The sequence below is a fragment of the Bufo bufo genome, chromosome 6 (genome assembly GCF_905171765.1).
Source record: "Bufo bufo chromosome 6, aBufBuf1.1, whole genome shotgun sequence".
NCBI classification, from domain to species: Eukaryota; Metazoa; Chordata; class Amphibia; order Anura; family Bufonidae; genus Bufo; species Bufo bufo.
Genome location: NC_053394.1, coordinates 353,229,846 through 353,374,024, shown reverse-complemented (window position 1 = coordinate 353,374,024; position 144,179 = coordinate 353,229,846). Strand labels below are relative to the sequence as shown.

Below are 144,179 nucleotides of genomic sequence, written 5' to 3'. Positions count from 1 at the left end.
GGGTGCCAGGGAGCAGGTATGTATAATGTATATGAGGGGCCCGAGCATTCTGGAGGTCATTATAGGGATGTTTAGCCCCTTTAATGAAGATTTGACCAGTGACTTTACTCTTTACACTGCAGGAACTAGAGTTGCATGTGAAGATAAACACGCCTGTTAAATAATCATGGCTTACATTGTACCCACTGTAGGTAAATTGTCTAATTCAGGTAAACGGACTGGTTGTTAACTATTTTCCATTACGCCCCATGACAGCACCTGTGAGAGATCCTCCTCCTTCCGGACAGGAAACAGGAACTTCCCAGATCTTTAAATTGGTCCCATGCCTTCCACCTTCAGTTCTTTCCTGTTTCCTGTCCAGGGACAGGAGGATTTCTTTCCAGGTCTATTTTCGGCTGCAGGATCTCTAGGGTTAAAACGAAACCTAGTGGAGGTACCTGTCGGCGTAAGTCTCCACTAGGAGCCGCTGAGAAGCCCGGCGTCTGCTGTTTTTTCCCTTCTTTGGTGCCATGGGGGGAATCCTGTTGCTGCCTTGTGACCCTGCCTGCCGGCGAAGTTGCGGCGTGAGGGGGGAGGTTCGTCTTCTCCGCTCATTGAGGCTGGCTGAGCTGGGCGTGCGCGTCGCACCGGAGGTGACGCGTGCGTTCCACCGGCCGGAAGGGGAGGAGCTTAAACATGGCGGGCGTTGCGCGGCCCATTTGAAAAAGGGAACGCCGGCCAGCCAGCGTGGAGGGAGCAGCAGCAGGCAGATACTGACCGGACCGGACGCCAGACGGCACCTGCAGCCCTCCATTGGCCCCCCTTGAGATAGCATTATCATGCAAGAAGAGGGGGAAGTACAACAGCGCACCGACAGACAGGAGCAGCTTTCGGAACCAAGCATGGTACTCCTGGGGGTAAGAGGGGTTAACACCCACCATCTCCCTTCGGGGAGTTATTATTATGGTCAGGTTAGACTGATTGGGCTGTTTTATTAAATGCAGGTTAAAGAAGCCCCAAAGAAAGCTTCCCACAAAAGAGCTAAAGAGTGTGGAATTTGCAAGCGGAAGTTGGATCCGTCTTACCCAAAAACATGTTGTCAATCATGTCTGGATAAGTTAGTGGCAGAGGAGTCGCCATCTTTATTGCAGAGTATCCAGGATTTAGTTAAAAACGAAGTACGTTCTTCTGTGGAGGAGTTTAAAAAATCCCTGCCTAGCTCATCCAGGCATAAGAGGGCCCAAAAGGCGATAGTGGAGGATTCTATGGACTCTGGGTCTGAGGAGGGCGCTATTGCAGACTCAGATTCCTCCTCTGAGGATTTGACAGGGAAGCCGTTATTTAGTGCGGAAAATACAGATCTACTATTGAAGGCGGTTAGATCCACGATGGAGCTTGAGGAAGAAAAGCAGTCCAGGTCTAGACCAGAGCTAATGTTTGAGAGCCTAAAGCCTAAAAGGTCTAGGGTGTTCCCCATTCAGGACTGTATCAAGGACCTGATTAAACGCGAATGGGAGAAGCCGGATAAAAAATTCTTTATCCCTAGAGCGGTCAGGAGAAAGTACCCCTTTGACGATCAAGAAGTATCAGCTTGGCAGGAGGTACCGAAGGTAGACGCTTCCGTAGCTAAGATAAATAAGAAGTCAGCTCTCCCGTTTGAGGATTTAGGGTCCCTTACAGATCCCATGGACAAAAGGGCTGATGCGTACTTAAGGAAGAATTGGGAAGCTTCCACTTCTGCCTTTAAACCAAATATAGCGACTACCTCGGTGGCAAGGTCATTAAAGCTCTGGTTGGAGGAATTAGAGTCTCATATAGAGAACAAGACTCCTAGGGATCAGCTGCTGGAGGCTATACCAACTATGTCCAGTGCAGTGGATTTCATCTCTGATGCCTCTGCTGATGCATTGAGGCTTTCCGCTAGGGCGGCTGCATTGTCCAATTCAGCCAGAAGGTCGTTATGGTTGAAAGGGTGGAAGGGCGATGTAGCTTCAAAATCTAAGCTCTGTGCCCTCCCTTGCCAAGGAGATTTTTTGTTTGGGTCAGCCTTAGATGATATTTTAGATAAGGCATCTGATAAGAAAAAAGGATTTCCAGCACTGTCCTTTCCTAAACAGGGGAAGCCATTTCGGATCAATGAAAGAAGGAAAGGTTTTGGGGATCAAAAGATAAGGAGGGAGTGGAGTTCTGATAGATCCAAAGGTGTGCTGTTTAAGTCCAGACCTCAAACATCAAGTTCCACTCAACAATGACGCCAGACCCCAAGTAGGCGGTCGTCTTTCCTTATTTTTTCCGGCCTGGTGAAATATTACCGCAAGCGCCTGGATAAAGGGTGTTATAAGGGAAGGCTATCGCCTAGACTTCAAGAGACTACCACCCAGGACATTCAAAATTACTTCATTAAACCAAAATCCTCCAGAACAGGTGGCACCTTCGGAGGAAATAGACAACCTCCTGGAGAAGGTAGTCCTCGTTCCAGTCCCAAAGGACGAACAAGGAGGGGGTTTTTATTCAACCCCATTTCTGGTCCCCAAGCCCAACAGGCTGATGATAAATCTGAAGGGCCTAGTCTATGCTTTCCCTCCCATCACCCTATTGCCCAGAGTGATCCAGAAGATCAGGAGGGAACAGGCTACAGTGATACTAATAGCACCATTCTGGCCAAAAAGAGTTTAGGTGGCTTGGTTGAGGAGACTATCAATAGCCGATCCCTGGTTGCTTCCAGAAAGACAGGACCTATTATATCGGGGCCCTCTACGTCATCCGGAAGTCAAGAACCTCCACCTGACAGCTTGGATTTTGAGAGGACATTCTTCAGGTCTAGAGGCCTATCAGAACAAGTCATTGGGACTCTCCTGGCTAGTAGGAAAAAAGTCACCTCCGAAATCTATCTGAGAGTATGGAAAACCTTCCTGCCCAAAGTAGTGTCGGTATTCCATAAGTCTCGGGAGATAGTTCTCCCTTCCTTTTGTCAGGACCCAAAGAATGAAGGAGAAAGATCCTTTCATACTTTAGACGTAAGAAGGTGTGTCTGTGAGTATTTAGAGTCTACAAAGGACTTTAGAAAGACCCCGCAACTCTTTGTTCAATTTCAGGGTCAGAACAGGGGCTCAAAGGTTACAAGCCGTACCTTAGCCAGATGGATCAAGAGAGCGATAGGTTTGGCATATTCACTATCAGATTGTCAGGTCCCTTCAGTTTTTTCAGCCCATTCCACCAGGGCAGTAGCCTCTTCCTGGGCAGAAAAAGGGTGTGCTACCATAGAACAAATCTGCAGGGCTGCAACGTGGAGTTCTCCCTCTACGTTTTACAAGCACTACAGGTTGGACCTTTCATCTGTGCAGGATATGTCTTTTGGGAGAAAGGTGCTGCAGGCTGTAGTCCCTCCCTAATAGTTATCTAGTCTAGTCTCTCACAGGTGCTGTCATGGGGCGTAATGGAAATACTTCAATTACTCTTACCGGTAATATGTTTTCCATGAGCCCATGACAGCACCTACATAATTCCCTCCCTTAAAAAAAAAAAAAAAAGGAAATAAAATATTTTTTATAAAGTATGATGATGAAAAAAAAAAAAAAAGAGAGAAATTTACTCTTTAGTATGGTGCCAAAGAAGAGATATGCCTGGCATATATTTGGCGCAGAGTTTTTTTCTATTATGTTTTCTCGCCTATGTTGTTAGTTTTCACTATATATAGGTGTGTTGCTGGTCCCAGGAATCTTGTCAAATACTGAAGGTGGAAGGCATGGGACCAATTTAAAGATCTGGGAAGTTCCTGTTTCCTGTCCGGAAGGAGGAGGATCTCTCACAGGTGCTGTCATGGGCTCATGGAAAACATATTACCGGTAAGAGTAATTGAAGTATTTTTGTCCTCTCTTGCAGAATGAGGTGATGAGCTGCATCGGAGTGCCACAAGGTGGAGGCTACCGCTGGTGTTCCCTTCAGACCAAGTTGCTGAGGATTTTTACAGAAATGCTTATTGTGTAGTAATGGGCAAAAGTTGGCAATTTGAAACTGAAATGTTCTTTCTGGAAACTGATTTAATCGGTGAATTGAGTGAACAATTTAAAGGGGTTGTCCAGTTTCAGGGGGAAACGGATAACATGTGATCTGCCTGCAATAAACTAATTATCACTAATCACCTGGCCAGTCCCATACTACTGCTCCAGTTTACCTGGCTGCAGTGGTGACTGACAAGTGAGTGACCTCAGCAGTGCACTGAGGAGACAGAGGACTGGATGCAGCGGTCACATGTCAATGTAACATCACCGCTGCAGCTGGGTTACCCAGACAGTGTCTGATCTGGCAGATAAGTAGTAATGGCTTTATTGCAAGTGGACCCGCTGTCTGGCTTTCTTTTGATACCAGACAACCCCATTAGGTAGGTGATCTTGGGAGGAGCCTGGTAAGTGGAGAAAGGAGATATATCACGAAGGTTTATAATGACTTGCGGAACATGGTTTTATTATTGGTGGGGAGTTTAATGATTTTGCTTGTTGTAGAAATGTTGAATGGTAGCTCCATTTCTTAAAGCAATACATCAGTAGGACAACCTCCTCCAGGGATGGTATAAGGTGGATGCTTTGACACTGCTCCACTCGTCACTGGTCTGCTTGGTTTTGCCGCTCAGCCCTCCTTGTTTGCGAGTTGTGCTGCAACACCCCAGAGGAGCCTGGCAGCAGATTACTTCCTATTCAAAACACGTGTATGGGAGAGGTGCTGGACAATCACTTCATGTGTGTTGCCAGCCTTACTTTAGGCAAAGTTTGATCTATTCACTCTTGTACATGGGATTCCTTGTGTTGTGAATGTAATGTCTAAATAAAATTTATTTTTGCAACTTTTGTTTTGTTACTTGTTGTAGCTCTAATGCTGTCTGGCATGGAGTGGCTTTGATGTGAGTCTTATATTAAAGGGTTAATCCATTTTCATGCACCATGACAGCCACAAGAAAATTAACCCCTGACCTATGTATGGACACAGAGGCCCCTCCCCTCCCCTCAGTGTTTCCTGTCCCTAGTGGGAGGGCCGTTGCAGTGGACAGGGGCTCTGGGGACGTGTGGCCTCCCTTCCCTGTACCTTTGGCATAAGTCCTGTTGCAAGTCAGCCCCGAGCTCTATCCTGCATGCTCCGTTTGGAGGAGCACAGAGTATTGTGGCATTACTGTGGGCGGAGGTTTGGGGAGTCTCGTTCTGGTAGCAGGTGTTGTGTGCATCATGATGTCATTGCGCTGCGGCATTGCACACGTAGGACGTCAGAAGGCCGGTAACTTTAAATAGAAGCCGGATTCAGGGAGCAGTGACATGTGCTGTTCCCTTTCCTGCATTGTCTGCTCCTACTGACCCGGATACCGCCTACAAGCTTTCAAGTGGGGGCGCAAGCACCATCAGCCCGGTAAGCCTCCTCTCCTGACTTAGGGCTCATTCAGACGGCCGTATGCTATCCGCAAAAATGCGGATCCGTTTTTTTGCGGATTAGATACTGACCCATTCACTTCTATGGGGCCCTTTTCTATTCCAGTTCCGCAAAAAAAATGAAACATGTCCTATACTTGTCCGTGAAAATCAGGACATGGCCCCATTGAAGTCTATGGGTCCGCAAAAATACTGAATGCTATCCGTTTTTTTGCGGATCCGCAAAAAACGGATAGCATTCAGTATTTTTGCGGACAGCATACGGTCGTCTGAATGAGCCCTTAGGCAGATATTGGTGTATGGGTGATGTTACATCTATTATCCACCTTGGGTGCCTGGTGTCTATTCCTTGGAAGTTTTTCTAAACCCTACTTTTTTTTTTTTTTGTAGGGTAGAGATGCCCTCAAGGCACCTGGGTCTGATTCTAGTAGCATAAAATACACTATCTGCAAAAGGTCATTTATAGCTAAAGCCAAGAAATCACTTTACCTCAAATGTGCTGAAAAAGTGGTGGCTGAAGAATCTCCTTCCTTTTTTAGACTCCATGCAGAGTATGATTCATGAAGAGGTTAAAGCTGCAGTGGAGTCTAGGTTGCCTCTCTCCACCGCAAGCATCTAAGTCTCAACAATCCCATAGTTCCCAGTTATCTGATTTGGATGAGGGGGAGATTGCTTCCGACATACTCTGACGACGGGCAAGGGCAACCATTGTTTCTCCTGGAAGATACAAGCAGTCTCTTAAAAACAATAAGAGCTACTATGCACATGGAGGAGTCTAAAGAAAGTTGCTCCATTCAGGATCAAATGTTTCTGGGTCTAGGAGAGAGGAAAAAGTCTTTCCTATCAATAATAATGTTAAAGCCTTATTCTCTAGGGAGTGGAAGGATCCTGAAAGGAGGACCCCGATTTAAAAACACTTTTAAGAGTCCATTCTCAGACTCAAATCTTTGGGATAAAACTCCAAAGATTGATGCTCCAGTGGCACAGATATCCAAAACATCATCCCTCCTGTTTGAGGACATAGGGTTACTTTGGAATCTGGATAAGAAGTGTGAGAACTCAAAGGCTTGGGAAGTAAATACTGTGAATGTGCCTGGGCCCCCCTCCCCAAACCATGCATACAGACATAAATATATATAATAGATACAGTGACCCCTTTAAGGCTGCACAGTGCTTTTAGCCAACAATGTGTAGTGCAACCAAAGATCACAGCAGACAAAATGCTGCAATCCATTGAGTTAAAATGAATGGGGTCGCATTGTGAACTTGAAGTTTCTTAAAATTGCAATTAAAAAGTTGCAAGAAATTCAGCAGGTTGGATTTTTTTTGTGACCGTCAGGTCAAGACCTCATTTACTCTTACTAGTTGTGATGTATCGTAGTATTGCTGCAATCTTTGGCTGCATAATGTGTGTTACAGCCATGTTGTGGTGCCAGCCTAAGGACCCATTTCGACGGCTGTGCTTTACAGTCTGCAAATTGTGGATCCACAAAACACGAAGACTGGCCATGTGCCTCCTATGATAGAAAATGCAGACAAGAATAGGACCTGTATCGGTTTTGCAGGGCTGCGGAAAGGACATGGATGTGGACAACACACGATGTGACGCACGCATCTTCTGTGTACCCGTTGAAATGATTGGATCCACACCCATTTTGCAAAATTGCAGAACAGATGCGGACTCCTTCATACAGCCATCTGAATGAGCCCTAACACACTAGACTTTCATACATGCAACTGCTTTTTTTCACACATGCAAGCACTGTCACACACAATCAAATAGGCAGGCACACACTTGTACATGTGCAGGCACTGTCACACACGGTCATACATCCTCACGTGCAGGCACTGTCATACAGCCTCACACGTGCAGGCACTGTCACACACACACGGTCATACAGCCTCACACGTGCAGGCACTGTCGCACACACACGGTCATACAGCCTCACACGTGCAGGCACTGTCGCACACACACGGTCATACAGCCTCACACATGCAGGCCGTGTCGCACAGCCCATTGCATACAGATCTCTTCCTCACCACCTGGCTGTATTGCTGTTTCTCGTGTCCTCAGCCAGGCTCCTCCCCCTTCTCGCAGCAGGGCTCGGTCTCCACACAGCAGCAGTGGGTCCTTCCTTCCTCACTGATTAGCAGTGCTGGCCCATTAGAGGAGAGCCTGTCAGTGCTTTTGAGTGACAGTTTTTAGAGCAATCAGCTCTCCTGGTCAGTAAGGTTGGGTCTACAAGGTCCTATTTTCAAGAAAATCATGTAAAAATGCGGTGTTTTTTTTTTTTTGCCACGATTATGTAAAAATCAGACCCTGTGGACACAGCCTTACTGACCAGAAGTGCTGATTACACTAAAACCTGTTAACTCTCCTATGAATTAGCCCCTGAGCTGCATATTATCTTTCAGTCTGAAGTTCAGGAAGGGGGCCCTCACTCACCAGTGGACCAGTCCAAGCTGTATGGGCCCCCTCGCACGCTGGACCCCTGTGCAGCTGAACAAGCTGCACAGGCGGTATGTCCGCCCCTGCCCCAGATCGCTATCAGTATGGCTTAATCAGCTAGAGCATCTTGCAGCAGGAACCCCAAGGGAGGAGATTCTGGCCTAATTACCTAGGCTTAAAGAGGACCTTTCACCGATTCTTACCCTATGAACTAAGTATACAGACATGGAGAGCGGCGCCCGGGGATCTCTCTGCACTTACTATTATCTCCGGGCGCCGCTCCGTTCTCCTGCTATGCCCTCCGGTATCTCCGTTCCCTAAGTTATGGTAGGCGGAGTCTGCCCTAGCGCTGGCCAATCGCATTGCAGAGCTCACAGCCTGGGAGAAAATAACCTCCCAGGCTGTGAGCTCTGCGCTGCGATTGGCCAGCGCTAGGGCAGACTCCGCCTACCATAACTTAGGGACTGGTATCTCCGCCTACTATAACTTAGTGAGCGGAGATACCGGAGGGCATAGCGGCAGAACGGAGCGGCGCCCGGGGATAATAGTAAGTGCAGTGAGATCCCCGGGCGCCGCTCCACATATCTGTATAGTTAGTTCATAGGGTAAGAATCGGTGAAAGGTCCTCTTTAAACAGGCCTCAAGTTTTCTTGCAGACTCCTCAGCAGATCTAGTGAGGTTGTCAGCAAGATCAGCTGCTATTTCTAATGCCACCTGCAGGGCTGTGTGGCTCTGTTCTTGGTCTGGAGATGCGGGTTCAAAGAACCGGTTGTGTTTCATCCCATGTGAATGCGATAGGCTTTTTGGGTCGATGTTGTATGTGACGTTTTGGAGCAAGCTTCCAATAAGAAAGGTTTTCCCACTGACTCGTGATACTTCCATCAGAGACACTCCTTTCGTAGCCAAAGAAAGCCTAAGCCAGAACAAAAGAAGGGAGAATACTCAGGAAGACGGCAATCTTCAAGAGGGAGGAACAAGGGATTCCTCTTCAACCCTGATAGCTTGTCATAAACCACTCAATGACGCCAGAAGTCAGGTGGGAGCAAGATTAAGAAATTTTGTTCCACAATGGAGAGATATAGGAGCCTCCCCTTGAATACTAGCGGCCCTTCGAAACGGTATCATGTTATTTAGAGTTCAGTACTTGCCCATCAGACCACTTTATCATCAACAAACCTTTTGACCAAGAAAGAGGAACAGTCATCCCTAGAGACAAAGATAACCAACTTGATTAAAAAAAGAGTAAAATAAGAGATTAGGTGGCTCACTGGCTGACACTCAGGAATTGATGCTCTAATCAATATGGTTCACCCAAACATAAACAAATCAATGTGACTAGATGATTGGCACTTATCTCCGGAATCACATTGGAACATAGAGATAAAGAATATATACTTTATTCTAAATTGTCCACCCAAGGAACAGCTGATTATAATAATAAAATACACGCTAAAATATAATCAATAAAATATAAATGTCATATAAAAAAAAGCAATATATAAAAAAAAAAAATCATAAAAGCAGTGTAGAACTTCTAGTGCATCTGATCGTACACTATATAGTATGGATGAGAATAATCCAGTATATAGTGGGAATAGTCCCCAAATGATAGAATGTATCCTTCAAATGGTCCTTTTAATGACCTACAACATTCAATTGATGCGGCAATGTCCGTCCTTGTGACCTTTCATTTGTTTATATATTAAGGTATAAAGGTAAGTATATATTGTAGAGTATATAATATATATTGGTTACATTGACGGTAAGGCTTACTTATCCGAGACTTCCTTCATCAATATTCACTTGTTTGAGACCTATAAAATATTCCTGCTGGTGCTGTGACTGCGATCATTCATATGTGTATAACGACAATTTTCCCCTTTCTCATGCACTTGGGTATAAACCCGCTGACTTAGTTGCTGAGGGATCAGGATCTCGTGTCGGCCGTGGCGTCCCACGTGTCGGCCGTGGCGTCCCACGTGTCGGCCGTGGCGTCCCACGTGTCGCTCGGCATAGAGCGATCTTGCCTCAGGTATGATGTCTATTCGGTTGCGTGCACTGGGGGGTAATGAAATAGTTGCAGTTTGCACAACGCAGGGTGCTGGCAGGTTAAATCGTCTCTTGCCTCCAGCTGGAGAAGTTGCTTATCTTACAAAAAATTCAAGATGGAGACCATCAAATCAACGATAAATCTGCTTCCCCAACATTGTTACATGGCGACATTAGATTTGCAGGATGCATGTTACCATGTACCCATTTTCAGAGACCATAAAAAATTTCTCAGGGTAGGAGTATTTATGAGAAGTCGACTCGTTCTTATTGTCCCATACTTAGACTACTTTCTAATAGCAACAGAATCTGAAAATATAGCTTCTAGTACATCTAAACCTCGTTCAAAAGACCTTCACAGACCTGGTATGGATCATAAATATCAGAAAATCCAACCTCGTTCCGGCTCAGCAAAGAGTCTTTTTAGGTGTTCTTCTCGACTCTCGTTTACTAATGTCCTTCCTCTCAGAAGAGAAGCAGTTGTCCCTTTAACTGAAGGTAAATCAGTTTTGCAGTCTAAGATCTGCTACTATGAGAAACATCATGACAATCCTGGGAATTCTGACATCCTCAATCCCTGCTGTCAGATGGGAACAAAGCCACACCAGAAATCTGCAGACCTTTCTTCTGGCATCTTGGGATGGCAAGAGAAACTCTCTGGACAAGGTTTCCATTCCAGCCTATGTAAAAAGCTCCCTGGCCTGGTGCAAAATAAAAATTTAATCTGCAAAGAGATGTCTTCTGGCGTCAAGAGAATCTTCTAGTGGTGGCTACAGACGCCAGCAGTCGAGGCTGGGGAGGTCATGCAGAGGACCTTATGGTTCAGGGAGTCTGGGACGATTCCATGTTAAGTGCCTCATCAAACCTAAGAGAGCTCAGAGCAGTTTACGAAGTTCTTCTAGCCCTACACTCAAAAACATCTCTCGATCATATCAAAATTCTGTCAGACAATATGATGACAGTTGCTTATTTAAACAGGCAAGGAGGAACCCGAAGCAGATCTCTGGCAGCAACATCAAAAGATATTTTTCTTTTTGCGGAGAAACGCCTATCTTCCCTAACGGCTGTGCATCTAAAAGGAAGCGGCAATATGATGGCTGACTTTCTCAGGCGTCAAACTCTAAAAGAGCGAGAATGCACTCTACATACCAACAGTTTTCTTAAGATTACCAAGAAGTGGATTGTTCCTGTTCTGAATTTATTTGCAGATCAGATGAACAGGAGAGTAGAGAGGTTTTGTTCCCTGTCCCCCCTAGACTGTCCAGAGATAGTGGATGCCCTATATCACCCTTGGCCAAAGGGTCTGTTATATGCATTTCCCCCATTCAGCCCGATTCCAAGAACCCTGATGAAGGTGGTGGAAGAAGGTGCACAGGTCATCATGATTGCTCCCTGTTGGCCCAAAAGGGCCTAGTTTCCCCTCTTGCTCAGGCTATCGCAAGGAATATCCTGGAGTCTTCCAGTGTTTACAGGCCTTCAACAGGGGCCAGTACACCATCCGGGGTCTCTCAGTTAAAGTTGACGACATGGAGATTGAACGCCAAAATGTGAAGAAGAAAGGTCACTCTGACCCTGTAATCTCCACCTTGCTAAAGATTAGAAAGATCATAACTTCCAAGATCTATCTCAGAACGTAGAAGGCCTTTTTGTTTTCTAGTAACAGGATCCAGGAAAGTTCCTTAATCAACATCCCTGTCATTGTGGACTTCCTGCAGGCAGGTTTAAACAAGAGGATTAAGCCATCCACTCTTAGGCCCCTTGCAGATGAGCGTTTGTCACGCTGCGAGTCCGCATAGCAGCTCCTGGCCTGAACTCTTAGCGCTGCCGGGGGTCACATAGCATTATATATTGATTTATGATGCTATGTAACCCTTACAGTTCTGCAATGTACAGTATTGGATAACACTGACATAATGCTGCCAGTATTATCCAATACATTCCAGAACTGTAAGGGTAACATAGCATCATAAATCAATATAATGCTATGTGATCCAGTCAGTGCCAGGAGGTCAGGCCAGATGCTGCACACTCGTAGTGTTACAAATGCTCGTCTGCAAGGGGCCTTAAGGTTCAGATCTCCGCCTTAGCAGTTTTTCTAGACACAAATTTATCAGACCATCCTCTAATCAGGAGATTTATCAAAGGAGCAATCAGGGATTCCCCAAAATTATACTCTACCATCCCACCTTTGGGGAGGAGCCGGGAAAAGGGTTAATTATTCTTACCGGTAATTGGATTTTCCAATAGCCTCTCCAACAGCACTGGGGGTTTTCCCTCCCTTAATTATGTTTTTTTTCAATTTCTAATGTCATGTTCATTCTTGTATTCTTGTATTTTGTTCTTGCATCACTACCGTGTACTTTGTTATTTACTGATTAGGTAATGGGAGAGCTGGTAGCAGTATGGTATACCCTGAAAAAGGCATTTTATTTACTGAAAGATCAGCATATCTAAATCTTCACGGACAGCATTATAACAGTAGCCTACCTGAAACGCCAGGGGGGGGGGGGTACAAGATCTCCAACCTTTGAAGCCTTGGCAAGGAAAATAATCCTCTGGGCAGAAAGGAACACCTTATCACTCACAGCCTTACATCTCAAAAACCTAGAAGCGGACTTTTTAAGCAAAAAAAAAATTAGACCCAGGAGGAATGGTCTCTTAATCCCCTTATTTAAAAAAAAAATAGCAGCAAAATGGGGTTCCCTTCAGTAGACCTTTTTGCTTCAAAAGTAAACTCGCAGGTGAAAGTTTTTTGCTCCTTAAATCCCCCCAAAAACCCCTAGCAATAGAAGCTTTTTTTAATAAAATGGGCCTGGGACCTGGCCTATGTTTTTCCTCCATTTCCGTTGATACCTCATACGATTCAAAAGACTTCTCGGGAGCCAGTAACAATAATCCTCATAACTCCTTACTGGCCCAAGAGAAGCTGGTTCCCAGCAAATGTCGACTCAGGAGCCCTGGATACTTCCCTATCAGGAGAACATGCTTCTCCAGGGTCCAGTCTGTCACCCGAATCCAGAGATCTTCAAATTAACTGCATGGATCCTGAGGGCGACATCCTAAGGCGTCAAGGCCTATCATAGAAAGTCATCAACACACTTAAATGTAGCAGGAAGCAGGTTACATCTAAAATCTACCTTAAAATTTGGAAGAAATTCTGCAACTGAATGGAGCAGGAGGCCCCAAATACATCTCGTCCAGTAATCCAGAAGATTTTAGATTTTCTTCAGAACGGCCTAGACCTGGGACATAGACCCAGGGTCCAAATTTCGGTGCTCAGTTCATTTTATGACTCCCCTCTAGCGGACCACCGCTGGATTAAAAGAATTATGACAGCAGCAGACTTAGACCAACTCTTATTTCCCGTACTCCCCAGTGGGATCTAAATACGGTACTTAATGGGTTAACAGGTCTCTCTCTTCGAACCCTTAGATGTGTGTTCATTAAAACACAACGGCCTTCCTCATTGCCATAACATCTGCTAGACTAGGAGAGATTCAGGCCCTATCCTCTAGGGAACCATATCTCTTGATTTCTGACGACAGGGTTACCCTTAGATTAGATCCTAGTTTTCTACCTAAGGTGGTTACAAATTTCCACAGAAATCAGGAAATAATTTCACCATCCTTTTTGTTCTAGTCCCAAAAATCCTAAAGAAGAAAAATTTCACTCCCTAGATGTTTGCATATCTATTATACAATACCTAGAAGCCACAAAGTCCTTTAGGAAAGAGGATAACCTTCTAATACAGTATGCAGGCAAGAACAAAGGCAAAAAACTCTCAAAGGCTTCGCTTGCTAGATGGCTTGGATCCACTATTGCAGACTGTTACAAAATTCAGGGGGTTCCCTGTCCAGTAAAGATTAAAGCCCATTCTACAAGGGCTGTGGCATCGTCTTGGGCAGAGAAGGCATGAACCTCTTTGGATCAGATCTGTAGAGCGTCTACCTGGTCTAACATATGCACTTTTGTTAGACATTACAGGTTGGACCTTTCTGCTGGAGTCGATTTGGTAGAAAGATTCTTCAAGCTGTAGCCCCCCCATAATGTTAATTTGCTAGGTCTCCTTGTGGCTGTCATGGTGGATGGAAATGGAAAACCGGAATTAGACTTACCGGTAATTCTGTTTCCTTGAATCCACCATGACAGCCCAGTATCCCCCCCCCCCCCCACCCAAAAAAAAACAAAAAAACTTTAATGGGTATGATGTAATACTTAAAAAATATATATTTCTATACATATACAAAACCCACTTTGATAATCGGAAAACACTGAGGGAAGTGGGTGGGAGGGGCAATTTAAACTCTCTCTCCTGTTCCTGTCCCTACATAGGTCAGGGGTCAATCTCCTTGTGGCCGTTATTGTGGATTCAAGGAAACGGAACTACCGGTAAGTCTAATCCCGGTTTTCTGATATTTTAATACTGACCTATCTTCTAGATAGGTCATCAGTATGTGATTGATGGGGGTCTGACACCCAGGTGTAAGGGTGCTAGATGGAAGGCCACATGTATAAGCATTTTTGCAGACTCCTGGTTAAGGAATGGGCAGATGCGAGAGCTATTTTTAAGTTGGAGGTAGCAGGTGGTGGAAAGGGCTTGGATATGCAGTTTGAAGGAAGGGGCAGAATCCAAGGTTATTCCAAGGCAGCCCAGTGTAATGCCCAGCAGTGCCCTTGCTTGTGTGTGAACAGTACCCATGGATGATCTCATGCCAGTATTTTAAAGCGGTTTTCCAAGAATTTACTACTGATGTATCCTCTGGATAGGCTATCAGTATCTGATCAGTGGGGATCTGACACCTGGGACCCCTGCTGATCAGTTGTTTGAGAAGGCACCAGTGCTTGCAGTAGCACCACGGCCTTCTCACAGCTTTCCCCAGGCCAAGTGATGTCATATTCATCAGTCACATGGCCTAGGCGTGCCTCAGCCCCATTGAAGTGAATGGGGCTGAACTGCAATAGCAGGCACAGCTGCTGTCAAATGATTGGCACTGTGCTTGGTGGGAAGGTTGTGGTGCTACAGCAAGCACCAGTGCCTTCTCACAGCTGATCGGCAGGGGTCCTGGGTGTCAACCCCCACTGATAAGATACTAGGAAAGGTCATCAGTTGTAAGGTCTCAGAAAACCCCTTTAAATATGATATATGGTTTGTGACCAATAGAAGTATTCTCTATAGGAATTCTGACTTTTTTTTTTTTTTTTCCTTTCCCAGTAGGGAAATTTATCTAGTGATCAAGGTGAGTGACTGTTGCCCATAAGCTTACACTTCCCTTTGCAAATAGAAATGGTGACCCAGTTATAGGCACTTTCTAATTTACCTTCATTTTGTAAGACTGTCTGCTCTCTGGTAGAACTTGCTTGTACATGGTCTTACCCCTCTTAATGCAGAAGGAGGTGTCTTGAAGATGCTAGTCATAGGGGGACACTGTTCTCCCTGAACAGCTGGCACTTCTGACAGTGACACTAAAGCTGCTGATGCTTGAACATGTCAGGCTGTGACTGCTGAGGTTTGGTGGAGGAAGCGTGTACGGTCTACAGAGCACAGCCCTCCTTCCCCACTGCATGTCTATGGAAGCACTTGCTGGCTGTTCATGCTATTTTGATAGTAGGGAAGTGGGCGACCAGTTTAAAGGGTTTCTATCACTTCGTATGACATAATTAGCTGTCAGACACTAGCGATCTGCTAGTGTCTGCTCTGGCCAACCATCCTACTATAATCACTTGTGGGGCAGCGGTTTTGCTAAAAAACTAACTTTTATAAATATGCTAATGAGCCTCTAGGTGCTATGTGGGCGTCATTAGCACCTAGAGGCTCCGTCTACCTTCATACACAGCCGCCGCCCAGCGCGTCCCTCCAGCCCGCTCATGTCCTCCTCCGTGTGACGCAGCGGACGAGTTCTCGCGCATGCGCCGTGTGCGGCTGTATTCGGCGCATTTGAGATCTCAGCTCGGAGCGGTCATACATTCAATGCGCATGCGCGGCTGTATTCGGCGCATGCGCATTGAATGTCTGACCGCTCCAGGCTGAGATCTCAAATGCGCCGAATACAGCCGCGCACGGCGCATGCGCGAGAACTCGTCCGCTGCGTCACACGGAGGAGGACATGAGCGGGCTGGAGGGACTCGCTGGGCGGCGGCTGTGTATGAAGGTAGACGGAGCCTCTAGGTGCTAATGACGCCCACATAGCACCTAGAGGCTCATTAGCATATTTATAAAAGTTAGTTTTTTAGCAAAACCGCTGCCCCACAAGTGATTATAGTAGGATGGTTGGCAAGAGCAGACACTAGCAGATCGCTAGTGTCTGACAGCTAATTATGTCATACCAAGTGATAGAAACCCTTTAAGCCTCTTTCACGCGTCTGTCATGCTTAAATTTGTGAAAAGATGGCCAGTGATGCCTCCGTGAAGATGTCCGTGTGTCATCCATGTTTCACTGACACTGAACAGCTGAATTTTTTTTTCAAAGTATCTCTTACTAATGATCCGTGAAACACGGTTTTGACAGACCCATAAACTATAATGGGTGTGATGGATCAGTGAACACGGACAAAATAGAGCAGGCATCTGTGCTAAAAAAAAACGGACTGTGTGAATACACACATTACAATGAATCGGGATGTGTGCTGTCCGTGGAACACTGACATGTGAATGAGACTTCACAGTGCTGGAAACCCAAAGTGGCTCTCCGGGGGCTCCCTTCCTCCTATCAGTGCCGGCATAGCGATCTTACTCAAGTGCCCCAGACACCCCTTTATTTATTTCTACTTCTAAATTTGGAGAAATACATAGAGAAGAGTGAATTGATTCTGCACAGATCTAATTTTAAGAATTTCCCCCAGGATCCTAATTTCCGTAAATCTGAAACTTGTGATTCATCCTGCACAAATCGCTCATTACCGATCAGAAGACAAAAAAAGAAAAACTGACAATGTGACCTGTTGCCACGAATTGCAATCTGAAATCAGCATGTTGCAGCAGGAGAAGCTCAGCAGATTGAGCCTGTGAGCGCTGCAGCCTCTTCACCATACATCAGTCACGTGGCCTACTTGCTGCTCAGCCCAAATGAAGTGAATGGGGCTGGGAAACAACACCAAGCACAACTGCTGTACTATGTATGTCGCTGTGCTTGGTGAGCTGCTGGGAGTCCACAGAGCTCTGGTGTGCATGGTGGTTCCCTGAAACAAGCTGATCGGTGAGGATGCTGGGATTCGGACCACTACCCCTGTGAGAATGATGACCTATCCTGAGGATAGGTCATCAGTATCCATTATTGGATAACCCCTCTAAGTGTGCATAGAGATGGCTGTCAATCACTGATCCCTCCTCCCTATACCGATATCTCTTCACAGGTCTGCAAAAAAAAAGATATATAAATTACAAGTTTTACTGACTTTTTCCCCACAAAAATATACAGTGGATATAAAAAGTGGGGATCAAGTTTGTTTTTCAATTGAGTGGTACAGTTTATAGGAAAAAGTTCTGAAATGATTTTATCTTTGTCTCATTTTTTTTACATCACAGAAACCTGACATTTTAACAGGGGTGTGTAGACTTTTTATATCCACTGTATATCAATCTGCTCGGCTTCTCAGACTGCATTGCATTTTGTGGTGGCAGGTCCTCTTAAATCAGGCTAGTTAACACTGGTTGTTGTACATTTATGTATAGCAGGGCTGTGAGGGCCGCACGGTCCCGCCTCTGCCTGTGCAGTCTGCTATATTTCTGGCCACAGTGGTTTACGGAACTGGATTTAGGCTGCGGCTAAACAGCTGCGCTGGTCATGGCCCGATTTGCAGAGTAGCAGCGATCCCATTGAGAAAAAATTTTGGAAATTAGGAAACTATGCCACCTCATTGATCTCCCCATCTGGACATTGATCACACTACTGCAGGAACAGAGAATCAAATGTTAAAATCCCTGATGGCAGACAAGCGGTGACCCTTCCACACTGTCATATTAGAATTCTGCATTACCACTGTATTAAAGTGAATAAGATCTTGTCAATAGAAAGCAGGGGCAATGCTCAGTGGACACGTCAAAAGTTTTGATTGGTGAGGTCTGGGGGCCGAGACCCTCTCTGATCACTAAAAACTGTTGCGTGCTCTGCGTTTTTTGTCTGGCCGTATCTCAGCAGGTTTGCTGGGGAGCTGCCAGATCTAGTTATAGTCAGTGGTGCAGGTGGCACTAATGGGCAATGCTGGATCCGAAGAACTCAGAGAACAGCCTGCCGGGGAGCTGTGCCGCAGGTGTGAAACCAGCCTAATACAAGGAGGCAGAAGTGCTCAGACTTTAGAAGAGCTTGTCTTTAGCTCGTGAGTAGACCAGGGATCAGCAACCTCCAGAACTCCAACTGTTCATAAACTACAACTCCCCCAATCCTCCTTTCGATTCTATGAAAGTTATGAAAACAGCTGAGTTAGGCTGGGTTCACACGAGCGGATGCCGTGCGTGGCATCCGCTCCGTGAAAGAGTGCCAAGACCCGATGCAGACTGCAGAGGCACGGAGCATTAACATGACTGATAATTCTCCGTGCCTCTCTGTGACCATTTTTACTACGAAATCACAGTTGTCACTGTGATTTCATAGTATAGAGATCACAGAGAGGCACGGAGAATTATCAGTCATGTTAATGCTCCGTGCCTCTGCAGTCTGCATCGGGTCTTGGCACTCTTTCACGGAGCGGATGCCACGCACGGCATCCGCTCGTGTGAACCCAGCCTTAGCGGGTCATGCCTGGCCGTACCCGTATTGCGGCCCGTAAACAGCGGGTCCGCAATACACAGTACCAGCCGTGTGCACCCCCGATCACGGATGTGGAAGGTCTGGCACGGAAAGGATGCACCGAACCACTATGGAGTGTTCTATTTTTTTGTGGTGCGGACGGATCATGGAACCATTCGAGTTGAATGGGTCTGGATCCGTCGCGGCAGCCGCACGGATGTTGCCCTTGCATTGCGGACCCCAAATTGCGAACCGACGGCCGTGTGCATGCTAGGAGTTGTAGTTTCACGGCAGCAGGTGTGCAGAAGGTTGCTGATCCCTGGAGTAGACACTGCCTGGCTAATAGCTTCTGCCTCCTTGTTTTAGCTATCGTTGAGGGGGCCGGTCTCAGCACTTGGACCCCCATCAATTAAAGTTTCTGATATGTTGCCATGATGTCAATTTTTTTAAGATGATGGCTACACGCCAATCCAGTTTACGACACCCATTGTGTGACCAAAGAACGTTGTGTAGCATTGCAGCTATTGAACTAAATGGGGTCACACTGTGACCTGCAAGTTATTGTGACACCAGAATTACAAAAGATCCAGCAGTGTTGGATATTTTCTATGATTATGCGGTCACGCAACTTGTGATTCATGCTGCGAACTTGTTCAGTGGCTGCACTGCAACACAGCGATCACTGGAGCTTGCATTTCTACTTCGGAAAAAAAGCTACAAAAAAAATGCAAAAGTGTTAAAAAAAAAAACAACCAAAAAAAACTGTGTGAAAACACCCTAAGGATATGGTCACAGTTTTTTGTGTGCTGAAAAAAACAAACTGATGTGGAATCCGCACCAATAATGAACATGCCCCTTCTTTTCTCCTTGCCACAGTTTTTGAAAATGTGAGCGGAAAATAAACTACGTTATGTAAATTAATAAGCAGTTTTCCCATTGAAATTATTGGAGATTATTTGCAAGGATTTTTGGCGCATTTTTTTGGGTGCAGAATCTGGACCTAGATCAGTGTTAAAGCTCCAGGTGAACGTACGCTTGTGGGACAACCCCTCTGAATTCCAATTCAAGCTACACCTGCCAGTGTTCGTGTTTTTTCTTGGTACGTATGAGGGCTTGTTGTCTGTGGGCCAAGTTACTTTATACGTTGCCATAAAAAAAAAGCAAAGCTGTAAACAAAAATTATTTGTTGGATGGAATGGGGAGAAAAATGCATTTCCACTATTTGTTTTTTGGGTTTTAGCATTTACAGACGCAGTTCTGCGGTAAAAAAAAAAAAAAACACAATGACCTTATTCTGGAGATTGATACAGTTGCAGAGATACCAAATTTAAAAATTTGTATGTTTTATTACAATTAAATACACAGCGAAAATCTGCGTCGAAGTAAGCATAGCACTAGAGATGAACGAATTTGATATTTTGAAATTCATTCACACTTTGTTTGTTGGTAAAAGGTGAATTGTGTTATGGATTCCGTTACCACGGACCTTAACGCAATTCTATGACTGAATGCATAACTGAATGCCTTTAGAGGCAGGGGAGTTTTCCCCTGCATAACGGAAACGGGACGGATCAGTTTTGCAACCCATAGACTTCTATTATGACGGAATGAATAACGAAATGCCTCTAAAGGCATTCCGTTATGCATTCCATCATAGAATTGCATTATGGTCCGTGGTAAAGGAATCCATAACGCAATTCACCTTTTACCAGTAAACAAAGCGTGAACGAAATTTCAGGGACTGTCAATCAAACAAGGGGGGGGGGGGGCTTGATGTTGTTCTGGCAAAGCGTTGGTGCGATGAAAACCTTATTTACAGAAACATGTAAATAAATGTATGGCCGCTTTTACACGATATTATGTACCGTAATCAGCTGCTAATGTTAAACGGGGTATTCCCATCACAGACAATGGGGTATATCTCTAGGATATGCCCCCATTGTCTGATAGGTGCACCTACACTGAGAATGGACCCGGGAAGGTGGCAGAGGGTGCACAGCGCATGCACAGCCGCCCTCCATTCAGTTCTATAGGGGCCACCGAAAATAGCCGAACACTAGCTCCGCTATTTCCGTCTGCCCCATAGAAATGAATGGGAGCGGTGTCTGCGCAAGCGCTGTGTGCTACCATTCACTTGTATTGGGAGAATGCTTGGCGATGGCCAGATCCACCACTCTCCCTGCTTTGTTCTCGGTGTAGGTTCGGGATCCCCATTTCTCATCACCCCTCTGATGAAACATTAATAAATGCACTTACTTCTGCTTCGGACTGAAACTTTCTGCACTCACCGCTCCCTGTTCTTCTGTTGGCGCCTCACTGGTCTGTCACCTGGGGTCAGGTCACAGCACAGCACCGGCAGAAGAAGATTAAGGAGCGGTGAGTACAGCCAGGAGCGCTGTGTTCACTGCTCTTACAGTGTAATGAGTGCTTCTATAATGTAAGAGACTTGAGATAGATACAGAGGGAAGAGGGAACTCCCATCTTTGCCTTAATCCATATATTGTTATCTGGGAAGAATTGCGCTGTGTACAGTTGGAACTCTGCCTGCTATAACTGAATGTACTGAAAGTCCTTTTTGGCACTTAAAGAGGTTTTCTCACGAAAAATGTTCTACAGTTTTCAAACCAGCACCTGGATCTGAATACTTTTGTAATTGTATGTAATTAAAAAATTTGTATAGCCACAGAGTTATTTACGGAAATCTCTGTATGGCGACACCTGCTGTTTTCTCAGTTCCATCCTTCCACTGCCACTAGCTGCAGTAGAAAGGACATGCCCCCTGAGGGGGCAGGCCCCCTCAGCTGCCAGCTTGAAATAAATCTAGCAGATCAATTGCACGAATGAATGGGGAGATCTCTGGATCCATGGGAGGTACAGGGCTAGTTCTAAATTTGTTAGAAATTGGACTTTAATTTTTACAATAATTATGGGATAGCTCCATTAAAGGGGTTATCCAACCCCTATAATGTCCCCCCTAATGCCCGGGAGCGACACGGATGCCGGGGAGCAGGGTAAGTATAACCTATATGTGGGGCCCGGGCATTATAGGGGTTGGATAACCCCTTTAAAGGGGTTATCCGATATCTAAAATTTCTCCCCAATGCCTGGGCCCCTTGTAAGGATTATACTAATCTGCTCCCCGGCAACCGCATCTCTCCGGATCCCTGTATGCCCGCTGCTGCATCTCGGATCAAAACATTCGGCTACGCGGGCGCAGCCAATAGCAGACTGCGACGGTGACCAGCTTTAACCACCTCCGGACCGCCTAACGCAGGATCGCGTTCCGGAGGTGGCAGCCCTGCGCAGAGTCACGCATATATGCGTCATCTCGCGATGGGCGAGATTTCCTGTGAACGCGCGCACACAGGCGCGCGCGCTCACAGGAACGGAAGGTAAGAGAGTTGATCTCCAGCCTGCCAGCGGCGATCGTTCGCTGGCAGGCTGGAGATGTGTTTTTTTTAACCCCTAACAGGTATATTAGACGCTGTTTTGATAACAGCGTCTAATATACCTGCTACCTGGTCCTCTGGTGGTCCCATTTGTTTGGATCGACCACCAGAGGACACAGGTAGCTCAGTAAAGTCCCACCAAGCACCACTACACTACACTACACCCCCCCCCCCGTCACTTATTAACCCCTTATTAGCCCCTGATCACCCCTGATCACCCCATATAGACTCCCTGATCACCCCCCTGTCATTGATCACCCCCCTGTCATTGATTACCCCCCTGTAAAGCTCCATTCAGATGTCCGCATGATTTTTACGGATCCACTGATAGATGGATCAGATCCGCAAAACGCATCCGGACGTCTGAATGAAGCCTTACAGGGGCGTGATCAATGACTGTGGTTATCACCCCATATAGACTCCCTGATCACCCCCCCTGTCATTGATTACACCCCTGTCATTGATCAACCCCCTGTAAAGCTCCATTCAGACGTCCGCATGATTTTTACGGATGCACTGATAGATGGATCCGATCCTCAAAACGCATCCGGACGTCTGAATGAAGCCTTACAGGGGCATGATCAATGACTGTGGTGATCACCCCATATAGACTCCCTGATCACCCCCCTGTAAAGCTCCATTCAGATGTCCGCATGATTTTTACGGATGCACTGATAGATGGATCCGATCCGCAAAACGCATCCGGACGTCTGAATGAAGCCTTACAGGGGCATGATCAATGACTGTGGTGATCACCCCATATAGACTCCCTGATCACCCCCCTGTAAAGCTCCATTCAGATGTCCGCATGATTTTTACGGATGCACTGATAGATGGATCCGATCCTCAAAACGCATCCGGACGTCTGAATGAAGCCTTACAGGGGCATGATCAATGACTGTGGTGATCACCCCATATAGACTCCCTGATCACCCCCCTGTAAAGCTCCATTCAGATGTCCGCATGATTTTTACGGATGCACTGATAGATGGATCCGATCCGCAAAACGCATCCGGACGTCTGAATGAAGCCTTACAGGGGCATGATCAATGACTGTGGTGATCACCCCATATAGACTCCCTGATCACCCCCCTGTCATTGATCACCCCCCTGTAAAGCTCCATTCAGATGTCCGCATGATTTTTACGGATGCACTGATAGATGGATCCGATCCGCAAAACGCATCCGGACGTCTGAATGAAGCCTTACAGGGGCATGATCAATGACTGTGGTGATCACCCCATATAGACTCCCTGATCACCCCCCTGTCATTGATTACCCCCCTGTAAAGCTCCATTCAGATGTCCGCATGATTTTTACGGATGCACTGATAGATGGATCCGATCCGCAAAACGCATCCGGACGTCTGAATGAAGCCTTACAGGGGCATGATCAATGACTGTGGTGATCACCCCATATAGACTCCCTGATCACCCCCCTGTCATTGATTACCCCCCTGTAAAGCTCCATTCAGATGTCCGCATGATTTTTACGGATGCACTGATAGATGGATCGGATCCGCAAAACGCATCCGGACGTCTGAATGAAGCCTTACAGGGGCGTGATCAATGACTGTGGTGATCACCCCATATAGACTCCCTGATCACCCCCCTGTCATTGATCAACCCCCCTGTCATTGATCAACCCCCCTGTCATTGATCACCCCCCCTGTCATTGATCACCCCCCTGTCATTGATTCCCCCCCCCCCCCCCCCCCCCCCCCTCTGTAAGGCTCCATTCAGATATTTTTTTGGCCCAAGTTAGCAGAATTTTTTTTTTCTTTTCTTACAAAGTCTCATATTCCACTAACTTGTGTCAAAAAATAAAATCTCACATGAACTCACCATACCCCTCACGGAATCCAAATGCGTAAAATTTTTTAGACATTTATATTCCAGACTTCTTCTCACGCTTTAGGGCCCCTAGAATGCCAGGGCAGTATAAATACCCCACATGTGACCCCATTTCGGAAAGAAGACACCCCCAGGTATTCCGTGAGGGGCATATTGAGTCCATGAAAGATTGAATTTTTTGTCCCAAGTTAGCGGAACGGGAGACTTTGTGAGAAAAAAATTAAAAATATCAATTTCCGCTAACTTGTGCCAAAAAAAAAAAATTTCTATGAACTCGCCATGCCCCTCATTGAATACCTTGGGGTGTCTTCTTTCCAAAATGGGGTCACATGTGGGGTATTTATACTGCTCTGGCATTCTAGGGGCCCCAAAGCGTGAGAAGAAGTCTGGTATCCAAATGTCTAAAAATGCCCTCCTAAAAGGAATTTGGGCACCTTTGCGCATCTAGGCTGCAAAAAAGTGTCACACATCTGGTATCGCCGTACTCAGGAGAAGTTGGGGAATGTGTTTTGGGGTGTCATTTTACATATACCCATGCTGGGTGAGAGAAATATCTTGGTCAAATGCCAACTTTGTATAAAAAAATGGGAAAAGTTGTCTTTTGCCAAGATATTTCTCTCACCCAGCATGGGTATATGTAAAATGACACCCCAAAACACATTCCCCAACTTCTCCTGAATACGGCGATACCACATGTGTGACACTTTTTTGCAGCCTAGGTGGGCAAAGGGGCCCATATTCCAAAGAGCACCTTTAGGATTTCACAGGTCATTTACCTACTTACCACACATTAGGGCCCCTGGAAAATGCCAGGGCAGTATAACTACCCCACAAGTGACCCCATTTTGGAAAGAAGACACCCCAAGGTATTCCGTGAGGGGCATGGCGAGTTCCTAGAATTTTTTATTTTTTGTCACAAGTTAGTGGAAAATGCTTATTTATTTTTTTTTTTTTTTTTTCATACAAAGTCTCATATTCCACTAACTTGTGACAAAAAATAAAAAGTTCCATGAACTCACTATGCCCATCAGCGAATACCTTGGGGTCTCTTCTTTCCAAAATGGGGTCACTTGTGGGGTAGTTATACTGCCCTGGCATTCTAGGGGCCCAAATGTGTGGTAAGGAGTTTGAAATCAAATTCTGTAAAAAATGACCTGTGAAATCCGAAAGGTGCTCTTTTGAATATGGGCCCCTTTGCCCACCTAGGCTGCAAAAAAGTGTCACACATCTGGTATCTCCGTAATCGGGAGAAGTTGGGGAATGTGTTTTGGGGTGTCATTTTACATATACCCATGCTGGGTGAGAGAAATATCTTGGCAAAAGACAACTTTTCCCAGTTTTTTATACAAAGTTGGCATTTGACCAAGATATTTATCTCACCCAGCATGGGTATATGTAAAAAGACACCCCAAAACACATTCCTCAACTTCTCCTGAATACAGAGATACCAGATGTGTGACACTTTTTTGCAGCCTAGGTGGGCAAAGGGGCCCACATTCCAAAGAGCACCTTTCGGATTTCACAGGTCATTTACCTACTTACCACACATTTGGGCCCCTAGAATGCCAGGGCAGTATAACTACCCCACAAGTGACCCCATTTTGGAAAGAAGAGACCCCAAGGTATTCGCTGATGGGCATAGTGAGTTCATGGAAGTTTTTATTTTTTGTCACAAGTTTGTGGAATATGAGACTTTGTATGAAAAAAAAAATAAAAAAAAAAATCATCATTTTCCACTAACTTGTGACAAAAAATAAAAAATTCTAGGAACTCGCCATGCCCCTCACGGAATACCTTGGGGTGTCTTCTTTCCAAAATGGGGTCACTTGTGGGGTAGTTATACTGCCCTGGTATTCTAGGGGCCCAAATGTGTGGTAAGGAGTTTGAAATCAAATTCAGGAAAAAATGAGGAGTGAAATCCGAAAGGTGCTCTTTGGAATATGGGCCCCTTTGCCCACCTAGGCTGCAAAAAAGTGTCACACATCTGGTATCCCCGTACTCAGGAGAAGTTGAGGAATGTGTTTTGGGGTGTCTTTTTACATATACCCATGCTGGGTGAGATAAATATCTTGGTCAAATGACAACTTTGTATAAAAAAATGGGAAAAGTTGTCTTTTGCCAAGATATTTCTCTCACCCAGCATGGGTATATATAAAATGACACCCCAAAACACATTCCCCACCTTCTCCTGAGTACGGAGATACCAGATGTGTGACACTTTTTTGCAGCCTAGGTGGGCAAAGGGGCCCATATTCCAAAGAGCACCTTTCGGATTTCACAGGTCATTTTTTACAGAATTTGATTTCAAACTCCTTACCACACATTTGGGCCCCTAGAATGCCAGGGCAGTATAACTACCCCACAAGTGACCCCATTTTGGAAAGAAGAGACCCCAAGGTATTCGCTGATGGGCATAGTGAGTTCATAGAACTTTTTATTTTTTGTCACAAGTTAGTGGAATATGAGACTTTGTAAGAAAAAAAAAAAAAAAAAAAATCATAATTTTCCGCTAACTTGTGACAAAAAATAAAAAGTTCTATGAACTCACTATGCCCATCAGCGAATACCTTAGGGTGTGTACTTTCAGAAATGGGGTCATTTGTGGGGTGTTTGTACTGTCTGGGCATTGTAGAACCTCAGGAAACATGACAGGTGCTCAGAAAGTCAGAGCTGCTTCAAAAAGCGGAAATTCACATTTTTGTACCATAGTTTGTAAACGCTATAACTTTTACCCAAACCATTTTTTTTTTTACCCAAACATTTTTTTTTTATCAAAGACATGTAGAACTATAAATTTAGAGCAAAATTTCTATATGGATGTCGTTTTTTTTTGCAAAATTTTACTACTGAAAGTGAAAAATGTCATTTTTTTGCAAAAAAATCGTTAAATTTCGATTAATAACAAAAAAAGTAAAAATGTCAGCAGCAATGAAATACCACCAAATGAAAGCTCTATTAGTGAGAAGAAAAGGAGGTAAAATTCATTTGGGTGGTAAGTTGCATGACCGAGCAATAAACGGTGAAAGTAGTGTAGGTCAGAAGTGTAAAAAGTGGCCTGGTCTTTCAGGGTGTTTAAGCACTGGGGGCTGAGGTGGTTAAGGAAATGCAGCGGTGGCCGTGCAGGGATTCGGAGCAACAGGGAGCAGTTAAGTATAATGTATATGATCTGGTGTGGGGAAGAAAGCAGGTGAGGTTCAAACTGGAATATCTCTATAAGCCGTTCGAACAGGGAGGGTTGAACCTTCCTTATTTTAAGGGCTATTTTATATCTTCACAGCTATGCCTTTATAATCACTTGGAGGAAAGTCCACTTTGTAGGAAATTGTTGAGTAGATCTACATATGATAATATCTTTACATTATTAGAGTCCGGGTTATTATCCAGAGTCCAACAGGATTATAGGGAATCTAGAAAGTTATTTATTAAGAGGTGGAGCACTATTAGGGATTGGTTGGGAATAAGGGGATCTCTCCACTGTATGCCCCTTTGGTATAATTATTTACAGGAGTTGGATGATTTAGCTGAAGATAAGTACTGGCAAAAAAACAATATTCTGTATGTTGCACAAGTGGTGAGTAAGGCTACATGCACACAACAGTTGTGTGTTTTACGGTCTGCAAATTTGCAGAACGGCGCGGACAGCCATTAATATAACTGCCTATTCCTGTCACCAAAACGGACAAAAATAGGACAGGTTATATTTTTTTGCGGACCATGGAACGGAGCAACTGAGTGCTGTCCGCATCTTGAAGTGCTGTCCGCATTGAAGTGAATGGGTCCGCATCCAAACCGCAAATACTACGGCTAGGATGCAGACCAAAACAACGGTCATGTGCATGAGGCCTAATGGAGATATACTTCCTTTTTTGGAGAGGACCCAAAGAGAACATATAATTAATTTATCTTGGTTTAGATATTTACAGTTACGTTCGGCACTTCGTAGTGTAAAGGGGACATTTTTGTTACAGAAAGACACTTTTACACCTTTGAATGATTTCATGGGAAATTTGGAGCAGAAGTTTAAATTGCTTCTTGATGCACTATTTAATGGTTTACGTTCTCCCTGACAAATGGCTTGGGGATCTGTTTTAAGGATCCAGCCAGAGGACTGGGGGAAAATAATGACTAACTTAAAGAGGACCTTTCACCGATCCTGACATTGTGAACTAAGTATCATGACATATACAGAGGCGCCCAGGGATCTCACTGCACTTACTATTATCCCTGGGCGCCGCTCCGTTCTCCCGTTATGTCCTCCTGTATGTTCGGGGACTTGGTTATAGTAGGCGGAGTCTGCCCTTTTTCTGCTGGGCGTCTCCTTCTCCTAGGCTGTAGCGCTGGCCAATCGCAGCGCAGAGCTCACAGCCTGGAAGGTTTTTTTCTCCCAGGCTGTGAGCTCTGCGGTGCGATTGGCCAGCGCTACAGCCTAGGAGAAGGAGACGCCCAGAAGAACAAGGGCAGACTCCGCCTACTATAACCAAGTCCCCGAACATACCGGAGGACATAACGGGAGAACGGAGCGGCGCCCAGGGATAATAGTAAGTGCAGTGAGATCCCTGGGCGCCGCTGTATATGTCATGATACTTAGTTCACAATGTCAGGATCGGTGAAAGGTCCTCTTTAACAATTTTAATCATGTTTTGGTTCCATTCAATATCATACATAGATTATTATATGTCACACCGGTATGGCTTAACAAATGTGGGTTGAGAGGTACGTCTAATTGTCCACGATGTGACTCACTTGGGGCTGATTATTTGCACACGTTTTGGTCTTGTATACAACTAACAGAATATTGGGAGGCAATAGATAAATTTATTACCCAAAAATTGAAAATAGAGATTCCATTTATGATGGAATGTTGGATTCTGGGTGATTTTTCCCAAATTAATTGTGATAAGTATAAAAGGACCCACCTGGTTTAAAATACTTTTTCTGGCGAGAATTTTAATCACACAAGGTTGGTTTTCACGAAATACTCCTAGTGTGTGTATATGGTTAAATCTGGGCAATAAGATTAAGGCGACCGTTGTTTTGGTCCGCACCGGAGCCGCAGTTTTTGCGGCTTGGATGCGGACCTATTCACTTCAATGGGGCCGTTGCTCCATCTCGTGGTCCCCAAAAAAATAAAACCTGTCCTATTTGTGTCCGTTTTGCGGACAAGAATAGGCAGTTATATTAATGGCTGTCCATGCCGTTCCTCAAATTGCGGAACGCACATGGACGCCTTCCGTGTTTTGCGGATCCGCAATTTGTGGACCGCAAAACACATAATGGTCGTGTGCATGAGGCCTAAGAGATATGAAAAAATCTTATATAAACAGAGAAATATTGAGGAGAAATAAAAAACATGGGCGTCATGGATTTGGGCCGGATTAGATGCGGGTGCGTCGCGGGAAAATGCACGATTTTTCCGCGCGACTGCAAAACGTTTTAATGCGTTTTGCACGCGCGTGAGAAAAATCGGCATGTTTGGTACCCAAACCCGAACTTCTTCACAGAAGTTCGGGTTTGGGTTAGGTGTTATGTAGATTGTATTATTTTCCCTTATAACCATGTTATAAGGGAAAATAATAAAGATCGGGTCCCCGTCCTGATCATCTCCTAGCAACCATGCGTGAAAATCGCACCACATCCGCACCAGCTTGCGATTTTCATGCAGCCCCATTCACGTCTATGGGGCCTGCGTTGCGTGAAAAACGCACAAAATAGAGCATGCTGCGATTTTCACGCAACGCACAAGTGATGCGTGAAAATCACACGCCCCGTAGAAATCTATGGTGCACAGCCCCATAGAAATGAATGGGTCCGGATTCAGTGCAGGTGCAATGCGTTCACCTCACGCATTGCACCCGCGCGGAAATCTCGCCCGCGTGAAAGAGGCCTTAGGTTTTCTCGCCCCACTGTTATCCCTGCTCCGTCCTAGTGGACGGAGGGGATAGGAGACGCATCGGAAGGAAAGGGGAGGGATGGGGGGGCGTTTTGGGCTAAAAATGAGGAATTTCATAATGTTGAAGATTAAGATGTTTAGAAAATAATTTAGTAATTTTATCTGTCAATAAATAAATGTAAAAAAAAAAAAAAAAGTATAATGTATACGAGGGGCCTGGGCATCAGGGTGCGGTCTTTTAGAATTTAGATAACCCCTTTAAGTAAAAGAGACATTTGTTTTCTACCTCTGCCCTGGGTTTCTGACCCCTGCACCACACACCCTGCCTTCCTCCCATACTATCACTTAAAGGGGTTGTCTGGGATCAAACTTATTTTTTTAAAAACCTCTTATTCCCCTTTAGTAGCCGAGTCTATGTTCCCAAGATGGTTTTAGGTAGCTTTTACACTAGAGCATGGCTCCTACAGTCCCCAACAGATTGTTTACATATCTGTTTATCTGTGCGATCACTTCCTGCCGCATTGCACTGTGGGTGCCAGTGCAGGGCGGCATCTCCTGGTTTCTACTGTCTAACATTGTGTCCCTGCACACGCCCCCCCCCCCCTCATACATATTCATGCCTCCTGCACATGGTCCACTTCGATCAGCCCCCCTCCCCTCCTCCCTCATACATATTCATCCTCCTTCCTCCATTCATTATAAAGCTCTATGCCCGGTGATGTCACCGGACTGAAGGGGCGGGGCTTAGCGCAATGTCGGCCGGCCTAGTTACCGCCCCTCCATCCGCTCTGCATAATTACCTAGGCTTCCAATGACGTCACCGTGCTCCCTGAGCAGCGGAAGAGGAGGCTTTGCTCGCCTGCCAGAGACCCGGTACGTCACTGAATACAATAAAATACTTACTTCCGGCCAAGAATTTACTGGATGAAAACGGGGCTTGAGAAATAGTGATGGACGAACATCGGCCGGGACGGTTCGCGAACGCGATCAAATGTTCGCAAACCGCATTCACTTTAATGGCAGGCGAACCTGAAAAACCTTCAGCTCATATTTGCAACCAGCAAACACTTACTAGAAGTACACAAATTGTCCCACAACATGGACAGTGATATACCAGAAGGGGATCATTGGCAAAAATTCCCACTAAAAATATGTATTTTAATCAGGGGCCATTTTTATGCGCCTTAAAGGGAAATTCTCAAAAATGTGCCCTGCTGGAGCCTAGAAATGTTTTATTTCCTATCGGTTTGATGTATACAAATGTACAGCACTCCACGTTTTTGTATCCTGCAGAGTCTATTAAAAAAAAATGCATACGTTAACTTTCTACCATGGAACTGTATGGGGAACGGACGCCACTGTACGGCACCAGTCTGAGGCATCTGTTAACGCACACATTTTTGGTATGCATTAAATGGATGGCAAAAATAGGATGTGAACCCAGCCCTAGTGTCATAATAAGCACCAGTACACAGCGGAGCAGCGTGGCGGAGAGGGGAGGCCGCCATGTACTGACAGAGCGCTACCTGGTCCTGGTGGTCAGGATAATTTTCTACTGGGAAATACAGGGCACAGTTTAATACACTAGAATCTATATAATATAAAGATATTAGTCCTACCTCCGAATGATAATACAATTAGGTGATCATTTATTATATAGAAATACGTATATGTTAGGCCTCATGCACAAGACCGTTGTTTGGGTCCGCATCCGAGCCGAGTTTTGGCGGCTCGGATGCGGACCAATTCACTTCAATGGGGCCGCAAAAGATGCGGACAGCACTCCGTGTGCTGTCCGCATCCGTGGCTCCGTTCTGCGGCCCCGCTAAAAAAATATAACATGTGCTATTTTTGTCCACGCTTTGCGGTGAAGAATAGGCATTTATATTGCCGGCGCCCGTTCCGTTACGCAAATTGCAGAAGGCAACACGGGCACGGCCGTGTGCATGAGGCCTTAGGCGAATTTCTGACACAGATTGTGGCGCAAAAGGTCCTTAGCACCGCAATCTGCATATTTTTCCCGCTTATGCCAGATCTGAAAAAGGATGGGGTGGGCATGGAAAGGGATAAAGTTATGGCCATCCAGATATTGGATACCACCGCCATACATTGACCGGAAAACACCTAAAAAAAAAGTGACCGGATAACACCGCCATACTGTGACGGGATAAAAGAGTACAAGAGGGCACAGTACAGGGAATGACTAGGGGCACTGCACAGGGTGTGGTAAGAGAGCACAATGCAGGGTATAAGGGGGCACAGTATAGGGTGAGGGGGACAGTCACATGACACAGTGACATTAGAAGGTCCTTATGGTGAATGCGGTTCATACGCCACCATAATGAGAAGCAGAGGAGTGAGACAGGGGTGTGATAATGTGGCTAGAGATAAAAAAAAATTAACTGTCGGACAGTACAGGCCCCAAAAATTTGGCAATAGGCATTCACCTGACAGCAAAGAACTTTGGAATCTGTGGCTGGAGGTACATTAGGGGGTCACAGGACAAAAATGTAACTATCGGCCAGTACAGAGCCCAAAAAATTTGCCAATAGGCATTCACCTGACAGCAGAGAACTTTGGATTTTATATCAAGACACGGAGGCTCATATTTGCTTAACTCTTTCTTTACTGAAAATATAGCAGCAAAGACAATTGAAGAAAAAAACATAAGTGTAACCATGGTAACAACTCCACCCCCCTAGCCCCTATATAAGGAGCATCACTGGTCGGACACCTCCTCTTTCTTTGCTGCTTCAACACAGATAAGTAGCTTAGATTTTTTACTGTGATTAGTTATACTTTTACTTATACTTATATTTTATAACTTATGGGTTATTTTTATTGGTATCGATTTACTTTGGTTCGCTTCTTCCTTATTTACCCGGTATTCTATCCCCTCAGCTCCCCCCTTTTTTGAGGAGTTTTCATTTTCTTTCTCATTTCTTTTTCCTTAGTTTCGCCTCTTTGTTTTATTCCGATACCCTCCCTTCTAACCACGCCTCCTCTCTCCCCGTTTTTTCTTCAGTGCCATACTACCATCGCTACACACCGCTACGGTTCCTTTTCTCAGCGCAGTTTTTTCTTCAATCTGTTGGGGTGACTTACTCCTCCAGTTATATTTATATCATGTCCAGTGTCCCCGCTTCTCCTGCTGGTTCTGTCCAGGTGAGACACTCAGATCATACAGGTCCCTCCTCTCCTCACAGGGTTATTCATACCTTTACTCCTGTGGTGCAAGCTGCGATTCTGCAGCAGTCCATTTCAGAAGCTATTGTTTCTGCAATGGGATCTATGTCAGCTACTTTGACACAATCGATCTCCCAGGCCCTTAGGGCTCATTCTTCTTCTAATATACCCCCTCCTGCCTCCAGAACACATATGAATGATGGCCCTGGTCCATCCGATGACTGCGCGAATAAGTCGCGTAAAAGAGCTAACCCGCGCCCGGCAGAAAGGGCACGATTATGGAAAACCGCCCGGTCACTACCGGATCCGGTATCTGATTCAGACGCAGAGTCTGTTGAGGAGGCTATTGATAATTGGTCCAACCATTCAGGGGATGATTTGATAGATACTGCAGTTGGCCCTGCTATTGAAGGCCCGTCTCAGTTAACGGGTGCCAGGTTGGAGCCACAGGAAGACGTCAAAGACGCAATCTTAGATCCCATGGGTGACCCTCTTTTCAACCCTGACCAGTTACATCATCCAGGGTCCTCAGAATGGCTCCCCGCCACTCACGTGGCTCAATATTTAGAGGAGAGAATCCGTACACCTCTCTCCAAAGAGGCTCGCATCAAGATGCGGGCAGAATGCCCTCGTCCCCTTATCCCCAATAAGATATGTGAAACTCCAAGCGTGGACCCTAAGGTGGTTCAATTCCTAGCAAAATCAGGTTTTAACCCACACAAGGGCCTAGACTCTGCATTAAAGGCTTGTCAAGATAAGCTTCTTGACATGACGGGCCCTCTAGGAAAAATCTTTGATTTAGCGGAAGCCGCTAGAGTGACAGGCACACAAGTTGACCCTGAAGATCTCAGAGGTTGGGCCTAAAGGGCCATTTGTATGGTGGGCAATGTAAACACATCTATTGCCATCGAAAGAAGGAAGGCCATCTTGATGAAGATAGAGCCCAAATTAGCTAATTTATCCCTATCTGACTCTGGCAAGGAGGCGCAGGGCCTCCTTTTCGGAGATCCCTTCATTAAAGAGTTGGGGAAATACGTTGGTGCTTTTACGGCCCTTGATAAGGCACAAAGCTCCATGCGCCGTGTTTTCCAGTCACATTTTTTCCTCCAGGGCCGGCAGTCTCAGGGGCCGACTGTCCGGCCGCTCCACTTTTCAGCCCAGAGGCACGGGCTGAGGCTCCTTTAGTTATCGCCAGTCACTGCAGGACCCCAGGCACCAACCAACCTTCTTCCCATCTCGCGGAGGTTCTTCACGCTACTGAGGGTTCCGAGGCGCTCCTGTAAGTCATCTCTGTGTGTCATATCCGACTTCTCAGCAGGTTGGGGGAAGACTCCGTCTCTTTTCCCATGCGTGGTCAAGGATCACCTCAGACCAATGGGTCCTCTCCACAGTCCAAGGTTTCACCATAGAATTGGTTTCCACCCCAAGGAACCTGCCTCTCATTCCACGGGTCTCTTCCTCAAACCACACTCAAACGCTCATGAATTTGGAGCTTACATCCCTCCTATCGAAAAAGGCGATAGAGTTATCTCCCGACCCTCACACGGGGGTACTGAGCAGTATTTTCCTGGTGCAGAAAAAAGGTGGCCAGTTCCGCCCGGTCATAAACCTCAAGCACTTAAATGTCTTTGTTCGTTACAGACATTTCAAGATGGAGGGCATCCATCTGTTAAGAGATATGCTCCTACCAGGGGACTGGTTCGTCAAATTGGTTCTGAAGGACGTATACCTCACGGTCCCTGTGGCCCCTTCGTCCCGAAATCTGCTCCAGTTTTTATGGAGGAGCCACACCTGGCATTTTACCTGCCTCTCGTTTGGCCTCTCTTCCGCCCCATGGTGTTTTACAAAACTCATGAAACCGGTGGTGGCCTGGCTCAGAGCGAGGGGAGTTCGTCTAATCATTTATTTAGACGACATCCTGATCATGGCCCAGGACCCGCCCCTTCTGCTTCGTCACTTGGAGATGGCCAAATCTCTTCTTCAGGGGTTAGGGTTTATTCTCAACATAGAGAAGTCTTGCCTCACACCGGCCACTACCATAGAATTTTTAGGTTTTGCCATAAACTCCTTAGATCAGACTCTCAGCCTACCCTTGACCAAAGTCAAGGCGATACGCAAGGAGATTCGTCATTCACTCTCTCTCCCACAGGTATCACTCCGTCAACTTGCCCGCCTTATCGGTCTTCTCACTTCGTCCATCCAGGCGATATTTCCAGCCCTCCCTCATTATCGAGCCCTACAAAGGCTCAAAATTGCTCACCTGAGAGGCGGAGCTGCTTACTCCGACACGCTTGTCTTAGATATGGAGACCAGGCACGAACTGGTGTGGTGGATCCACAATTTTTCGGTGTGGAACGGCCGAGCTATTATCGGGCCACAGCCAGACCTGGTTATCGAATCAGTTGCCAGCCTGATGGGGTGGGGAGCCCCTTGTCAGGGAGTCTCCACGGGAGGAGCGTGGGCCCCGGAGGAAACACGTCTTCACATAAATGCTCTCGAGCTCTTAGCAGGATCATTTGCGATCCGCAGCTTCGCTCAGGGTTCAGTTCGAGCATGTATTCGCCTACGTATGGACAATGTTTCTGCTGTCCGTTACGTGAACTGTATGGGAGGGACTCGATCCAAGGTTCTGTCTTCTTTAGCCAAAGACTTTTGGGACTGTTGTGGCGGAATATCTCCCAGGTCTCCAAACCCTTTGGCCGACTGGAGTTCTCGTTGCATTTCGGATTCCAGCAACTGGAAGTTGGATTCGACGGTCTTCCGCGATATTCTATCTCGGTGGGGTCCGTTATCCATCGATCTATTCGCATCGCGTCTGAACGCACAACTTCCCAGATACTTCAGTTGGCGTCCGGACCCGGAAGCAGAGGCGGTAGACGCTTTTCTCCAGCATTGGGGCGGCTCCCTCCACTATGCTTTCCCTCCCTTCGCACTCATTCCTCGAGTGCTCACTCAGGTTCGTTACCAACAAGCACAGATGGTGCTAGTAGTTCCCTACTGGAAAACACAGTCATGGTTTCCCCAGTTACTGAGCCTTCTGACGGAGGAACCCCGGCTTTTGCCGTCTTTCCCACACCTTCTGCTCGACCCTTACGGTCACCTACACCCTCTACTTCTAGACGGGTCACTTCATCTTCTCGCATGCCGAGTTTCGGGGGTCCCTGGGACTCCTCTGAATTTTCGGCAGCAACTAGACAGCTATTGGAATCTGCATGGGCTCCAGGCACTAGACGGGCCTATCGAGCTGCATGGGACGTCTGGGCTCGTTGGTGCGATTCACGGGACGTGGATCCCTTACAGGCCCCTGTAACAGCCATCCTTCAGTTCCTCACATCGCTTTTTGAAGCAGGTAAGGCTTACCGTACTCTTAACGTGTACCGTTCAGCTATTTCCTCCAGACATTCGGGTTTTGACGGTTGTCCCGCCGGCCAGCATCCTTTAGTATGCAGGTTGTTACGTGGCTCTCGTTTGGCAAAATTAGGCATTCACCCGACATAAAAGCCCTTTTATGCCGCTGTATTTACCTAAGACAGGGACCATGATTTGTTCTGGGTGGTGGCGGATATTTGTGGGCTGTCATGAGGAAATTCAATGAAACGTGGTAGACTCTTCACATGTGTTGAATTCCAACGAGATCCATGCCTCATTCATTTTTAGAAATGTGAGGTAGTCCACACTGTCGTGAGCTAGGCGAGTGCGTCTAGGTCAGGGGTGGCCAACCTTACAGACACAAAGAGCCAGAAAAGAAAAAATCGTATGACTGCCAGGAGCCACAAGCTATACATTTACACAAATATGCGTGCACACGACTATTACTGCAATTGAGTTTGTTCTGTCCCCACATGAAGGCGATTGAAGGTGTAACTGATAATGACTTTGTGACTGTCCTACCTTCGTATCCAAGCAGTGGAGCAGACCGGACCGGCAGATGCTCAGGTTAGATGGACCCAGACGTAGACATGAGAATGCAATCAAACGTGGGTTTATTTGATCCAGAGCAGTGACATACGGTGATACAATACAGGAATGCAGTAGATGCTGTGATGTGGATGTCTTTCCTGAGGCTAACTGCTGAGGCAACTGCTGAGGCAACTGCTGGTCAAAAACTGATGCCTTCACAAGCCAAGGTGTGTGTCTCCAGTCACAAAGAATCCAGCACTGAAAAAGGCTACAGGAAGTGACCAGGCCCAAGGCTGCTAAAACCACGCCCAGAGATAAAACTTTATAGACAACGAACGAGGCGTGCAGCATACAAATTCCGGCCAGCAGAGAACAATAGACTTAAACAACATAGGTAAAACAAAAAATAATACAGTGCAGGAATTCAATATGAAAGGAACAGCACACTCCCCGTCTGAAATTCACTTAGGGGATTTCACTATGACGAATGTCCATAAAATATAAACAACCTGTAAAAGAAAAACAACATGTTAGAATGCAAACATAGATTAGTCCTGTTTTCCAACTTGGAATGGAGATCTGCGAAGCTAGATACAGTCCTGTTCACCCATCAGGGACGTTCTCGATGGGTGTCAACCAACTGGAGAAACGTTCAAAGCGCTGACAACCGAAGCTGGCGGTTTGCTTTGTTCCAATGACTAATGCACTAACTTCAGCGCGGATTTCTGGATCATTATCCGGATCCTGGATGCTGAAAACTTCCTGTACACATTCGTCCGCCTCTCCAAGCAGAAACTCTGGACCTGTAAGCCAAGTAGAGTTAGTAAAGGAACCTATAGACATAGGCCTAGTGGCATGATCTGCCGGATTAAGTTCGGATGGTACGTAGTGCCATTGTTCAGGTTTGGAGGACCTCCTGATTCTCTCTATGCGGTTACTAACGTACACATAAAATCGCTTGGTCCGATTGTGGATGTAACCTAAAACGACCTTACTGTCGGTGTAATACTGGACTTCAGCTATGTCGACACCCAGTTCTTGTTGTATGAAATCCGCGATCTCCACTGCCAACACTGTCCCACAAAGTTCCAGTCTGGGAATAGTATGATCGGGCTTGGGGGCTAACTTAGCCTTACCAAAGACGAATCCAACGTGATTTTGGTTGTTGGGTTCTGTCACCTTCAGATAGGCAACCGCTGCGATGGCCTCCGTGGAGGCGTCCGAGAACACATGGAGTTCTTTCCTTATGCTAGAGGAAAGTGAAGTTTTAATATAGCATCTCGGGATGTGGCTCTCATCCAAGGCACACAAAGATCGCTTCCAGGCTTCCCATTTTTGCTCTTTCTCGGAGGGAAGTGGGGTATCCCAATCCTTGACTGTTTCAGAAAACTGTCTCAGTAGAGATTTACCTTGTATGGTGATGGGCGCTACAAATCCCAGCGGATCAAATAGGCTGTTTACCACTGATAGGACGCCTCGCTTTGTGAATGGCTTGTCTGCACAACTTATCTGAAAACCGAAGGAGTCGGCCGAGAGATCCCATCTGAGGCCCAAGCTCCTCTGCACAGGTGGACTGTCCAGTCCCAAGTTAATGTCCTTGAATCCTGGTGCATGATCGCCTGAATCGAAGGCCCTCATAACGGCCAGGCTGTTTGAAGCAATTTTGTGTAGTCTAAGTTTAGCTTGGTACAACATACTTTGAGTCCTTTTGAGCAGATCGATAGCCGCTTCTTCAGTCGGTAGTGATTTGAGTCCATCGTCTACGTAGAAGTCCTTTTCTACAAAGTCTCTGGCATCTTTACCGTACTTGGATTCTCCCTCTAATGCAGTGCGCCGAAGGCCGTAAGTTGCCACGGCAGGTGAAGGGCTGTTTCCAAATACGTGTACCCTCATACGATATTCTGCCATCTCTGCGTTGGTGTCGTTATTCTTGTACCACAGAAACCTGAGGAAATTCCGGTGGTCCTCTCTGACTACGAAACAGTGGAACATCTGTTCAATGTCGGCGGTGATGGCAACGAGCTCTTTTCTGAACCTCATCAGCACTCCAACTAGGTTATTCGTCAGATTAGGACCTGTGAGAAGGACATCATTAAGAGATACACCTTGATGTTTGGCACTTGAGTCGAAAACAACCCTAATTTGATTAGGTTTCCGTGGGTGATACACTCCAAATGAAGGCAAGTACCAGCACTCGTCGTTCTTCCCTAAGAATGGAGCTGGTTCTGCATGGTTGTTGCGAAATATTTTGTCGATAAAGGCAACGATGTGTTCTCTCATCTCAGGCTTGCTGTTCATGGTATGCTGAAGAGAGTTAAATCTAGACAGAGCTTGTTCCCTATTGTTCGGGAGTCTCACCCTGGTAGCTCGGAAGGGTAATGGAGAAACCCAGTGATTGGTTTCGTCTTTAAGGAACTCATTGTCCATTATCTTGATAAATTCTCTGTCCTCTACTGACAAAGCTACTTTATCATCGTCCTTGCTTGTGTGAAAGACTAATCTTCCCAAGTTGTCAGCAAAGTAGGGAGGAATGTCGTCAGGTGGTTGTATGAGGTCTGGAGGCTTCTCTTTCACCTCATAGTGATGAGGGCAAGGCTTAATGCAAGTTGTGCGTCCATCTCCACGCACGTACGTTTTGAATGAGCGGATTTTTGGTTGATCCAAGCATACATTTCCTATGACTACCCATCCCAAGTCCAGTCTCTGGGCGTATGGTGCATAGTCGGGACCATTACACTGTTGACGCACCTTGTGTACCCTTAGATTGTCTCTGCCAAGCAGGAGTAGAATCTCGGCGTTGTTGTCCATAGGTGGGATAACGTTGGCTAGGTGCCTTAGGTGTGGATGGTGAAATGCAGCTTCCGGGGTAGGAATTTCATCCCTATGGTTGGGTATTTGATCGCATTCGATCAGCGTCGGTAGAGGTATCTCCGTATTTCCACTGACTGAACAAGCGATGAATCCTTGTGCCCTCCTGCCGCTAGTCTCTATGCGACCTGAGCAGGTGTTTAAGATGTAGGGTTCTCATGGTCCCTTTATTCCAAAGGCTTCAAAGAATTTAGGTCCTGCTAGGGAGCGGTTGCTTTGGTCATCAATGATGGCATACATTTTTACTGCCTTTTCTGGTAGCCCCTCCGGGTAGACCTTGACTAGGCATATGCGGGCACAACATTTCTCACTCTGGCCCTCCCCACATACGTCCAAGCATGAGCAGGAAACAGCAGTGGCTGTGTTAGCGTGGTTCTGGGGCTTCCCGCCATGACTTTGAGCAGGACTGGTGGTGACAGCGGCAGGTGAATCCCTCGTGAGTGGAGTTGGGTGTATAGCTGAGGCATGTCTATCACTATGACACTCCTCACATTTGATAATGGATTTACAGTCCTTAGCCATGTGCTCCAATGAAGCGCAGCACCTGAAACATACCCCAAGCTCGGTGAGGACTTTCTTGCGCTCCTGTATGGTTTTGGATCTAAATCCTCTGCATTTGTTCGGTGAGTGTGGTTTTTTATGAATGGGACATTCACGATTGAAGGCCTTGTCTCCTGATGAGGTAGTGTACTGTCTACCAGTGGGTACTGCAGATGATGGTAGGTTAGTTTTTCTAACATTCACGCTGCTCTTAAAGTCTCTGTGTTTATGTACAATACTTTCATACCTTGATGATGGTGTCACTGAGGCTGTAGTATTGAACTCCAGGAAGTCGAGGCTGGGGTCATTCCTCATCTGGGACTGTTCATCGATGAACCTACAGAAATGAATAAATGGGGGAAAAGTGACGTCATGCACTCTTTTGTACCTTGAGACTGATGCCGCCCACTTCTCTTGCAGGCTGTATGGTAGCTTCACGACAATTGGGTTCACCCCATGGGCTGTATCCAGGTAGCACAGCCCGGACAGACGAGGGTCTCTTTTGGCAAGCTCCAGTTCCATGAGCAAATCACTTAAATCCTGAAGCTTCTGGACATCTTTGAGACTGATCTTGGGGACGTTCTGCAGTCTCCTGAATAGTGCCTTCTCTATTGCTTCTGCACTGCCAAAGGTGCGTTCGAGTCTCTGCCAGGCTGCAGCGAGACCTGCTTCTGCTTGTCCCACATAGACAGTTCTAAGGCTCTTGATGCGATTTGTGGAGCCTGGGCCCAGCCAGTTGATCAAGAGGTCGAGCTCCTGCTCTGCAGTTAGGTTGAGGTTGGCGATGGCGGCTTTGAAGGTTGCCTTCCAGGCTCTGTAGCTCTCCGCACGGTCATCAAATTTTGAGAGACTGGTGTTAATTAGCTCTCTGCTCACCATAAACCTGGCAAACTCAGACATATCTGATTTCTCACTGCTTGTTGCCATGACAACTTGTGATGCCCCTGGGGCGTATAGGCTGCATGGCGTGAAAGGGTGAGATGCTTCCGGGTAGAATGATGTTGCTGCAGGGTTGAGCTGTGGTCTAGCCTCTGTAGATTCTGATGACTGCTGCTTGAGCTGTGGAGGTAGGCTAGGAAACACCCGGTAGCCATCTTGCTGTAATAACTGTCCTTGAGAGGGCGCGTCTGGGCAACTGTTATTGGATTGCTCGGGTGCTGTGGGTATCGCTGCCACTGCAGGTAGAGCTGACTTGGAGGTTTCAGTGTTGTTGGCTTGGACAGTACTGCACACTGGGGGTGTTGCAGATAACTGTTTCAGTACGTAGTCGCTGGTGCGATCAGCTGGATCGTCTATCTCCTCTGGTGGTAAGCAGACTGAATCAGGGCCTTGGCTCAATGCTTGCTCAAGTAGTCTTACTTTTGCTAATGCAATTTCCTCTTCCCTCTCTGATTCAAGGATCTTTATTCGAGCCTCTGCTTCTGCCCTCTTGGCTTTTGCCTCCGCTTCTGCCCTCTTGGCTTCTGCCTCCGCTTCTGCCCTCTTGGCTTCTGCTTCAGCCCTCGCAAGGACTTCTTTTTCGGTGAAGGAACGCCTCACTTTGGATTGCTCTGCATTTATGCGGGCCTCTAGTAATCTGTCGCTCAGGTTGGAGCTTCTAGAGCATGATGATCTGTAGGACCGCGAGGAATGTTTGGATGAATGCGATCTGTGTGATCTGGTTTCTTGCAAATGAGAGATGCGGAGTTCCACTTTATCTTTAGCATCCAGCACCATGGCGTCTCTTTGTCTGTCTATTGATTCTGCCTTGCACAATTCTGACAGGGCTTCTTCAATATTAGAGTCTTTTAGAAAGGTTATATACCTTGTGGACATTCTCTTGTATCTTTCATGGGCTGCGTTCAGCCGCCCGACGGCAACTTGTAAGCTGGTGGCATCGCCTGAGGAAGTCCTGATATGAGGGAGGAAACTCGCTCCCATAGATCTTCCAGGTCGTCACATAGCTCATCTTTCCTGGTGTGATAGTTTTCTGTGATCTTTATAGTTGGTTTGAGAGAGCGCCTTGGTCGCGTGACTTGGTCTGCTGGAAGTGTGGTTTCTACCTCCAGCTCTTCATAATGATCAGTATCAGGTTGCATTTGCTTTATTTCATCACTGGGGAACTGTACGAGGTCCTTTTCGGCCATTTTTATTTAAGGTGCGCTGTCTCTTTAAGAAAATGAACTTTTGAATTGGGGGCTGAAAATTGCAGTGCGGCTCAGATGAGGCACCCCGATGAGTTTCCCAAAGTCCTTTTAGTGGATTGCGGGGTTTGGTTTAAGGGAGGCGCCGCGTGCGTGAACAGTTCTTATATCATGCGAGCAAAAGTTAATATAGGATGTGGAAAGTGGCTTGGCGAGTGGTGGAGGACTTCCAGGCGAGAGTATATCTACTGCGGACACGCCGTGCTTCCCCTTAGGCTTATTGAACGTGCACTGTTGCTGGGCAGATTTGCTGCGAGTGGGCCTGTGGCAAGGGAGGTTCCTGAGTGTGGCACTGGGCTCTGAGGGAACCTGCAGCCGGCATTGGACATTCAGACGGATATTGACTGGGGCATAAGGCTTTAAGGCAGTTTTTGACTGTTCTGTCCCCACATGAAGGCGATTGAAGGTGTAACTGATAATGACTTTGTGACTGTCCTACCTTCGTATCCAAGCAGTGGAGCAGACCGGACCGGCAGATGCTCAGGTTAGATGGATCCAGACGTAGACATGAGGATGCAATCAAACAGGGGTTTATTTGATCCAGAGCAGTGACATACGGTGATACAATACAGGAATGCAGTAGATGCTGTGATGTGGATGTCTTTCCTGAGGCTAACTGCTGAGGCAACTGCTGGTCAAAAACTGATGCCTTCACAAGCCAAGGTGTGTGTCTCCAGTCACAAAGAATGCAGCACTGAAAAAGGCTACAGGAAGTGACCAGGCCCAAGGCTGCTAAAACCACGCCCAGAGATAAAACTTTATAGACAACGAACGAGGCGTGCAGCATACAAATTCCGGCCAGCAGATGGCAGCAGAGAACAATAGACTAAAACAACATAGGTAAAACAAGAAATAATACAGTGCAGAAATTCAATATGAAAGGAACAGCACAGAGTTATCAAACATTTAAAAGTGCATTTAAACCACCTCTCCTACCTGTAATGTAGACAGCTTTAGTGAGACTTCTGGCAATCTTTGTTTTTCACAATGTGTTTCAAGATTTCTCAGATGACCGCCCCATGCACAGATGACCGCCCCATGCACAGATGACCGCCCTATACTCAGATGACCGCCCTATACTCAGATGACCGCCCTATACTCAGGTGACCGCCCTATACTCAGATGACCGCCCTATACTCAGATGACCGCCCTATACTCAGATGACCGCCCATGCTCAGATGACCGTCCTATACTCAGATGACCGCCCATGCTCAGATGACCGTCCTATACTCAGATGACCGCCCATGCTCAGATGACTGCCCTATATTCAGATGACCGCCCATGCTCAGATGACTGCCCTATACTCAGATGACTGCCCTATACTCAGATGACCGCCCATGCTCAGATGACTGCCCTATACTCAGATGGCCGCCCTATACTCAGATGACCGCCCTATATTCAGATGACTGCCCTATACTCAGATGACCGCCCATCCTCAGATTACTGCCCTATACTCAGATGACCGCCCATGCTCAGATGACTGCCCTATACTCAGATGACTGCCCTATACTCAGATGACCGCCCATGCTCAGATGACTGCCCTATACTCAGATGACCGCCCCATGCTCAAATGACCGGTCTAAGCTCAGATGAGCGCCCATATGCTCAGATGAGCGCCCATATGCTCAGATGAGCGCCCTATACTCAGATGAGCGCCCTATACTCAGATGAGCGCCCTATACTCAGATGACCGCCCTATACTCAGATGACCGCCCATGCTCAGATGACCGTCCTATACTCAGATGACCGCCCATGCTCAGATGACCGTCCTATACTCAGATGACTGCCCTATATTCAGATGACCGCCCATGCTCAGATGACTGCCCTATACTCAGATGACCGCCCATGCTCAGGTGACTGCCCTTTACTCAGATGACTGCCCTATACTCAGATGACCGCCCATGCTCAGATGACTGCCCTATATTGAGATGACTGCCCTATACTCAGATGACCGCCCATCCTCAGATGACTGCCCTATACTCAGATGACCGCCCCATGCTCAAATGACCGGTCTAAGCTCAGATTAGCGCCCATATGCTCAGATGACCGCCCATATGCTCAGATGACCGCCCATATGCTCAGACGACCGCCCATATGCACAGATGACCACCCAGGCTTAGACAACCGCCCATATGCTCAAGCACACTTGGTGTGCTGGGCAGTGGCACCTGTGAAAAAAAAAGGCAGAGCAGCAGTGGCAGAGAGACTGAGGCCAGCAGCAGCCATTTCAGTCAGATTAGAGCCAAAGCTGCAGAGTGGCTGTAATCGGACTAAAATGGCTGCTGCTGGCCACAGTGAGTATCTCTGCCACTGCTGCTCTGATTGAGTGCCCACTGTCCTACCCTGCTGTCCACCATTAACATTCATTAAAATTTACTATGGAGCTGGAACCAGTCCTCCTTGCTTGCTGCGCCACTTCTTGCCGCCCCCATAGACCCAGCCTGCGGTCTGATGAATCTGGCTGCTGGGCTGGCACTGAGAAGACTGGGGGCGGGCATTAAGTCACACACAAACACACTCACAGATCGGGGTGTGGGGCCGTGGGCGGGCACATCGGCGGCTGGTGGCAGGGTTAAGCACTGCAGCTTCGCCTTCTCTGCCGGAGGAGGAGGCGGAGCTGCAGTGGGTGACTGAGTCACGTGCCCGCTCTCGGCGCCCTGAATCCTCCAGCCTTCCACCGCTGCAGAGAGGAGAGTAATCGCTGGCCGCACCTCTCCCCTGCGAGCCGCAAATGAAGGCGCAAGGAGCCGCATGCGGCTCGCGAGCCGCGGGTTGGCCACCCCTGGTCTAGGTGTTCCCTGAGGCTGGATCCGGAGGACGGCTGTCGATGGGTTGGCTGCAAGAATGATCTCATATCCGAAGTGACCAACACATCTTCAAAACACCCTCTTCTTGCATGCGCTGTTGGATTGGTACCTGTAACTGTTTCTCTGTGAGTGGAAATTCCTCTGCCAGCACCCACAAAAGCAGAATGCAGCATTTCTCGAAGCAAGGCCTGGAAGTGCTGCATTCTGACAGTCCTCTGTGAAGCTGGTAACATGTCCGCCATTTTGTGTTTGTACCGGAGGTCTAAGTACGTTGCCACCCAGGACTGGTCCTTGCCCTTTATGCTTTTTATACGGGGGTCCCTTTTCAAACACTGGAGCATGAAGGCCCCTGTTTGCACTAAACTGGAAGCGGTGGAGTGGCCTGGCTCATCCAGGATAATGTCGCTCTCGTTCTCCTCCCCCCAGCCATGGACAACACCAGGGATCCCAGAAACATTTAAAGCATGCTCTTCTTGCTCCTCCTCCGCCCCGGCACCATCCTCCTTTGACTCCTGTTGTTGACTTGTCTTAGATGGAGTAGCCCCCTGGGAATTCATCCAGCATTGCGACTTCCTCATCTTCCTGCTCCTGCTCCTCGACGGCTTGATAAATTACATGACGCAATGTAAGCTCCAGAAAGAAGGCGTAAGGTACGATGTCACTGATGGCGCCCTGGCTGCGACTGACCAGTTTGGTCATCTCATCAAATGGCCGCAGAAGTCTACATGTGCCGTGCATGAGCAGCCACTGGCGTGGTGAAAAAAAAACAATCTTCCCAGAACCTGTCCTGCCGCAGAGTTTGTACAGGTAGTCATTAACTGCACGTTTCTGCTGGAGCAGCCTATCAAGCATATACAACGTGGAGTTCCATCGCGTCGGGCAGTCACAAATCAGACATCTGACGGGCAGGTGGTGTCGCCGCTTATTGTCAGCAAGGCGAGCCATGGCCATGTAAGATCTTCTAAAATAGCCAGATATTTTCCAGGCCTGCCGCAAGACGTCCTGGACCCCGGGGTATTTGGCAACGAATAGCTGCACGACTAAGTTCAGGACGTGTGCCATGCACGGCACGTGTGTCATTTTGCCCTGTTTCAGCGCGCCCGGCAGATTGGCACCGTTGTCGCACACCACTTTACCAACTGTCAAATTAAGCGGGGTTAGCCAATGATCGGCCTGTGACCGCAAAGTTGAAAGGAGTGCAGGAACGGTGTGGCTTCCAGGCACAACATGGCAACGTCTCACCTGACACGTCGAATAGGAGAAGAGACGGTAGCAGCGGAAAAGGAGGAGTCAGCCGAGGAGGAGAGGGAGGATGTAGTAGGAGGAGGAGAAGAGGCAGGCCTGCATTCGTGGTGGTAACACCAAATCTACGCGGGTGCCATGAATTGGATGCTTGATGGCCGTGAGAAGGTTCACCCAGTGGGCAGTAAAAGTTATGTACCTTCCCTGCCCATGTTTGCTAGACCACGTGTCTGTGGTCAGATGTATTTTGGCACTGTGTGCCAGAGATACATTCACTTGCTGCTGAACGTGGCCATATAGCTCTGGGATGCCCTTCTGGGAGAAATATTTCCTTCCGGTGACCTTCCATTGCGGTGTTCCTATGGCCACAAATTTTCTAAAGGCCTCCGAGTCCACCAGTTTATATAGCAGTAGTTGGCGGGCTAGCAGTTCTGACAAGCCAGCGGTCAGTCGTTGGCCAAAAGGGTTATCTGGCGTCATCATCTTTTTTCGCTCTAACATTTGGGGCAAGGAGGCCTGCCTTTTGCCACATGAACGCGACAACTGCACGGTGGAAGGTGGAGTGGAGGAGAAGAGGCAGGACGGGGAGCGCCGGAAGTGTGGCTTTGTGGGTTCTGACGGTGTTGCTCCCACTGGGCTCGGTGATGGGAGGACAGGTGCCTTCTTAAGGCGGTCGTCCCAAGGGTGAGTGTTGGGCTTACCGTGACTTATGCGTTGACAGCACAGGCTGCAGATGGCAACACTATTGTCAGCAGTGGACATGTTAAAAAAACAAACACACTGCGGAGCCATGTGCCGGCGTCCTGGGAGCGGCAGATGTGACCGTGCATGGTGGATGGCTCGCTCTAGATACATTAGCAGTCTGCTTTTTGCCTCCTGTGCACTGAGAGTTCTGCCTGCTTCTCCTCCCTATCTGCTGCTCCGTCTCTCCCTCTGAGCTCCCCTCCTCTTCCTCTCTTGTGGGCACCCATGTGACGTCTATCGACACGTCATCAGTGAATTCGTCACCTTCACCACCACTGAAATTAGAGATCTCGGAGTAGGCAGCAACAGCGGGGACCACCCTCCTTGGGCTGATCTGGGTACTGTCGTCAGACCACTGTGTGGCGACCATTGATACCTCCTCTTCCTGATCCGATGTCAATAATGGCTGCGCGTCTGTAAGGTCTTGTAATGGATGGGAAAATAATTCGAGCGGAGGGGATATGGTGGTGGTGGTGTCTTTGGGGGTGCACACAGCAGAGAGTGAAGAGGGTGCAGATAGAGAGGATGAGGAGGGTGCAGATAGAGAGGATGAGGAGGGTGCAGAAGCGGAAGGCTTAGTGAGCCACTCAACCAAGTCTGGTGCGTCCTTTGACGTAAATACACGCACCGACTGCAACTTCCCACTTAGGCTCCGGCCTGGTGCACCTGCCTGACCCCTACCACCCCTGCGGAATGGCCTGCCTCTTTTTCTGCCTGTCATTTTCAAAATGACCCTATGACAAAAGCCCCTATAGAAGAGCAGCATTTGTGGAAGAAGGTATATCACACCCCTGCCTCAATCAGTTTTTAGGGGGAGCAACTGGTAAATCACACCAGTAGAAATTATTTCTTCAAATAGTGTTTGTCACTCTGTGTAGATGCGGTAACGCAGCAAAACCGCAGGCAACTGCTGCACAATACAAATGCACTATAATATACTTTCCATGTTAGAAAGTATATTATAAGTATATCGCACCCCTCAGTATATCACACCTATCGATAGCACACCTATACCAGTCCTTAAAAGGACTTTTGTGGCCCTATTAGCTAGCGTTTTGTGTCCCTAACAGTCTGTCCCTGCTCCACACAGCAACCTCTCCCTACACTGGCAAAAGACTGAATGTAAAACGGCTGCCAGATCAGGTTTATTTATAAGGTAGGGGGTACGTCCATGTGCTGAAATGTCTCAATTGGCTGTCTTGTACCACCTGATGGATGTGTCATGGGTCAAAGTTCTTCACAATGTAAAAGAATATGGCGGGCGCGAATATCGCCATATGTTCGCTTGTTCGGCGAACAGCGAACGATCAAAGTTCGCTGCGAAATGACCGCCGGGCGAACCGCAAGGCCATCTCTATTGAGAAATATGTTCAAAAGGTAGTACATGCATGTTTGTAATGTGTATATCAGTAGATTACTATTAGACCAATGTCCCCAATCCCAGACAACCCCTTTAACATCCTGGGCACACCAGCTACTGTCGGGGTGTGTCCTGAGGGAAGCAAGGGTTGTCCCCTCCCTTCAATGCAGTGGCCCGAGGGAGCATGTGATCCTGGCCCAATGTCTGATAGGTGCGGATACCACCTCTGGTACCTATCCTTAAAACTTTGCCCGCAAAGTGCAGGAGGGCACATGTCCAGCCGCCCTCCATTCATTTCTATGAAACTGAGGAAAATAGCTGAGTGGGCTCCGTTCTAAGGGTAGGTGCTGCTCCCAGAGGTTGGGGGCAATGTCCAAGATGAGAATACGGTGGATGGAACTGGAAGCTGAAGGCTTCTTCTACTGTGTACTGCAGCTCAGCACCCTGTAAGTGGCTATGGCTGTGTGACCTAGAGCGCTGCCATGAAGGGAAAACCTAAAAGGCGTCGCGGCTACTTCATTCTCCGGATCGGTGGAGAGTCCAGGGGTGGGGTCACCTAGCGATATGCCGTCACTTGTTAATTATTTTAAAGCATTCCCAGCCTTTAGGCGAAAAAAAATGAATCATACCCTGGACAAGCCCTTTAAGGAACTGCATGCCATTTTACATCTCCAGCCTTTCACAACAGGTATGACTATAACCACAGCAGGCAGCCTGTGTAGCCTCATGCAGGTCAGGAGGACCGACTGCTCTCCTCCACAACACATAATAGCGCAAAGAAGACGCGTCCCTGCGACACCTTTCACCTCAGGCCTCATTCATAAAAAATAAAATAAAAAGCACCCCCCTCCCCCCCTACGTCACCCGCTGGGAGGGGCCACGCGGGCCCGTTTTTACGGCTCCGCCCAGCGCCTGATGTTTCTTACGTCACGTGACCACGACCTAGAATGTGAAGAACGGATGAGAGAAGGGGCGGAGCAGACTATTATAATCATTGACGTCACGCCGTGTCTTCTTGACGCAGGCGCGGTCCTGAGCGATCGGTGGCCGGTAGCACAGCGGGACCAGAGCCCGGCCGGTCGGATACGGAGCCGCTGCAGCAGCTTCAAGGTGAGAGGAGGCTTGTGGTGGAGATGGAGGGGGATTAACTGCGCCGCCCTGTGCCGGTAACTAGGGGCCGGTGTGTTATATAATGGTGGGAGAGCTGTGACATACATGTTGGGGTGGAAGATATACACTATACTGTAATACTATATTAGAATACTATAAGCTATGGTATATTATATATACCGGTAGTGCTTATTATTATTTTTTTTGCAGTTCTGTATGTATATTAAATGTATGTGTTCTGTATATGTTACTTATGTTATTGTAGTGTGTGTGTATACATCTATGTATGAGTATACTGCTGCAGTTTACGTGTGTGTGTGTGTGTGTGTGTGTGTATATACATCTATGTATGAGTGTACTGCTGCAGTTTACGTGTGTATGTATATGTGTGTGTATATACATCTATGTATGAGTGTACTGCTGCAGTTTACGTGTGTGTGTGTGTATATATGTATGTATATATGTGTGTGTGTGTGTGTGTATATACATCTATGTATGAGTATACTGCTGCAGTTTATGTGTGTGTGTGTATATATGTATGTATATATATATGTGTGTGTGTGTGTGTGTGTGTGTGTGTGTGTATATACATCTATGTATGAGTGTACTGCTGCAGTTTACGTGTGTATGTATATGTGTGTGTATATACATCTATGTATGAGTGTACTGCTGCAGTTTACGTATGTGTGTATGTATGTATGTATGTATATGTGTGTGTGTGTGTGTGTGTGTATATATATATATATATATATATATATATATATATATATATATATTACACAGCATGTGCATGCACTGTTGCTGAATGAGTACTGCGCTCATTCATATTCATCAGCCACGAGGACCGTGAGACACTTATGCACAGAATGCAGTCATTGATGATGTGAGGCGTTGCTGGTATGATGGTTGTAGTAGTCGCTGCGCCGGAGCCACGTTGTTTACTTTGTAGGTCAGTACGACTAATGCACATGTTTGTATCTGTTACATGGCTGGGAGCTGTATATGTGAGGGGGCGTTCACCGTTACTTAGGTGTGGGCAGGGAATGACCCCCCAGGTATTTCCATCATATCTTAGGATTGGTTGTTGGCCCTACCTCTGGGACCCCCACTTATAGTGAGTGAAAGGGCCGTAGCTCTGGTGTAGTCCTGAACCCCCTTCTATGGTTGCCCTGCACAGTGGGTGGCATGGAGGCAGAATTGCACCGGTAATGGAGGTCAGACACCTTTCCCCCCCCCCCCCCCCCCCCCCGATCAAAAAAAATGTCCTGTCCTATCCTAGAAATATGGCATCAATGCCACTTTAAGAAAAGTTGAGTAATTTTGCTAGTACATTGCATTACTTATCATGTACTGACCCTGTCCTAAATATGCTCCAGAGCTGTTTTCACAATTCTTATAGGAAATTGTCAAACCTTTGTTAGCGACATAGCTGAGGTGCCACAATGCGGTTACTTTTCAGTGATCTCAATATTTCTGGCATGTTCTACAAATGACCAATAGTTGTGGGTCCGATAGGCACTCGGTTATTTCTGGAACCCCGATATAAGTGAATGGAGAGAGATTCACGTGCTTGGCTGCCTGTCCATGTGAGATTGGATTTGGGGGGGGGGGGGGGCCCATTCTCAAGACCGGTGCAGGTAGGACCTATCTGACATTTGTGGCATGTCCTTTGGATATGTCGAGATGGGAATACCACATTAACTGTTGAGGTGTAAAGGCTACTCTCCCTAGATAAAGCCTTGTGTAGACTTCGATCCACCAAGGAATTCTGGAAGAATTCAGCTCTGAAGCCTGCAGACTTGTTAATGCAGCTGTTGACTGAAACAGGATGTAACTGAAGATCAGATATATAATGTATGTACAATGTGACAACTTCTTCCATCGATCTATCTGTAGATCATGGAATGGTGTTCACAGGTATGCTCACATTTATAGGGGTTATGCCAAGTTCGGACGTCATAAAGTACATGGCAGTGCCTTTCTAACAAAGCTAGAACCAGCCCTGGACCTCACATGGATCCAGAGATCTCCCCATTCTCCTCTCCAATTGCTCTGCTAGATTCTTTTCAGCCTAGAAGCTCAATGAGCGTGTCCTTTCTGCTGCAGCTCTCTCCCTGTAACTGCCACAGCTTCTAACAGAACATATGCCTGTTCGCCGTTGACGATTTAGTGGTAAATGTTAATCAAATCCGTTTATTCTAGTGGTACTGGCCGACCAACCTAATGTGTATTGGGCAGATGGTAGATTTCCAGTTCGTGGAGAGTTAAACCACAACCAAAAAGTGTCTGGCAGCAGCTTTCCTTGCTCTGCCCATTCATAACACATGCACACTTGGCTGAGGATGCATGTGTATGGAGGTTCAGGACAGAAAGTCCGAATGAGCCCGTTAAGCCGATGTTACAAGTGTAACCTTTGGGCCAGGTGGACACGCCATCTGTTGTGGTCAATAATGCTCTGTACATGTGAACCTGGCCTGCAGCAATTCTGACCGGAAACCCTTTACTTGGGCTCCCTGGGGGGGGGTTCTGTACACCTGTTTTTGACACCTTCATGACTGTGAGGGGTGTCAGAATCCACTGCTTCATGATGGAGAGGTTCATGACACCACCGACAGATGCCAAGGATATCCGGTATTGGTGGAATCAGCCCTCCATTAAATGGGTTGTCCACTCCTTTTATATCAGATCTGCAGGGGTCTTATTCCCTTTAATGGAAGCAGCACTGCAGTTACCAGCTTCAGCCACTACACAGTGGGTGGCGCTGTGTGGTTCCAGCGCTGGAGTTACTGTAGACCAGCTGGTGGCTCGGAGTGCGCGCGGTCAGACCTCTTCAGATCAGATCTTAATGGCCTATCCTTAGGACAGGCCATCAGTGTAAAAGGAGCCGACACCCCCCCTGCCTCCGCCTATTTTTAAAGGTGTTCTCCGGGAATAAAGAAAATGAAAATACTTAAATATTACTTTATTATAAATATATTCCCAAATACCTTTAATTAGTTATAATGGCGGCAGCCTTAGGGCTCATGCACACGACCGTATGCTCTCCGATATTATGAGTGCGGGACAATAGTCCCGCGGGGGGCCCAATGCGCACAGAATCATAGTAACCTATGATGATGTGCGCTCCCATGAGCACGATGTATGCCGCTCCAGACATATGGCCCGCTCGCGGACTACATGTCTCGGAGGGCATACAGTCGTGTGCATGAGCCCTTACTGCCATGGATTTTTCTCCATCGACCTATGCTCTCATAACATGTAGAAAATGCATTAGATTTTTCCTGTTTCGAATTGAGGACATCTAATAAAGGAGTGAAGACCAGACCACAGTGGACCTGTCGCCTACTCCCAATCTCTATGAACTGGTGTGCATAGGTCAGGCCCTCTGGCTCCTAATGGTTGATTGGTTTTATGCCGGTGCAGTTGGTAAAATAACCAGTATGTGCTGGTCACGGGCCCCTTCTGCTCTTCTTGAAGGTACGTCCACGTGGGACAGATCCGCCGTGGACGTGCCATTGCTGACATGCATGCGGTGTATCTGCAGTTTGACAATTTACATCCGCACTGGATTTTAACCTTTGCCATGCAGAAAGTAAATCCTGTGACAAACCTGCAGCATTTATGCTATAGATTCTGCCTCAAAGTCTACCCCCCTTTGGTGAGGACTTGGCAGCTCCGGAATTCCTGCTGACGCTGCGGGAAGTTTGCAGCGGATCCGTCCCGTGCAAAGAGTTGGCTAGGGAGGTCGCTGGTGACAGATTCTCTTCATAGTGGTTGTCCCATCTCGCACATTGGTGGCATATCGTTATGATATGCCACCAATGTCTGATAGGACTTGCACCTATCCCTGGAACGGATGGCGGACCGGGCATGCAGCCAGCACTTGGCTACTTTCGGCACTTCCGTAGAAATGAATAGAAGGCGACCGCGCAGGCACAAGTCCGCTCTCCTTCACTTTGCAGCCTCCGTTCTGGAGATGGGTGCGGGTCTTACCTCTGAGACCTGCAGCTATCAGACATTGGTGATCCAGCCTAGCGGTATGCCACCATTGTCTGAGATGGACGAACCTCTTTAAGGGATTTCCCTTCATGACCAGTTCTTCTTTAATTGAAGCTGGCCTGGTGATCAGATGATCGCTGTGGATCCACGTCTAAAACGATCAGCGGTTATTACCCAGGGGGAGTTGTGGTATTTCATGGCAGCCGTCCATTGGGCATGTCGAAAGGGATTGTCTTAGTAAGACGTCCCTTTAATTCTGCTCAGACTTTTTTTGGTTCCTGCAGCATTGATATGTGAATTTGATCTTGGTTTAGTATCTCATCCAACCAAATAGGCTGCTTGAGCAGAGAGACCCCCCTACTGTCTGAGGGCGTTCCACACTATGAAACTGGTGATCCCCTTTTAAGAAACTGTAGTGTAATGCAGGGCTGTACCTGAGAAGGAATTTAATGGCAGGACTGGACAAGTCCCAGGAGTCGCGGGAACCAGCGTGCCTTCACAAAATGAACACCGTGACGCATTCCTGTATGTCCTTTCTTTTGAGGTCAGTGGATGCATGTCTGCAGTTATCCAGATTGCACTGCTTGGCTCCTGACCAGCTTGTCTACGTCAGGTTTACTGCATCGTATAGCTGCTGCACCCTCAGACGGGAGAATATTTCCCTTCAGGACATGTCTGGTGCTGGAATACTGGTTCGTGTGTTGTCTTATGGTATAGGTGATGTATGACCGAGTGTATTCAGCTACGACGAAGAAGGTTTCAGAAGAATAATACAGGGACGCAAAGATCCTGCAGGTTTTGAGGTCGAGTTCCCATCCAGGAGTCAGGCTTGTGTGGCCCGGTCATAAGCACTTTCCTAGACATCCATACAAAAACTAGGGAAACATTATACTTAAGGGTGCATGCACACAACTGTATGAATGGGTCCGCATCCATTCTGCAATTTTGCGGAACGGGTGCAGACCCATTCATTTCAATGGGGTCGCAAAAGATGCGGACAGCACACAGTATGCTGTCTGCATCCGAAGTTCTGTTCCGCGCCCCCGCAAAAAATATAGAGCTTGTTCATCAGAAAATGACCTGCTGTTTAAAGCACTTTATGTTTAACCTATTTTTAAATAATTTTTGATGTTGTTTTGAATTTTCCATGTCACTTTTTTTATATTTAAACTAATACCAAAGATCCTGCAGTTTTGTGCACTGGCCACTATGTCTAATAATTGGCGCCACTTCTTGGTCTGTACAGATCACTTTACTGCAGTTATCTGCGTATCATTGCAGGCAGGATTAGAATGGCAGATATCACCTCTGTGTATAGATAAGACAGAATCCACCATTTACAATAGGTGATTGTCAAATCGTATCTATTCTTTCCTCGTACAGCGACCTCTGCCCAGATCACGGAGCCTAGAAAACTCTCCCGTAGAAGTCACTGAGGTCCCCTCCTGTCCATTGTGTCTATGGCCCATGGGGCTGCCGTAAAGCAGTCTTTCTAAATGCAGTTAAAAACGGCTCGAGCAAGATAGCCGCCCCCCATAATCATGTTCAGGAAATAGAATTTAAAAAAATCTACAATCGGAAAGTAAAAACGGATTAGGAAAAAAGGTGCAGCTAAAATTTTTGGTGACACATTTCCTTAAAGTGTTTTTAAACTTGTAGCACTGGCGAATATTTTTAAGTTGGCAAAGATGCCTCGATCTCCCGCTCCAGATCCGGGTTCTTCTTGGCATCTGATAGTATTTCCTGTGTCGGCACGTCAAATGGAAAAGCGCAAAACCACTGCAAGTAAAAGTCAGGAATAGCTGCTGGAAGGAGCTTCTTCCGGGTCCAGAACAGTAGACTCATGTAGAAGAAAAATAACAGGGTGATGTCCTCGCCTGGCGTCCATAGGAGCAGGTCATGCTGGCGCAGGTGAAGAGCCGCACAGAACTGTTTGGTATTAAAGAAAGTTGAAGAAACAGTGGTTTATGTTTTTTTTCTGGCAGCTGACTGTCATTCTGCCTGTGACGGTTTACTTGACATTGCGGTACTTTGTGCATAACTTATGTTCTGTACGTCTTCCATACTCTGGTTCTTCGAATAAACGTTCCTTTAAAAAAAAAAAGTGCAGCACAGAGCATGTACCGTAGTACCGCACTTTGGTATAATAGACCACCAGCCACTGCATTCACGGCCGTCATATAGATGTCTTAACATTGAAATGGCCATGTTATTTTGTTGGATCTTCCAGCCACATGGGCCACAGACCAGTAGTGTCTGGCATTGTATGTTGAGTCTGGTTTCAGTATTGCCCAGGAAGGACCATTATGTGCTGAATATATTGTATCCTGAGGCCATTGTAGCTGCAGGGACCGCTGTAAAAATACTTTTTTCTATCTAGACAACCCCTTTAAACAAATTTGTCACCATTGAAATACAAACACTGGAAGGAGAGAGATTTATCCGGTATCGTCAGACTAGCATCTGGAACGAAAATCTTTAGATGGTGTGCATCAAGCAAGCTGGATGCTTAATTGGGACGACTCGTTTTAAGAGCATTCGGCTGCCTTCCTCAGGTTAAAACCTGAGAAATGGAGCTGTACGGTCATGAAACGCGTAGTCCCAATTAAGAATCCAGCTTGTTTGATGCACACAGTGGGAAGAATCGTTCGTTCCAGCTGTACAGCCACATTCCTTTTCCCGTGTTTTGAGTTCTTCCATGTTTGGAGGGTCACACACCAGCTTGGCTATCTGTCTAAGGATGGCACAACCACTAGACGTGAGCACTACTCCACCTATTGTCGTGCGATTCCTGTTGCCTATAAACATTACTTCCTATGTTGTGCCGTGTATGATTTATTGTTTTGCAACCCTGAAAATATGGTGCCGTCTACAGGAATCGTGGTATAGAGCAAGAGGAGCTGAGCAAATTGAAATGGGTTGTATTTTATTCATTCAAAACTCTGCATCCCTGTTCCTGTCATGCTACTCGGCCATGACAGCAGATCGCATCATGGCTGTCTGTTGTAGAGTAGAGCTCCTGTTCTAGAATACGTAGTGCTGGAGCTATGATACATGAGAGATGCTGGCAGGCTGAGCAGCCTGACAGCACATCTCATCAGATTGTAGTATGGTGAGGCTCCCTCAACACCTAAGCGACTGACTGTGTGGAGGCAACCGTCCCAGTGACCTTCTAGGACTGGTTGCTGGAGGTCCTGTTGATAACACTTCCTTTTTGAAGCCCCTTTCAGATGGATGATGAAATATTGAAATTAGTCTGTGTTCTGATGGTGAACACAGATGCGAATGATTCTTGCTGGATGGTGCATGCTGCAATTTTCTCAGTTTGGACACCCATTGAGTTGATTACGTGTGTGTTCAGGCTGGGTGCTGCCCGTTCTAAACTCTGACAGCACCTGGATGGGAATATCGGGGGATCCAGCCCTCCATGACAAGTGGTAGTATTGTCTACTCTCCAGAGCCTCCATGCTTCTTGCTTAGTAAGGCTAGGTCTACACGACGACATTTGTCGCAGCAATGTCGTGCGACAATTTTATAATGGTAGTCTATGAAGACATACTGCGACAGTCGCAAAAAATCCATGGATTTTTCTGCCACTTTCGCGTCGCAGTGCGACACCGTAGACTATAATTATAAAAATTGTCGCGCAACATTGGTGCGACAAAATGTTGCAGTGTAGTTGTGCCCTGTCTGTCGCGCGACACATGTCGTCGTGTAGACCTAGCCTAATAGGAAGAGGTGTTTTGGTCATGAATTCTCTATAGTTTGCGTCATACTCCCTGAAGATGGCCGTGTGTGTAATAGGGGTGGGGAGCTGCAGCTGTGTGTATGTTCTGGGCCGGGTGCATGCTATATGTCAGCAGTCCTCTGCAGCACACGGACTGCCTGGAGGCTGGAGATGTCACTTGGTGTAGAATAGAAATCTGTGATGTCAGTAACGTTATCTCCTCTTATCTCTTTGCAGATGTGTTGCGTGAAGCCTGCACTTTCTAGAGCTCTGCGCGACGCCTCCATATAGTCCAGAACTCTCCTGTTTCTTTATTTTTAGGTAAGATATATTAAAGGCTCTGATGCTGGAGTTACTCGGGTGTTAATTTGACGTTTCGGAGCCTGGTTGATGTTGTGCACCGGAGATGCCGAATGTGTTCAGGAGGACGAGGCCATGCATTTCTGTTTGCATCTGTGCATGTCTGCGCTCAGCCGTCTAATCCTGTCCACACACGGCATGCTTCATTCACTATTACTATTTCCACATGCCACGTCCTCCTTGCTAAGGGTGAACCCCGACATGAATTCAAGTCTTTGAATCCTTGACGTTGTCCTCCACTTGCTGTGTTCGGCCAGTCCAGGCAATCCACTCCGCAGCCGTGCGGATCTGTGTCCTGCCTTGAACTCTAAGCTGATAATCCTTACAGGCACTGGTATGTTATACCAAACCCTCAGCGGTGTGAATGTAGTACCAGGAAAGCCGCTAAATGGGAAAAAGAATGTCTGATCCATGGGCATCCCAGCTCCGGTCGTGCGGTGTTTGAATGGCATAGCAGCACACTTGCTCCATTCAAAGTCTAAGACGAGGATAGCAGAGTGCATCGCTTGACCGTTTCTATTGACCTTAGTGGAGCGGCAGGGTGCTCCTCCTCGCTGTCCACTGAGGTGGAATGGGTGATTTAGGACACCATAGGGGTTCCTGTCAATAGGTGATAAAAGTCCAGGAAATGTTTCTAAAGCCACTCATAGAAAAATGCTGCATTATTTTAAAAAACACAACCTGCTATATTCACTGCTTTTTGTGAACAGGTCTTTATAATCCTCTATCGCCACAGTGTCTTACCTGGCTTACAGCAGAACCTACGGGGAACGTACTCAAGCAGCTTGTCCGCCGAGTTGTTCATTTTCGGCTTATTATTTTCCCATCTAAGACTGTTGTGCAACCTTGCGCTCGCTAATCCTGAGATTTAGGAAGAAAAGCTTTTAGCTAGGAATGAAACATTCATGAAGGGCTTTCAGAACGCCTCGTACTTTGCTAGAAATACTGGAAACAAATGTGGCTTTCTTTCCGTTAATCACCTGAGGTGCGGTTATATAGGAGAGCAATCATCCAGCCCACACTGCACTCGAAATAGAAAACCGTGCTGTGTTGTCATGTACCCTATGGATCTGAAGCACCCACGGTGCAAAATTTGGGTCCAGGGACACTTTAAAGGGATCCGTTTCTTCTGGGTGGCCCCAAGAACCTGTTGGCAAATAACTGACCATTGTGGGTCTGGTCTCTTTGGGGGGCAAGCAGCGGGTGGCTGCACATTTGTCCTGCAGGTGAGAGAGGGTATTACAAGATTCCTATTCAAATAAATGGGGGACCATATAATACATGGGTATGCTGAAATTTCCAGGACTGTGCTTTTTGCAGTGGTCTGTATGTTAAAGGTATTGTGAGAAGAAAGGGCAGGGGGGTGTTGGCTGGACCTGTAAAGATGAGCTTACTTACCTGCTTCCCGGCGCTGGCCCCCTGCTCATTCTCCTCCAGGCCTGTGATGCTCCGCTGGCCTCCCTTCCTGAAAACACCAATCACTGGCTGCGGTGGTGACCGGCTCATCGTATGTCATGACAAATGGTCCCGTGACGAGGGGATCTGGTTGATAGCGCAGCCAGTGATTGGCTGCAGGCATCATCAAACCAGATCTTTTCAGCAAGAGAGCACAGGCTGGGAGGAGAAGGAAGCCAACACTAGGAAGCACAGGTCCAACCCAGTGAGGGTGTTTTGCCACCTCCACCATTCTTGCACAACCCCTTTTTGGCATTCATGTAGGTGCTTTTATCAGAATCCAACAACTGAACACAAGAAATGGTCCACACAAAAATGATGGCCAACGTTTCGCTCCCTCCTGGATCTTGGTCACGACCTAATGTGGAATATGGAGACAGTTTTTTTTTCCAGCCAGTTGGTACATGTGTGTCTCCATATTCCACAGCAGGCTGCGACCAAGGTCCGGGAGGGCCTGAGATGTTGGCAGTCATTTCTGCGTGGACCATTTCTTGTGTTCAGTCACTGAATTATAATAAAAGCACCTCCATTAACTGCATTGCCTTTTGAGTAGGGATCGACCGATTATCGGTTTGGCCGATATTATCGGCCGATATTGAGGATTTTGAACGTTATCGGTATCGACATCTATTTTGCCGATATACCGATAACGTATTGGGAACACAGAACGCGCTGCTCTCAGCGCTCTCTGTGTTCCCTCAGCAGCACAGGGGAGAAGGAAGCAGTGTCTCCTCCCCCTGTGCTGCTGCTGCCACTGCCGCCAATGAGAGGAGAGAACATAAGAGGAGGGGAGGGGCTGTGGCCAGCGCTCCACCAATGAAGATAAGCCTTTCATTCATTTACAGGAGGCGGGAGCTGGCTGCAGAATCACATAGCCGGCTCCCGACCTCTATGAACTGTAGCTGCGATCTGCGGTAGTTAGCTGCGGTCCGCGGCACCTGAGGAGTTATCGCTCATAGAGGTCGGGAGCCGGCTATGTGATTCTGCAGCCAGCTCCCGCCTCCTGTATATGAATGAATGAGAGACTTATCTTCATTGGTGGCGCAGTGCGCCCCCCCCCCCCCCCAAGCCCCCCAGTATTAATCATTGGTGGCGCAGTGCGCCCCCCACCCCCATCCCAATCCCGGCCAATAGTAAAAACATTGGTGGCGCAGTGCGCCCCTGCCCCCACCCACCCAGTATTACTCATTGGTGGCAGTGGCCACAGGGTCCCCTCTCCCCTGCTCCTCCGATCGGAGCCCCAGCTGTGTAAGCCTGGGGCTCCGATCGGTTACCATGGCAGCCAGGACGCTATTGAAGCCCTGGCTGCCATAGTCAGCTCCCTGCTGCTGTGTGCACTATGCACAGAGCAGCAGGGACAGTGTGAGATCCTATTCACCCTGATAGAGATCTATCAGGGTGAATAGGACAAAGGTTCTAGTCCCTAAGGGGGCTAAAAGTTAGTAAAAAAAAAAAAACACTAAAATATTAAGTATAAATGAAAAAGATTTATAAAAAAAAAATACACATTAACAATAAACATATTAATTTTCAGCAGATTTGTATAGGAATTTTTTTTTCCTCAAAAATGAAAATTCCCAGAATATCGGTATAAATTATCGGCTATCGGCCTGAAAGTTCACAAATTATCGGTATCGGCCCTAAAAAATCAATATCGGTCGATCCCTACTTTTGAGTGCAGTCGTTTTACAACTATGCATTGACAGGAGTGCTACCCTCCTACAGCGCATCATTTATGATCCAGACATGTCCGAAAGTTTTTATCAATGGGGGTTCAGGTGTTGCTATTTTAACCCTCCACCCCACTAGCTGCTAAAATGCAGTCACTGAACTGCTCTTCTGAGTGCTACACCCCATTGGCGTTCCCCTCTGATCGCATGTTGTACAGGCCTAATATGAGTCCTATATGGTCCATACACCACACGCTTGGCTTTCACCCAAGGATTTCTTCAGCCAGACCACAACACACTCCTTGCCATTTACAGGTCTAAGACCATGTGGGTTGTAGTACACATTGCAGTAACCTGTTTTTCTCCCTCTGCAGGTTTCAGACTCTCCACAAAACCTAGACACCATGGTGCAGAAATACCAGTCACCCGTCCGGGTGTATAAACACGGCTTTGAGTTAATTATGGCGGTAAGTGTTCACACTTTTATCCACTTCTATAAAATTCCTCGGATGCTTGGATCCATCCATTCTGCAGCTTCGCCAGGCTCTTAATGTATATTGCATGTATTATTAGCGTTTTCTGGGAGGCGTCCAAAATCGTGCGCCGATGAGTACTGTATCTTCTATTTCTGTCCCAGCTCGAAATAATATAGGCCTGTAGGGTCTACAACCTCGATCTGCCTGCTTTGATGTCATGTAAATCCAACCCACAGCCAGGAAAGTAGATTTGCAAAGCTTTTCACTTGGGTTTGAGACTGCAAGGCTTTTTTTTTTTTTTTTTTCCTGTAGTAATTTGCCACGAAAATCCCCTGCAGCTTTAGCAATGGGATTTTCATACACACCATACTTTCAGGTTGACGAGGAATGTGCTGCCTTTTTAAAATAGATTTTCATTATGTCCACATTTTTTCTGCTTTCTTATTACACTAGTCCTTTTTTGTGTATCTTTCAAAGAAAAGCGGTTTAAATGGGGTGTATCTGTTATTGCAGCTCAGTCCTATTCAAGTGCTTAAAGGGGTTTTCTGAGTGTTTAACACTGATGATCTATCCTCTGGATGGATCATCAGTATTCTCAAAGCAGCGCATCTCCTCTAAAATGAATGGGGCCGCGGCAGCGGGTGATTGGGGGAAAGGGGACCCAGTGCCGAAACAGAATATTCAGGATCACGGAGGGGTGGGGGTCTGACTCCCGGCATGCCCATCGTTCGGCTGTTTGAAGAGAATTCCGCCCTCTGGTCAGCGCCGCGGCCTTCCCTTAGTCCAGTGACGTCACACAGCTCAATCCCATTCAAGTGATTGGGGCTGCGCTGCAAAACTGAGCACATCCGCTATCTATTGAACGGCGCTGTGCTTGGTAAGCTCCGACCAGGCTGCGGTGCTCAATGGAGCTCTTCAGACAGCTAGTTCAGGGTCAGTACTCCGCCAATCAGATGCTGATGACCTACCGTATCCTTAGAGAAGTCATCAATATTAAATACTTGGTAAATCCCTGTAAAAGGGTAGTCCTGTTTGGGGGGGAAAAATAAATACTCTCTCTAAATAAGGACCCACTGGCTACCTGATGATTTCTGCAAGTCCAGCAGCAGAAATCCCAAGTGATCTACTGTTATCGCCAGGCTGAGATGCTGGCGGCTGCCCATCTGTACAGCAGTGGCCACTGCAGGAAGAACGGGGTATTACATGGTGGCCGTTCAGTCCTCAGAGCGGTTCTTTGCAGACGCTCTGGGTAATGGAGTGTTCGGAGCAGGAAACCTAGTTCTCTGTCTCATGATGTTCATATGACCTAATAGTGCATGTAGACAGGGTTTGTTCTAAGAGGACAGCATAAGTTATGGTTTGATCTAGGACCTATTTAATGATGCTGGTTCATTTTGTATGTAGTGTGGGTCGTGTTCATCAGGACCGGCTGCTGAGCTGCGACCACTTTTCCTGCCCTAAGACCAGGACTGACCTGTTGCAGCTCACCGCCCCTCTTCTGTATGGATTTATCTTTTCTAACGTGTTTGTCATCTTGTCGGCCAAAAATAACGGCGACCTATTGGGCTCGGTGTCAAATGACTTTGCTGTGCGGCTGCAGCTTTCCAGTTTATGGCTGTTTGTTAACGTGGTATTACGAATACAATCCGACCCCCACCCCTCCCCCTCTGTGATCCTGAATATTCTGCTTCGGCACTGGGTCCCCTTTCCCCCAATCACCCGCTGCCGCCGGCCCCATTCATTTTAGAGGAGATGCGCTGCTTTGAGAATAAAAGCTATATATGAATCGGCGCTGCACCCCTCCATTCTCTGGATCGGTGGAGGTCGCATAGGTCAGTCATGTAGAAATGGCATGTCCTAGCAATATACCTTCACGTGACAGTATGACAGTACCCCGGTAACGCATTCTTTATACCGTGACATACCAATAAATCATGCATCGCTTCAGTTTAGCCTCTCATTAATGTGTATAGTCAGTCCTAGATCATCGGGGATGGTGGATATTTTCCAGTTGTCCCACATTCCAGCGTAAGAAGCATTTGCCGCAGAATACCAGATGCAGGCTTTTAAGGGTTAATGTGGATTCAGATCAGCTTCGCCTGCACGTTACACGCTTTGGTCCTGCCTTATACGTGTGGTAGGGGGGTTAGCACATCTTCCTGCTCATTTGTATTCATAAACCACATTTGCCTTGCGTGCAGGTCAGTATTTAGCAAATTCCAAGCGAGGCAGAACTGATCTATCAGGTTTTATAAAAACCTGATGTGAATTTCCAGTAGGCGCGCTTCATCGTAGCGGTGACTGGAAAGTCCTCAGAAACTGGAAATGTTTGTGGGTGGCTCAGGATGTGGAATGTGGGAGGCTGGGTTTATCGAGAAACCAGTGCCTGTCAGCTGCTCTGCGAGCTCTCAGCAGAACGTCATGTTCTCAAGCTTTCATCTATATGCTTCCGGAGAGCCAGAACACTGAGCACCCTGGAAATAATGGGCAGGCTCACGTGGCTGCAGCAATCCAGGATATTGGGAGTGACCCAGTATGCGTGTGCGTCTTATGGGATTCCCATCCAGTTCATCACCGCTAGTGTCATGTTCCTGCTTTTGTAAATCCCATCATAAAAGATGTAGGTGCACTGCAGCTCTATGCCGTCCATTAATGCGCCGTGGGATTAAACTTGGACGCTCGCCAAATTCTACTCGTTCAGTAACGGCATAGGCTACTTTCACACTCGCGTTTGGTGCGGATCCGTCATGGATCTGCACAAACGCATCCGTTCAGAACGGATCCGTTTGTATTATCTTTAACAAGGCCATGACAGATCTGTCTTGAACACCATTGAAAGTCAATGGGGGGGACGGATCCGTTTTCTATTGTCAGTGAAAATGTATCCGTCCCTATTGACTTACATTGTGTGTCAGGACGGATCAGTTTGGCTCAGTTTCATCCTCGGAATAGAGACTGATCGGAGGAAAACTGATGAATTCTGAGCGGATCCTTTTCCATTCAGAATGCATTAGGGCAAAACTGTTCCGTTTTGGACCGCTTGTGAGAGCCCTGAACGGATCTCCGGAAAGCCAAAACGCCAGTGTGAAAGTAGCCATACACCCAAATTCTACTCGTTCAGTACCGGCATACACGTGAAGGGATTTTTTTTTTCTGGACATATAGATAGAAGGCCTAAACGTTGGATGTATCATTATCGTGTGATTGATCAGTGGTGCTCGGACCCCCGACATGTCACATGTTGCTGGTGTGTCCTAAGGAGAGGACCTCAATGTAGATTTCTTTTTTTAAAGGAGTTTTCTCGCTTGCAAGATCGGTCCAGTAATCCACTAATATTGCCAGGGAAAGCTCTATGGGACAACGCATTTCCACCGCAGTGGCCAACCAATAAATGAATGTCTGACCATGAAATGCACCGGCTAGATCTGCCAGAACATGAGCTGCTTTCCATTCTGGTTTAGGAAAGGGGGTGCACTCACTTTGATGCCAATATGACCTGATTTGGCTCGTGGAAAGGAGTGATCCTGATGGCACAAGCCCTAAATATGTCCAAACACACAAATTATGAGCTTACCAATGAGCACCCGTTTGACCAAGAGCTTTCTCCCATGACTTCTTAATGCATGTTGATTCAAAATTGTAGCGCGGGACCAGCCGAATCGAGTCACCTCTGATGCTGACTTATTTCCTGGCACCACAGAGGTTTTGGGCATGTTAAAAATCCTGTTTTTCATGGCATTGTGGACCAGTCAGGATGCCCGCACAACTACAAGACGCTCAGCAGATGCTGCCATTAATCGAGTAGGTATGCTTAGTTAAAAGGAGTTGTGCAGCGTGGAGAATTCCTCAGGATAGGTTATTGGTAGGGATGAGCGAATCGACTTCGGATAAAACATCCGAAGTCGATTCGCATAATACTTCGTTTGAATACTGTACGGAGCTCCGTACAGTATGTATTGGCTCCGATGAGCCGAAGTTATTACTTTGGGAAGTCTTGCGAGACTTTGCATAATTTCATAAATTCATTTCTACTATAAAAAAAAAAAAACTTCCCGCCTGCCCCCCCCGAACTCCGGTTCGGTTCCATGTGGTACTCGCTCCGTACAGTATTCAAATGAAGTATTATGCGAATCAACTTCGCTAATCCTTAGTTATCGATATTGCATTGGTCGGGGTCAGACTCCCGGCACCCCTGCTGATCAGCTGTTTGAAGAGGCTGTGGGGCTTATGTAAGCGCTGCAGCCTCTTTTATATTTACCTGCACGCCTTTTAGCTTCCATTTACTTGACTGCGAAAAGAATCTGTAATGAGCCTGCACCGCCACTCCATACTAGACGGCATGCAGGTAAACATTGCAACGCGGCTGATCAGTGGGGGTGGCGGGAGTCGGACCCCAACCAATCTGATATTGATCTATCCTGAGGATGGGTCGTCAATATCTTGGCATGGCACAACCCCTTTAAGGGTATTTTCAGGTTAATTGCAGAAATGGATGAAGTTTGCAGAAGTCCACATGTTTGTTATAGGAACAACTCCATTCAGATGTGGGGAATAGATTGTGCAACCAGTGTGCTGCATGTGAACATGTAAAGCTGGCCATATATATTTGGAAAGTTGACCCAACTTGCCAATTTTGGGGAGACCAGCCACCCTTCTCACGTTGGAGGAGATGAGGATTATTTCAATTTCAAGATGCACAGTCCTGTGCTAGGGGAGGTAAAGCTGCAGCCAGAGGAGTCTAGCAGGGGAGAAGTCAAGTTTAAATGTTGTGTTCCCATGCACACTGGTGTTTTTTTTTTGTCCGCATCCGAACCGCGTTTTGTATGGATTTGATGCAGACCAATGTGTGCCTGCATCTGTCCGTTCCGAGGCCCCGTGAAAACTAAAACATGTCTTATTCTTGTCTGTTTTGCGGACAAGGATAAGACATTTGTGAAGGAGTGAGAAAAAAAGTGGTGAAAATACGCAGAATCATATGGCACCTTTTTTTTCAGCTTCCTATTGATTTCAATGTGTTTTTTTTTTTTTGTTTTTTTTTTATACACATGTGGAAAATAAAGTGCTGTCTACTGTCTATGAAATAACTAGGAGGCTGCTTAGGAGTTTTTTTTTTTTTTGCATGAAAACTGGCCCTAAATCTCCCTCTGACTGGTGAGTACTTCTATATCGGTCCCAGTATGATCCTGGGAGGTTAAGGGAGCCCAGTTGGTTTTGCTGTCGATGACCCCTCCAGTTCTTCTGTGTGAGCAGAGTGCTTCCGTCTGCGGCTTACCCTGCATTATTTCTTCAGCTGATTGCTGACAACAGGAAGTTTCAGGGTGGGTCCGGCTGATGGGGAAAGCTTTGCTGACAACACAAGCAGAACTCCGCTTCCTGCACGAGGCCTCCCGGGACACCGCTCCATTGTGAGATCCACCGAGGTTCTGGCAACTTGTCCAACCACTTAACCCGTTCAGCGCCAATCAAACATAATGTTTTCTCCGGGCTGCCTGTTTTAATCCTGTACACCTGGTCTATTAAAAGGGGTTTCTGAGATTTAAAGGGGTTATCCTGGAAAAGATAATGATGACTTATCCTCGGGATAGATCATCATTATCACATCAGTGCAGGTCCAAGTCCCAGCACCCCCAATGATCAGCTGTTTCAGGGAGCCGCTACACTCACCGGCGCTCTGGTGAGCGATGCAGGCTCCGGGCAGCTTTCCAAGGACATCGCCATACGTTGTATAGTGGCAGTGCTTTGGTATTGACTTGAATGGGGCTTAGCTGCAACTAGGCCATGTGGCCGATGAAAAGTAATGTCACTGAGGCTAGGGCATCAATATCAGATCGGCGGTGGTCCGACACCCCCACGATCAGCTGTATGAGGAAACGGCGTGTGCATGTGCAGTCTCCTGTGCCAGGGAGACTGCATGTGCGCACTGCATGCGCCGTCTCCTCATACGGATGATCGGCGGGGGTGTCGGACCCCCGGCCGGTCTGATATTGATGACCTATCCTGTGGATAGGTCATCAATATAGGACAGCCTGGAGAACCCCTTTAAGGCCTCTTCTAACAGCTGATCGTCACTGGTCCTGGTTGTCACACCCCCGTAGATCTGATACTGATGACCTACCCTGAGGATAAGTCCTAAATATCTTTTCCTGGATAACCCCTTTAAATACTGATGACTTGGCTTCAGGATAGGTCATCAGTATCTGATCCTGACACCCGACGGTTAGCTGTTTGAGAAGGCAGCGACGCTCGCCGTAGTGCCGTTGCCTTCTCACAGCTTACCCTAGACCAAGTGACGACACGTTTATTGGTCATGAGGCCTAGACACAGCTCAGCTCTATAGAAGTAATGAGGCTGAGCTGCGATACCAAGCAGAGGAGCCATACAATGGAGCGGCGGTGCATTCTCAAACAGCTGATCAGTAGGGTCCTGGGTATCAGACCCCCACCGATCAGGTACTGATCATGACTCGTATGCTGTAGTAGCAAGCTCTGAATTTGTATTCTGTTCCATCAGGCAGCTCAGCTGATGGCTCCTGATCTGATATAAACACTCATTATAGCCTAATTCTTATCGCTTATACCAATGTGGCTTACAGTGTTCATTACCTTTTTAAGGCTACTTTCACACTTGCGGCAGAGTGACCCGGCAAGCAGTTCCGTCGCCGGAACTGCCTGCCGGATCCAGCAATCTGCATGCAAAAGGACAGCATTTGTAGACTGATCCGGATGCGGATCCGTCTCACAAATGCATTGCAAGAACGGATCCGTCTGACCGTTTGTCATATGGACAAACAGATCAGTTTTTATTTTTATTATTATTATTATTATTATTATTGTTCACTGTACATATGATAAGGGGTGCACATACATAATACAGACAATTTCACTAATCATAAACAAGACGAGTTACAAACTGGTACAGAAGGACAGAGGCCCCTGCCCGTGAGGGCTTACAATCTACATTTCCATGTAAATTAATGCCGGATCTGGCGTTCCGGAACTTTGGACGGAGATAAAACCGCATCATGCTGCGGTATTTCCTCTGTCCAAAACGCAGTTCAGTGACTGAACTGAAGACATCCTAATGCATCCTGAACGGATTTCTCTCCATTCAGAATGCATGGGTTTAAAACTGATCAGTTCTTCTCCGGTATTGAGCCCCTAGGACGGAACTCTATGCCGGAAAAGAAAACCGCTAGTGTGAAAGTACCCTTAGTAAAGTTTATTGAATGACCGACACAAAGTATGCACCCACACAGCTAGACAAACAGTTAACCCTTTGACAGAACAGCTCAATATTTTTTATGAAGACCAATTGAGACCAATTTTATACATTTCCTAAAATGAGTAAATTACAAAAAATTGCCTATGAAGGTGTACATAGCCTTTAACCTTGCTTGCTGTCTTTCTCGTCCATCTTGCTATGTTTTGAACGGAGCAGTCCTCCCGTGGCACAGAAATGAGCAGAGTGATCTCCACTTACACAGATGATAGAAAGCAGAAGCACATAGTCTGGATTCCACATACATCACAATGCTTCGTAGGCCATGTACAGAAGCAGGAATTAGCACTTGTACTCCATCCGTGCCCCTAGAAATATCTCCATCAAGAAATAAGAACAAATAACTGCAGTATAAAGCACAGGGAAAAGAGCACCAGGTCCTTATCTGGTTATTAGAGGCACCTTACAATAAATGGTGCTAGTATAACTGCAGTGGGCAGATCTACTAATGAAAAGGCGCCAGAATTCGGGTGCACGTGGCCTGCGCCTCCCTTGCTAAGTGTTTTGGACACTTTTTGCTCCTCACTTGCCAAGTAGGTGTGGTTTAGCAGGTAGGAAGTTTAAAGGGGTTCTCCAGGCGTTTCCTACATTTTCTCAGCTAACCTGTAGAAGAAAGAGACTTTCCTCAGTACTTAACGTCACGCCACCAATTCCACAATGTGACCGCCGAACTGGCTGCAGGCTCTTCTGCTGAAGCCCTGACTGGATGTTCTCCTGTGTCTTCCTGGTCATGTATGTTATGCAGCTGAACAGGAATACAGAGGAGCACATCCAAGTGATACATCTGCGGAAGAGGTGGTCACATTATCACAGTGGAGATCGTGGAATCGGTAGCGCAACGGAAGGGTAAGTAGTGATGAAACTCTTCCTTCCACAGGTTACCTGACAAAAAAATGTAGGTAAAGCCCTGAGAACCCCTTTAAGTTCCTTCAGATGACATACACCCATACATGCCTGATTGCCTTCCCTTTGGTGGATGGGATCTTGCAGCAAGACAATGCAACATGTCACTCGGCTAGAAATGTCCGACATTGGTTGGAAGAGCATGGCCAAGTCTTACTACCCTTGCCCCCTAATGCTACGTCTACACGACGACAATAATTCGCGCGACAGATAGGGCACAACTACACTGCAACATTTGTAGCGCAACATTTTTTTGCACCAATGTCGCGCGACAATTTTTATAATGGTAGTCTATGGTGTCGCACTGCAACATGCAACATACTGCGACGCAACAGTCGCAGAAAAATCCATCTCGAATGGATTTTCTGCGACTGTTGCGTCACAGTCGCAGCATGTTGCAGTGCGACACCATAGACTACCATTATAAAAATTGTTGCGCGACATTAGTGCAACAAAATGTCGCGCTACAAATGTCGTCGTGTAGACGTAGCCTAATTCCCTGGACTTGAACCCAATTGACCATCTGTGGGACCACCTCGATTGCTGTGTTCGCTCTACAGTTCTTCGCCGCGCACCCTCCAGCAGCTGTGGGATGCACTTCAGTCAGCATGGCTCCAGGTACCTGTGACGACCTACCAGGACCTTATGGAGTCACCGCCAAGCCATCTACCTGCTGTCCTAGCTGCACACGGCGGTTACTCTAGATATTAGCCGGTGGTCATAATAATGTGACTCCACCACGTATGATGTAATACAAGCTTAGAGGAACCTACAGACTCTTCTGCAAACAGAATGAACACCCCTTGTTACCCGCAGATTGACTTGCTGCTCGGGGCGTTTCTTTGTGTAATATCACTTGCAGCGCATGAGCACTATATGGAGATCTGTATTCTTCTAGCCTGTGTTTTTGTAACCCAGGCTATTGCTGTTTTATGTGCCGAGGATAACCTTCTCCTCCATTTTTATAAATTTTTTTATTTTTTTTTATAAATAATTCCTTGCAGTTTTGCTTATCTCGGCGTTACTGCAGCTGGCTATGGGGAAGAAGCCAACATATAGAAAGCTGATCCAGGGCTGTGTGCAGAACGGCCTCACTTTCCCAGAGATTTCCAGCCTCGTGAGCCTTGCGCAGAAAGCTGATGGTTCACTACTTGATGCTCCAGTTTCCTTCCCTAATGCTGATCGTGAATAGGTATAGAGCTGAGGACATGGGTTGCTAGATGGCCGCTAGCACATTCGCAATATCCAGTCCCCATAGCTCTGTGTGCTTTTATTGTGTAAAAAAAACTGATTTGATACATATGCAAATTAACAGAAAAGAGTCATATCTTACTTGTCTGACCAGAGAAGAGTCATATTTTCAAGCTCTGACTCATCTCAGGTTAATTTGCATATGTAGCAAATCGTTTTTTTTTTTTTTTTTACACAATAAAAGCACACAGAGCTATGGGGACTGGGTATTGCGGATGTGCTAGCGGCCATCTAGCATCCCATGTCCTCAGCTCTATACACAAAATCCCGGTGACAGGTTCCCTTTAAGCGGAAGACATTTTAATAAAAATAAAAAACATCCACCTTACTCAAGTTACACAACTTCTATATTGCAAGAAGCGGGACACATACAGTCATTCTGAATTGCATTTGCACCACACAACTGCTTCCCTCACATTATAAAACTTTTTTTGTCTGAAGCCACCACTAGATGGAGCTCATTGATTAGGAATTAATACTTACCATTGACTGCCATATCAGTTGTAAAAAATCTTTGTGTTCAGCACAAGCTTCCCCTCCCCCAGGTCCCTAGCAGTCGCATGGCCTGTCTTTAGGGAAGGTACACCACTGGTTAGAAGTATATTTGAGCACCGTAATTTTTGAGCTTGTGCAGTGTACGGTGACTGTGCCTAATTTGCGTTATGTATTTTTAAGGATAGGTCATCCGTATCTGATCGGTGGGGGTCCAACAACCAGCATCCCGCCAATCCGCTGTGGCCTTCTCTCAGCTTACCAGGCACCGTGCCGTACATTGTATAGTGGATGTGTGTTATCGCGCTCGGCCTCATTCACTTCAAAAGGGTCTGAGCTGCTCCTAGGCCATGTGAACAATGAACATGATGTCACTGGCCTGGGGAAAGCAGTGAGAAGGCCGCGGCGCTACTACGAGCGCCGGTGCCTTCTCGAACAGCTGATAGGCGATGGTCCAAGGTGTCGGACCCCCCACTGTTCAGATACTGATCAGAAAACCCCTTTAATATCCTGTGTATATGTTAGAAATGTCTAATGGGAGCAGATAGTTTTAAGGGGGTTGTCACACTGGACATTTATCACACGTTCACAGGACAGGTGATTGATATCTGATTACTTGTGGGCCCTCCACTCATAACCCCACCATTCACTAGAACAGGGATCCCGCGCCCCCTGTTCCTTCACTGCAGTGATGAGGGGTGCAGGGTTGGCTCAGCTCTTCTGTTCTAGTTATTGTTAGTGGGTGGTCCTAGAGAAGAGGGCCCAAGCAGTCTTATACACTGCCTGTCCAAAAAAAGTCGCATTCGCTGTGACATTGTTTCGATAAGCTTCTGCAATGTCACAAGATTTATTTCCATCCAGTGTTGCATTCATTTTTCACCGAGATCTTGCATTGATGATGGTAGAGTCTGACTGCTGCGCAAAGCCTTCTCCAGCACATCCCAAAGATTCTCAATGGGGTTAAGGTCTGGACTCTGTGGTGGCCAATCCATGTGTGAAAATGATGTCTTATGCTCCCTGAACCACTCTTTCACTATTTGAGCCCGATGAAGCCTGGCATGGTCCTCTTGGAATATGCCCGTGCCATCAGGGAAGAACAAATCCATTGATGGAATAACCTGGTCATTCAGTATGTTCAGCTAGTCGCTGACCTCATTCTTGGAGCACATACTGTTGCTGAACCTAGACCTGAACAACTGCAGCAACCCCAGGTCATAGCACTGCCCCCACAGGCTGGTACTGTAGGCACTAGGCATGATGGGGGCATCACTTCATCTGCCTCTCTTCTTACCCTGATGCGCCCATCACTCTGGAACAGGGTAAATCTGGACTCATCAGACCACATGACCTTCTTCCATTGCTCCAGAGTCCAATCGTTGTGCTCCCTAGCAAATTGAAGCCTTTTTTTCTGGTTTGCCTCACCGATTAGTGGTTTTCTGATGGCTACACAGCTGTTCAGTCCCAATCCCTTGAGTTCCCTTCGCATTGTGCGTGTGGAAATGCTCTTACTTTCACTATTAAACATAGCCCTGTGTTCTACTGTTGTTTTTCTTCACCAAACGTTTAAGTGATGGCCAATCACGATCATTCAGGATTTTTTTTCCCCACCACATTTCTTCCTCGAATACGATGGGACCCCACTATCCTTCCAGTTTTTAATAATGCATTGGACAGTTCTTAACCCAATTTTAGTAGTTTCTGCAATCTCCTTAGATTTTTTCTCTGCTTGATGCATGCCAATGATTTGACCCTTCTCAAACAGACTAACATCTTTTCCACGACCACGAGATGTGTCTTTCTACATGGTGTTTACGAAATGCGTAGCAACTCCTTGCACCAGTTGGGGTTAAATAACTTATTGCCAGCTGAAAGATAATCGCCCATGCAGTAATTATCCAATAGGAGGCCCATAACTATTTGCTTAGTTAAATCTAGGTGGCGACTTTTTTTTTTGGACAGGCAGTGTATTTTAACATGAACCCTGTGGGTATGTGAAAAATGCCTTTTGTACAGTGGTCTCTCCAGTTAGTGTCACAGATATTGACGATCTGTGGTCCATGTGGAGGATCCAGACAATTGGCAATGGCTCTTCACTGGTAAAAGCTTGATTGGTTGTCTAGTGGCGCCTCTCTACAGCACAGTGCGGTATTACATGTCCTGTACTTCTGTAATTTAATGAGCTTCTTCCTTCAGAAGCCAGGTGAGGGTGGCTCTATTTTATTTTTCTAGTACAGGGACAGATTTACTAATCCTATAGATGGTGTAAGCGTAGACCCGCTGTATAGACCTGCACCAGATTTGTCACAGGGGCTCGGGCTGGATGATAAATTTGATGCACGCCTAAATACTTGTGTTTCACCTTATGCCAGCTATTGGTTGCTTTTGTTTGAGATTGAATTGGTCTCCAGAATTCTGGCAAAATTTTGCACGTTAGGCCACAGCCCTTGTGTATGCATTATATGGAATAGTATAATCTACTATGTATGTGTGTATATATGTGTGTGTGTGTGTGTGTGTATATATATATATATATATATATATATATATATATATATATATATATATATATATATATATATATATATAATTTTTTTTTTTGCAGTCCTCTTTCCTTCACTTTGTGGGCTCAGTTCTAGAGATAAGTGCAGGTCCCACCTCTGGGACCTGCACCTATCTGACATTGGGGGCTAATTGCTAGGATATGCCCCCAATGTCTGAGATGGGCCAATCCTTTTAACATGACGAGAACAGGACTTTTGAGGCAAGGGGGGTTAGGCAGGAAACAAACACCCCATATATCGCATGCTGCTGCGTTGACTGTATTTTCACAAAAATAAAAAATAATTGGGTGCAGTAAAGTTACTGTACTGCCTCCCCGTATGGAGCTCAATGTTCTCTCCTTCTACATGACCATATTCTTCCCAGCAGCAGACACTGACTCTTCCCTTCTGTCATCTCGTGCCGCTTCCCTTCCTCCAATTTTTTTTTTTTTGTGTGTCCCAAAGCGGCGTGCAGCTGCGTCCCTCTCTGTTATGACCCAATTCAGTCAAGGAGAATAAGTGGCTGTAGTGACGTACAGTGAACATGGCCAAGTAAGCAGTTTTAGTACAATAGAAAATGCATGGATAATCGACTTCTTCAGATAATAGCTCCTGGATGCACGGGTCCTGGCCTTCTTCCCAGAAGAGCCGCTGCTGTTCCACAAGCTTTATGTTCAGTCTGAATCAAAAACGAGATTAACAAAAGTGAACCTGTACCCAGTGTCTGAACGTGGACAGGTATCACGTCGCATCTATAGACTTCCATTTCTATTATACAGGAAGCAGGTGCCCGGGGACTTGCCATTTATCTGGCCGCCCGCCATGACATTGTCTATTCACCCCTATAGAAAAGCTTTACATGCCGCTGTTGTGTAGTTTGTTGCATTAGACTTTCAAGGATCAGATTGCTGAGGTTTGTGCCCATGCAGTGTTACCGAACCCAACCACAGGAGGATTACTACAGATTTTCTAATACTGTAGTTACAATGTAAGCTTAAAGGGGTCTCCGGGAATACAGATTTTTTTGGGCTAGTGCCTCCAGCCAGACTCCTTTAAAGGAATTGTCTCATCTCAGACAATGGGGGCATATTGCTAGGATATGCCCCCATTTCCTTATAGGTGCGGGTCCCACCCCTATATCGAGAACAGAGCCCCGAAAGTGGTGGCGGATGCATTGTGCATGCACAGCCACCCTTCATTCATGTGCGGTGCGCTCCCATTCACTTCTATGGGGAGAGCGCTTGATGGTGGCCAGACCAGAGTCCTCCTGCCACCACTTTGCCTGCTCCGTTCTCTACCTAACCATGCTATTGTAATCCCTTTCTGTGCAGCGGTTACCCTAAAAAACGTAGTTTTATTGGTATGCTAATGAGCCTCTAGGTGCTATGGGGGCGTCTTTTCAGCACCTAGAGGCTCCGTCCACTCACCATTTCTGCCGCCCAGCGCGCTCCAGCCCGCCCCTCTCCTCTAGATTGACCGACTACTTCTCTGCATCTCGGCCGAATTCTCACGCCTGCGCCGTGTGCTTCTGTATTCGGCGCAGGCGCATTGACTGTTGGACTGCTCCCTGCGCCGTAAAGATGCCGGCGCAGGGAGACAGTCACTGCGCCTGCGCTGAATACAGAAGCACACGGCGCAGGTGCAAGTAGGCTGTCAATCTAGAGGAGGGGGGGGGGCTGGAGCGCGCTGGGCAGCAGAAATGGTGAGTGGATGGAGCCTCTAGGTGCTGAAAAGACGCCCCCATAGCACCTAGAGGCTCATTTGCATACCAATAAAACTAAGTTTTTTAGGGTAACCGCTGCACAGAAAGGAATTACAATAGCATGGTTAGGTAGAGCAGACACTAGCAGATCGCTAGTGTCTGACAGCTAATTAGGTCAAAATGTGGTGGTAGAAACCCTTTTTAAGAAGAGGATTGATACTTACCTGTTCCCTGCTACTCCAGTCCTCTGCTGTGTCCATGTTCTGGTCCTTGAATACACATGGTCACATGCTTAGCTGTAGCCAATGACGTGCTGCTTCTGGTCAAGTCACCTGACTCCAATCACTGGTAGCATTCAGATAATCAGCCCTTGGGGTTGTACATGGACCAATTATCAGGGATGAATATTCTTAATAATGCTTGACCCTGATAATTGCCCTTTTGTAAAGAGCAAATGCTTGTTTATTGGGTGAAACTATCGGTGATGAGGACACTAAAATCAACATTTCTGTTAGCGTTGAGCGAATTGAGCTTCGGATGATAGAGACCTGTCTTCGTGCAGTATTAAAATGTATTGCGTCCCCGGAGGCAAAATTTGTTTCAGCCAAAGTCATGCAAGATGTCGGTGAATGAATTGGGTAATCACTTCTGCGTCTTTAAAAATATTTTAAAGTAGCAATCCGAAGTCTGGTTTGGTACAGAATGATTTAAATCAGTGATTTTGAGCCGAAACCAGGTGCAGATCTTTCCCTTATACCTTATGTCTGTGGAGGCTCCAATCCTGGTTTTGGCTCACGATCACTGATGGAAATCGTTGACCAAACACTGATGTGTGGATAAAGCCTCATTCACACGTCCCATGTCCGTGATGAAATTCATGATGGGGTGGTCAGTGATTCATCCTTGATTGATCCTTGTTTGGTCCGTGTGTCCATTTTTATTTTTTTTGCCCTCCATGTTTAACGGACACTGCACAGCTGAAAAATAATTTTCATAGCATCTCCTCCTCCTACTGGTCCATGAAACATCCATGTTGCCTCCGTGTTTTTCACAGATCCATAGGCTATAATGGTAGTGATGGACTTGTGAACACGGACAAAATAAAGCATGCTTCTGTGCTAAAACCACAGACAGTGATGTGTGAATGCATTAAATGAATAGGTACGTGTGCGGTTCGTGGAGAACACGTACAGCACACGTCTGTGAATCACTGATGTGTGGGTAAGGCCCAAACCATGCTGCTGTTCTGTAAAGCTACACTCTATCCCATGAAGCCACCTTCCCTTGTCAGACAAGGTGCGGTCTACTTCCTTCATAAATATGTCTGAAATTAGATGTGCCAAAAGTGCACCGACTTTTGGTTCAAATTCTGCCAGAATTCAGGGGCAGCCATAATAAATGCGGACCATTGTGTTTTTTTTTTTTTTTTTTTTTTTTTTTTTTTGTGTGAATGAGCTATAATGGTGGTATTTATGTAAATATGATAACTGTCCATATGCTTTACGCATGTATTTTCCCTGGTTAGCCTTTTTAATCTGGTGAAAGGGAACAATGCTCATAGTAAATCATAGCCTCCCTTCTTTAAAGGGAGGCAGTCAGCACTTGACTATCCTAAACTTCTGACGGCACTAGTTAGAGGCTGTAAAGAGCAGTACAAACAAACCTTTTGTAGAACCGCTGCCTTTCTCATCAGGAGTAGTTAAATATGTAGTATTATTCTGCTCCTTAAATGCACTGGAGGCGGGGCTTCACCAGAAGTATCCCTCTGCATTGAATAGCTTCACAACTCCTCCCCTCTGCTGCAAGTGACAGCTGTGTCATCCAACCAGGAAACCACTACAGCTGTCACATAGAGGAGAGCGGCTGGGAAGTTCATATTCACACCACTCCTGATTAGGGATGAGCGAATCGACTACGGATGAAACATCCGAAGTTGATTCGCATAAAACTTCGTTAGAATACTGTACGGAGCGAGCTCTCCGTACAGTATTAGAATGCATTGGCTCCGATGAGCTGAAGTTCGGTAAAAGGTATTTTACAGTAGGAATTTATTATGCGAAGTCTCGCTAGACTTCGAAGTAATAACTTCAGCTCATCTGAGCCAATACGTTCTAATACTGTACGGAGCGCTCGCACCGCACAGTATTCTAACGAAGTATTATGTGACACATCCGAAGTCGATTCGCTCGGCCCTAATCAGGAGTGGTGTGAATATGAACTTCCCAGCCGCTCTCCTCTGTGACAGCTGCAGTGGTAGTGCTCATCCCTACTCCTGATGATAGAACAAACACAAACGCTATGTTTGTACTGCAGTCCCCAGCCCATGCTAAGTGCTGCCAGCAGGTAAGATTACTCAAAACGTACTCCTAGCAACCAATCAGATTCACTACTCCTCCATAATTTTTTTTTTTCCTAATTCAACTTTTCTTTCTCTTTTCTGCAGGCCTATGAGCGTCGCTTCCCAACATGTCATCTCATTCCAATGTTTGTGGGTAGTGATATCATGAACGAGTTCCTCAGTGAAGATGGAGCCGTGCATGTGGTGGAGAGACGTTGCAAGCTGGATGTTGATGCTCCCCGACTCCTTAAAAAGGTCAGCATAACATATTTCATCCGTGTAGGAAGGAAGCCGCCATCGTATCAAAAACTTTAGCTTTTATGGGGGAGGGGGGGGACAAATGCGATGCTTGGTAGACAGTGATTAGATCCCATCAAGGTTTGTTACCCTGCCACGGCTTCATCTGATGTACAAGTGGAGTAGTGTCAAGGCCGTTGCTGCTGTTTGACCTGGGGGCCGTTCACATGGCAATTGTTTACTGCTCCAATGTATTGCTTACCGTAATTTTTTATTTTTTTTCCAGTGCGTCACACCTTTTAGGAGTTACAAACAATATATCACAGACTTCCTTTAAAACCATTTTCTCCTTGTTTTCTAGATTGCTGGTGTGGACTATGTCTACTTTATCCAGAAAAATTCTCTAAACAGACGAGACCGCACTTTGCAAATAGAAGCTTACAACGAGACCTTTGCTAGCCGTATTGTAATCCACGAGTGTTGCTGTTACACTGTAAGTACTCACATTTACTGTTAAACTGCTAAGTGATCACCCTCCACCTCTTGACGGGGCAGTGCAGACCCCAATGTCTGTGGCAATCTCCCAGAGAAAAAACTGCAAAAAATGAAAAAAATAAATGCTTGAGAATGATTGATTGTCCCGCAGAAGTCTTTGACTCTTGGTGGACATATTACATAACAAAATTATATACATACTTAAGGAGGAAACACTCCATGCTATCAACCCAAACCAGTGCTGTAGCATCGCCGCCTACCAGAGACTCTACATATTATGTATCAAAACAAATGTATTAAAAATAAAAAATACTAATTGTACACTTTGCCCCTAATCTAAAAATGAAGAAAAAAAATAAAATCTAATGGAAAGGTGTTAACAACTTAAAGGGGTTTTCACGGACCTTTCTGATCAGTTAGGGTCCGACACCCCCCACCAATCAGCTGTCCTCTGCAGCCTCTGGTGCTGGAACTAGCACGGGAAGAACAGCGCTGTTCCAAGCGTAGTGGCCATTCCGGGTTGCTGCACCTCCCATTGAATTGAAAGGCAGATTCCTGCTGGCTCTGCAGCTCGTGAGCGGTTAGGCAGATCGATGGGCTCCCTCTGTCCCCCAATCTCAATTGCAGGGTGATGGTCAGTTGTCATGGAAACTGGGAGCATAGCTAGGGCACCCAGGCCTGCCGTGTAACTGCTTCAATTGCACAATGCTAGTAAAATCACTACGCACTGCACTACAGAAGTTTTTCAGTATATAGTACAAGTGATTATATGTTCGTAGTTCTACTAAAAAAATAAACACTGTTAAAAAAAATAATTTAAAAGCAAAAATATAGCAAATTCAACCTCCCCATTTTCCATTTACCATAAAAAAAAGATGAACTAGTTTGTATCAGTCCGTATGAAAACGTTAAAAATATTAATGTCACCTAATTTATGATTTGCAGTGTCACTTCACCCTCGAAAAATAAATTTGAGTAAAAAAAAAAATATCTAAAAGTTGTATGTATCCCTCAATATAAACTACAACTCTCCCACCGAAAAACAAGCCCTGTTAGAATGCGACACAAAGCAAGTTTCTTTATTATTAATTATTATTATTATTTTGTTTTTAAAATAATAAAAAATAACAAACTATATAAATTTGTTTTCTCGATAATCGCACTAAATTAACCTGTTGCTTTTACAGCACAGTGAACACCATAAAAACAAAACCCAAAAAGCGATCTGCTACGCTATTTGAAGTAAAATGTCATGTAGATCAACCGATTCGCCATTTTGTGACCTGCAGGTACACCCTGACAATGACGACTGGACCTGCTTCGAGCAGTCTGCTAGCCTGGACATCAAATCCTTCTTTGGTTTTGAGAGCACAGTAGAGAAGATTGCCATGAAACAGTACACCAGCAATATCAAAAAGGCAAGTGACCACCCGTCATGGCAGTTACTGAGTTAGGATACTTTCACGCTTGCGTCAGAGGATTCCGGCAAGCAGTTCCGTCGCCGGAACTGCCTGCCGGATCCGGCAGTCCGGACGCAAACGGATGGCATTTGTCAGACGGATCTGGATGCGGATCCGTCTGACAAATGCATTGAAATACCGGATCTCTCTCTCCGGTGTCATCCGGAAAAACGGATTTGGTATTTATTTATTTTTCCACAGATTTAAGTCTGCGCATGCGTGGACCGGAAGAACAGATCCGTCAATACGGCCATTTTAATGCCGGATCCAGCACTTATACATTTCAATGTAAATTATTGATGAATCCAGCATTCTGTCAAGTGTTCAGGATTTTTGGCCGGAGAGAAAAATGCAGCATGCTGCGGTATTTTCTCTGGCCAAAAAATTCGTAAGAGGGACTGAACTGATGCATCCTGAACGGATTGCTCTCCATTCAGAATGCATTAGGATAAAACTGATCAATTTTTTTCCGGTATTGAGCCCCTGTGACGGAACTCGATACCGGAAAAGAAAAACGCTAGTGTGAACGTAACCTTAGGGCTCATGCACACAAACGTGTGTGCCCTGTACCCGTATTGTGGCCTGCAAACAGCGAGTCCGCAATATACAGGCATCGGCCCTGTGCACTCTGTATCAAGGATGCTGGACTTGAATGGGTCTGCAATCCACAAGATGTGGAGCGGAGGCACAGATCAGATGTCCACTGAAGCACTGCAAAGCGCTTCTGTGGGATTTCGGGCTGTTCCTCCGCACTGCAAAAAAAAACAGAACATAACCTATTTTTTACTGGTGCAGACTTTCTCTTGCGGATCACGGACTCATTCAAATGAATGGGTCTACATCCACAAATAGCAAACCGCACGGGCATGGGACTGTGACCAACATTTCTTCCTCCGCAGGGTAAAGAAATCATAGAGTATTACTTGAAGCAAATGGAGGAAGAGGGCATTACGCAGCTTCCTCGATGGACTCCTGCCCCCAAGCAGCCGCAAGAGTGTCCGACATCTACCTCAACTCATTCTGTGTCTCCTGCTGTAAATATACCTACCATAACGTGTAGTGATGGACATAGTGGCAGAGACTGTCCTCCCACATCATCCAGTCCTCCGGAGGCACTAAGCAGCACTCCAGATGGTGCGTGTTTGAAATTGTGAATGTTCAATCAAGCTGAAAATGCTTTGCGGTCTCTGTTGAAGGTCCGATATGTAAAAATTCCCATTGATTCCCCTTTTTGCCGTATACTGCATACTAAAGGATATATCCTGCAGTTTATTATTTTAATGCATCTTTACAATTGATCTCAGTTAAAAATACTTATAATAATAATAATAATAATAATAATATTTTTTTAGTTTTTATGGAAATGTATGTGTTTCCAAGATAATAGGCTACTAACAAATCCTGAGTAGTCTTTTCTCTATACAGAGAGCCACTGCAAAAAAACATATACTGTTCGTGTCCAAGGTCTCTGGGCTACACATACCACTGTATGCTTATACAATGGCTTACGTCAAGCCTGTCTGAGATGTAAATTGGGAAATCGACTCCAAAAGTCAGTGTGCCTAGAGACAAATACATAGAGGGCAGATGGGAGTGTGACTGCAGGATCTGACTACATTGTTTTCATGTAGTCTGTTACCATGGAGACATAGGTCAAAAGTAGCATTGAATTGATTAGAATAGTCTAAGTTGCATCATTTTTCCTATTTGATGCAATAGAACAATAATCCGAAATTATTACAAAGTAACACAGCCATGAAAGAGAACTTGTCACTAGGTTTGGGACCACTCAACCAGCAGCATGTCTTTATACAGCTGGGGTTTAACTTTTCAGACCTGCCCATATGAAACATTTCCCTATAGGCATCATATTGTAATAAAACCTATTTTCACAGCTAAGACGATAACCTGCCAGAAGGTGTGGTCCAAAAATGGTGTCTAGACTTACAAATAATCACAGATTACCACCATTAAAACATAGCCTTTATTCTACATAAAATTAAAATAACCCCCAATCCAAAAGAAAGAAAAAAGTGAATATTGGCATAAAGTAGTAAAGAAAATAAGAAATAGGCAGGCAATAGCAAATGGGAATATACTGATTATTTTGTGGGCCTCTATCCCTAAGTCTAACCCTATAGCTTGATGCCGTGCCTACAAAATGGAATGGCTGCCCCAATAGGGGCAATCCCGTATCTGGAACCTCCTGGGACAGGGTTATCGGTGTAAACCATCTGATATGTTGCAATTATTTGATACAAGATATCACTTGTTGGTACTGTTTTTTTTGTGGTGGATAATGTATTTTCTGAGGTTAAATATCTGATTCTGTATTATTTTTGGTATTGATGGTAGTCTCTTGGCCAACTTATATTAGCTGGTTCTTTATCTGTTTATCAGGGCCATCCCAGGGGCATACAGGAGGTTCCTGATACGGGATCGCCCCTATCGGGGCGGCCATTCTGTTTTTTATGCAGAGCGTTAAGACATAGGGTTAGACTTAAAGATAGAGGCCCACAAAACAGTCTATTCCCATTTACTATTGCCTGTCTATTTGTTATTTTTTTGCTACTTTATGCTAATATTCACTTTTTTCTTTCTTTTGGATTGGGGGTTATTTTAATTTGCTGTAGAATAAAGGCTATGTTTTAATGGTTTGTTGACCCTAAACCTAGTGAATATGTAGCTGGCACATACAGTACAGACCAAAAGTTTGGACACCTTCTCAGTCAAAGAGTTTTCTTTATTTTCATGACTATGAAAATTGTAGATTCACACTGAAGGCATCAAAACTATGAATTAACACATGTGGAATTATATACATAACAAACAAGTGTGAAACAACTGAAAATGTGTCATATTCTAGGTTCTTCAAAGTAGACACCTTTTGCTTTGATTACTGCTTTGCACACTCTTGGCATTCTCTTGATGAGCTTCAAGAGGTAGTCCCCTGAAATGGTTTTCACTTCACAGGTGTGCCCTGTCAGGTTTAATAAGTGGGATTTCTTGCCTTATAAATGGGGTTGGGACCATCAGTTGCGTTGAGGAGATATCAGGTGGATACACAGCTGATAGTCCTACTGAATAGACTGTTAGAATTTGTATTATGGCAAGAAAATAGCAGCTAAGTAAAGAAAAACGAATGGCCATCATTACTTTAAGAAATGAAGGTCAGTCAGCCGAAAAATTGGGAAAACTTTGAAAGTAAGGGCTATTTGACCATGAAGGAGAGTGATAGGGTGCTGCGCCATATGACCTGGACCGCAGATTAAGGGGAAAAGGGCCAACAAGTGCTAAGCATCTCTGGAAACTCCTTCTTCAAGACTGTTGGAAGACCATTTCAGGTGACTACCTCTTGAAGCTCATCAAGAGAATGCCAAGAGTGTGCAAAGCAGTAATCAAAGCAAAAGGTGGCTACTTTGAAGAACCTAGACACATTTTCAGTTGTTTCACACTTGTTTGTTATGTATGTAATTCCACATGTGTTAATTCATAGTTTTGATGCCTTCATAGTCATGAAAATAAAAACTCTTTGAATGAGAAGGTGTGTCTAAACGTTTGGTCTGTACTGTACGTCATTGTAATGCTTGCTTTACAGTTGCCAGACTGTATTGGTCACTTTTCCAGACTTTTTGAGTATCTACATCAAGGGTACTCGTACTGCGCAGGCAGGTGAATGACGTGGTTCGTGTCCCATCATCTTCTTATTCAGTAGCGGTCTTCTTGTTTAGATAAGTTGGACGCAGACTACATCAAGCGTTATCTTGGTGACCTCACCCCGTTACAGGAGAGCTGCCTCATCCGTCTGCGACAATGGCTGCAAGAAACTCATAAGGGCAAAGTATGTGCTTTTCACTTCTCTGATGTTTTTTGCATGGAAAGAGTTGTCTTTATGATTGCATCGTCTTTAATGCCATGGACACTGTTGGCTCTTTCAGATGAGGGTGTCCAGTGTGGAAAACACGAGTATTTCCCGCTATGGACACTGCTCGTTTCACAGGACCGCATGGCATAATTTATAATGTGCGTCTGTTCCTGGCCTTGCAGTTACTGAATTGTACCGACGTAATGCTGTTAGTATAATTCTGTAGAAGCAAGATCTGCCAGAGACGCACAGCGTTATAATGCCTGGCGATCGTGTGAAATGAGCAGTGTCTATAGCGGGAAATCACACTCCCAAAGGGAGCGTTTTATTCTTCACTGGACTTGCTTGTCTAGCGCAGATTTTTATTTTATTTTTATTTTTTCATACATGAGGAGGGTGGATTTGTAGTATTTTGAATGCAAATAAGGCTTCTATAGGCGCTCTCTGCTCCTATTGTCTCTTCTCTTAAAGGGGTATTCCGGTAAATTAACTTTAATTTTTGAAAAACTGCATTAAGGCTGTGACCCAACTAGAACCTATATATATACAGTCCTGATCAAAAGTTTAAGACCACTTGAAAAATGGCAAAAAATCATATTTTATATTGTTGGATCTTAACAAGGTTCCAAGTAGAGCTTCAACATGCAACAAGAAGAAATGGGAGTGAGACAAAACATTTTTTGAGCATTCAATTAATTGAAAATAACAATTAAACTGAAACAGGCTGTTTTACAGCTGATCAAAAGTTTAGGACCACATGCCTTTTAAAAGGCCAAATCTGTGCAAAGATGTGGATTCATTGTCATTCTCTGTCAGGTAGTCACACGTTGTGATGGGAAAGGCAAAAAAACTTTTTGAATGTGGTCGGGTTGTTGAACTGCATAAGCAGGGTCTCTAACAGCGCGCCATCGCTGCTGAGGTGGGACGCAGTAAGACAGTCATTTGGAATTTCTTAAATGATCCTGAGGGTTATGGAACAAAAAAGTAAAGTGGAAGACGCAACAAAAATGTCATCGGCACTGAGCCGGAGGATCCAATTGGCTGTCCGTCAAGACACTGGACGATCCTCGACCAAAATTAAGGCCCTTACTGGTGCTGACTGCAGCCCCATAACCATCAGACGGCATCTGAGACTGAAGGGCTTCAAAAACAAAAAACGTCTTCAAAGACCTCGTCTCCTTGAACGCCACAGAACTGCTCGTTTGGACTTTGCAAGAGAGCACCAAACATGGGACATTCAAAGGTGGAAGAAAGTTTTATTCTCTGAGAAAAAAAATTTAACCTTGATGGTTTCCAACGTTACTGGCATGACAAGCAGATCCCATCTCAGATGTTTTCTACGTGCCACAGTGGAGGGGGCGCCATAATGGTCTGGGGTGCTTTTTCCTTCAGTGGAACAATGGCGCTTCAGGAAGAGCAGGGGCGTCAAACGGCCGCTGGTTATGTCCAGATGTTGCAGAGAGCATTCCTCATGACTGAGGGCCCTCGTCTGTGTGGTAATGACTGGGTTTTTCAACAGGACAACGCTACAGTACACAATGCCCGCAGGACAAGGGACTTCTTCCAGGAGAATAACATCACTCTTTTGGCCCATCCTGCGTGTTCCCCTGATCTAAATCCAATTGAGAACCTTTGGGGATGGAGGGCAAGGGAAGTTTACAAAAATGGACAACAGTTCCAGACAGTAGATGGCCTTCGTGCGGCCGTCTTCACCACTTGGAGAAATGAAGTGATAAACAATAACGGCGGAGCTACTCATTACTGAATTCATGTTTGGAAGTTGGATTTCTGTTTTGGGGGGGGTTTAGTTTTTTGTTTTTTTTGGATGTGTGGTCCTAAACTTTTGATCAGCTGAAAAACAGCCTGTTTCAGTTTATTCGTTGTTTTCATTAAATTGAATGCTCAAAAAATGTTTTGTCTCACTCCCATTTCTTCTTGTTGCATGTTGAAGCTCTACTTGGAACCTTGTTAAGATCCAGCCATGCTAAATAGGATTTTTTGCCATTTTTTCAAGTGGTCTTAAACTTTTGATCAGGACTGTGTGTGTGTGTATGTATGTATGTGTGTGTGTATATGTGTGTGTGTATGTATGTGTGTGTATATATATATATATATATATATATATATATATATATTATAGTTCTAGTTGGGTCACAGCCTTAATGTGTGTGTAATTATACACATACACACACATACATATACACACACACTCACTAAGGCTGTGACCCAACTAGAATCTCTCTATCTCTTTCAATTTACCCTGCAATCCATTTGTCTAGCTCCTGTGTGAGTATCATGGCGCCTGATCTTCCCTCGCAAATCTTAGACTATAATCCCTAGCTTTCCTGCTGTGAGTGATGTTTATTGATTGGCTGCCTGATATACAGTCCGGTCCCGCCCCCTCTACTCAGTAATCACCAGCACACTAACGCTCCCTTTGTTTCACAAGACATTTAGCTAGAGAATTGCTAGCAATTAACATTGCAGCAAAATTTTGTATTCAAGGTAACCAATAACATTTTCTATGTCAAAGGTGGCCCAGTGGTTAGCACTAGTGCCTTGCAGCGCTGGGTCCTAGGCTCGAATCCGACCATATATGACATCTGCATGGAGTTTGTGTGTTCTCCCTGTCTGTAAAGCGCTGCAGAATATGTTGGCGCTATATAAGCCATTAAAATAGATGTCGATGGCCTTTTGGAAATCATATTTTTAATATATATATAAATATTGGTTAATCTCTGTACTATTTATGCAGATTCCCAAAGATGAGCACATCCTGAGGTTTCTGCGGGCACGGGACTTCAACATTGATAAATCCAGAGAAATCTTGTGCCAATCTCTCACCTGGCGAAAACAGCATCAAGTAGACTACCTGCTGAACACGTGGAACCCGCCCCAGGTCCTGCATGATTATTATGCTGGCGGCTGGCACCACCATGACAAAGGTTTGTACCTTGCACGGAGTGTTCTTCTGTATATGAAAAATTGAAAAGTGGCTGCCCTCTTCCAGAAAGAGCACCACTCATGTGCATGGCCGTGTCTGGTACTGCAGATCCTATAAAAATGCTTACAGGTTTCTGCTGTTGAATGATTTGTGTCCAAAAATCATATGTATCTCTGACAAGTAAAGGGCAGTGACACTTCTTAACACGCCCATGCCCTGGTGTATTTCATGACTCATTGTTATGTCTTTTCCTTTACAGATGGTCGTCCTTTGTATGTTCTAAGGCTTGGACAGATGGACACAAAGGGTTTGGTCAGAGCCCTTGGTGAAGAGTCCCTCCTTAGACATGTAAGTAGACTGTTGTATTCTGTAACAGAATATAATATTGAGGACCTTTCCTCATCGAATGTAGAGGTAGTGTTCCTTCTGTCCTCTGTTCATCACCCCCACACCTTCCGCACTCCGTATGATTGTTGCTCAGAGGCAACATTTTCAAGATCACATGTAAGCAAGTTGCAAGCCTACAATCTCGGGGCATGCTGGGAGTTGTGGGGCACAGCCAGTTCACCACAGTTAATTGCCAGGGTGTACAATATGCGCTGCAGGGAGCAAAGGACTACCAAAACACACAGCACATCAGTGCCGGATGGACTGCACCACTGTGCCATGCCAGGCTTTAGCAGAGCTGAGCAATGACCAGCATGCGGTCTGAATAGTGCATCTCTGCTCCTGACTGTGCCCACTCTGCTGAAACCTGTGCACCAATATGCTATGCCAGGCTTAAGTGGAGCGAGGACAGATGTGCTATATAGACCTCTTGCCTGCCCTCGCTCAGCTCTGCTAAAGCCTGGCATGGTGCAGGATACCAATGTGCTATGCAGAGGTTTCGGTAGAGTGGGCACAGGTAGGAGCAGCTCAATGCCACTTATATTGTATGAGCTGGTGGGTTGCACAACGTGATAAAAATAACAGGACGCATATACTTCCCTCACCCATCCACCTTTGCTGCTATTCCAACAGTGCCCAGACTTCCGATGTCTCGTCACAGCACGTATTGGCTCTAAATGCCAATCTCTGGTCGCAGCAATGACTCCTCCTAAAGGGGTTGTCAGAGTTCAGAGCTGAACCCGGACATACCCTGTCTTCACCCCTCTGAGTGGAGCATTGTAGAATTTCATGCCCCGATGCTCTCCTTTGCCTTGCGCTGTTTTGTTTATAGTTTTACACTGCAAGGCAGAGGCTTCTGCCTAGCAGTGTTCCCAGTGTTGTCACAGACACCAATGGGCGTGCTTTAGCGCTGCTCTAGCTTGTTTTAAAGGCTGGGGCAGCGTTAAAGCCTGCCCATTAGTGCCGGTGATGTCACCGGGCTCACTGGTAGGCGGAAGTCTCTGTCTAGCATTTCCATTTGTGAGATCTGGTACGTCACTGGATCTGCTGAAAAAGCCCTTGCCCTGCGCAATTTAGCGCAGGGCAAGGGAGAGCATCAGAGCATGAACTGCTCCGATGCTCAACTCGGAGGTGCTGTTTGGGTTAGGAAGGGGTTATGTCCAGGTTCAGAGCCTTTAACCAGTGACTGGCTGATCAGCAATCCCAGCCGTGTCGAGACAGGACCAGAAAGTGGACTACAGCAGGGACCCTGGCACTGCTAGAACAGTAGTGGTGAGGGAGGTAAATATAAGTTCTGTTATTTATATTTTTTATTTTTCTTTCACCATGTGCGGCCTGGGAAAATATTTTTCTTTGTGCTGGAATAACCCTTTTTTAATTGGTATTAGAACCAGTTATTATCTATATTTTTTTTCCACAATCCAGGGCTCTAGTTAATTTTCCTTTTTTTCTTTGGAATCAGGTGCTATCCATTAATGAGGAAGGCCTGAGACGATGTGAAGAAAACACCAATATCTTTGGGAGACCCATCAGGTATGTTATTCTTTCTCCATTCACACCACTGGGAACAGTGCCTGCAGTTTGGAGATGGGCTACACTGCTGGTTCTCCATTGATCCTTAAAAGATGCCTGCTTTTGACAATCCCTTTTTGTTAGAGGGGTGCAGATCCCAAGGTGTCTGGCTGCCCCAAAAGTCCATTTTAGTCTGTGGGAAACCTTGTACACTCTTAACAGTGAGATGGTTTCTAAGTGATGCAAGTACCTGGTGTCTTTAAGATTGATATTAAAGGATGTGGAGAGCCTTGTGTGCCAGCAGCTGTCCTCCATTCAGCATCTTCAAGAGTAATTGTAGTGATGCGGATTACAGAAGAGCTGCTGACAGGCCTGTTCTCAAGCTACCATGCACCGCTGTGCGGGTTGTGTCCATACTACGCCCCAACTCTGTTTTATGAGACTGAAGGGGTTGTTCCAGAATGACAATGTATCATCTGTCCACAAGGTAGGTGATGAGTGTCATTGGTGGGATTCCGACCCCTGTTTGTATGGAGTAGCGGACAACAACGTGCACTGCCTTTGTATTTACATTCTTTGGGACTGCCAAAGAGGTGCCCCTGTTCTGTCAGTAAGCGTCCTGTGGATAGGTGATAAGTTGCCATTCCGGGCCAAGAGGTATTCCAGTTATGTAATATTATCCCTCTATCTACAGGTGGGGGATAACTATTAGATTGGTGGGTGGTCCACCTCGTGGAGGTCCCCTGAAATGAACCGAGTGGCCATTCTCGTGATCAGTGAGGGGGGGGTCCCAGAAGTAGTATCCCCACCAATCTAATAGTTATCCCCTATCCTGTGAATAGTGGATAACTACATAACTGGAATACCCCTTTCACTCTGTGGTGTCTCATGGGCGTGATTTCCATTTATAGTCTGTATTCTGCCATATTCTGTAGCAGAAAGTAACCACTAGGTGGCTGTATTGTGTCCTTATGGTGTTAACTTGTTAAGTACAGGTCTGAAGCATACAAATTTAGGAGCCAAATTACGGTGTTTTTGTTTGTTTAAAATATTTGTTGGGAGGTGCCAAATAAAAAAAAAAAAAATAATTAAATGTTACTTTTTTTTTTTTTTTTTTTTTTATTACCTAAGATTGTGGACCGACCACATTTTACATTTTACAGTCCCAGTCTTGCAACACACTGAAATAATTTATGAGCGATGACTTGAGTAGCTAAGTTTGTATAATTTGATTGTTTTTGTAGCTCCTGGACGTGTTTGGTCGATTTGGAGGGGCTCAATATGAGGCATTTGTGGAGACCAGGTGTCAAAGCCTTGCTGCGGATCATTGAAGTTGTGGAAGCCAATTATCCGGAGACACTGGGACGACTGTTGATATTGCGAGCTCCTAGAGTGTTTCCAGTCCTGTGGACACTGGTAATTTTTCTTAATCCCTTCAGGACCTTGCTTTTTAAAAAAAACAAATAATAATTTTTATTAAATTTATACATTTTTCCTAGTTTTTATTTTTTTATTTTTTCATTTTTGTTTTTTATTCCCTGCCTTCCCGGAGCTGTAACTTTTTTTATTTTTCAATTCACATAGCTGTATGAGGGCTTGTTTTTTGCAGAAGTTGCACTTTATAATGACACCATCTAATACTGCATACTTTTTTTATTTTTTTATTTTTATTTAAGTCTACGGACTTGTATGAGGGCTGATGTTTTTTTTTTTTTTTTTTTTTTTTTTTTTGGGGGGGTGATCTGTAGTTTTTATTTATAACTTTTTGGATCACTTCTTTGAGAGGTGAAGAAATGAAAGAAATAATGAATGGGCCATTTAGAATTTTTTTTTCATTACAGCGTTCGCCATACAGGATTCATATATTTATATTTTGATAGTACGGGCGTTTTGGGACATGGCTGTGCGCGAATTATCACTTTTATTGTTTATTTTAAATATGGGGGTGATTTTAAATGCTTATCATTTATTTATTTATTTATTTATTTATTTATTACCAGATTTATAGCAGTAAAATAGGCTGACCTGAAACGTGCGCTAATCAACAGAAGCTCTCTGTGTTGATAACATCCTCAACTGTGCCCGCATTTCGGAGAAAAATAAAGTTTCAGTATATGCAACTGAGCCTCTAGGAGCAACTGGTGTGTTACCGTTGCACCTAGAGGCTCTGCTGTTTCTACAACTGCCGTGCCCTCTGCACATTGATTGACAGGGCCAGGCAGTGAAAAGGCGTTTACCGCCTGGCTCTATCAATCAAAGTGCAGAGGGAGCAGAGCCTCAAGGAGTAACGGCAACGCCCTCGTTGCTCCTAGAGGCTAATTTGCATATATAAAAACTTCATTTTTCTGAAATGCAGACACAGATAGCTTCTGCTAACCAGCGCTCCATGTCTCAAGTCAGCCTGTTTTAATGCTGGAAATCTGGTGACAGAAGCCCTATAAGTCCAACCTAGGGGACTTGAACATGCAATCATTAGATCGCTTCTCCCATAGACTGCAACTAATTACCATTGCAGCCTATGGGAGATTCAATAGATGCAATCGGACAAGAGCTCTGGTTATCTACAGAGTAAAATGGCAGAAACCCAGCAGCTATGGTGCCACTCAGTTTCTTAGCAGGATCCATGTTTAAATGCTGGACTTCTACTGTACATGTACAGCAGAGGTCCATAGGGGGTTAAAGCGCAGAGTATTATAAAAACAAATTTTTGTGTGTTTTTAATATATGATTTTCTTGTCATTTCTCAGGTTAGTCCCTTTATAGATGAGAATACTAGAAAGAAATTCCTCATTTACGCTGGCAATGATTATCAAGGTCCTGGAGGGTTAATAGATTATATTGACAAAGAAATAATTCCTGATTTCCTTGGTGGAGAATGTTTGGTGAGTAAGAGATCATTCACAGAACTCGATATATTATGTACCGCCTGTGTCAAGTCACACTGCCGAGTACGAAGCATTTGCTAATGCATGTCAATCACTGACTTGCAGTGTGAAGTCTCAGAAGGTGGGCTGGTCCCCAAAGCCCTTTACAGGACTCCAGAGGAACTCGAAAGTGAGGATATCCGACTGTGGACAGAGACCATTTACCAGTCAGCCAGTGTCTTTAAAGGTGCACCACATGAGGTAGGACCGAGAAGGAAAATAAAATAAAAATTATATATATCTATTATTGTCATACAGTTTTTAGGTTTTTCCGGCTTCTTTGATTTACAGTCTCCTTTGACATGGAAAAATGATTTTTACATATTTTGATGGTTAACAAGTAAAAAAAAATGATGCACTAACTTTAGTTTGCAATCTGTATTTCTTCTTGTATCTTCAGAGCCCGGATATTGAGCTTGCAGCCAGCTCATAATGTCAGGCATTTCTAATGTGGTTGTGTCCTTACCAGTAATACATGCTGGTTGTGAGGTCTGGTTGCAGGGAGGAACTACCTGTATCCACTCTCGTGTACTAAAACTCCTTCATTCCTGTACTGCTTTCCCCAAGCTCATGAGGGATCCTCTCTCTTGTTCTGAAGCTGAGACATTCCCGTCTGTCCCTCTGTAGAGTCTGCCATAGGTCCTTTTTTTTTTTCCTCTCTACTTTGATGCACTTCCTCCTATAGACTACTCTGTGTGTTACTTCATCTGTCCTAAACCACACTTTGATCTGTGTATAACCTCCTCCCCCTCCCTGCTGCTGTCTCTAGAGCTAGCCATACACATTCAGTAGCTGTCGATGGAACGCTTTTTTGGAGATTGGGGTGAGCCAACATGCCCTATCCTCTAAACCTTCGCACCACCTACGTCATCAGAACGAATATCAGCCTAATGTCTAATACACATTGGTTCCGACAAAACAGGTGGGCTCAGCCAACATTAGTATAACGCATATGGCCTCCTTGATGATGAGGAAAGCAAGGGAGAGCACAGAAAGGGACAATACATCCAGGCGATCTGTCATTCAGCACCACCAGCTATGTGAAGGATTTACACTAACTCTAAGGCAGCAAAATAGTAATGAAGACTGTATAGAAAGATGCATTTAGGAAGTAAATGAACAATGAAAAAATAAATCTGTGTCCAAAGCTTTTATGCATTTTCATGGTTGTCCATACAGCTTTATAAGATGAGGCTATGCATTCTTTGTCTTTCCCTCTTTAGATATTAATCCAGATAGTAGATGCCTCTTCTGTCATCACCTGGGACTTTGATGTGTGTAAAGGAGACATAATTTTTAACATCTACCATTCGAAGAGGACAGCACAGGTTCCCAAACGAGATACTCTCGGGGCTCATGGTATCACATCACCTGTGTGCAACAATGTGCAGTTGATTGATAAGGCTTGGCAACTGGGAAGAGATTACAGCATGGTAGAGTCTCCACTGAACTGCAAGGAGGGAGAGAGTGTACAGGTAATGTGAAGATCCCTTTACTCTTACTTTTTCTTGAATTTGCTAGTGTACCCCTTCATCAGCATTTCCCTTTTCACAGGGTTCTCATGTGACCCGCTGGCCGGGTTTCTACATCCTGCAATGGAAATTTCATAACATGCCATCCTGTGCCACCAGCAGCCTCCCACGTGTGGATGATGTTCTTGCCTCCTTACAAGTGTCTTCACACAAGTGCAAAGTCATGTACTACACAGAGATCATTGGCTCTGACGATTTCAGGTACAACCTAATAGTTGGACAGTGTCCACCAGAATAATGTTGGATGATCTATTTATGGGATAGGTTGTAAAACACTGATCATTTGTCTGACCACTATACATTCCCTAAACATTCTGGAGAACGGACTGGTTCCCAGGAGGAAAGCATGCGCAGTCTTACTTCATTGCTATGCATGGGAGTAGTAGCAGCTGCCCAAACAAAAATTTAATTGAACCAATCCTGGACACCCCATTTGAAAACAATTATATTGTTTTGCGTTTACAGGTCCTATTTGGACCTATGTGTCTCTATAATAGACTACAAACCTGTGTAGTCTGATTCAGCAGTCATATTGCCCTCCAGTCACGCCCTACTTCTTGCTAACCTACCGTGACTGTAACGAGGGGACATCCTCTGCGTCTGGAGGAAAGAAGGTTTGTACACAAACATAGAAAAGGGTTCTTTACGGTAAGAGTAGTGAGACTATGGAACTCTCTGCCTGAAGAGGTGGTGATGGGGAGTTCACTAAAAGAGTTCAAGAGGGGCCTGGATGTATTTCTGGAGTGTAATAATATTACAGGCTATAGCTACTAGAGAGGGGTCGTTGATCCAGGGAGTTATTCTGATTGTCTGATTGGAGTCGGAAAGGAATTTCTTCCCCCCCCCCCCCCCCTTAAGTGGGGATAATTGGCTTCTACCTCACAGGGTATTTTTTGCCTTTCTCTGGGTCAACTTGCAGGATAACAGGCCGAACTGGATGGACAAATGTCTTTTTTCGGCCTTATATACTATGTTACTATGTAATGTATGTTACTTAGAGGTGGGCAGATAGAAGAAAGTATGACTCTTAGAATTAAACTGTAATCACCGAGTCACATAGGGCTGATAGGGATCTGTAGACACAAAGTGGTAGATTTTTTATTAAGATTTGCAAAGTTAAAGGGGTTATCCAACTTTTTGTAACTGACCCATCCTCTGGATAGGTCAGCAGAATCTGTTCGGCAGGGGTCCCAGCTGTTGGACCTTCACTGATTAGCAGTTTGAGAAGGCTCTGGCACTCGCTGCACTATTCTCACTGCCTAAACTAGGCCAGTGACGTTGCGACAATCGGCCACGTGGCCTAGGTGCAGTTTAGCCACATTCAATTGAATGAGGCTGAGCTTTGCCTTGACCCCCTGACTGATGGCCGTGATGTCACTGGCCTAGGGAAGGCAGGGAGAAGGCCGCAGTACTCATAGGATCGCTGTGCCTTCTAAAACAGCTGATCGCAGGGGGTTCCGGGTGTTGGACCCCCACCAATCAGATGCTGATGAAATATCCAGAGGATAGTGATCATTTCCAAAGAGTTGGATAGCTGCTTTATAATTTTTTTTATAGATGGAACTATTAAAGGGGTTTTCTGGGATTTTTATACTGATGACCTAATCGTGGAAAACCAGTTTTTAAAGTAATTTTTGTTTGTGTAAAAGTATATTTTCTGAAAGTAATGTTCCTGGTTGCCTGCAATTTTGTTTGGTGGAAAACCCATAAAAAAAAATCATCCTACATTAAACCTTTTTTATTTTTTTTCTTCTTTTCCAGGGGCTCAATGACCAGCCTGGAATCAAGTCATAGTGGTTTCTCACAACTCAGTGCGGCCACCACCTCTTCTAGCCAGTCTCACTCCAGTTCCATGGTGTCCAGGTAGCTGGCTCTTCAACTTCTGTCTGCACCAGTAACCTGATAAAGCAGATCCACCTTCCTTTCACTGACAGACTTTACCCTTTCCCTTAAATGATGCAGTATATGACCATTTACCATTACTCCTTCTATTCACCCCTGGGTTTGAAGGTGTTGCCCTCTGCTTCACACTTCATGTGTTGGATAGCACATCACTGATCAAGTTTAATGTTTTGTTTTTTTATTTTGTGGTGGGAGATTTAGTTTTTTGAGCCATCTATTCATTTGTTTCTACAACTGCCATGTATCAGGTGTAACTAACAGCGAGTTTCCATTGTAACGGTCTTGTCAAAAGCATTTTGTGCCCCTATAATGCCCTAAAATGCAATAGTTCAGTGAAGTCTGGTTTTCTTGGCGTTTTTTTTTTTTTTGCAATCGTTTTGTTATATTAGGTCACCCCCCCCAGCAGTATATTAGGTGATATGATAATGTGGTACCTTTATAACTGGATCTTTCTTGAGGAAGGTCTAATAACTTTTTCTTTATGTTCTCTTTCCATGTGCATCACTTGTGCATTCCATTTTCACCTCTCTACAGCCCGTCCTGTGTTTCCATCCATGGTCATTTGGGCTCTTGCATCTCCATTTTTAAACGTTAATTTTCCGCCTCCATTTTATCCCCCATTGTTAAGAACCTGTATAACTTATTATTTTTTTTTTTTCTTTGTTTCCCCTTACCCATTTTTTTTTTTTTCTCCCCTTTTTTTTTTTTTTTCTCTCTCTCCATTTTGGTTGTTACAGAGAGCCCCTCCCTCTGTCTGACTCCGTGCTCCCCTCTCTCACTCATCCCCAAGACCTGAAGTCCAATCCGGATGGGCTCCTGCGCCTCTCCCCATCATTCTGGGGACAGCACTTTTCCACTCTCTACACCCTCAGACCCCCAGTCTTCCTGCGTTGGCCCCCTTCTTGGCGCCTCCCATTCATCCGAGAGGCTGTGGGAACTGCTGCCATCGAACCAGAGGCCTCCGACTCTACCTGAGGGCGTGAATGACATTTTTAGGGATTTGCAGAGTTTGCGTTCTGGCTTTCAACTCCTTACCTGATTCATGCAAGGTGAAAAAAAAAAGTCTTGGGAAAAAATGTATGTTGCACTCTAAAAGAGGAGTTGGCATGTACTGCTCACACAAATGCTTCACCATATCCTCTGATGTTTAATACAGAGCTGTGATATTCTTACGCAATAGGCACACAATATCATTTCCACCGGCTGGAAAGATTGGAGCAGCAAATGAACTTTCATCCTCACTGACTTATCCAAGAATGGCTATATAGGTGGCCATTGCAAAGGATCTGGTGTGTGCTACAGTGGGGTTTGTAGAATTACTTTAAAACTTGGCGCTATTGGTTTCAAAGCACTTTCACAGTTCTTGGGGTTGGTTTGCTTCACAAGCAGTGAGATGTTAACGTTTTTCTCCAGCCGTTTTTTCCAGCTAAACAAGACAATGAACATTGCCGCTCCCTTGAAGAATAGTGTGTCCTAGGATAGGTATGCCATATACATCTGTGTAGGCAGCCATTTTTTAGGCCTTGCATGAACTAACAGATGATCACAACGCTTGTCTTTTAGCCGATTGCATGGATTGAAATAACGTCTGCAATCTGGTCCAGCTGATGGACCACCAGGGTGATGCCATATGCTTGCAAAGCAAGATCCTAATGAATGTTTTAGCAACGTTTAAATCGGATATCATGTTAAGTAGATTAGCAAATTTACTTTCAGCATTTCTCAGTCTTCATGTCACTGAAAGATGGCCACCGCTACTTGAAAATGAACTGCTGTAGCAGCTACTTTTAAAGGGGCCGTCCACTTTGGACAATCCCTGCATCTTAGAAGAATCCCTTGACAATAAGCAGATTGCAAAATGCAATTCCTAGGAGCCTGACATTCAGTTGAAATCTGATATCTCCCAGTTGTGAATTTTATTCATGCGTTTCCCAGAGGAATAAGCAAAGGGGCTTCTGTATTGATTTATGGGAAATGCAAGTATTTACTACATGGCATGGTCGGGAGACCCTATGTTTCCGACTTAAACATGTATTCTTAAACCGTTATTCCCATCTGGTCTATGGCCAGGATATTTCATAAATGTCTTGCTAGTTGCGGATACCAGCTGGGTCAAGAACTAGACTCATCCGTGCAACACAGGGAAGGGAAAGGTGGCTGCGCATGCGCAGCTATCTCTATTCACTGTGGGAGTTCTGAAAATGGCCGAGTAGGCATGCTTGGCTTACTTTCCGGACTCCCATAGAAGTGAATGGATATAGCCACCGCAGTTCACATCGCGCAAGACAGGTCAACCATTGTTGAGATAGGTGGGACCTGCACCTATCGGAAATTTGTGGCATGTCATGTGAATAGGCCATAATTGTCCAAGTGGGAATACCCCTTTTAAGACAAAAGAAAAGAAAAAAAGCTTTTCAACATTGTCTTTAACCGACAATCTAAGGACTTGCAATTGTAAGTAGCCACAAAAAGATATATATGTATAGTCTTATTAGTATTCTGCCCCTTTACCAAAGAAAGTTAATCTCCGCATGTACTGATCTAGTTAGCTACAGTATATAGTATTCAATACCGTTGCAGTTAGAACGACGTCCTGATCCGACCCCCTCCACAACTTTTGTGCTAGTTTTTAGATGGCTATATTTCTACTTTAATTTGTCTGACAGTAAGTGACACTCCAGCCTCGAGAAAATGGTGTAAGTTTGCACAATAGTCTTCATGCCAGTTGGGCATCAGTCCTGAAAGGATCGATCTCTTCTTTTACAGGTTTTCCTAGAGACTGGTCTTGTCTTGCAGTTGTTATGGTGTGTGTGTGTGTGTGTGTGGTATATGGGATGGGTTAAGATAATGCACAACAATTCCACATTTTGTACCATGGATGATCACAGAACATAGACCCTGGTATGAATGTTATTCAGAATGAAAACCCTTCACCTGCCTTTATTTCCCCCCGTTTGCATTGTGAGGATTTCCCTAATATCCTGGAAATAAGGGCTTATTTCTCAGATGACGGGGCTGTGCCTTGTTCACTGGGTACTGTGTAGACCCCACCCACCCCTTTGCACTTTCTTTTCATTCCACTAGGCATTAAATATTTGAAGACCTGTACACGGGCTAGGATCGAAGCCTAGAATTTTTAGGGTTTATTTGGTCCTTTCAGGCCAGTGAAGCCCTTCTATCTAATGTTGTGCTTTGAAGATTGTGTTCTTTCTATTTGGCTATATGCTTTTTCTTCTTGTCTTATGCATATCACTTGTAAAAATTTATTTTTTCTTTGAGAAGGGTGTGAATGTGAGTGTGTAACCATAGTTCATTTTAATGAGACAACATGACCTCAAGCTCGGTTCTAATGATTAATTTAACATACAGGTAGCTTTTCAAAGCTTTTATAATTGTTAACTATAATAAACATGGAAGCTGTGTAATAACTGACTGTTGGTTTTTCTTTCTCCTGTTTCACACAGTCAAATGACAAAATGGAAATGTCTTGGGAAACATTGCTTCTGATTGCCCCATTGAAGGTCTTATAGTATACCTCTCGTGATTCACTTACAGGCGTGTTAGCAGATGCACCTCTGTGTGTAAATTCAAGTTTCTAATCAAGAATGAAAGATTGATCTACACTGTTCATTTCATTAGCTACATTCATTCCGTTCTTTTTCGTAGATGGAAGACATTTGGATTACTGCAGCCCTTTCTAAAGTCAACTGCAGGAGCAGAGAGATGGCTAAAATAATTTACCTAGACAGAAGGCGAAACTGTAGATGTAGACCTGCTAGCTAATAAAGTCCTGTGATCCTAGCAGCATCAGCACTGTATTTAAGCAGCCAGTCTTTTACTATATATTAGGATCTAGACCAGGGATCAGCAACCTTTGGCACACCAGCTGCTGTGAAGCTACAACTCCCAGCATGTACACTTACTCGGCTGTTGTTTACTTGTTCTGCAGCGATGATGTGACTACTGTACCGCTGTCTGCGATGATTTGGACGCCATCAGAGGGATGAAAATCATTCCCTCTTGCGTGAAGACTCCTGTTATCTGCCCCAAAGTATTGGCAAATTCAGGGATAGAATTATCTGGTCCCCTGAGAGCACGAAGTGTTAAAAAATAAAATTAAACTGTGGCAATTTTCCATATGTAATATAAATGTTAATAATCTGAGTATGCAAATTAGTGCACTTCCAGAAGGAAGAAAACTCCAGTGCCGCCTATAGGTGCTACCATATAATATATATCAGTATCCAACCTATTAAAGAGTCTTGAAACATGACTAGGGATTTTTAGCTGAGCTACAGTCTCACCCCAAAAAAGAGACATCCATATGTTTCCAGAGACTGACTCAACTGAAGTCTATAGTCCCATTTAAAGGGCATCTGTCACCAGATTTGTACCTATTGAACTGTCTGACTTTGCTCTTGGCAGCTGAAAACATCTGTGTTGTTGGTCTTCTGTTCATATGTCCTCACATTGGTGAGAAAATGTATGTTATATTTATGAAATGAGCCTCTAGGAGCAACGGGGGTGTTGCTGTTACAACTAGAGGCTCTGCTCGCTCTACAACTTCTGCGCCCTCTCCACTTTATTGACAGGGCCAGGCAGTGTAAAGGTGATCACATATGACCCTGACTTCCCCTAAAGTCTCATACAGCCTTGTGTGCTTTAGAATCCGGTACAGGTGAGAGGCTCGCAGTACAGAAGAGAATTGCCAAGCAGCCCCTTCCCTGTGCTGCACCTGTACCGGATACCGAAGCGCATAGCACGACGCTTTAGGAGAAGTCAAGGCCAGGTGTGGGCGGAGCTCTGCGGCAGCTGTCTGCACACTGATCCAAGAAGGACATTTTCCGTCTTGCTGCCGTTGCAATTTTAAACTGCTAGCCTGCGACCCGCGGCACTGCCTCCCAGTGTTTTTAAACACCACTCGGCCACAGGTCGAATTTTGGTGTGGAGTCTTCATCAAACTTTCCCTGGGGGAAAGGACCTTTACAGAGGCAGTTTATTTATTTTTTTTGTTTAGTTTTTTTGAGGAGAGCTAATTTGCATACGCTTTCCCAGGGAGCAGTTCTTGTAAAACTAGCTACACCAGTTTCCTCATGTAGGTACAGAACCTCCTAAGTGTTGTCTTCTAAATGGAATGATTTCAACTACAAGGCCACCCATCTGTCCATTAAAAAAAAATGGTAATGACATAAAAAAATAAAAAAACTGAATCTTATTACTTTTAAGACACTTGAACTCTATACATAAATATACCCTGATGATTGCAAAAGAAGAACTAAAAAAAGTAGTTTGATTAAAATGTTTTCTGTAAGGCTGAAATGCAGCAAAAAAAGGAGCTTTCGAAACGTCATTGGAGTCCTTTTTTCTTTGTGTTTTTGGTAAAAATAAGGTCCTCCAATCAGCACCTGTGAATTACTGGCTGTTTATGTTGCTGCAGTATATACATCATGCTGCCATGAAAAAGATCAGGCTGACACTGTCGGCTCAAACATTCTGAAGAGACAGGGAGCTGAAATGATCTGCGGCCATCACAAACTATGTTAAACACAGCCCTCAAAGTGAGCTCTGTGTTCTGCAGTGAAACTCGAAAAAACTTCAATGGGAGCAGTGCTTTTGTATTAATTGCCTATCCTGAGGATAGGTCATGAAATTAAAATTACTGGAAAACCCCTTTAAGGCCTTGGCCTCTGTTTGAGGAAAAACAGGGCTCTGTATCAAAGCTTTGTTTCAACATCTTTAAACTGAGAAATCGATAAAATTATTCTGGCCGGTTCTCTGCATGTTTGCAAGGTTGCAGCTGGATCTCTGCCAATCCCCATTATAGTGAATGGGGCCGGATGGTGATGCTGTAGCTTCCAGGTATGCAGCGAGATCTAGCCTGCTGGATCTAAAAGTGCTAGTGTGAAACTAGTCTAGTGGCTAGGTTTTGGGTGGCCCCAACGTGATGCTGGGTCCCCCGGACACCCTGTTGAGGTGTCGTCACGTGTTGCTGCTCCCCGGAAGGGATGGTAAGCCATGGTGCACACCAATAGGAATTAAGTCCAGAGAGTCAGGGTCTGTAGTAAACCAGTTTGCTTCTTTACTGGAGGAACTCGGGTGCAAAACAATACAGGCGAGGCATAATGGGTTGTCTCTGGTGCTAACCTTTTCCAGGGACTAATAAGGATATAAATGCCTAGGTATCCTCCATATGAATATTCCTACCTTCAGGGTCTATTCATATTGATAGTTGGGGCCTGGATTAGGGTTGTCTAGGAGGTGACCTGTTTCTTCCCTTGTTTCCAGGCCCAGTTACTGTTCCTCTTCCCTCCTGTGTTCAGTGTGGAGTCCCGTACCCCCCCCCCCCCCAACACTGATCGTTACACTTTCTGTCTTTCATAGACTTGCATTAGAGATTCATTGATACTCAATGGCAGTGACTCAGCAGCTTTTTCAAACAAAAACTTTTCAGACATAACCTAGCAGCACCTGGCATTCAAAAGGTCAGTCTGTCTTGTTTTGGTGGTAAAAAAAAGTCTGTTTTTCCCCCTCCAAAACATGTTCTTATTTAACTCGTATGGGAAATGTGGAAAATTACTAGCTTCTAATTTAACTAGAAAGTCCCAAAAGTCTGTGTTCATTAACCCTTTTTACATTGCTGTGCAAATGAACAGTTTACACAGAATTAAACTCTAAGTCAATGCAAGTTATCCCTTTAAAGTGAAGAGTTGATGACTTTGCATAGGAAAAATAAGGGTAAATGTCCAGACTTCAAAGTACCCATGCTCCAAGGCACTACACTAGCCTTACACACCAATGGACCTGTGTGTTATATTACTTTAGTTAGATTGTTACCCAAGTCACAATGATAGACAAACACAATCAGACTACATTTTAATAGAAAATATTGCAGAATTGCTGTTAAATTCCAAAGGTTTCCACTTTCTTTCAACTGTAAATATTTGCCATGAGAATGTCCTTTTGCTTAAAGGACGTTTATTAATGCTAAAATTCATTATAAGACTGAAATGGTCTTTTGTTCAGGACATTACACCATGTGCATCTGCCATCTTGTCCAGAAGAAAAGACTGGTTTCATTTGATTTTATTCTTAGGCTTTCTACATTCAATGACAAATAATAACTCGCTAAGGAGTTGTTGGAACCGGATGAAACTTTCGATGTATAGCTGGAAGTGATTACAGTATTAGAGGAAAGGCAAAGTTTTATTGGGGGAAACTGTACAATAGAAAGGAGGCTCTAGGACCCTGTTGTGCTGCCTCTAGCCTGGATACAGGATGAGATACGGTTGGACATGGAGGCATACAGGTTCTGTCAGGCAGCTGCTGCCAAAGCCAATAAGATAATGGGTTGTATCAAAAGTGGCATAGATGCCCGTGATGAGAACATAGTCCTACCACTTTACAAATCACTAGTCAGACCACACATGGAGTACTGTGTACAGTTCTGGGCTCCTGTGAACAAGCCAGACATAGCAGAGCTGGAGAGGGTTCAGAGAAGGGAACTAAAGTAATAACTGGAAGGGTAGGACTACAGTACCCAGAAAGATTATCAAAATTAGGGTTATTCACTTTAGAAAAAAAGACTACTCAGGGCAGATCTAATTACTATGTATAAATATATCAGGGGACAGTACAGAGATCTATCCCATCTATTTATCCCCAAGACTGTGACGGTGACGAGGGGACATCCTCGGCGTCTGGAGGAAAGAAGGTTTGTACACAAACATAGAAGAGGATTCTTTACGGTAAGAGCAGTGAGACTATGGAACTCTCTGCCTGAGGAGGTGGTGATGGTGAGTACAATAAAGGAGTTCAAGAGGGGCCTGGATGTATTTCTGGATGTAATAATATCACAGGTTATAGTTACTACAGAGGGGTTGTTGATCCAGGGAGTTATTCTGATTGGAATCGGGAAGGAATTATTATTTTTTTCTCCTAAAATGAGAAAAATTAGCTTATACCTCAGGGGATTTTTTGCCTTCCGCTAGATCACCTTGCAGGATAACTGGTTGAACTTGATAGACAGATGCCTTATAAACTATATTATTATGTCTGTGTGTGATTGACAGCTGGCTGACAGGGGTCAGAGACACCAGGGTGTGGGGCACAAGGGAACAGGCGAAACCTTAGGGACAGGTCGAAGTCAGGGCAGGCAAAATACGAGCAATATGATAAGCAGTCTGAGGTCAGGGTAGGCATCAAAAGGCTCGATATGGAAGTGTCACGGCTGAGGATGGGGGAAACCCTCAGCCGTGTGCCGGAAGGAAGATGGTCGCTGCTTGACCAGGACGAACAGGATTAGGGAGCAGGTCACCTCCTAACAGCGTCCCTAACCTGACCCTAACTCCTACCTGCATGGGCCGACCTTGAAGGTAGGAGGACCCATGCGCAGGAACCTCGGATCCCTACTCGCCCTCCGCCGGTCCCTAGGCTAGGAGTCAGAGTAAGACATCCTGTTCCTTCTGGATACGGAGGAACAGGAGTCTAACTGGCCAAGCTGTAAGGAAGGGAGAACAAGTGCAACCTGTGGCAGTGGCAGGTACTTGCCACAAACATCACACTGACCTGCCACAGACAACCAAGCCTGGAACCCATGTGGGTGTACTGCCCACAAACAGCAGGACTCAGCACACAAACATACAACACACGGGAACCCAGGACCACAGGTGCAATAAAACAACATAAAGCAAACACATCTTCAGACACCAAAGGACATATATAAGCTTATGACCAGAAGGTTGGCCCCCACTGGCAGTTGGTAAGTAACCAGGAGGATGTCTACAGCCAGCATGGCTGACACACCCTCTCTGGCTACTGCCTACAACTGAGGCTTTATAGGGCCAAGAGGCCACACCCAACAGTCAGACACACCCCGTGACTCAGACACACAGAAAGGGAGTTAACCCTTCCAATACCACAGAAGGGAAAACATAACTAAAAGGGGAAGTGTCAAAACTACAAACACACTGTGGCTGTTGCCGCAGGCAACGACATGGGTGGCAAGCGTGTCCTGGGAGTCAGCCCGAAGGCCGGGACACTGCCACCACATGTACACATACAACCAAACGTTGCCACGGGCAACCACAGTGAAGGGAAGATGTCAGTGCACACCACACACAAAACAGAGTGCACACCGACATACGAAAGTGCATACAAACGTGCACATAACTCCAAGGGAACCGCACACATAGCTGTTGTCCGCGGCAACCGCACCTGAGGCCAACTACATTATGCCTCAAGCTGCGGTTGACACTACAACCCAAAACCGCGGGCAACAGTATGCGGCTCCCAAGGAGTCACGGCCAAAACCGTGGCCGTGACAGGAAGTTGGTCACAAGTCAGGCAGAGGAGAATAGGAATCCAGTACACTGGCAGACAAATACAGCAAACCTTTGCAGGGAACTAGCAAGCTAGATAACCTATTGGTCAGGCACTCTTCCATAGGGGAAGCTGCTTTAAGTACTCTGAGGTAGCCAGCCATAGGCTGGTGTGAATAAGGGTGCACGCTCCGACCATATGGGCAAAGTAGAGCGGTCTAGCTGGCAAGTGCAGGCCACAGCCCGCCAGAGGAGGAAAATCGGAAAACCTAGATGGCTGAATCTGCCGTAAGGAGGCTGCAGAAGACTAGCAGGTCCAGGCTGACTGGTAAGCAAAGGAAGGATGAGAGAAATAGCGCCCACCCGAGGTAGCGGAGCAGGAGCTGCAGATATAACACTTTTTATAAGATGATAGTATTACTTTCTAACAAAACAAAAACATAAGTTCCAGCTTCATGTATAAAATGAAACATAACCTAGGGATGCCATAGTGTCAGCTCCAATGTTGATGTCCTTGTTCCAGACTAACAAGATGGCAGACCTATTTTTTCTTTGAACTGATATTCTCAGTGTGCAGACCTATAGGGGATCATGTATTAAAACTGGCGTTTTAGATGCTGGTCTTAACCACCTCCGGACCGCCTAACGCAGGATCGCGTTCCGGAGGTGGCAGCGCTGCGCACAGTCACGCATATACGTGTCATCTCGCGATGGCCGAGATTTCCTGTGAACGCACACACAGGCGCGCGCGCTCACAGGAACGGACGGTAAGAGAGTTGATCTCCAGCCTGCCAGCGGCGATCGTTCGCTGGCAGGCTGGAGATGTGTTTTTTTTAACCCCTAACAGGTATATTAGACGCTGTTTTGATAACAGCGTCTAATATACCTGCTACCTGGTACTCTGGTGGTCCCCTTTGTTTGGATCGACCACCAGAGGACACAGGTAGCTCAGTAAAGTAGCACCAAGCACCACTACACTACACTACACCCCCCCCCCCCCCCCCCCGTCACTTATTAACCCCTTATTAGCCCCTGATCACCCCATATAGACTCCCTGATCACCCCCCTGTCATTGATTACCCCCCTGTCATTGATCACCCCCCTGTAAAGCTCCATTCAGATGTCCGCATGATTTTTACGGATCCACTGATAGATGGATCGGATCCGCAAAACGCATCCGGACGTCTGAATGAAGCCTTACAGGGGCGTGATCAATGACTGTGGTGATCACCCCATATAGACTCCCTGATCACCCCCCTGTCATTGATTACCCCCCTGTCATTGATTACCCCCCTGTAAAGCTCCATTCAGATGTCCGCATGATTTTTACGGATCCACTGATAGATGGATCGGATCCGCAAAACGCATCCGGACGTCTGAATGAAGCCTTACAGGGGCATGATCAATGACTGTGGTGATCACCCCATATAGACTCCCTGATCACCCCCCTGTAAAGCTCCATTCAGATGTCCGCATGATTTTTACGGATGCACTGATAGATGGATCCGATCCGCAAAACGCATCCGGACGTCTGAATGAAGCCTTACAGGGGCATGATCAATGACTGTGGTGATCACCCCCCTGTCATTGATTACCCCCCTGTAAAGCTCCATTCAGATGTCCGCATAATTTTTACGGATGCACTGATAGATGGATCCGATCCGCAAAACGCATCCGGACGTCTGAATGAAGCCTTACAGGGGCATGATCAATGACTGTGGTGATCACCCCCCTGTCATTGATCAACCCCCTGTAAAGCTCCATTCAGATGTCCGCATGATTTTTACGGATGCACTGATAGATGGATCGGATCCGCAAAATGCATCCGGACGTCTGAATGAAGCCTTACAGGGGCGTGATCAATGACTGTGGTGATCACCCCATATAGACTCCCTGATCACCCCCCTGTCATTGATTACCCCCCTGTCATTGATTACCCCCCTGTAAAGCTCCATTCAGACGTCCGCATGATTTTTACGGATCCACTGATAGATGGATCGGATCCGCAAAACGCATCCGGACGTCTGAATGAAGCCTTACAGGGGCGTGATCAATGACTGTGGTGATCACCCCATATAGACTCCCTGATCACCCCCCTGTCATTGATTACCCCCCCTGTCATTGATTACCCCCCTGTAAAGCTCCATTCAGACGTCCGCATGATTTTTACGGATCCACTGATAGATGGATCGGATCCGCAAAACGCATATGGACGTCTGAATGAAGCCTTACACGGGCGTGATCAATGACTGTGGTTATCACCCCATATAGACTCCCTGATCACCCCCCTGTCATTGATCACCCCCCTGTCATTGATCACCCCCCTGTCATTGATCACCCCCCTGTCATTGATCACCCCTCTGTAAGGCTCCATTCAGACATTTTTTTGGCCCAAGTTAGCGGAATTTTTTTTTTTTTTTTCTTACAAAGTCTCATATTCCACTAACTTGTGTCAAAAAATAAAATCTCACATGAACTCCCCATACCCCTCACGGAAACCAAATGCGTAAAATTTTTTAGACATTTATATTCCAGACTTCTTCTCACGCTTTAGGGCCCCTAGAATGCCAGGGCAGTATAAATACCCCACATGTGACCCCATTTCGGAAAGAAGACACCCCCAGGTATTCCGTGAGGGGCATATTGAGTCCATGAAAGATTGAAATTTTTGTCCCAAGTTAGCGGAACGGGAGACTTTGTGAGAAAAAAATTAAAAATATCAATTTCCGCTAACTTGTGCCAAAAAAAAAAAATTTCTATGAAGTCGCCATGCCCCTCATTGAATACCTTGGGGTGTCTTCTTTCCAAAATGGGGTCACATGTGGGGTATTTATACTGCCCTGGCATTCTAGGGGCCCCAAAGCGTGAGAAGAAGTCTGGTATCCAAATGTCTAAAAATGCCCTCCTAAAAGGAATTTGGGCCCCTTTGCGCATCTAGGCTGCAAAAAAGTGTCACACATCTGGTATCGCCGTACTCAGGAGAAGGTGGGGAATGTGTTTTTGGGTGTCATTTTACATATACCCATGCTGGGTGAGAGAAATATCTTGGTCAAATGCCAACTTTGTATAAAAAAATGGGAAAAGTTGTCTTTTGCCAAGATATTTCTCTCACCCAGCAAGGGTATATGTAAAATGACACCCCAAAACACATTCCCCAACTTCTCCTGAATACGGCGATACCACATGTGTGACACTTTTTTGCAGCCTAGGTGGGCAAAGGGGCCCACATTCCAAAGAGCACCTTTAGGATTTCACAGGTCATTTACCTACTTACCACACATTAGGGCCCCTGGAAAATGCCAGGGCAGTATAACTACCCCACAAGTGACCCCATTTTGGAAAGAAGACACCCCAAGGTATTCCGTGAGGGGCATGGCAAGTTCCTAGAATTTTTTATTTTTTGTCACAAGTTAGTGGAAAATGATGATTTTTTTTTTTTTATTTTTTTTTCATACAAACTTGTGACAAAAAATAAAAAATTCTAGGAACTTGCCATGCCCCTCACGGAATACCTTGGGGTGTCTTCTTTCCAAAATGGGGTCACTTGTGGGGTAGTTATACTGCCCTGGCATTCTAGGGGCCCAAATGTGTGGTAAGGAGTTTGAAATCAAATTCTGTAAAAAATGACCTGTGAAATCCGAAAGGTGCTCTTTGGAATATGGGCCCCTTTGCCCACCTAGGCTGCAAAAAAGTGTCACACATCTGGTATTGCCGTACTCAGGAGAAGGTGGGGAATGTGTTTTGGGGTGTCATTTTACATATACCCATGCTGGGTGAGAGAAATATCTTGGCAAAAGACAACTTTTCCCATTTTTTTATACAAAGTTGGCATTTGACCAAGATATTTATCTCACCCAGCATGGGTATATGTAAAAAGACACCCCAAAACACATTCCCCACCTTCTCCTGAGTACGGAGATACCAGATGTGTGACACTTTTTTGCAGCCTAGGTGGGCAAAGGGGCCCATATTCCAAAGAGCACCTTTCGGATTTCACAGGTCATTTTTTACAGAATTTGATTTCAAACTCCTTACCACACATTTGGGCCCCTAAAATGCCAGGGCAGTATAACCACCCCACAAGTGACCCCATTTTGGAAAGAAGAGACCCCAAGGTATTTCGTGATGGGCATAGTGAGTTCATAGAAGTTTTTATTTTTTGTCACAAGTTAGTGGAATATGAGACTTTGTAAGAAAAAAAAAAATTAAAAAAAAAATCATCATTTTCCGCTAACTTGTGACAAAAAATAAAAAGTTCTATGAACTCACTATGCCCATCAGCGAATACCTTAGGGTGTGTACTTTCCGAAATGGGGTCATTTGTGGGGTGTTTGTACTGTCTGGCCATTGTAGAACCTCAGGAAACATGACAGGTGCTCAGAAAGTCAGAGCTGCTTCAAAAAGCGGAAATTCACATTTTTGTACCATAGTTTGTAAACGCTATAACTTTTACCCAAACCATTTTTTTTTTTACCCAAACATTTTTTTTTTATCAAAGACATGTAGAACAATAAATTTAGAGCAAAATTTCTATATGGATCTCGTTTTTTTTTGCAAAATTGTACAACTGAAAGTGAAAAATGTCATTTTTTTGCAAAAAAATCGTTAAATTTCGATTAATAACAAAAAAAGTAAAAATGTCAGCAGCAATGAAATACCACCAAATGAAAGCTCTATTAGTGAGAAGAAAAGGAGGTAAAATTCATTTGGGTGGTAAGTTGCATGACCGAGCAATAAACGGTGAAAGTAGTGTAGGTCAGAAGTGTAAAAAGTGGCCTGGTCTTTCAGGGTGTTTAAGCACTGGGGGCTGAGGTGGTTAATAAGGCCCTGCGCTGGCGGTGGATCCGCCAAAGTTATGAAGAGGCACAATGTTGGTTCTTGTAGGCAATCCCTGCAGGTTTTCGTTATGTTCTGTCTTCAACATAAACTGATTAAAAATAAATTACAAACTAGCAAAGCTTATATTCGGAGACTCCAAATCCCTTAGGTCATTATGAAGCTTCTTCAAGCTGTAGAAGCTCTGTCTTCTGGTCGCTTGTGTAAAGAACAGAAACGTAGAAGAACTGATTGATTGCTGCCTTAATTTTGTACCATGTCTTAAGTAGAAGATAATGACAATTAATAGACAAGGTCCTTCAATGCTCACGGAATGAAGCAAGGGACTATATCTGGCTGCCCAGAAAAGTATCTGCCAGTCAGTTGCTATGGCAATTTCTGCACGAGCTCCATCTCAAGCCGAGGCCTTTTTCCACATGTATTAACCCACTTACTAGACAGAAGTGCCTAATATTTTTCTGCACGAATTGTGTCTACAGAGAGAAACCTAATACGGTGTTGAAATACAGCTTGGGTTTTTGCACATCAATCGGATAATTCAATGAGGTGTTGCCAAGATTGTACGCCAGGCAAGATCGCCAAACTGACCCTGCCTGTTCATAACCAGGTAGGCATGTACAAGGCTGGATTGGTGTAAAGCGTGCCAAGATAGCCTTCTGCAGCAGTGGATACGCATTCCCTGGAGTGAGCTGCCCTCGCTATTCCTGGCACTCTAAAAAAATAAATGACAGGAAATGTTTCCTGTAGTACCAGCTGTGAAGTACGATAAAGCTGGTTTAAGTTCTATATGCTTATCAACATTTGTGTTAGTGAAAGTGGGCCATTTAAGGCCTGACCCCAAATCCTCCTGGTAGCACCTACTTCTGGGCAGGGTGTGCATAAATTGCTCCCAAATTTGCCGGGGTTGTTTCTGACAATTCTTGATAATCCTGGGAACAGGGTATAGAAAGGAGCTCTTAGCAAGATCTGCTTCGAATGCCACCAGATGTAAAGTAGCTATCCTATAAGACACTGACTTATAGGCTAGCTACCTTACATCTGGCGTCCTTAGAGAAGGAGCTTGTTAAGAGCTCATTTGCATCCCTTTCTTCCCTGAATTCCAGAGGAGCATGTATGGCCTATAAGACTCCTAACACCCTTTAAGGCACCCTCCATAAGGAGATATAGTATCCCCAGGATCCTGACCTAGGCCTCTCACCCAGTTAAGCCAGTACTGTCTGCTCTGCACTGATGAGGAGCAATCACCCCAAAACCGCTGTCTGCAGATGAGACGCTGGATTATTATCTAATTCATTTCTTTCGGCCTGTTTTTAAAAGGCCCCTTTCACCCGAATTATATGGATTGTGTCCGGATCCATTCAGGAAAAAAACTGAAGGTTTTGCACCTAAGTGCAGTCAGTTTTGTCTGTGATTGCATTCAGTGGTTCATTATATTTTTCCATGCAGGTGTAATCAGTTTTGAAGCATTTTCATGCGTGTGAAAAAAAAACGAAAGACATCTCCTAGCAACAACCAGTGAAAAACGCTATGCAACCGGACTGCATCCGAATGTAATGTGTGTTTTACGGAAGTCCCATTCACTTACATGGGACAATGGCTGCATGAAAAATGCAAAATATAGAACATGCTGTGATTTTTCCCATAATGCAGAGATGATGTGTGAAAATCAACGCTCATGTACGCAGGCATAGAAATGAATAGGTCAGGATTCATTGCAGGTGCTATGCGTTCAATTCATGTATTGCACCTGTACGGAAAACTCGCTCGTATGAAAGGGGCCTCATAGGATAGCTACCTTACATCTAGTAGCATTAGGGTCAGAGCTTACTCAGTGCTCATTTGCCTCCTTCCCAGAGGAGCATTGCCTGGCCTATAAGACTCCTCACGCCGTTTAGGCGCTCTCCATAAGGTTGATTTAAGTATCCCATGAAAATCCTGGTAAATTCATGATTGTAGGAAGCTATGCTTTTGGGGTTGATTTCCATTGTTTGGGTAGGGTTCCTTAGCTCCAGACAAGGAAATCTTAATGTTGACATCACCATCATCAGTGCCCAAACCGCTCTAATGGCTGACCGGATGTCAATCTCTGCGGCAATACGCTAAAAAATATAGTGGAAACCCTTTCTGAAGAAAGAAAGGTAACTCCTTCCATGCCTATAGTTTTGGAATGAGATGTTCAGGTGTCTACCTACTTTTGGCCATTTAGTGTCTATTATAAAATGTGAATGACTAAATGGTCATGTATGGATATCTTCTAGTCTTTAAATCTGTCTATATAGCTCTCATCTCAAAACACTTGACCTATAATACTCCTTTATGTTTAAACACTTATTCTCAGATGGTGCTTTCATTTCCTGGTGAACCCCTTGTACGTGTCATTTCAGAATAGATATGTCTGCCTTTGTCATCTCAGTTTCTTATAGGTCACAGTTTTTCCATACTCGTCCCTTCCTTATCTACTGTTATACTTCTCCCAGTGACTTTTCCTTGTGTCTACACCTTGGTGTTTTTATTTTTCATTTCCTCTTCAACTGGTTCTGCGTGCTCTGTATGTCTTTGTGCCATATACATTCTTCACATGTGTCATTCATGTTCTACACTTACATTACCACTCCATTGTGATCCACATACTGCTTCTGTGTAAGCTGTACTTCATGTCTGTTCCTTATATCTGTCTGCTCATCATGTTTAGTGAACACATCTGCTTGATATCTCATAAACTGTCTCCAAATTTAACTTTAAACTTTACTGATGTTATGACAGTACAGGCCTAGAGGGATAAACATAGTGTTCTCCAATGAGAGGCATAGCCCAACGCACAGATGGGACAGTTGGCAATGTAGGCTCCTTCTCACAGTCTAGATATTGGTATTATAGGACTACTTCTGATCATGGCCTAACCCCATGCCCTGAGTCCACATGCAGGCTCTTTGGCAACTCCACCTGCCAATGGTTGCCCTTCTTAAAGACTAATGTTGGGTCTGTCCACCTGAGCAAGGCAGTGTCCCTATCCCTCTACATTTTAATCTTGTAGGACCCATCACCTAAGTTCTTGCTCAGCAATCATGGTACCTAGGGACACCCTTGGGGGGGGGGGGGGGACATGTTAAGAGCATAGTAACCATTCACATTAGCATCAACCTTGGCTACAAATGGACAAACGAGAAATAATGGCCTTGAATATGTCTGGAGTGGGTTGTTCCACCACCTTACACTCATCCGTTCCTCACTTAACTTGCCTTCACTTGATCTAATGGTAGTTGTTGGGTTCTCATTTTAGGCTAAAGCAGTCTCAAGACCATGCACCTATCCCTTCCAGCATTCACTTGAGATACAATAGGTGTCCTTGCGCATACCAGTCGTGTTCTTTGTCATCCTTGCCCTTTTTTCTTAATTTCATTCTGAATTTACTTTCGACTTGTTTTGGACCTCTTGGCAGTCCCCTTCCTGCTCTCTTTGTATGTATTTTGTACTTTGTATCTACTGCTGTCTATGGTATGCACTTTAGTAGCATATCGAATTACTTCTTATTTCATCTAATGTTGTTGTTTTTTTTTTCTTCTACTTTGCACCTGTGTTTCCTGCCATTGCTTACTCTATCCAGTATATTACAATAGATCTAGAATCACTCACTTAAAACCCTGATTTATACACTGCTCAAAAAAATAAAGGGAACACTTAAACAACACAATGTAACTCCAAGTCAATCACACTTCTGTGAAATCAAACTGTCCACTTAGGAAGCAACACTGAGTGACAATCAATTTCACATGCTGTTGTGCAAATGGGATAGACAACAGGTGGAAATTATAGGCAATTAGCAAGACACCCCCAATAAAGGAGTGGTTCTGCAGGTGGTCACCACAGACCACTTCTCAGTTCCTATGCTTCCTGGCTGATGTTTTGGTCACTTTTGAATGCTGCCGGTGCTTTCACTCTAGTGGTAGCATGAGACGGAGTCTACAACCCACACAAGTGGCTCAGGTAGTGCAGCTTATCCAGGATGGCACATCAATGCGAGCTGTGGCAAGAAGGTTTGCTGTGTCTGTCAGCGTAGTGTCCAGAGCATGGAGGCGCTACCAGGAGACAGGCCAGTACATCAGGAGACGTGGAGGAGGCCGTAGGAGGGCAACAACCCAGCAGCAGGACCGCTACCTCCGCCTTTGTGCAAGGAGGAACAGGAGGAGCACTGCCAGAGCCCTGCAAAAGCACTTTTTACAGATGAAAGCAGGTTCACACTGAGCACATGTGACAGACGTGACAGAGTCTGGAGACGCCGTGGAGAACGTTCTGCTGCCTGCAACATCCTCCAGCATGACCGGTTTGGCATTAGGTCAGTAATGGTGTGGGATGGCATTTCTTTGGAGGGCCGCACAGCCCTCCATGTGCTCGCCAGAGGTAGCCTGACTGCCATTAGGTACCGAGATGAGATCCTCAGACCCCTTGTGAAACCATATGCTGGTGCGGTTGGCCCTGGGTTCCTCCTAATGCAAGACAATGCTAGACCTCATGTGGCTGGAGTGTGTCAGCAGTTCCTGCAAGACAAAGGCATTGATGCTATGGACTGGCCCGCCCGTTCCCCAGACCTGAATCCAATTGAGCACATCTGGGACATCACGTCTCGCTCTATCCACCAACGTCACGTTGCACCACAGACTGTCCAGGAGTTGGCAGATGCTTTAGTCCAGGTCTGGGAGGAGATCCCTCAGGAGACCGTCCGCCACCTCATCAGGAGCATGCACAGGCGTTGTAGGGAGGTCATACAGGCACGTGGAGGCCACACACACTACTGAGCCTCATTTTGACTTGTTTTAAGGACATTACATCAAAGTTGGATCAGCCTGTAGTGTGTTTTTCCACTTTAATTTTGAGGGTGACTCCAAATCCAGACCTCCATGGGTTAAAAAATTAGATTTCCATTTTTTTTTTTTTGTGTGATTTTGTTGTCGGCACATTCAACTATGTAAAGAACAAAGTATTTCAGAAGAATATTTAATTAATTCAGATCTAGGATGTGTTATTTTTGTGTTCCCTTTATTTTTTTGAGCAGTGTATAATCTCTAAGAGTAGATCTCGTGGTCACTTACATACAGTTGTGTTCAAAATAATAGCAGTGTGTTTAAAAATGTGAATAAAGCTCACAATCCTTCTAATAGCTTTTTATTTCCGTACACACAAATGCATTGGGAACACTACACATTCTATTCCAAATCAAAACATAAATAAAAATATATAAAATTTGTGTTGTTCCTCTAAAAAAAATTGAAGAAAAGTGAATATTAGACTGTTCAAAAAAAATAGCAGTGTTTGTATTCTTCTTTACAAACTCAAACATTCACTATATAAACTGAAAACTGTTTGAAGATTTTGTTTTCCTTTGAATCACTTCAGGGGCGTAGCTAGAAATGCATGGGCCCCATAGCAAAAAAAAATTATGGCCCCCCCCCCCCCTCTGTGCCATCCACAGATCCCCCTCCCCTAAATAGTGCCATCAACAGATCCCCCCTCCCCTAAATAGTGCCATACACAGATCCCCCCTCCCCTAAATAGTGCCATCCACAGATCCCCCTCCCCTAAATAGTGCCATCCACAGATCCCTCTCCCCTAAATAGTGCCATCCACAGATCCCCCCTCCCCTAAATAGTGCCATCCACGGATCCCCCTCCCCTAAATAGTGCCATCCACGGATCCCCCTCCCCTAAATAGTGCCATCCACAGATCCCCCCTCCCCTAAATAGTGCCATCCACAGATCCCCCTCCCCTAAATAGTGCCATCCACGGATCCCCCTCCCCTAAATAGTGCCATCCACAGATCCCCCCTCCCCTAAATAGTGCCATACACAGATCCCCCCTCCCCTAAATAGTGCCATCCACAGATCCCCCTCCCCTAAATAGTGCCATCCACAGATCCCTCTCCCCTAAATAGTGCCATCCACGGATCCCCCTCCCCTAAATAGTGCCATCCACAGATCCCCCTCCCCTAAATAGTGCCATCCACAGATCCCCCTCCCCTAAATAGTGCCATCCACGGATCCCTCTCCCCTAAATAGTGCCATCCACAGATCCCTCTCCCCTAAATAGTGCCATACACAGATCCCTCTCCCCTAAATAGTGCCATCCACAGATCCCCCTCCCCTAAATAGTGCCATCCACAGATCCCCCTCCCCTAAATAGTGCCATACACAGATCCCTCTCCCCTAAATAGTGCCATCCACAGATCCCTCTCCCCTAAATAGTGCCATACACAGATCCCTCTCCCCTAAATAGTGCCATCCACAGATCCCCCTCCCCTAAATAGTGCCATACACAGATCCCCCTCCCCCTAAACAGTGCCATGCACAGTATCAGGTGCCTCTCTCCCCCCCCCCCCATGTGCCAGTATCAGGTGCCAACCCCCCCCCCCCCCAGGTGCCAGTATCAGGTCAGGTGCCAACCCCCCTCCCCCCATGTGCCAGTATCAAGTGCCCCCCCGCTCACCCCATGCCCATGGCAGTAACAGTCGGGTATTTAAAAAAATTAAATAAACACTTCTACTTACCTCCATGTCAGCGATGCGATGCAGCCTCTTCCTGTGTCCCGCCCTGTATGTCCATATATGGAGTCACTGCTTGTATTTCAGAAAAGGTTTCTGCTGGGATTCGAACCCACGACCTTCTGTATCAGAGGCAGAGCACCTAACCTCAAGACCATAAAAGATACCTTGCTGCTGACTGAAAAATTATGAGACTTCTACTGTTATAGCTGGCTAAGTGTACATCTATACACATGACAGCTGCTCATATATAGAGATATAGCTGAGCTGAGTGTGCTGGGATAGCTGTCATATAGAGATATAGCAGTGTTGGGGCAGCTGTCATGTGTATAAGCCAGCTATAACAGTAGAAGTGTCAAATTTTTTCAATCAGTTGCAATGCCTCCTTTATGGCTGTGAGGGTTAATGCTTTGCCTCTGATACAGTGATACATTGGAGGTTGTGGGTTCGAATCCCAGACACATCAGGAGACTTTAGAATACAGTAAGAATAGAGCACATTAGCGAGGGGGCCTGAACTTTAAGAACGCTGCTGTGAAGGGGCCCTGAACAGTAAGACATCGATATTTAACTAACTTGAAAATAAACTGTCGGGCCCCGAAGCAGCTGCTTCCCCGGTAGTTACGCCACCTCCTGGCTGCCTGTGTGTAGTGTCAATAAAAAAAAATTTAAAAAAATGAATGCGGTCGGACGGTCCCCCTAGTGGCGTAGGGCCCCATAGCCGTTGCTATGGCGATCCCTACGCCACTGAATCACTTTACTAATATTTAGTTGTATAACCACTGTTTCTGAGAACTGCTGTACATCTGTGTTGCATGGAGTCTTGTCTTGAACAGGTATTCCAGCCCAGGATGATTGGACTACATTCCACAGTTCTTCTCTATTTCTTGGCTTTGCCTCAGAAACTGCATTATTTAATTTGTCACCCCCCAAGTTTTCTATTGGATTAAGATCTGGGAATTGGGCTGACCACTCCATAACGTCAATCTTGTTGGTCTGGAACCAAGATGTTGCAGGTTTACTGGTGTGTTTCGGGTTGTTGTCTTGTTGGAACACCCATTTCAAGGGTGTAACGGACCGTTTCAGCAGACAAGGGGTTAAAATCCGTTCAGGCGATGTGCCCCTTTCTGAGAGACAGGCACAGCTACTGCAGGACACCAACCTCCCGAACTGGATACAAAGTAGCACTCCAAACTGGAACCTCACGAATAGCTGCTAGCAGACGAACAGGAATCAGCTTACACTCCTGGCAATCAGCCTCTATCAGCATACAGCGGATCCCCCAATAACGAGACAAGGCTCCGTGTTGAGGGTCAAGCAGTGGTCTGACTGTACTTCATGTACAGCCTCTTTTATTCATAAACCACAAACATAGTACTGCCCATAGGGGTTTGAAATACAACCAATCAGTAATTTACAACACATACAATGTAACTACAGCAACCAATCGTTCACGCCCCCAGAGGACCAGAATGAAGACTGTGACATAGGACAGATACAACATATCCCCACAATGCATCATGGTCTCCTCCTCTCTGCCCTGGAGACACCCGAGGCGTAATCCAATTATCTCTCAAGACAAAGAGAAATCACCAATCCACATGTGCAGACAACAGGACAGACATCACCATTTAAACACACAATGGGACAATGGCACAATAGAAACACACCCAGCATTCTCCTCCCAAGCTGACAAGTTACACTTATTATAAATTGTTACAACTTTGTGAGTTTACATTGGCCATACATATAACTTACATCAATTTAAACCGTATAACTTGGGGACAAACCTATCCAAAATTCACTTGAATCGGTTCAGGGGTTTAAAAGTTAGTATGGGCCATAATCCAGGGGCAAGAGGCCAGCAGCCAGGCCTCTCCAAAACCCAATGGCGAGGTTGGTTTCGCCACAAAGGGCATTTCCTCTTTAGCATAAGGCAGCATGACCTCTTCAAGTATTCTGATGTATTCGAACTGATCCATGATCCCTGGTATGCGATAAATAGGCCTAACACCGTAGTATGAGAAACATCCCCATATCATGATGCTTGCGCCACCATGCTTCACTGTCCACCGTGTACTGTGGCTTGAATTCAGTGTTTGGGGGTTGTCTGACAAACTGTCTCCGGCCACTAGCCCCAAAAAGAACAATCTTACTTTTATTAGTCCACAAAATGTCTCTTTAAGCCAGTCAATGTGCTCTTTGGCAAATTGTAACCTCTTCAGCACATGTCTTCTTTTCAACAGTGGGACTTTGCGGGGACTTCTTGCAGATAGCTTGGCTTCACATAGGCATCTTCTAATTGTAACAGTACTCACAGGTAACTTTAGACCTTCTTTTATCTTCCTGGAGCTGATTGTTGGCTGAGTCCTTGCTATTTTGGCTATTCTTCTATCCATTCGAATGGTAGTTTTTCGCTTTCTTCCACATCTTTCAGATTTTGGTTGCAATTTTAAAGCATTTGCGATCATTTTAGCTGAGCAGCCTATCATTTTCTGCACTTTATATGTTTTCCCCTCTCCAACTTTTTAATCAAGGTACACTGTTCTTCTGAACAATGTCTGGAACGACCCATTTTCCTCAGAATTTCAGAGCGAAATACATTGTAACGAGCATGTACAACACTTGCTGCCTTCCTTCCTTAAATAAGGGCAATAATTGCCACCTGTTTTTCATTCCTCAGAATTTCAGAGCGAAATACATTGTAACCAGCATGTACAACACTTGCTGCCTTCCTTCCTTAAATAAGGGCAATAATTGCCACCTGTTTTTCAAAGAATGAATTACCTCACTCATTGAACTCCATACTGCTATTATTGTGAACATTCCCCTTCCAATAAGTGATTAAATTACAGAGAATCAGCAGCATGCATGTCATGTCTGTTGGGTTTCTATTAATTTACTAGCAGGTGTAGTAGAGTATTTGCAATATAGAAATATCATTTCTACCAAAAACAGTGATTGATCAGGTTAGTGATGTCTGACTGCTATTATTTTGAACACAACTGTATTTCTTCTCCTGATCCCTTACCTGTTTTTCATGCCTATTCACTGTGCTCTTCCTTGATGATTACTGCAACATACAGCATCACTTTCATTGCGATTATGGTCAGTGGATTCTGCACTTAGCATTATGATTAGAGATTAGCGAAATTTAGAAAAATATGATTCAGCAACTTTGCCAAAAATTTTATTAATTACAAATTAGCCAATTAGCCTGCAGCTGCCTTTAATTTAATAATAAAGACAGCACAGTTAATGGCTGCAGGCACCTTTAATGCACCTTTAAACAGGGGCTGTTGCTGGTATGAGGTTTGGCTGGTTAGGTGGGGGGACAACTATTGCTGTTCTTGCCTGCATCTCCTGTAGGTTATTTGACAGTAAACAAAGAATATTAACCCTTAGAGGACCTTGTGATTTTTCTATTTTTGCATTTTCATTTTTCACTCTCCGCATTCCCATAGTCCTAACTTTTTTTATTTTTCCGTTCACATAGCCTTAAGAGGGCTTATTTTTTGCAGGTCAAGTTGTACTTTGTAATGGCACCATTTACGGTTGCATACGATGTAGTGGGAAGCAGGAACAAAATTCCAAATGGGGTGGAATTGGGGAAAAAACGCAATTCTGACAAAAAGGGCCTTTTTTTTTTTTTTTAACACCTTTCAGTATGCAGTAAAATTGACCTGTTACCTTCAGTACGGTTACAACGATACCATACTTGTATAATTTGTCTTGCATTTTAATACTGAAAAAAAAAAAATTAGAGCCTTGAGGAAAAAAAAAAACATTTTTATCACTATATTCTGACTCCTATAACTTTTTCTGTAGTTGTGTGGGGCTCATTTTTTGCGGGGCAACCTGTACTTTCAGTGATACCATTTTGAAGTGTGTGTGACTTTTTGATCACTTTTTATAACAAATTCTTGGGGAGTGCCCGTGATGTTTATTTTTATTATTGGTTAGATATTTTTATTTTAACCACCTCCCAACCGCCTAACGCAGGGATGCGTCCTGCGGGCGGCCAGGTTATTCCTCGTTGACGCAGCGGCGCGTCATCTCGCGAGACGTGAGATTACGCGCATATCCGGCCCGCACATGCGCAGTGCGGGCCGGCAAAAGTTTCAGAAGGAGTTGGTCATCAGCCTGCCAGCCAATGATCAGCGCTGGCAGGTTGGTGACTTTTAAATAAACAAACCAAAAGCCATATAACACATTATATTTATAAATATAAGGTGTTAAATGGCTTCTGTGCTCCTCTGCTGGTCCTTTTCGTCGGTTGGTCCCAGCAGAGAGCACAGATCACAGTGAGTACACCAAACACAATATATTTAGCCCCAGATCACCCCAATTAACCCCTTCATCACCCCTGTCAATCACTAGTGAAAGGGGAAAAAAGTGATCAGTGTAAACTGTCACTTTTGTTTTTTCACTAGTATTGACTGTTAGGTTTAGGTTAGTTTAGGCCCCATTTGGTAGGTAGGTAGCTTCAGTTAGCGCCCAGCCCACCGCACCGCAGTCACTGATTCACTGATTAGCGTATCGCTAATCAGCATTTGTACTTTTATAGTATCTGTAAGTGATCAGAACTGATCACAGTCAGATCTATAATAGTATTAGTGTCACCTTAGCTCGCCCTCCACCCAAAACGCAGTGTTTGCCCGATCAGGCCTGATCGGTCGCCCACACGTGCGTTCACCCACGCCCCCGCCCCGCTGCAGTGACAAAATTTTCTTTTTTTTATCACTGCACAATCACTTTACAAGCGCTGCAACTTCCTGCACTACGCTAGCCTCCCATTTGTAAGACAGGCTTGCTTTTTTTCTTGGGTAGTCTCATTGAATACCCCTAAATTTAGTTGACCAAATGGCAAGTAAGGGGTATTCTTCTGAAGAGGCCTACAGGCTTTTGACCCAGTCGGATGAGGAATGGGAACCCTCATCTGACGAATCCAGCGGGTCAGAATACGAACCTGTAGAAAGTAGTGGCAGTCTGACCCAAAGTTCGGACGATGAGGTTGAGGTCCCTGATACCACCAGGCGTACCCGGCCCCGTGTTGCTAGACTACAGGTTGCGCAGGATCCGCTTCAAGGGCAGCAGAGTGGGGCTGGCGCTGTCGGATTACGTGGTGAGGCATACACCAGCAGCGCAGCCCATCCTGGACCTAGTACCAGCACTGCCGTACAACATGGTGAAGTGGCGAGCACCAGAAGGGCAGTTGAAGCTGGTACGGTGGCACGTGCAGTAGTTCCCCTGTCGCAGCCACCGCACAGACAGGCCCCTAGAGTCCCTGAGGTGCTGGCAAACCCTGATTGGCAGCCCCCATCTTCAGCCGCACCAGTAGTTCCCCCTTTCACCGCCCAGTCTGGAGTTCGGGTTGAGACAGCTCAGATCGGATCGGCACTGGGGTTTTTTGAGCTGTTCTTCACCACGGAGCTCTTTGACTTAGTTGTGGCAGAAACAAACCGGTATGCCACTCAATTTATAGCCACCAACCCAGGAAGCTTTTATGCCCAATCTTTCCGTCCAAGTTTCCGAACTTAAAACTTTTCTGGGCCTTCTCCTCAACATGGGCCTGACAAAAAAGCATGAATTGCGGTCATATTGGTCCACGAACCCAATTCATCACATGCCCATGTTCTCTACTGCCATGTGCAGGACACGATTTGAGACCATCCTGCGTTTCCTGCACTTTAGTGATAACAGCACCTCTCGTCCCAGAGGCGTTGGTCACCCAGCTTTTGACTGGCTCCACAAAATTCGGCCCCTCATAGACCACTTTAACACCAAATTTGCAGATTTGGATACCCCTGAGCAAAACATCTGCATAGACTAGTCCCTGATACATTTTACCGGGCGCCTTGGCTTCAAACAATACATCCCAAGCAAGCGCGCCCGGTATGGGGTCAAATTGTATAAGTTCTGTGAAAGGGCCACAGACTATACGCACAAATTTTGTGTCTATGAGGGTAAAGATCAGATCCTGGAGCCGGTCTGTTGCCCTGACTACCTGGGGAGCAGTGGGAAGACAGTCTGGGACTTGGTGTCACCCTTATTTGGCAAGGGGTACTACCTTTATGTGGACAATTTCTACACAAGTGTGCCCCTCTTCAGGCATTTGTTTCTAGAACAGATTGGCTGCTGTAGCACCGCGCGACCTAGTCGCCGGGGCTTCCCCCAACGGCTCATTACCACCCGTCTTGCAAGGGGGGGAGAGGGCTGCCTTGTGTAACGAAGAACTGCTCGCGGTGAAATGGAGAGACAAGCGTGACGTTTACATGCTCTCCTCCATTCACGCAGACACGACAATCCAAATTGAACGGGCAACCAGTGTCATTAAAAAGCCCCTCTCGGTCCACGACTATAATTTACTCATGGGAGGGGTGGACTTCAATGACCAGATGTTGGCTCCTTATTTACTCTCCCGCAGGACCAGACGCTGGTATAAGAAGGTGTCTGTATACAATAGTACAATAGTTTTGTTCTCTACAGTAAGGCTGGGAGAACAAGATCCTTCCTCAAATTTCAGGAAGAGATCATCGAGAACCTCCTGTATCCAGGAGGTTCCGTGGCCTCAACCACCAGTGTAGTGAGCCGACCTACACGAGCGACATTTCCCCAATGTCGTTGCTGGTACCTCAAACCAAGCGTCACCCCGAAAAAGATGTCGTGTCTGTAGCAGGAGTGGAATAAGGCGTGACACCCGCTATTTCTGTCCTGACTGCCCTGACCACCCTGCCCTATGCTTAGAGGAGTGTTTCCGGAAGTACCACACACAGGTACACTTAGTATAGGGATTGCGTTACACAGGACAGGCACACAGGGGTCTTGGGGCCCTTTCACACAGAGCTGCTGCAAACCTCTCCTTTCACCTGGGACAAAGTGCATAATGTACTTCACCACATCTCTGGGCGATTTGCGCTTTGCACATTGTCCCATGGGGAAGGAGAGGTTTGACCTCTAAAGGTAAAAAAAATAAAAAATCACAGGTAAGCAAAAAAGTTCCAAAAGTTCAATGAAGTTTATAAAAGTTAATGTTCTGTTCAAATGTTATATAAAGTTAATGTTAATAAATTTATTGCGTTGCGGCCTTTTTTTTTTTTTTTTTTTAACCTTCTAGGTGGACCAAGCGATGAACCAGCTGCAGCACTGTGTGTTTGGATGTTGGGCGGAGCACCTATGTCCTGGCAGACGCCTTTCCCCTCCTTTTTTTTTTTTTTCACATTTTTTGGCAGAGATTTTTTCATCCACATTGATCGGTGCAAATGAAGAAATCTGTGCCGTTCATTTTTTCTTTCATCCCAGAGGCTGAACGAAAAAAAAAAAAACTCATTACCCGTATGTTCAATATAAGGAGAATTGCAGAAACTCCTAATGCTGGCCATACATGTAATGATTGCGGAGACCCTCAAATGCCAGGGCAGTACAAACACCCCACAATACCCCAAGGTATTCGCTGAGGGGCATATTGAGTCCATGAAAGATTGAACTTTTTGTCCCAAGTTAGCGGAAAGGGAGACTTTGTGAGAAAAAAACAAAAATAAATCAATTTCCGCTAACTTGTGCCAAAAACAATCATCTATGAACTCGCCATGCCCCTCACGGAATACCTTCGGGTGTCTTCTTTCCAAAAAGGGGTCACTTGTGGGGTATTTATACTGCCCTGGCATTTTAGGGGCCCTAAAGCGTGAGAAGTAGTTTGGAATCCAAATGCGTAAAAAATGCCCTGTGAAATCCTAAAGATACTCATTGGAATTTGGGCCCCTTTGTGCACCTAGGCTGCAAAAAAGTGTCACACATTTGGTATCGCCGTACTCCGGGTATATGTAAAAATACACCCCAAAACACATTGCCCTACTTCTCCTGAGTACGGAGATACCACATGTGTGACACTTTTTTTCAGCCTAGGTGCGCAAAGGGGCCCAAATTCCAATGAGTATCTTTACGTTTTCACAGGGCATTTTTTACGCATTTGGATTCCAAACTACTTCTCACGCTTTAGGTCCCCTAAAATGCCAGGGCAGTATAAATACCCCACAAGTGACCCCATTTTGGAAAGAAGACACCCCAAGGTATTTCGTGAGGGGCATGGCGAGTTCATGTAAAATTTTATTTTTTGTCACAAGTTAGTGGAATATGAGACTTTGTAAGAAAAAAAATAATAAATCATCATTTTCCGCTAACTTGTGCCAAAAAAAAAAAATATTCTAGGAACTCGCCATGCCCCTCACGGAATACCTTGGGGTGTCTTCTTTCCAAAATGGGGTCACTTGTGGGGTATTTATACTGCCCTGGCATTTTAGGGGCCCTAAAGCGTGAGAAGTAGTTTGGAATCCAAATGCGTAAAAAATGCCCTGTGAAATTCTAAAGATACTCATTGGAATTTGGGCCCCTTTGTGCACCTAGGCTGCAAAAAAGTGTCACACATGTGGTATCGCCGTACTCAGGAGAAGTAGGGTAATGTGTTTTGGGGTGTATTTTTACATATACCCATACTGTGTGTGATAAATATCTCTGTAAAATGGGAAAAGTTGTCTTTTAGGCCTCTTTCACACGGGCGTTGCGGGAAAATGTGCGGGTGCGTTGCAGGTGCGTTGCGGGAACACCCGCGATTTTTGTAATGCGTTTTGCGTTAGGTGTTGTGTAGATTTTATTATTTTCCCTTATAACATGGTTATAAGGGAAAATAATAGCATTCTGAATACAGAATGCATAGTAGGTGATCAATTGAGGGTTAAAAAAAAATATAAAAAATTAACTCACCTTCTCCTTTTGTTCGCGTAGCTCCTGGTCTCTTCTTTACTTGACGTCACCACAGGTCCTAGCCGATAGTTCATCTTTTGAGAAGTAAAGAAGAGACCCGGAGCTACACGAACAAGAGGAGAAGGTGAGTTAATTTTTTTATTTTTTTTAACCCTCAATTGATCACCTACTATGCATTCTGTATTCAGAATGCTATTATTTTCCCTTATAACCATGTTATAAGGGAAAATAATACAGTGAATAGACTGTCACCTAGCAACCATGCGTGAAAATCGCACCGCATCCGCACTTGCTTGCGGATGCTTGCGATTTTCACGCAACCCCATTCACTTCTATGGGGCCTGCGTTGCGTGAAAAACGCAGAATATAGAGCATGCTGCGATTTTCACGCAACGCATAAGTGATGCGTGAAAATCACCGCTCATGTGAACAGCCCCATAGAAATGAATGGGTCGGTATTCAGTGCGGGTGCAATGCGTTCACCTCACGCATCGCATCCGCGCGGAATACTCGCCCGTGTGAAAGGGGCCTTACAGAGATATTTCAGTTCAGTCGTTTTGACTGATCAGGCAAAAGAGAAAACTGCAGCATGCTACGGTTTTATCTCCGGCGAAAAAAACTGAAGACTTGCCTGAATGCCGGATCCAGCATTTTTTCCCATAGGAATGTATTAGTGCCGGATCCGGCATTCAGAATACCGGAATGCCGGATCCGTCCTTCCGGTCTGCGCATGCGCAGATCGAAAAAAAGGTGAAAAAAATAAATGCCGCATCCGTTTTGCCGGATGACACCGGAAAGACGGATCCGGCATTTCAATGCATTTTTTGGACTGATCAGGCATTTTTAAGACTGATCAGGAGACTGAATGGTATTGGTTGGCACACTGGCACCGGAATAATAAAGGCTTCCATCTTATTGGTATTGAATTACATTTACGGCTGATGCAGGAATAAGTAAATGTAGGAATAAATAAATAAAACTGAGCATAAGTCTCCCTGCACACTCTCTGCAGTCTCCCTGCACACTCTCTGCAGTCTCCCTCTCCAAAATTCTTCTATTAATCTATTAATCATTTTCAGCAACACTGTCCCTAGCGCATGAGCGCTTGCCGCGGAGACTGCGCGGGAAGAGGGTATTTTAGGGCTGTGACAGCCATGCCCTGTAATATCTGTGGATTGGCTGGCTCCATGGCATGGGTGATCTCGTGTTCCTGGGCTTCTTACTTTCACTGTGTAACATGTGAAGCTGCCATTTCAGGGAATTTGGATTCATTGCGAATCGAAGTTTTCCTAAACTTCGGGCCGAGACAAAATAGGAACACAGGACACTATAGAAAAAAAGCTCTGGCATCTCTGTTTGCCGGGACCATAGGAGTGCACATATTCCAGCACTTATTCCTATAGTGTGCAAGCATGGCCACTGCTGATGGATTGCAGAGTGGTCATAACCATGGAAACAAGCTGTGTATAATGTGATGGAAAAATTAATCCAGCCAGCAAAGGAAGCAATATGGACAATCACAATGCATTAGTAAGTGCCTTGTATTAACTTTCTCTACTTGATAAATGGCACTTGCTGAAGTGACAATATGCATTAATGCATTAGCAAGAATATTTTTAATTTCAGAAAGTTTTCTTGTGTGTGTTGGGATCTGACGCAATTTCGGAAAGAAACGTATAGACCTCACATAGCCAGAAACTGATTGCAACTATGGTAGAGAAGAGAAGTCTTCAGTCTGGTTTGGTTGTTCATTTAATGTTGTAATGTGAGTGATAAAGTGGGACACCCTTTCAGAGACATTTGCTAGCATGTAATAAAGTCTTTGCATCTTATAGTTTAGGTATATAATAGCAGGAATGGACTATAGACTGTAGACTATAGACAGCAATGATAGGAGAAGGATTTAAAAAGTAATTTTTGGTGAGTAGGTCATCACAATATTGGTTTACTCAAGCAGTCCTCCTCCTTCTTTTCCCTTACTGCTTCCATCTACAATATCTTTCCATCTTGCACAATTATAGCAACAAACAAGTCAATACAGAGGGGTTGTCTCAGTCACAAAGCCCTTTTAAATTTGTCGGTCACTGAAGGTCTGGCTTCTCTAACTACTAGCGATCGGCAGTCAATTGTTGATGCTGGGGGAATCTGTGCCTGCCTGGATGACGCAGGGAAAATACTGTATTACATTGCGACCACCAGTGTCGTAACTAGAAATTATGGGGCCTCCTACAGCAACTTCTTTGCAACCCCCTCCTCCCGTGCAACCCCCATTCCTGTGACTAGTCAAGATTGCTCTCTCAGAAGAGGCCCGGCAGCTGCTCCATCCGTTTCCTACTCGTACATATACTGTATGTCATTAAACTGTAAATACTGTCACTTTATATAATGTCATTGTATAATACTATTGAGGAAGCCCTGACAATAAAACCTTTTGTTTCTGCTACTGGGTGGGCCCTTTCTGAGTCTGGGCCCCAAAGCAGGCTCTTCCCCTGCTTCCCCTATAGCTACAGCCCTGGCGGCCACGATTAATGTAACATAGTTTATAAGGCCGAAAAAAGACATCTGTCCTTCGAGTTCGGCTTGTTATCCTGCAAGTTGATCCAGAGGAAGGCAAAAAAAAAAAACTGAGGTAGAAGCCAATTTTCCCCACTTAAAGGATAACTGTCGTATTATTATTTTTTTGGAGTATTGGATTGTGGTGATTAATATCACCTTAGTGGCCCTATTTCAACTTTTCACTGTGTATTCAATTACCCCTTAATTCCAAATTTTTGTTCCCTGTACTGCCTACTTTTACCTGTGCTTAAAATAGGGTTGCTAGGCATGGTCCGTCTATCTGTTGAAGGACGGAGCACGCAGTGTGCAGGGTCACATTACTGACAGCCAGGGACTGTAAGTAAATGATTAAAGCCAGGCCCTCCCCAGCAGCTGATAACAGTGCTTGGGCTGTGTGCACTTCTCCCTGTCCCTGCACTTTTCGGAGACGCTCCCTCACTCAGCAGAGCTGGAGAATGCAGAGTTGGAGCAGCGCAGACCAGGGAAGGGAGATCTGCCATCTGCTCAGTGTATAAATGAAAGCAACATGTGGTAAGAAGACCCCTTTGTGCTGCAGAAGATTAACCCTTTAGGGGAAGAGCTCTGGTTACTGACACTTTTGGGGGGCTATTGTTACTGGCTAGTGAGGGCAGGCGGGATTAGCCTCAGGGTGAGGGCAGTGGCGGCCATCTTAACTGAATAGTGAAATTGCAGTTTTATGCAGACTGGTTGCTAAGGGCTGAATCTTATTAAATATGGGGTAAGTCAGTCTAATAGGAACTGATTCTGGAATATCATGTTATTAGTAACTACATATATGAAAATTGAAATTAGGGTCTAAATGTGACAGTTATCCTTTATGGGGAAAAAAAATCCTTCCCGACTCCAATCAGGCAATCAGAATAACTCCCTGGATCAACGACCCCTCTCTAGTAGCTATAGTCTGTAATATTATTACGCTCCAGAAATATATCCAGGCCCCTCTTGAATTCCTTTATTGTATTCACCATCCCCACCTCTTCAGGCAGAGAGTTCCATAGTCTCACTGCTCTTACCGTAAAGAATCCTCTTCTATGTTTGTGCACAAACCTTCTTTCCTCCAGACGCAGAGGATGTCGCCTCGTCACAGTCACAGTCCTGGGGAAAAATAGATGATGGGAGAGATCTCTGTACTGACCCCTGATATATTTATACATAGTAATTAGATCTTTTTTTCTAAAGTGAATAAACCTAATTTTGATAATCTTTCAGGGTACTGTAGTCCACCCATTCCAGTTATTACTCTAGTTGCCCTCCTCAGAACCCTCTCCGGCTCTGCTATGTCTGCCTTGTACACAGGAGCCCAGAACTGTACACACTACTCCGTGTGGTCTGACTAGTGATTTGTAAAGTGGTAGGACTATGTTCTCATCACGGGCATCTATGCCCCTTTTGATGCAACCCATTATCTTATTGGCCTTGGCAGCAGCTGCCTGACACTGGTTTCTACAGCTTAATTTGCTGTTCACTAAAATTCCTAGGTCCTTTTCCATGTCAGTGTTACCGAGTGTTTTACCATTTAGTATGTACAGGTGACTTGCATTATTCCTTCCCATGTGCATAACCTTACATTTGTCAGTGTTAAACTTCATCTGCCACTTCTCTGCCCAAGCCTCCAATCTATCCAGATCCATCTGTAGCAGTATACTGTCCTCTTCCGTGTTAATTATTGTATTTTTCGCCCTATAAGATTTTTTGAGGAGGAAAATAAGAAAAAAAATTTTTTGAACCAAAAGGTGTGCTTTTGGTGGGTTTGAACTAATGGCGGTCTGTGCATGACACTATTATGGGGGATCTGTGGATGATGCACTGTTATGGGGTGGGGGGTCTGTGGATGGCATTATGATGGGGGGGGTCTGTGGATGGCATTACGATGGTGGGGGGGATCTGTGGATGGCATTATGATGGTGGGGGGGATCTGTGGATGGCACTGTTATGGGGTGGTGGATCTGTGGACGACACTGCTATATGTGTCATCCACAGACCCCCCCCCCCCCCCCCCATCATTATCCCATTCACAGATTCCTAGGGAGAGACTGTAGTAGGCGGGGAGAGCGGCGGGGCTGTGCAGGCACTGTACTCTGGCCCGGCAACTCAGTATGTACTGTATTATACGTAGTGTTAATCATCAGATCTAAATTAAATAATGATCTGCTCCCCATGTGTACCGTACTTACCGATACATGTCACGCTCCTTTAGTAAGCACTAGCAGGCCGGGCGGCCGTAACTCACGGAGGTCACGTGCCTGCTCCGCCTACTTCATTCATAAAGTAGGCGGAGCAGGCACTTGACCTCCGTGAGTTACGGCCGCCCGGCCTGCCTGCTAGCTGCTAGTGCTTACTACAGGAGCGTGACATGTACCGGTAAGTACGGTACACATGGGGAGCAGGGGGAGCGCATCATTATTCAGTTTAGATCTGATGATTAACACTACATATAATACAGTACATACTGAGCTGCGGGGCCAAAGTACAGTGCCTGCACGGCCCCGCCGCTCTCCCCGCCTACTACAGACCCTCCTCCCTCCTCACTAATACATCGCAGTCTGCGATGCTGCAGCATCGCAGACTGCGATGTACATTGCCAGCATTCGCCCCATAAGATGCAGGTGCACTTTCCCCCCACTTTTGGGGGGAAGAAAAGTGCGTCTTATGGGGCAAAAAATACGGCTTAATTCTCTTAGGATACGGGGGTGCATGCCATCCGGTCCTGGCGATATGTCTATTTTAATCTTTTTAAGACGCCGCTGTACTTCTTCCTTGGTCAGACAGGGCACTTTTAATGGGGAATGTATTTTTACATTCTGAATTTCATCTGACAGTTTATTTTCCTCAGTGGGCTTTAGACAGGACTTTACATAAAGGCAGACCCCTCCCCCTATCATCCAGCCATGTCTTATTTATTCCAACTATGTCATAGTCCTCCTCACACATCACTAATTCCAGTTCCCCAGTTTTATTAGTCAGGCTTCTGGCATTAGTATACATACAATTAAGAGGTTTATGTATATTTTTTAACCTACACCTTTCCTTCTGAACGATTCTAGTCCCTCCTTCCATTCCTCCCCAGTCCCACTACCTTGCCCCCGGTCTCTATCTGCACTATCTTTCCATCCTATAACGTAATTACCCTCCCCCCAGTCCCTAGTTTAAACACTCCTCCAACCTTCTAGCCATCTTCTCCCCCAACACAGCTGCCCCTTCCCCATTGAGGTGCAGCCCATACCTACGATAGAGCCTGTATACGACAGAGAAGTCGGCCCAGTTCTCCAGGAACCCAAACCCCTCCTTCCTACACCAGTTCTTAAGCCACTTGTTAACCTCCCTAATCTCCCGCTGCCTTTCTTGTGTGGCTCGTGGTACAGGTAGAATTTCGGAAAACACTATCTTTTGAGGTCCCTGCCCTAAATCCCTAAAATCATTTTTAAGGACGCTTCACCTACCTCTAACTTTGTCATTGGTTCCGATATGGACCATGACTGCTGGATCTTCTCCAGCCCCTCCCAGTAATCTGCAAACCCGATCCATGATGTATCGAACTCAAGCGCCAGGAAGACAGCACACCGTTTGACGATCCCAGTCTTTGTGACAGATCGCCCTATCTGTACCCCTAATAATTGAGTCTCCCACTACCAGCACCTGTCTGGCCTGCCCTGCTCTCCTGGTCCCCTGCTTACTGGAGCTGACATTCCCCTGACTGGCAGAGAAAGGGTCCGGCTGCAGCAGTGCTCTCCCTGAACTGACATAACCCTCATCTGCCAACCTTGCAAACTTGGGGTGTGTCAGATCAGGGCTAACCTCCCTGGCGCTCTTCCCTCTAACCCGCTTTCTGTTATCCAGCTACCTACCTCACTTTCCTGAGCCTCCTCGCTACCACCCTCCCCCACATCTACCCCATAGAGTGCTTGCTCAGTGAGCAGCAAACTCTTTTCCAAATTGTCAACGCTTCTCAGTGTTGAAACTCACCCAGTTAGATACACGATGTGCTATTCCAAATGGGCAATTAGCTAAAATTTTTAACAAAGATATGCACCCTCAAACAGCTGTTCCAGGACTGTATACATTAGACAAGATGTGCACTGGACTGCGCTGCCAATAATGGAACACATACTAATTGGGGATTACGCAAAAAAAGAGAAAAAATACAATATAGTGCAGTGATAAGGATCTAACTTACTGTAGTCCCCTCCTAAAGTCCCTGAATCTGAAGTCACGTAATCTAAAGTCACACACTTAATACAAACACACACTTGAACTCAAAAACGCGAACGCTCACAAACTCGCATTGTTTGTCTGCTTGTATAAGTGCAGCTCTCAAACTAGACTACTTTTTTCCTCTGGATTCAATAAAACCTTTTTTGATTCAAAAAATGACAATCAGATATCATATAGTACATGACAGTGTCTTTCTAACAAACTTTTATGACCAGCTCTGTATCTCACATGAATCCAGAGATCTCCCCATTCATTGCTGCAGTTTCTCTGCTAGATTTATTTCAAGCTGGCAACTCAGGGGGCTTGTTCTTTATCAGGGGGTGTGTCTTTTCTGCTGCACCTGGCGGCAGTTGAAGGATGGAACTGAACATGTGTGTCTGACTCTGTGAGCTGGACAGAGAATTTTTAAAAAGGGCAAACAGCAGGTGGCGTTATACAGATAGATTTCAGTGAATAACTCAGTGGCTATATTTAATTTTACAATACTAAAATTGGCTATACTAAAAATTGCATGAAATTTTACAAAGTATTCCGATCCAGGTGCTGGTTTGAAAAATTTAGAATGTTTGTTTGTTTTTCATTGAACAACCCCATTAATGGTCAAGCATGAAAAATGAACTGGGTTCGCCGTGTGGGAAATTCACTCCTCCTCTCCCACCCAATGATGACATATATCCATATGCTGTTGTAAGACAACCCAGATTGTGGTCAGTTTTTTTTTTTTTTTTTTTTTAACCAAAGACTGACATGAAAGGAGAAGAGTATAAATCCTAGGACAGAAAATAATTTACAATTTGCTCTCATGGCCATTGAAACACTAACAAAGTGCAATCAAAAGAGACAACTTTGCTGCTGTGAGGCCAATATAACCTGCTGTGCCTTACATCAAATGTGCAGGGAGACCAGTCTGAAGGAGAAGAAGCGTCCTTAGATATGAATGCTAATGCCGTTGCTGACATCGTGTTCCTTTATTCTGTAGCATGAGGAGGCAGGTAATGGCAAATCTGCAGTAAGTGTAATAAGGCGCATCATTAAAGCAAGGATGCCAAATTAATTCCAGGAAAAGCATTGTATCAGAGACACGCTTCTGCTCCCTTGTTCTAGTTAAAAGGCTTAATGCTAGGCATTTTAAGAGGACACGACAAACCCCAGTAAGCTGACGTCTCCGTGTAATCCCAAGGGACCACATCGGCAAGGGTACATTTTTACAAAAAAATTCCTTTACAAATAAGGTTTTCCTATTCCGGCTCAGAACACAGTATTATATAAAGCGTTGTATCGCATTTCTCAAACTGTGTGCATTTATTATGGTCTCCTTTATGGGAATAGAGATCATTTTCAGTTATATGACAGTTCTGCTATTTATCGCCATGTTGTATATACTGTATGTGTGTGTATTTGTACAGTGGATATAAAAAGTCTACATACCCCTGTTAAAATGTCAGGTTTCTGTGATGTAAAAAAAATGAGACAAAGATAAATCATTTCAGAACTTTTTCCACCTTTTAATGTGACCTATAAACTGTACAACTCAATTGAAAAACAAACTGAAATCTTTTAGGTAGAGGGAAGAAAAAATATAAAAATAAAATAATATGGTTGCATAAGTGTGCACACCCTTAAACTGATACTTTGTTGAAGCACTTTTGATTTTATTACATCACTCAGTCTTTTTGGATATGAGTCGATCAGCATGGCACATTTTGACTTGGCAAGATTTGCCCACTCTTCTTTGCAAAAACACTCCAAATCTGTCAGATTGTGAGGGCATCTCCTGTGCACAGCCCTCTTCAGATCACCCCCCACAGATGTTAAATCTGATTCTGGTCTGGGCTCTGGCTGGGCCATTCCAAAACTTTAATCTTCTTCTAGTGAAGCCATTCCTTTGTTGATTTGGATGTATGCTTTAGGTCGTTGTCATGCTTAAAGATGAAGTTCCTCTTCTTGTTCAGCTTTCTAGCAGACGCCTGAAGGTTTTGTGCCAATATTGACTGGTATTTGGAACTGTTCATAATTCCCTCTAGCTTAAATAAGGCCCCAGTTCCAGCTGAAGAAAAACAGCTCCAAAGCATGATGCTGCCACCACCATGCTTTACTGTGGGTATGGTGTTCTTTTGATGATGTGCAGTGTTGGTTCTGGGCCAAACATATCTTTTGGAATTATGGCAAAAAAGTTCAACCTTGGTTTCATCAGACCATAACACCTTTTCCCACATGCTTTTGGGAGACTTCAGATGTGTTTTTGCAAAATGTAGCCTGGCTTGGATGTTTTTCTTAAGAAAAGGCTTTCGTCTTGCCACTCTACCCCATAGCCCAGACATATGAAGAATATGGGAGATTGTTGTCACATGTACCACACAGCTAGTACTTCCCAGATATTCCTGCAGCTCCTTTATTGTTGCTGTAGGCCTCTTGGTAGCCTCCCAGACCAGTTTTCTTCTTGTCTTTTCATAAATTTTGGAGGGACGTCCAGTTCTTGGTAACGTCACTGTTGCGCAATATTTTCTCCACTTGATGATGACTGTCTTCACTGTGTTCCATGGTATATCTAATGCCTTGGAAATTCTTTTGTACCCTTCTCCTGACTGATACCTTTTAACAATGAGATCCCTCTGATGCTTTGGAAGCTCTCTGTGGACCAAGGAACTCAAGTGCAAAACTATACAGGAAAGTCACTGAGCTGGCTTCTCCAGTCTCACCCTGGGCAGAAGAAGGTTTGATGCTGAAGAACGCCCTGAGATAGCTGTCCCTGCCTGTCTCAGAAGGCTGGTACCCTGACCAAAGTCTGGTGACTCAGATGTCTGTCTGGCTACCTGGTCAACAGGCTGGTGACTTAGGGCTCTTTCACACCTGCGTTCTTTTCTTCCGGCATAGAGTTCCGTCGTCGGGGCTCTATGCCGGAAGAATCCTGATCAGGATTATCCCCATGCATTCTGAATGGAGTGAAATCCGTTCAGGATGCATCAGGATGTCTTCAGTTCCGGAACGGAACGTTTTTTGGCCGGAGAAAATACCGCAGCATGCTGCGCTTTTTGCTCCGGCCAAAAATCCTGAAGACTTGCCGCAAGGCCGGATCCGGAATTAATGCCCATTGAAAGGCATTGATCCGGATCCGGCCTTAAGCTAAACGTCGTTTTGGCGCATTGCCGGAGCCGACATTTAGCTTTTTCTGAATGGTTACCATGGCTGCCGGGACGCTAAAGTCCTGGCAGCCATGGTAAAGTGTAGCGGGGAGCGGGGGAGCAGCATACTTACCGTCCGTGCGGCTCCCGGGGCGCTCCAGAGTGACGTCAGGGCGCCCCAAGCGCATGGATCACGTGATCGCATTGGACACGTCATCCATGCGCATGGGGCGCTCTGACGTCATTCTGGAGCGCCCCGGGAGCCGCACGGACTGTAAGTATACCGCTCCCCCGCTCCCCGCTCCTACTATGGCAACCAGGACTTTAATAGCGTCCTGGGTGCCATAGTAACACTGAAAGCATTTTGAAGACGGTTCCGTCTTCAAATGCTTTCAGTACACTTGCGTTTTTCCAGATCCGGGAGTGTAATTCCGGCAAGTGGAGTACACGCCGGATCCGGACAACGCAAGTGTGAAATAGCCCTTAGGGATGCTGAACCACAGACCCCATCTCAGTGTCTTCTTGTGGTCACTCATGCAGTGGGGCAGAGTCTCTTCTATTAAACACTGTTTCCTATCTGCAGACAACTAGGGGCTCTGACTGCTCTCTTTATATATAGTTTCTAGCTGAACTAGAACCTGCTAGTAGGAGGGTTGGAGTGGAGAAGCACAGCCTAAACAGAAACAATGTTGCAATTTGGAAACGCTGGGGTGTATAGATGCTCACCCGTCTATTGTCATGCAAGGTGCTCAGAGTCTAACTGACTCACCCAGTCAGCAAATATATATATATGTATAGGTTTTGTTAATAGACTGGCACACTATATCTGGTAGCAAGTAGAGGACAGCAAAGAAAAAGGGGGTCAGTCAGCACGTCCCAAAGCGCAGGGGCACGTTGCTATGGCTGAGAACAACACTGTAAATCAAAACATGCAATGCAGCATCTCTCTGCAAACCAAATAAAGTACAAAATTGCATAATAATTGCAAGTGCTATACTAATAAGTTAGAGATGCTTGGAAAATCATTTTGTACAAAATTATTTGAGCCTGTCTGCCGCACGTCAAGGCGTTCTCTGTAAGACGGGTTCCTAACACTAAATTCTACCTGTTATGTGCCATGACGTCATTAGTCGTGACGTTACTGGGCCAACGGTAAACGGTGAGAAGGCCGCGGCGCTGCTATGTCGGACCCCCGCCGATCAGAATCTGATCTATCCAGTGGATAGATCATCAGTTTAAACAAACTGCAGAACCCCTTTAAGGGGTAATTATCTCTCAATCCTTCAGGGCTGATTTTAATGATATAATCATGATAGATGTATCACTTGTTAAATCTTTCTTTTAGCCGGCATATCATTAAAGGAAAGGCCATTATTGTTGGATATTGCTTATGTATCTTTAATCTTTAAATCCGGTAGTTAATCACGTATTAAATGCGTGACATTTTTTTATAAAAATTAATAAAAAAATATACAAGGGAGTATATCCAAGGGCATGAAAATAAAAATGTATAGAGGAATATAAATGTGCAACAAATCTGAACATTGTGTGTATAGAGACGCATGGTATATGTAGGGGAATCCTCGTGGGATTTCATTAGCCAATCCCTTTTTAGGGATTTCCATGCACAAATTAGTAGTGTACCCATAACTTTGTAGGGACATTGCTGGAATCCCCTGGGTGGTCTAGATACAAATAATGGGGCTAATGGTAGGTCTATGTTGATAACTGATGATATCGTGTTTAGTTATTTTCTATTTATATTGGTTTGTGTCATTTCTGATGGATGCCTATGAGGGTGAAAAATGGATGATGGAAGGAATTTGGGAGAGATTTGATGACAGACAAGTTGATAGAGAAAAGAGGGGGTGGGGGCCTCAGACCAGAATAAAAAAAACTTTTATGTGAAGTGTTATATGCTCCTGTTTAATCATTCTCCTAAGGGTCCATTCACACATCCGTGGACCGCACATATCCAGAACACTAATAGAATATGCCTATTCTTGTCCGCAATTGCGGACAAGAATAGGGCATGTTCTATTTTTTTCGGGAATGGAAATGCGGACCCGGAAGTGCGGGTCCGCACATCGTGCGGCCCCATAGAAATGAATGGTTCCGCAATTCCGTTCCGCAAAATGCGGAGCGGAATTGCGGATGTGTGAATGGAGCCTAATAGTAACTCTTAATTAGCATGATTATCCACTACCCTACTGCCGTACGCAGTGTCGGACTTGGGTGCCTATGGCCTAACCGTAAAATTTATTTTGGGGGCCCACCGTACGGATACATTCAAATATTACCTGCTCACACAGCAGCAAGATGCTACCAGATGATTGAATATGTGGGTCCCTGCAGCAACTTTGAGAAGGTAGGTCCTGGGGATAAGAGGACACTGGCAGCTTTCCTCTATACCTAGAAGTCATCTCAGCTCTGATTGTGTCTAATAGTAAACTGGGGAGTTTCTTTAATAATCTATCAAGATTTTTTTAATATGAACATAGGCTGGTTGAGGTTCTGTACATTGTGCAGGGGTTGGGAAACTAATAGTCCATCTTGTTCAGGTGCCCATGGGGGGGATTTACCTGTACCCCTGAGGGCCAGTCCGAGCCTGGCCATATGACTATGTTGGCAATATTGTCTTAAAAAAAAAAAAAAAAAAAACAGCAGACACCTGGCCAATTTGCAGTTTTTTCATCTCCTAACAAAAATGAATAAAAATGTCATGCACTCCAAATTAAGGCCCCTTGCAGACGAGCGTGTGCAGATTAGGTCCGGATACGTTGCAAATGCATTCAGTGAAAAATGTGTGATTTCGCAAACAAAGTCATTCAGTTTTGTCTGCGATCGCGTTCAGTTTTTTTTGCGATTTTTCAAGCAACGCACAAGTGATGCGTGAAAACCAACGCACATGTACACACCCCCATTGAAATGAATAGGTCCGGATTCCGTGCGGAATACTCATGAAAGGAGCCTAACACCAAATTGGTATCAATAAAAGTTACAGATCACCCCATTAAAAATGATATATACAAATGAAGTTGTAGAGCAGAAGAAACGGACCTCATCGACCAATCCCAGAATGCACCAGCCGCGACAAGACCACAGATCCACAGCAGTCCAAAGAACAGTAGAGAAAAAAGGGGGATCACAGCAGCATGTCCGGTGTATCTTTTTTATTAGAAGCCTTGAGTGCGCACAAAAGCAAAACACGACGTTTCGGCTACGCAGTAGCCATTAAAAATTAGCCCTCGGGGGGGGGGGGGGGGGGGGCGTGGCCTACTGCCAACATGGACGGATGTGTCTGAGAGCGGCTCCGACTCCCGTTGATCATCCTGAGCCATCCTGCACCTTGCATCCTCCTTATTCCCACCTAAATAGTGTCCCCAAGATGCCAGAAGCTGCGGAGGTGAGACATTAGCCCCAGCAAAGCCCAAATGGCGGCAGAGCGCCTTAAAGAATATGTGCGGCAGGAGTCCCAACATGGCACCAACGCTTCCTCTCCCACACGTGCTCCTCAAACCAGGGGACAAGCGGCGCAGCAGCTCTCTTCTGAAGCCGGGGCTGAGCCTGAACTCGCGCTGCAAACTTCTCACATGCAGCTGATGGTAGCGATCACTGGCTGTCAGTCATCCCTTACAGGGAAGATAGAGGAAGTTAGAGTTGACCTAGGGCTCCTGCGCCATGATGTTCTGCAACTTTGAGAACGCATCAAACTTACTGAGACACGTGTCTCGGACCTGGAAGACTCAACCAGACTCCTACCTGCCAGAATCGCTGCTGTGGAGAATTCTGTGGACTTATGGCGACAAAAATGCGACGACCTGGAAAATCGCGTGTGGCGCAATAATGTGAGCATTCTAGGCATGCCGGAAAGGTTGGAGGGATCGGATCCAGTAGCCTTCCTGGAGGGGTGGTTTAGATCCACTTTCCCCAAAGCGACTTTTTCATCTGCATATGCCGTGGAAAGGGCACACCGTGTCCCAGCCAGGACACCTCCTCCTGGTGCTCCTCCAAGACCCCTTCTAGGTCGTATGCTTAATTGGCGTGATAGAGATCTCATATTATCTCAAGCCAAGATCAAGCAAACCATTACCTTTTGGCTCTGCGAATATTTCCCTGTATCCGTATTTCTCAGCCGAATTACAGAAGAAGCGCGCCACTTTTGTCTCCATCAAGAAACGCCCACGGGATCTCAATCTCCAATATTCTATGGCTTACCCGGCACGCCTGAGAGTGGTTGATGGCGGGAAGTAGTTTTTTTTTCTCCAACCCCCGGGAAGCTGAGGACTGGCTTTCCAGAAGACCACGCAGTTCTTCTCCCAAGTGAGTCCCTCCAGGGACTTGAGGGGTCCCGCATTTCTGCCTTTCGCTGGGACTGACGGACTTGCAGTTATGACTCTTTTCTTTCTTTTCACTATGCATCGCTCATATACCAGAGCTTGGTAACGTATTGAGTCTGTCAGTCCAAGGAAACTGTTTTCAGCTCTGATCGTCATTATTTTGGTTTGCAAGAGATCATACTGGTATGGGGAGTCAGTTCTTATACCTGCACTAGTATAACATCTTCCTACACTGTGCAGGTCCCCCGTGCAAATGACCACTGTGTCTATTATTTCTGTTCATGTTCTATGCTCAAAGTTTTCAGTAATATGGTTATGTTATGTGTTATTCACAGTTTTTAGAGTATGGTACAACATTGTAAGGTATATCTCTCATTTGTCACTTGCCACTTTTAATAGCAGGCACCGTTTGTCAGGTCCCCATCCTCACTATGATATTCATTGGTACCCATGGCGATTATCAGGGTGATGTCTTGGAATGTGAGAGGTCTAGGAGGTCCCAGAAAACACATGGCAGTATTCACACATATTTGTAGTTATGCCCCGCATATTCTAGGTTTACAGGAAACTCATCTTACAGCTGACACGGGAGGGAGAGTTAAAAAACCCTGGGTACAGTGGATGAAGAGCGCATTTGGGAACTCCTATTCCAGAGGTGTGTCTTTGTTAGCATGATTCGGTGGGAACCACATCAGACGACTGTTGATCCTGAGGGGAAATACGTTTTATCTTACGCTCATATCAATGGTGTTCCATATGTTGTACTTAATCTGTATAACCCCCCTCCTGCTAATCTCTCTCTACTACAAGCGGCGGTGGGTTTTGCACCACAATTCTGGCTATCCTTGATGAATGTGAATGATCGCATCCCAGATCAACTTAATGCTTTTCTTGAAGTTAATATAGTTGACGTTGACCCTCCCTTACTGTGGGAGACCTTTAAGGCCTTTTTGCGTGGAGGAGGAGTTGGGCATTCAGTGTAGAAATGCTGAACGTAAATATACCTCCTGATCCTACAGAGGAAAATAGGACAGATTGGATGATGAAGGGGAGACTGTATATGATACATTTGAAAGAAAAAAGTGACTGTAAACTGCTATTTCTCAAACAGTCATTGGAACAGGGTAATAAAACGGGTAAGGTACTGGCACAGGTGATATGTAGAAACAACATGGCTCCTCCAATATTGCGTATTGCAGGTGCTACAGGAGACCTGATTGAAGAGCAGGATGGAGTCCTGGGCAGATCCAGGGAGTTCTATCAGGATTCATATGGATCTGTAATCCAGTATTCCACGTCCGCCTCCAGGAAGTGTCGCATCCACAATTATCCACTCTGGACAGGGAACTTTTAGATTAGATAATCACGCTAGAAGAGATTAATGAGGCGATCAAAGGATTGAATTTAGGGAAATCCCGGGGCCCGGAGGGTATACCGCTAGAAGTCTATTCCAAATATGTGGACGTTTTAGGGCCGCAATTACTAAAAATGTATATCTCTTATTTTGAAAGAGGCCGCCTTCCTGAGTCGTTGTATGATGCCTCTATGGTTGTATTGCTGAGGCCCGACAAAAGCTCTCTGGAGTGCTGTTCTTATCGCCCAATATCTTTGTTGAATTTAGATGACAAAGTTCTAACTAAAATATTGGCGAATAGACTGAATAAGGTGATATCCTCCATAATACATGAGAATCAGATGGGTTTTATCCCCGGTCGGTCTACCTCTAGCAACATTAGGCGGGCACAGGTTATCTCGCAACTTGGGTGTGCAGGACAAAAACAATGGTGTGACGAGACCAATCTCGCCACATTGCATTGGAAAAGCCTGGTTGCCCGCCTGCTTCCTTTAGACTATGGCCCCATGTTGAAACACTTGATTTTCCCCTGCAAAGACATGAAAGCCGGGTAATTTGGTACTTGCCCTATTTGCACAGTGATACCTCAGATAGCTATGCCATGGAGCCCATTCGGATAACGAAAGACTATGTGAAAGACTTTGGCTCCATGGCGATTCTACTGTATTCGTTTAGTCTGAGTGCCATTCACCTAATAATATGCGCTCAGACAGGAGCTATCTGGGGATATGTTAAATGTCTATGTTTTATGCAATAGCTGCACAGTTAAATATTCTTATGTCTTTTATTGTCTTTTGCTACCATGTGGCTAATGGAGTTTTGCCTCTGCCCTTGGAGATAAATTGGATTATTTCCCAATTGTCTCCAGGACAGAAGACATTGTGTAAAACTGTGTATTCTCCTGCCTGTGATAATTACATTAACCCATTGTGTAAGGTAATTGTATCACAGGCAGAGGGGAGGATTTTGTGTGGGAGTGTCTGAGTGTATTGTACGGGGTTACTGGTTGTTTTACAAAACCCTGTGGGTGGTACTAATGTGTAAGAATGTGTATATAAGAACAATAAACACACAGCTCTGGCTGTCCACTGCTTTACCCTCAACACAGAGCTTGGTCTCGTTCTTGGGGGGGATTGTATGCTGTCCCAGTTTGACTGCTATGAGTGTAAACCTTTCATATGTTTTTTCCTATTCGGCTGTATGCAGCATTCATATGGTTTCCAGTTCGGGAGATTGGTGTATTTAGTAGCTGCCTGTGCATCTGGAAAGGGAATATCGCATAAACGGCTTTTACCCCCTTTTATGCCCGGGGTGCCGTTACAATTGGTGGCAAGCGGCGGGATCGTTCCCACAGCCAGAGGGACAGCTACAGGAGACACCATTTCGTGGATTTACAAGTTGGGGGCAACGCATGTCCCAGTACAGCGACCCTAAGATCAACAGAATGGAAACAGCAGTGGAGTACGACGAGGGTGTCATGGATGACCGAGATGCATCTGGTACCAGGCACTGGGTATTGTGGAGTATCTGCGGGACGAGAGATCCCCACGGAAGACCAGCGGTTGCAGAAGCGAGTAGCCCTGCGGATGCCCTTCCTGGGAGAGCAGCCCCGTGACAAATGGGTAAAGAAATTGGAACACCTAGTATGGCAGGAGCTGTGGCTGGAAGATTCCTACCAGGCGGTCTGGTGGTATGGGGCACAGTACCTACCCAGGACAGCTGAGCATGACAAGCTAGAGGGAGAGGAGTTTGATGGTCCTGGCTTGTTATGGGAGACTTTTTCAGAGCTGCAGTTTGGGAGCCCTACACAAGCCCGGTTCCGTGATCTCTTTGAATGGAGGGAGAGCAGGTATGACTAGGACGACACTCATGAGATTGAGCAGGACCTGCTCCACCTGGTGACCCGGGAGATGGAGCTGGAACAGGGCTACCAGCAGCTGTTTCACTCCAGTGAGAAGGCTCAGCAGGAGAGCAGAGTGACTGACCCAGAGCCAGACCCCTTCAGCTGGGAAGATATTGTGGAGGTTTACTGGGAAGAACCCCAGGGGGCCGGTGGAGATGGGACCGAGGTCTCTCCACCGGTCCTGCAGGGAATTGGGAGCCCAGTCTCCATTCCACAGCGGCAGGCTGAGTTACAGGGGGCATAGACAGTCGGTCCTATCCCCCAGCGGCAGAGTGTCCTACAGGAAATAGAGAGCCCAGTCTCTTTTCCCCAGCAACAGGACACTGTATTGGGAGCGGAGACAGTCGGTCTCCCTCTCTAGAGGCTGGAAGTATGTATGGGAGAGGAGCTTGCTACCCCCTCTCCCCAGCGGCAATGTGATTTATTGGGAATTGGGAGCCCAGTCTCCATTCCCCAGTGGCAGGCTGAGTTACAGGGGGCAGAGACAGTCGGTCCTGTCCCCCAGCAGCAGAGTGTTTTATTGGGAGAGGAGAGCTTTGTCCTCCCACCCCAGCGGCAGAGTGTCCAGCAGGGAATAGAGAGCCCAGTCTTCTTTCCCCAGCAGCAGGACACTGTATTGGGAGCGGAGACGGTCGGTCACCCTCCCCAGCGGCTGGAAGTATGTATGGGAGAGGAGATTGTTACCCCCTCTCCCCAGCGGCAGCTTAACGTACCAGGGGGAGACAGTAAGCCCCACAACAGTGCAGATGGGACCGTAGTCTCTGCACTTACAGCACAGGTGGTAGGACCAGTCGGTCCTGTCCCCCAGCAACAGGGCTGTCTAGCCAAAGGGGAGACAGTCGGTCTCCCCCTCCAGCAGCAGAGCTGGGTATCCAAAGGGGAGACAGTCGGTCTCCCCTCCAACAATCAGGCTCCATCCAGGCTTCTTCCGTGGTAGCGCTGGCCCCAGGGCAAAGTACCGCTGGTCTCTGCCCACTCAGCAACCCACCAAGGCAGTCTACCAGTCCCCCACACAGCCGTAGTGAGGCACCTGGACATGTACAGGTTTCTCCTTTGCTCAGGTGTAGTAACCATTTATTGTGGGTGGGCTGTACTGCTGTTTCTGTTTTGTGGGTAAGCGGCTGGACTAACAAGGGCACTGACTGGCAGGAAGTCAGATACCCTGTTAGTCTGTTTGGAAAAGGGGAGAGATGTGACGAGACTAATCTCGCCACATTGCATTGGAGAAGCCTGGTTGCCGGCCTGCTTCCTTTAGACCAGTGGTTTTCAACCTTTCTAAAGCCGTGACCCCTTAATACAGTTCCTCATGTTGTGTTGACCCCCAACCATTACATTTTTTTCCTTGCTACGTCATAACTAATTTTGCTACTGTTATGAATTGTAATGTAAATATCTGATATGCAGGATGTATTTTTATTGCTACAAATTGAACATAATTAAAGCAGAGTAATTAATCACAAAGACAAAATGTTATATATTGTCAAATATTTATTTCTAATTACAAATAAATGACATTTTGTATTGAAGCATGGTGTATAAATCAGTGGTGCTTCAAGTCCCCCCCAAATAAATAAATCAGAAGTGCTCAGGTCTCCCCCAAATAAATAAATCAGTGGTGCATCAGGTTTCCCCCAAATTAATAAATCAATGGTGCTCAGGGTCCCCCAAATAAATAAATGAGAAGTGCTCAGGGTCCCCCAAATAAATAAATCAGAAGTGCTCAGGGTCCCTCAAATAAATAAATCAGCGGTGCTTCAGGTCCCCCCCAAATAAATAAATCAATGGTGCTCAGGGTCCCCCAAATAAATAAATCAGAAGTGCTCAGGGTCCCCCAAATAAATAAATCAGCAGTGCTTTATGTCCCCCCAAATAAATTAAGCCTTGCTCAGCCAAATAATTAAAATAAAATTAGCCAGGCTCAGCCAGGCTCAATTAAATCATTGGTGGCAGTGGTGCTCAGCGGCGGTGTCATTAACGAAAAAACTCGGACCTCAGCAGACAGGCGGCCCGACTTACCCGTCCGGACGTCAGG

The 144,179-nt window shown here is 45.6% G+C and overlaps 1 protein-coding gene across 1 annotated transcript; it reads left to right on the top strand.

Annotated features, from left to right (window-relative positions):
- Positions 1-49,631: 49,631 nt before the first annotated feature.
- On the top strand, positions 49,632-98,617 carry SEC14L1 (SEC14 like lipid binding 1). The gene is made up of 18 exons (XM_040435041.1): positions 49,632-49,746; positions 57,710-57,793; positions 61,332-61,424; positions 78,043-78,192; positions 78,536-78,667; positions 79,959-80,087; positions 81,029-81,263; positions 83,861-83,970; positions 86,750-86,939; positions 87,198-87,286; positions 88,788-88,858; positions 90,082-90,253; positions 91,585-91,719; positions 91,828-91,962; positions 92,985-93,236; positions 93,316-93,494; positions 95,055-95,156; positions 95,933-98,617. The coding sequence occupies exons 3-18, from the start codon at positions 61,362-61,364 to the stop codon at positions 96,168-96,170; spliced, it is 2,382 nt and encodes a 793-aa protein (XP_040290975.1). The 5' UTR covers positions 49,632-49,746; positions 57,710-57,793; positions 61,332-61,361; the 3' UTR covers positions 96,171-98,617.
- Positions 98,618-144,179: the final 45,562 nt, after the last annotated feature.

Excerpts from the sequence above, each read along its gene's own strand:
- SEC14L1 (XM_040435041.1), top strand. The coding sequence starts at position 61,362 with ATGGTGCAGAAATACCAGTCACCCGTCCGGGTGTATAAACACGGCTTT. Across the intron at positions 80,088-81,028 it reads ACACCAGCAATATCAAAAAG|GGTAAAGAAATCATAGAGTA; the intron begins GCAAGTGACCAC and ends CTTCCTCCGCAG. Across the intron at positions 83,971-86,749 it reads AAGAAACTCATAAGGGCAAA|ATTCCCAAAGATGAGCACAT; the intron begins GTATGTGCTTTT and ends CTATTTATGCAG.